This window comes from Haliotis rufescens, unplaced genomic scaffold (assembly GCF_023055435.1).
Source record: "Haliotis rufescens isolate VD_foot unplaced genomic scaffold, xgHalRufe1.0.p SCAF_4, whole genome shotgun sequence".
NCBI classification, from domain to species: domain Eukaryota; kingdom Metazoa; phylum Mollusca; class Gastropoda; order Lepetellida; family Haliotidae; genus Haliotis; species Haliotis rufescens.
This window is the reverse complement of record NW_025964112.1, coordinates 11,032,829-11,149,262: the sequence shown is the minus strand read 5'-3', so window position 1 is coordinate 11,149,262 and position 116,434 is coordinate 11,032,829. Positions and strand designations below refer to the sequence as shown.

General features: G+C 40.6%; 6 protein-coding genes and 1 pseudogene across 10 annotated transcripts; 3 read left to right on the top strand and 4 right to left on the bottom strand.

Moving 5' to 3' along the window:
• Positions 1–5,173: 5,173 nt before the first annotated feature.
• LOC124112310 (innexin unc-9-like) lies at positions 5,174–10,687 on the bottom strand. Of its 2 annotated transcripts, XM_046472362.2 has the most exons (4): positions 10,167–10,687; positions 9,322–9,369; positions 8,171–8,336; positions 5,174–6,864 (listed from the first exon to the last, which is right to left on the bottom strand). In XM_046472362.2, coding segments are annotated over exons 2-4 (1,227 nt in total). In that variant the 5' UTR covers positions 9,324–9,369; positions 10,167–10,687; the 3' UTR covers positions 5,174–5,805. The 2 variants fall into 2 exon arrangements, with proteins under 2 accessions (XP_046328318.2, XP_048238359.1); XM_048382402.1 differs by lacking the exon at positions 10,167–10,687 and having other exon boundaries at positions 9,322–10,153.
• A 722-nt stretch (positions 10,688–11,409) lies between these two features.
• LOC124112309 lies at positions 11,410–21,106 on the bottom strand (annotated as a pseudogene).
• On the bottom strand, positions 20,578–22,796 carry LOC125372449 (sialidase-like). The gene is made up of 3 exons (XM_048382512.1): positions 22,712–22,796; positions 22,175–22,625; positions 20,578–22,084 (listed from the first exon to the last, which is right to left on the bottom strand). The coding sequence occupies exons 1-3, from the start codon at positions 22,794–22,796 to the stop codon at positions 20,578–20,580; spliced, it is 2,043 nt and encodes a 680-aa protein (XP_048238469.1).
• A 14-nt stretch (positions 22,797–22,810) lies between these two features.
• On the bottom strand, positions 22,811–25,411 carry LOC125372447 (mRNA decay activator protein ZFP36L3-like). The gene is made up of 2 exons (XM_048382507.1): positions 24,296–25,411; positions 22,811–24,222 (listed from the first exon to the last, which is right to left on the bottom strand). The coding sequence occupies exons 1-2, from the start codon at positions 25,409–25,411 to the stop codon at positions 22,819–22,821; spliced, it is 2,520 nt and encodes an 839-aa protein (XP_048238464.1). The 3' UTR covers positions 22,811–22,818.
• A 2,426-nt stretch (positions 25,412–27,837) lies between these two features.
• LOC124112311 (innexin unc-9-like) lies at positions 27,838–40,312 on the top strand. Its single transcript, XM_046472363.2, has 4 exons — positions 27,838–27,942; positions 35,030–35,225; positions 37,765–37,905; positions 38,941–40,312. Coding segments are annotated over exons 1-4 (1,296 nt in total). The 5' UTR covers positions 27,838–27,940; the 3' UTR covers positions 39,898–40,312.
• A 7,741-nt stretch (positions 40,313–48,053) lies between these two features.
• Positions 48,054–91,582, top strand: LOC124112312 (innexin unc-9-like). Of its 3 annotated transcripts, none has more exons than XR_007218073.1 (4): positions 48,054–48,113; positions 48,377–48,450; positions 54,997–55,004; positions 57,048–57,171. XR_007218073.1 is itself a non-coding variant. In XM_048381941.1 (4 exons), the coding sequence occupies exons 3-4, from the start codon at positions 64,686–64,688 to the stop codon at positions 90,033–90,035; spliced, it is 1,158 nt and encodes a 385-aa protein (XP_048237898.1). In that variant the 5' UTR covers positions 48,070–48,113; positions 48,377–48,450; positions 64,658–64,685; the 3' UTR covers positions 90,036–91,582. The 3 variants fall into 3 exon arrangements, 2 of the variants coding, with proteins under 2 accessions (XP_048237898.1, XP_048237899.1); XM_048381941.1 differs by lacking the exons at positions 54,997–55,004; positions 57,048–57,171 and adding exons at positions 64,658–64,690; positions 88,883–91,582 and having other exon boundaries at positions 48,070–48,113; XM_048381942.1 differs by lacking the exons at positions 54,997–55,004; positions 57,048–57,171 and adding exons at positions 64,658–64,690; positions 83,830–85,318 and having other exon boundaries at positions 48,070–48,113.
• LOC125371551 (innexin unc-9-like) lies at positions 71,981–98,397 on the top strand. Of its 2 annotated transcripts, none has more exons than XM_046472366.2 (2): positions 71,981–72,072; positions 80,870–83,823. In XM_046472366.2, exons 1-2 carry the CDS (start codon positions 72,068–72,070, stop codon positions 82,020–82,022), a joined length of 1,158 nt encoding a protein of 385 aa, XP_046328322.2. In that variant the 5' UTR covers positions 71,981–72,067; the 3' UTR covers positions 82,023–83,823. The 2 variants fall into 2 exon arrangements, with proteins under 2 accessions (XP_046328322.2, XP_046328324.1); XM_046472368.2 differs by lacking the exon at positions 80,870–83,823 and adding an exon at positions 94,988–98,397 and having other exon boundaries at positions 71,982–72,072.
• Positions 98,398–116,434: the final 18,037 nt, after the last annotated feature.

The following is a 116,434-nucleotide window of genomic DNA, read 5'->3' as shown; positions in this document are numbered from 1 at the left end:
GAGTGAGTGAGTGAGTGAGTGAGTGAGTGAGTGAGTGAGTGAGTGAGTGAGTGAGTGAGTGAGTGAGTGAGTGAGTGAGTGAGTGAGTGAGTGAGTGAGTGAGTGAGTGAGTGAGTGAGTGAGTGAGTGAGTGAGTGAGTTGTGCTGACAAACCTAGAAACATAATCGGGGCGAACCGGGATTCGAACCCACAATCATAGGTTTCTGGCGTGCCCAAGGGACGCAACTCTGCACAGCGAATCGCGGCGCCTTAGACGACATGGCCACCCGTGCCCCCGTTGGTGGTGAGAGGTTCAATAGGGCGGGGTAATACTAAAAACGATAAAACAATGGTCAATGGTGTACGGGGTTATATCATCTGGGATACCGACTGTGATGTGTGTCAGTCAGTCTGCCGAATAAAGCAGTAACCACTTCCAAATAAGGCAGTGAATACATCCAAATATGGCACAGCAGTTCCAAGAAATTAGATTTAGCGTGGCGCCAGCATTGTCAGTCACGGGGACGAAAAATTCCAAGAATTGCCAGTCAGACGCGAACTTTTCTCAAGACTCTTTGTCTTCTAGAAGGTGCGCTGTCAGATAACTGCTTGTTATCACACAGTAAACATACGTCTGTAAAATATGCTAAGCGCGCCCCTTCTTTATTCCACGTAACTAAATTTCATGCATTTTATTTGCACATTTCATTGATCTTATTTCGATAGGGTAAATGTCTAACATACCAATGCCACCTGCTGAACATAGGACCACAGTATGTTCGGCCAGATGGTCGACACACTGAGTATTATTTTTATAATGTAAGTTTGTCTCTTTGTAAACAAAAATATATTGTGTTCGGACATAAAATTAATACACGATCGTATAAAACAAAATTGGCTAGTTTATACGAAAATATATGAAACGTAACTATTTTTCAGTAAACTACGTTTATAACGAACCGACGGATATAACGAATTGTTTTTTTGGTCCCGTCCATTTGCTGTACATATGCTTATAACGAACTACGGTTATAACGAACTAAAATTAGTTGTCCCTTTGTGTTCGTTGTAACCGTAGTTTATTATATGTATATTTTTTTATGTAATGCGCGCAATGAAACATGCGATTTCAATGGTATAAACAATAACTCCTCGAGCTCATCACGAATGTTGCGTTAGTTGGTTAAAGAGATGATATATATTTTCCACTGTAACGTATTATATTAAGTTGAAGATGTTTAAGTTTGACGATTTCGAATGACCTCGTTTGACTACCCTCTTTTTGTAAATGTCGGATTATACAGGATAATATGTTTCATGAGCTTGTCTGGGTTCTTAGTACCGGGGAGTAAATTTAGATTTTAAAATTTTGTTCATCAATTCGTCAGTATATCACAGATTCGTCGTCTAAAACGAACAGCAGGACAATATTAGTTCAACAACACACTTCTTACAGAACACCTCACCTAAATTTTCAAGTGTATACTTTCTTTTGCCCGACAGTATAGAAGGACTGTTAGTGAGTGCGTCGTTAATGAACAAACAAACTTATTACATAGCTATGAGTTGTGCGTGACATGTCATTGGCTAAGATTTCAAAGCAATGATTCCGGTACTGGCAGAGATCCAGATTAGTCAGGGTCCTTATTGACAGATACCATCGAAAAGAGTGACTTTTCACAATACCACTACTGTTTGTGAAACATTTAAAGATGTTTGAAGGATTCCTCTTAAAACCGACATTGACTGTTTGAAGGTTTGTAAAACCTGATGTGAACTAGTTGTCAAGCAACTATCATCGGGGTTGCAATTTATGGACCGTGTTTGCGTGTTATGTCGTCGAATCGGCATTTCTTATCGGTGAGTGGGACTGCTTTATCAAACAAACGGTCACCCGTGGTAAAATGTTCACAAGGAACATTGGTTTCCCAGAATTCCCACATTGGAGGAGAAAGGTTATCTGGGGTCACTGTGTGGTGTGTGAGGCAAGTCATGGACGCACTCTGACTGCCCTCTGCACTCCAAACATCTTCCCGAGGCAAGAGAGTTAACTGACTATAAAAGTCCAGTTCCACCCTTGCCGAACTTGGCTGGTATTATGGAGTTACATTTTGGCTGGACTAACGAGTCTATGCATAGTCCAATCAAAATCGCGCTCCGAAATCGAAATCCGGTTCGTAAAGTGTCATGCAGATTTCGGTCGATTGGAGGATTTGCAAAACAAGTGCACTGCCAACTCTTTGTCAACAGATATTTTCTAAATCTTGTCATGTTTTTAATCAAGGTGCTCACGTGATTTGATGCATTTCGCGATGTAAGACCCGTTTTATCACAATATAGACCTTGATTATCGATCAGATCATCTTGACTGGGCGCCGCCGTTATGTTTGAAGCAAATGCAAGTGATTCGAGTGGTGGAATCTGATTGGTCCATAGGAGAGGCATAGAAGGGACACAACTCGTAAAAGCCACTTGTGGCGCTACGATCGAGCCCAGGTATTCCAGCCTAGTTCGGCATGGGTGGAAACTGGACTTTTAAAGTCAGTTAACTCTCTTGCCTCGGGAAGATGCACCCCAATCGTCATCCCAGTAGAATGAATAATCGGATAGACTTTAATCGGTCCAAGTAATCTCAGTAGTCAGATTGTGAGTGAGAGATGTTTTTGACATTATTCAAGGCACAAGGCACTGATCATAGGTATACATCATCAAGATCGGGTATGAAATCGGGGGAGGTGAAATGGGGTTGAACGTCGCGATATTTCTTTGATTATGGAAATAGTTCTGTCTTTTCTATTTCCATACAGATAGTTCCTATCGTGTCAATGAATACTTAATTTATTCATTAATTTTTGTTGTTGTTTAACGCCGCAATCAGCAATATTCCAGCTATATGACGGCGGTCTGTAAATAATTGAGTCTGGACCAGACAATCCAGTGATTGACATCACGTGCATAGATCCACGCAATTGGGATACGATGACATGCATCATCCAAGTCAGCGAGCTTGACCAGCCGTTAGTCACATCTTACGACAATCATAGTCGCCTTTTTACTGCAAGTATGGGTTGCTGGAGATCAAATCTACCCCGGATCTTCACGGGTCGAATACTAGTAGTTAATTAACAAGTTTTTTATCAAGCAACATACATGTATAATAATAACTAGAACAACGTACATACATGTCAAATACATACCAGCGACAAGACCCTTGCCATAACCAGGAGAAATATCTGTTAAAAGCACAGTTTTACGATTCCGACTGCATGATAAGGATATGTTGTTATGAAATTACTAGCAAATAATGATGACACCAGGTGTTTCGAAAAGGTGGTCGTGTCATCTCCAACCTGTGTCAGAGTGAGTGAGTGAGTGAGTTTGGTTTTACGCCGCTTTTAGCAATATTCCAGCAATATCACGGCGGGGGACACCAGAAATGGGCTTCACACATTGTACCCATGTCGGGAATCGAACCCGGGTCTTCGGCGTGACGAGCGAACGCTTTAACCACTAGGCTACCCGACCGCCCCACCTGTGTCAGAAGTGCCATAGCACCCACAACGTGGCCATGTTTATATGGAGACACCTTTTTGGCAGAACCGGTCAATTAAGTTTGTTGGCTGAGGAGTCATATACAGGGAAATACACAGCCTAACACTATTGGTCCGTAACGCGGGTTTCCAAAATTCACGGGGTCCGGATTAACGAGTGTGTACTGTATGTGTAATTAAAAACATAATAATGGAAACACGCGTCTTTATTATATCACAAGAATATCTCATTGGACAAAATGGGAGTAAACAGTAATGACAATCAATGACAATCAATTAATCAATCAATCAATCAATTAATTTCATCGCCATATCATGTATATATATACATGTACATGTACCACTAGACAGGTAAGGTATGGTGTAATCATTGTAATGACGGTCCGTACATTAACATAGATTCATAGTTTACATATATGAGATGAGAACAATAAAGCTGAAACGAAGACAATTTGTTCATGGTTAATGCTTTCGCTGCGTATATACATTCCGTAAGATCCTATTGCTATCATTAAACCCTTTTTTTTTGTTGAACGAGTGCCCTATGTCTTTGAAGAATTGAATAAATACAGATATGTCAGAGAATATAACTACGCTGAAATGGCCACTATGGGAATTATGCACAGTGTTGTTATGTTATTTTATTATTATTATTACAAGTGTATTTGTACGCACGCAACTGACAAATAATAATATTATTATAATTGTGTGATTGTGATTGATTATTTGAGTGAGATACTATGATTATGTGGAACTCTGAAAAATATAACTGGATCCAGTGTTTACAACTGACATAGGTAGATTAACGGTAAAGATACATCAAGGATAGCTTTCATTTACTAGTAATGATATAATAAAGCATATATGTGGAAGTATATAATATAGAACTAAGACTCTATGTTATAACACTAATGTGATAATACAACACTAATGTGATAATACAAAACTAATGTGATAATATAATAATTATAATAATGTAACCCTACACAGCCCATGGCACAATGCTTGTTAATGCAAACCTATTATAAGTACTGTAACGATATTGAATTAACGGCAATGCTAAGCTAATCTTGTATTCATGATCTCAATCGATGTTGAACAAATATACCATATATATTTCTGAATATACTAATACCGCGAAACGTTGCTAATCCGGACGGAACTGTTCGAATAACAAAGTTTCAAATTAAAGATTACGGAGCAACGTCCCTTGCATAAATTGTAACTTTCTTGTCACACCAGTAATCGTCCAGAAAGACGGGTTTCCGAATTAGCTGGGTTTCACTGTAAACCGATACACTCAAGCACGGTATATATATATATACACTATAATAATTATCACGCTACTTTCAAAATCGTACAATACATAATATCATTCGGGCACAGCCCTGCTTCATCTCAGTGAGTGAGTGAGTAGGGTTTAACGCCGCTTTAAACAGTATTCCAGTTATATCACGGCGTGTCAGCTTAATGTGTGAGGAAAGCCCGAAGTGATGCAGGTCTCAGACGTGAGCCACTTTGGTGAAACCCACGAGCGCGGGTATGGTGCTGACAAACCTAGAAACATAAATGGGGCGAACCGGGATTCGAACCCACAATCATAGGTTTCTGGCGTGCCTAAGGGACGCAACTCTGCACAGCGAATTGCGGCGCCTCAGACGACTGGGCCACCCGTGCCCCCTTGCTTCATCTGAAGAATGTGTAAGTGAGTGGGTTGGTTCTTATGTCATCTTTAACAGTATTTCAGTTATATCATGGCGTTTAACATATTGTTGAACGAAATCATGTAAAGACTCAGGTCAAATACGCGCAGCGTATTGACGAAAGAACTAACATGGGTTTAGTTCTGACACGGAGGCTTGAAAACAGGACCAATCCTTAATTAAAACACAAGAACAGCGTGTACGAGAAAATGTTAAGCTTGAAAAAAATCCTTTTGTGAATGCAATGTCTTTTTAATAACACTTTCCATTTATTTAGGTGGAAACCTTCAGGAATCATTAGGGGCAAACCATTTGATATTCTGGAAGGGGTGGCGGCACTTGGATTTGTTTGAAAGAAATAGCTTGTTCCAGAATATACCGGAAAAAATTATTTTGCTCCGCACAGCTTGAACCAAAAAAACAGAAATTTTGTTTGAAATTTTAAGTGGTTGGTCCCTATTATGAAACCTATTCACAAGATTCGATAACATTGTGAAATCATGAATCAAAGAATGAGAAAAGCCGAAACTGACCTAGGTGAAGCAATAAAAATACCACCCTGACTTATCATTTATACACTGGGGCTATTGATGAAAGATTTCGTTTCAGGGCTAAACTCGTCATCAGATTTGTGATGTTCCTTCTTGAATTTAGCCCACAGGTGTTTCAGGAGGTCAAAGGTCATGATATCGCTGGTGTTGTTGCCGACCACTCTCAACAGGAAGATGCCGTCGTCTCGGAGATAATGTCGAACGAATTTCTTGAAGAGCTTCAGGTCTACAGAATCTCCGCCATCTTTAAGCATGAACAGGTACTTGTTGAGAAACTTCTCCCGTCTTGAGGTGAACACTTCCTCAACTGTCCAGGACACCAGACTCCCGAGAGTCAGCAGCGACAGGAGGAGAAGAACAAACCACTGTGCAGCATAGATCTTCTCCAGGAAGAGGTTAATCGACAAGACACATTGAACCGTGAATGTCTGAACGTTCTGAAGTTGGCGGATCTGGAAGTCACACATTCCAATGCGGGGGAAGTTGTGTAGATCTACCCAATAGGAGTCGTCGGCTAAAAGTTCGAGGACGTGACCCCCATAAGCCCAGTAGTTGAACCCAAGGAAGGAGGTAAGGACTTGGAACTGACAAACCACATTGATGAAATATAACAGCTTCACGAACAGATACAGTCTTGTAAGATAGCAACCGGACCGTTTGCCAAAGCAGAAGAAAACGTTACCTAACCTGTTCTTCAGATTCCCAAACGGGTTTTGTTCAAATCGGCGGTACGTCTTCAGCCATCTGTCTATGAAGATGGAGATATGCCTCATCTTGGTGTCGCGGTCATCTTCCGGCTGCATCTGTGAGTCCAGCGTCATGCCGACTATCTTTTCCATATTGATGCCGGAGAAGCCTTTCATTGTTTTCCATATCAGGTGCGGGATCTCAAACATAAACGCCTGGATCATGAACATGACGATTACCCAGCGGTAGAAGCTTACGTCACGGTCTTCGGACATCCGGTCATCAACCGCCACCGGAAGTGACTCCGAGAAAGGGACGTTGTACATGTCGGATATCCAACAGTAGGCGTTCACGTAATCTTGAAAATGATCCTTGTCGTATTCTTTCGGTACCTGATAAATAATAATCTTATATTAAGTATTTCACACGGGTTGCGCAATTCAAAAGTACAATTGATGGCTGAAAACGTCATTTAGATACAAATACGTTGCCAAATTATCATTCTGGTGAGTGTAATCAATAGATATATGTGAGGAAATAAAAATACCTGGTGATGGCAAAAAAATCGATGATAGGGACGAAGCATCTTTTTAGAATTTCTGAGCGAGTGAGTGAGTGAGTGAGTGAGTGAGTGATTGTAACAGTATTCTAATTGTATTACGACGTGTGAACTTAATGTGGGAGGAAAGCCAGAAGTGATGCAGGCCTCAGACGTTTACCACTTTGGTGAAACCCACGAGCACGGGTATAGTGCTGACAAACCTAGAAACATAAACAGGACGAACCGGGATTCGAACCCACAATCATTGGTTGCTGGAGTTGACAAGGGGCTCAACTCTGCACAGGGACTGAGCCATTAGTGTCCACTTAGGATTCCCGAGGTTTCATACATTTCAGAACCTTGATCTATTTTCTACTATGCTTAACGTTGAATGCAATAGCCAAAGCATGGATGAATTCTCTGTACCTACCAACAGATGCAGTTATCAAATGATGACATAAATAATATGAACACATAGGCGATGATACCAATCATATTATGCGCAGTGCCTTCATATGAACTTTGAGGTACAATCGGGCACACCCTTTCTACGAAAATTTCAGAGAGGGTAATTCGACTCTTGTCCAAAAGTTACAAGGGATAGAACATTCACGGTCTAAGTAAAACTTTCCAAAATTGACGCATCAGCGACAACAAGTTTGTCCATTTACTGCCTGGTAAGTCAGATAAAACGCAAACGCGAGGGTAACTCTATCGTAGCTCCACACACGGTTTATAGGTGTATAGTGTTTTATTGGTGTGTCGATGACGTCCCAATTGTATTAAATTTGGCAATCCCCGGCAACAGCGTGCTGCGTGTTCCAAATGTGTGCAATACAAGAGTAAATTATCATCTCATTTTTCATGCTTATAGATTTTGCTTTTTTGAGTGGAATATCCCTTTAGGTTTTGATGAAAGTACAGCCTGTGGACTCAAATTAAGTGCCAGATATAAATCTATCTGACTATTTAAAAATATATTTCTACAAAATAAAATATAGAATATTAAATCTAAATAGCGCCAAGAGCTTAATGTCAGAGCAGGGACAATCCCGACTTGCCAATCATTTCAGACTTGAGTTGGATTCATTATTTAATATATTCCGCGGAGCTGGGGTACAGACTAGTGCATCCTGTACACAGTATTATGGACCTACCCAACAATTGATAGGGGCCCCCACAAAGGACTTGGCACCAACCAGCACCGCTAGCGCCAACAGTGTCCCAACAGCCACGTAATGGTGCAGCTGGTCAATGAGGTCATCATCACGTGTCGACCGTGCAGCGGACAGCTTTGCGAGCTGGTCAAGCGCTTGTTTCAACCTGAAATTAGCATTTCAACTTCCATAATTGACTGTCACAATGGATTCGAAATGGCATGATAAATAAGGATTAAACGTAGCCTGGTAAAGTTGACCATATGAGTGAGTGAGTGAGTGAGTGAGTGAGTGAGTGAGTGAGTTTGGATTAACGCCGCTTTTAACAGTATTCCAGTTATATCACGGCGTGTCAGCTTAATGTGGGGGAAAGCCCGAAGTGATGCAGGTCTCAGACGTTTACTACTTCGGTGAAACCCACGAGCACGGGTATGGTGCTGACAAACCTAGAAACATAATCGGGGCGGACCGGGATTCGAACCCACAATCATAGGTTTCTGGCGTGCCAAAGGGACGCAACGTCTGAGACCCGCATCACTTCGGACTTTCCTCCCACATTAAGCCGGGATAATACTGTTAAAAGCGGCGTTAACCCCACTCACTCGCTCAGTCACTCTACATTTCGCACTGACATACACTCTTTCTAATATTCAGAAGATTATTAATCTAAATCTGTCTTGAGGCCACAGTTCGTATCAGTGCTGTCACCTATTATCACCATGTACAGGAAATACAATCTTGAGGGCTCTCTACTGTGGTGGGGAAATGAGCCAATAACATATAGTTTGAACCAATGTTAACAAATATATGATCTCTTCATAAAATACATGATAGCATCAAGAGTAAGTATATGTCAAATTCAGTACAGTGTACTACCAAGTTAAATCGAGACTGTCAACGAATGCGAATGCTTTTTGTTTGAGATATAATATTTACAGAAAGGTGAGGCTGAGCATTTTTGGGGCGTCACAACACATATGTCTTGGAACAAAAAGCATGGCAAGTGAACGATTGTCCAAGTATTCAATTGTATTTGTGATTATTTTTTTAACAGTAAAAGAATACCATACATACTTACACAAGAAGTAAATAATATATCTTATACATATAGGTTTGCATTTATCATAATAATTAATATGGAATCTACTTACATTGTGATGTCTTCTTTTAAGGACTTTCCTCACTAGCGGTTAATGTCTCTGAAACAAACGAAACGAAGTTTTCAAGTACACGTGTGTGTAAAATATTTTTTTTATCTCAATCAAAAACTTGCAATTGATCTTGGTTTCTATGATTCTTTAAATACATTTGATTCTTCAGTATGAATTTGAAAGTTAACTCTTGTCAACCAAATTGAATAAAATCACAGTGTCTTTGAGACAATTACTTTAAGGATAACGCGGGCTGAGAAACAGAATATTCGTAACAAATAGTGTACGAAGCTATCGAGTCTCCTTATACTAGCCCGTATATTCGTACTGCATGTGCAATCTGTGCGATCGTTGTAGCCAGTGCATGCTTAGAATTAAGAACTTACTAAACTTTGCATTGAAGAAAGTAAGGAAGTAAACAGTCAATTCGTTAGAGATTTGTATCAGATGGAACAATAGATTTGGAACATGTACATTGCCCGAACTCCCTCAGAATTACATGAATTACGCAAGCTTAAACTTTGCATTGCAGACAAAAGGGAAGTAAACAGTCAATTCGTTAAAGATTTGGAAAATTTGGGAAAATAGGTTGACGTTCAAAACTGTATTTTAAGCAAGTTGGATTCAAATAATTCCAAACACACTGTGATTTCTTTTGCTAACTCCAATGTTATTATTTATATCACTGTAAAGGTGAATAATTATCCAAGTTCCACATACACAATTTCTCTGTTTACACATAGCAATAATTACTATGTTGGGCATTGGCTTAATTTGTGTGTTCCAGAACGGTGACATTTGTCTTCGTTAAGTGACTTGGTTAAAGGATAGAAAGGATACATTACCTTTGTCTGCCGCCTCGATCCCTATTGTCAACTGTAAGTGACACACAGCCGTCGAGTCATCCCAGGCCACAAACACATCGAAGATAACAAGGAGAAATGTTGGAGAGGGGAGGGGGGACAGTTGGGTGGACGCGGGGGATCTGATGTTTATCTGACGTCTTCTAGGAGGGAGTGATATGGTATGGAATGCATTTCCCAAGCATGGTGATTTTTTCAAGCAAAGATATTACAGTGTCTTGATTGATATTTGATATCTTTCTATATTGATACTGGAATTAGTACTCTCCCACGACATGGCTGTCGTTATCATAACATTCCCTCATCTTTGGAACGTGACCAGCGACGTTTATTTCAACAGTTTTATTCTTACCCTTTTCGCAACACCCGTGTGATCACTGATGTTTAGTGATCCATTCACTTAATTGTCAAATTTACGTCCAATGGACACTGTTTCGTCGGTTATTCGAGACTGGTTATTCTCTGGCGTTGATGTTGTATAATTGATAGGTTAACGCACGGTACCTTTTATCTTTAGAGATCAGGGGCGGTCGGGTAGCCTAGTGGTTAAAGCGTTTGCTCGTCACGCCGAAGACCCGGGATCGCTTCCCGACATGGGAACAATGTGTGAAGCCCATTTCTGGTGTCCCCTGCCGTGATATTGCTGGACTATTGCTAAAAGCGGCGTAAAATCATACTCAGTCAGTTTAGAGATCAGATATTATTTCATTATTCCATGGCAAATTTGTTTTCCATCTTTATATACCCAACAACACAGCACGATGAATGCGAACTATAAGATACATAACATTAAGTAAATAACGTCGATTGTGCTGAACTCGTGTGTAGTATTGGCTAAGATGATTGTCAGATCAGATTCGGCACACCCAGTCGGCCCCCAGATGGTATATATTCACGTGCAGACTGTGGTCGTTAAATGTTTACGTGATTTTTTAAATATATAATTTGTCATTCATAACAGTTTTCGAGATAAGATTTTGTGCAGATACGTTTGAATTTTTACCATCAGTGGAAGTTGGGTATGATACTCTGTGTGAAAGTCCTATAGTTGTATCAATATCAGCATGACTTACACGACGCATTAAGTACATTACATTCGTTCCTTAATGCAGTCTGTATGAGCACTGCATGTTAGTTTGTGATCAATGATTATACCAAGATACTGAGAAAAATAAACTCGAATGAAATTAGGACACACACTCTATGGTCAAAGCTCACAATACTGTTTTATTCATACCTGGAAATATTAAGCACACATGATTATATATAAGCGGCAAAACACTTAGGTTTCCATATTCATAAGAAACCTCTGCTAAAAGCACTGGTCTCGATTGTACGATTCCAGCTATATCATGAGCATCTCAAGTAATTTCATACGTGTTGTTTTATCATCTTCATGATCAGTTGTATAGGGGATTATTATTAACTGGCGTTCGGTTGAACTGTCTCCAATCAATTGATTTACAGACAGTCATATCAAACTTTCAAAAGTAGATTTTGATACTGAAACATGTACATATGCTACATCTTCTCGCCCTACACAATAATGTAAAGATTGTATGATAATATAAACTGTTCCAATAACAACACTATGGTCTTATATCACAGCAGCGTGCTAAGTTGGAATTGTTGGTATCAAGGTTGTGTCCATGTTCCCTTCAACGAAATAGATGTGTCGCCGAATGTCATTGTCTCAACGAAGGTGTTGATATTTTATACAATTGCATGTAATCCCCGAATTCGTTCATTGTTGTGTATTTTCGATTTATTCTGGGGGTAAGACCTTTCACTCTACCAGGGATTCATTTCTTCAAATCTATATTATTCATTCTGTGGGAGGATACATTTCTGTGCAACATGGAAAGTTAAATCAAATAAAATTTAACCGAAGGCAGTAAATATTTGTACACTGAAGCCCCATTTATCAAGACACTGTTCTGCTTAAAATGGATTCTTTAATGATCAGACAATTTAAGAGTTCAATTCCATCCAGTTCATCAAAAGGAAGTAGGAAACAGACAAACATCTCTGTTTGGGGGACTTCAAACAGATTTGCTGGCATTGCCAATTGATCCGAATCCAGGCCCCCAGTTAAACAAGGATCTACTCTTGTCCGTTGGTAAGAGGTTTGGTATCTGGAGTATATTCTTCATCATCCGTCTTGTGCTGCTGTTTCTCAAACTTTGCCCAGAGAAGCTTCAGGATATCAAAGGCAGCAATCTCCCCAGCGTTTTTCGTCAGTATCCTCATCAGGAAGACACCATCATCTCTCAGGTACCGCCTCACAAAGTGCTGGAACAACCTCACTTCCACTTCATCTTCCTTCTCCCGCAGCATCTCGAGATACTTCCTCAGGAATCTCTCCCTCCTTGTGGTAAAGACTTCCTCCACTGTCCACTTGATGAGGCTGAGGGCGGTCACCAGTGCAAGGATGATCATGACGAACCACAGCGAAGCGTAAGCTTTCTCCAGGTACATGTTGATGGGGAGGGCGCATTGTACCGTGTGGCTTTAGATATTTTGGAGCTGACGTATCTGAAAGTCACACATGCCAACCCGTGGGAAGTTGTCCGAGTCCTTCATTGGCGCATCATCCTGTAACATCCTCACAACGTCGGCTCCGTAACCCCAGAAGTTGAAACCGAGGAAGGCCGACAGGATCTGGAACTGGACCAAGACGTTGATGAGGTAGAGGAGCTTGACAAATAGGTAGAGCCTTGTCAGGAACCGTCCCGAGCGCTTTCCAAAACAGAAGACGATGCTGAAGAGCTTGGACTGAAAGTTCGCTAGAGGACTGGAATCAAAATGTCTGTATGACTTCAACCATCTGTGGACGTATTCGGCTGTGTACCTCATGTTCTTCTCCCTGTCCTCTTCTCCGTCCAATTGAGTCTGAAGCGCCAGTTGAACAACTTTTTTTATGTTGATGCCGGAAAAGGTGTTGAAGGACGTCCAAATGAAATTGGGAAATTTGAACATTATCCCCTGCACAATGAACATCAGAAACACCCAGCGGTAAAATCGGATACTTCTGTCTGCGGACATTCTCTCGTCAACGTCTTCGGGGAGGTATTCACTGAACGGCACGTTGTGCATGTTGCTGATCCAACAGTACTGGTGGATGTAGGGTTTGAAATTATCGTCGTTATACTCTTTAGGAACCTGCAAAACAAAGGGGAACATATTCTACAACGCCTGTACATATATATCTGTCTCCCTGTTTAATCCACTACAAGCCAGTGTGTCGATGAGGAGCCTGTACTATCATACCCGTCTCCCTGTTTAATCCACTACAAGCCAGTGTGTCGATGGGGAGCCTGTACTATCATACCCGTCTCCCTGTTTAATAAACTACAAAGCAATGTGTCGATGGGGAGCCTGTACTATCATACCCGTCTCCCTGTTTAATCCACTACAAGCCAATGTGTCGATGGAGAGCCTGTACTATCATACCCCTCTCCCTGTTTAATCCACTACAAGCCAATGTGTCGATGGGGAGCATGTCCTATCATACCCCTCTCCCTGTTTAATCCACTACAAGCCAATGTGTCGATGGGGAGCCTGTACTATCATACCCCTCTCCCTGTTTAATCCACTACAAGCCAATGTGTCGATGGGGAGCCTGTACTATCATACCCGTCTCCCTGTTTAATCCACTACAAGCCAATGTGTCGATGGAGAGCCTGTACTATCATACCCCTCTCCCTGTTTAATCCACTACAAGCCAATGTGTCGATGAGGAGCCTGTACTATCATACCCCTCTCCATGTTTAATCCACTACAAGCCAATGTGTCGATGGGGAGCCTGTACTATCATACCCGTCTCCCTGTTTAATCCACTACAAGCCAGTGTGTCGATGGGGAGCCTGTTCTATCATACCCGTCTCCCTGTTTAATCCACTACAAGCCAATGTGTCGATGAGGAGCCTGTACTATCATACCCGTCTCCCTGTTAAATCCACTACAAACCAGTGTGTCGATGAGGAGCCTGTACTATCATACCCTTCTCCCTGTTTAATCCAGCAGTCTGTAAATAATCGAGTCTGGACCAGACAATCCAGTAGTTGATATCGATCTACGCAATTGGTATACGATGACACGCATCAACCAAGTCAGCCTCCCGTTAGTCGCCTCTGGTCCCTGGTTGACGTCGAAATGAAATGGTGATGGGTGGCACAACATTACTTTGACTGAGGTATACCCACTCCACAGTGTGCAAGGAAGGGCCACCGTTTGCGTGTGGGGCGACGTTTTGTCTTTCAGGACGACAACGCCCGTGCTCACCGTGCACGAATCGTCAATGCTCACTTCCAGTAGCACAACATACACAGAGTAATCATCCTGACCCTTCCCCCATTGAACACGTCTGGGACATGATAGGGAGACGCGTGCGTCAACGTCATAGGCCGCCGACCACGTTGGCTGAACTTGGACTGGCGCTGCAGGAGGATTGGGACAGACAGACTCCCTCAAATCGCCATTGCGAGACTCATACGCAGAATGCCTCGGCGAGAGAATTTATGTTAAACAAAATCGTGGCGGTTCGCGGTATAACACACTACTGATCAATGAACGTCATCTTTGAAATATCTCATCTTACCCCTATGGTCCTTCAAGAAACTTGGCGATCATAACATCTACTGTCCTACTTCACTTCCGGTCGTGACCCGTGAAGATTCCGGGGTAGAATAGCTCTTCAGCAACCCATACTTGCCGTAAAAGGTGACTATGCTTGTCGTAAAAGGCGACTTACGGGATCGGGTGGTCAGACTCGCTGACTTGGTTGATGCACGTCGTCGATTCCAAGTGCGTGGATCGATGTTCATGATGTCAATCACTGGATTGTCTGGTCCAGACTCGATTATTTTACAGACCGCCGTCATATAGCTGGAATATTGCTGAGTGCGGCGTTAAACAACAAACAAACAAACACTTCCGGTCGTAATGTGTTCCTATTTCGTTTATTATTATGATACAACTATTACTAGAAACTAAACTGTTGCAAATCCTTTACCTTTTTAAAGAGTATATATAATGTACAATTATATTACACAAAATAAAGATATTATATTGCGAAATTAAAAGATAAACATATTTTCATGCTCTTATGGAAGAACTTGACTTATGATTAGATTTTGATACACTGTCAACCCCGTTATTCCGGACTGTGTCATTTCCAGTGACGTCGTAACTCTCCCCTGTACAGTAATGCAGCTGTTAAGGTTCTGGAAACATAGCTATTCTGTGCCACCCCCAGTCAATTCGTTCCGATTATGACAATACCGAATTAACAGATCAAGGGTACGGATCAAAGACTTGATCTATAAATATAAGATAGCTACGTGATAAATCGCAAAGAACAATGAAGAATGGGGCGTAATATTATTTCATGATAAACTTTTTTCTAATTCGACGTCAATTCTGGAGATTCAAACATTGTATTACGCTCGCAACTTAATGACGTCGTTAATTGGACGATGCTATTTTTGAAATGGTAGTGAGTTGTTCCCTTTCGATGTAGTTGGGCCGAACGGAAGCATCCAAAATTGGGCGAGACATGTCAATGCTTAATGAATTACGTTTGAGATTATACATTCATGTAATTATAAAATAATTTTCACTGTCATGATGTTGTTGTGAGTATTCGATATACCAAACTGAACCCCCCTGTTCATAAAATGACCTTGTCCGACATTGCCGAGATCGGATTGTATTGGTCTTAGGACCATTGAGATCGGTCTTAGGACGGTATCATATTTCGCTGACAACTCCCTAAATATATAATAAATGTTGCCGATCCCTCCATCTTTCGCTGTGTCATCTTTTTTCACCTCCCCTATAATAAATGATGAGTCCCTAAAAGCCTCATCTGGGTTTCGCGGTATCGACACATATATCTTGAATATCTCGTATGATGTGACCCAAACTTACCCAACAGTCGATGGAGCCCCATTTTGTTTTAGCGCTGAAGAAGCCGGCCATGATGACCATCACTATCACCAGCATCCGGTGATGCAGCTGATCCACGACATCGTCATCACGGATGAGACTGAAGATTTTCAACGCCACAAACTTCTCCACAGCCTTCTTGTACATTCTGCAACGTTGAATACGGTGACGATTAATACTACACTTCGAGATCCAAGTTTCCATACTACGACACTTTGTCCAATCGCGTATGGTATCAACAGTGGGATGTAGCGACAATTGTTATCAGATACATTGTACCTACTTAAACGTGTACATGTAAAAGGGAATATGTATTATCAGGGAATATCAATTTGTATTATTCCTGAACATGGGCTCTGCTTTTAGAAGAGATTTCTTATGATTATGGAAATGGCTTTGTCGCTTTAATTCATATACCCCCTGATTCTATATTTCTTTCTCTCAACGAATTTGTCAGACACCAATGGATTTCTGAAACATCGCTTTCGCGAGTCATGTGAAAAATTCGGATGTTCTTAAAATATTTTTGAGTAGCATGTCTGATGTTTTTAATCGTGAAAAATTTAAACACATTAAGTCTAATTGTTCTATAACCCGCTGGTTACAGAATAGTTATTGAACAGAAGCAGTCAAATATTTTCCTCAATCTCCTTCTTTCTGGTGTATCAACATTTGGCCAGGTATCATATTTATAACCCCTCCTCTCAATGCGCCAAAGATGTGTTGACAGAACTGAAGAAAGAAGACGTAGGATGAGAGTTCTTTTGAACACACTGGAAATATGAATTTGAAATATTTGTATGAAAGTGACCGGTATATTTTTGCGTTTTTCTGAACCAATCTGTAATCTCTAAACATATTCATTAACACTCGTCTAATACACGGTTACACGCGTTTAACAAAACCTGAGCCATTTCATACGGAGTTACGAAAAGAGTGAGTGAGTGAGTATGGTTTTTACGCCGCTTTTAGCAATATTCCAGCAATATCACGGACACATTGTACCCATGTCGGAATCGAACCCGGGTCGTCGGCGTGACGACCGAACGCTTAAACCACTAGGCTACCCGATCGCCCCTGTTACGATAAGACAGATACAAGCTACACAATTCGTTCCATAATCATAAGAAATCCTTGTTGAAAGCAGAGTCGATTGTACGATTCCGACTCCATAATGGACATGCGTTTCAAATGGTGATGATACCGGGTGTTCGCGAAAAAGTGTGAGTTATTCTGCCCCACCGGTGGCAACTGCAATAAACACATAAAAAAATCATTTACAAAGAAACATATTACAACATGTAAATAGAAAATTAAATTTAAATAAAAAGTGTAAAGATAAATAAAAAAATTTAAGTGACATTATCCATGATATTGATCCGTCTGTCCAAGATATGAGTGGGGGTTTTCGCTGAAATTTTATCCAAGACCATGCATGATGAAATATGGAACACTTTCTCTACAACCGTAACATGAATAAAAGTACTCCAAGATGTAACATCCTTCTCGAAAAGATATTCCCTAAAATATGTATACAAGGGGCACTTTTCTAAAACATATACCAAATCTTTAGGAATGGTTTGATAATGAAGACATGTCCTTTAAACAAGTTTCAACACGGACAGGAGCGACCCAGATCTAGACATTCATAACTGTCTGATCTAGGGATATTGTTGATGATTTATGATTCTACTTGTTTCACGAGTGTTTTTACATGTTCACCCCAAAGTGCAAATGTATTGATTTTCAAAGATAAGATGTCTAAGAAACTCATCAGCAGTTGGGTATAATAATATTTTCTAATTTTGAAAACGTTTTAAATTAAATTATATTAAAAAAAATAAAAACACGTAGAAGTATTCTTTGAGTGCTGGCTAAGCGCCAGTAGGTTCATTTTTTGGATATAATATCGCTAACTTATGATATTTTCAATTGGAAATCAAACATATCATAAGATCAACTGAGAGTTTCTACAGCTATAGATTCTTTTCTATAGTTTGCATAGTTATGACTCTTCATGTATTATCGCAAACTCACAGCGTAAAAATCAAGACCTTAAAATCAAAATTTGTTTCTGACCCATTAAAAATGTAATCTTACATACTGCTAAATACATTTACTTTAAACCCGTGTATACACATTATTGTCATCGTTAAAATTTGATATTTCGATATAAATTCAATGTCTTGGACTCTAACATAACGAGGTTTCAAAATGTAAATATTATATTAAGCACGATGTTTAGATTGTTTTCTCATTAAATAGTTTTCTGTCCCCATTTCTCCCTAAATAACTTATGGAAAAGTTGTTGGCGTTTTTATTTACAGTCCCCACATTAACGCAGTTTGATGTTTCGGAACAACAATTGCAGCATGTCAGGTTCAGACGCCACACTTGCATTGATACAAGTACCATTTTAGAAATCTGGTTATATGTTCGAGAACCCACATTTCCTTGGTGCTTATCCCAAAGGATTGTGAACAACACATATCGAATACTTTTGTCATTATCTTATAATTATGTGACATAACAAACATTATATGACAACTAAACTTTTGCAAATATATTTACCTTCATCTCCGACAGTGAAACATTACACAAGAGAGATACTTCATCAATAAAAATCTAAACAATATGGACGTACATGGCAGTATCATATAATAATAAACATACATTAAGTGAGTGAGTGAGTGAGTTAAAATTTAAAGTCACAGCGGCATTATTTCAGTCATATCGTGACTTGAGCAAGTTATGTATTTATATAATATATTAGGACCTGTCGTCGAAGGACAGTACAACAACTAGCAAAATATTACAGATTATAATTGTAAAACTAGTCATAGAATAATAAAATAATCAGATTATAACAGACGACACAATATACAAAAGGGGCTGTAGATCGCCAGCAACCAAAATTAGGCCACCATACTAGGGACCATGGGGACTTACGGTACTTCTGCTACCTACATGGTACCCCAGCAGGATGTACACCATCCACCAGCCACTGGCGATGATCAGAAAGATTAGCCAAAGAGTTAAAATCAACAAAAATACTACGATTAAAATCACAGAGAAATGAAATGATACGTTGAAGGATACCGGACTTACGTACCTTCCCACATACATTAAGTACTCTCTATATTTGAAAAAGACCGAGAAGACCACCCCTGCTTATGGGAAATATAGAAAGCATGTTTTATTGTTAAACATCTTTAATGATTCAAGACAAATGTTATTACTCTCACGGTACATGAACTGCGTAGTAATGTTTGAAAACGTACTATCGTCGTATACTATGTACTGTAAGGGATCTATGCGTTGTTGGTCAAAACAGATGGTTCGTCTTGAATCCGTTACCGACAAAATGTCCCAATTATGTATTAATTATATTTAATAAATATTATTTAATTTTTGTCACATTAGTCATATGTCGACACACAATCAAATATGTAACTTGCACGAGAACTAAAACAATGTAACAATTACGACGACCATACAATACATGTGATAGTCTTGACAAATTATAACGAACATCATAATTTCATGATATATCAAGAAATGAATTGATGAAGGACAGGACGTAGCCTGAAAACGTCATGAAAATAACAAGTAAGAGGATGTCTTACGTTAAAATGTCATGTCTCTATGTCCAATCAAATAATCATAATCATAACCATAATCATAAGAAATCTTAGCCAAAAGCGTCCGTTGTACCATTCCAACTATATCACAATCATGTGTATTTGAGTCACTATCAAATAGTGATGACACCAGCTATTCGCGAAAAGGTGAGCGTATCCTGTCCTGCGATGGCACCCAGCACAAACACAAGGCAGAGGCAAGTGTTAGCCTGAACGGGAAATATGACACCAAGTTGCAAATACCTTGAATCACAAACATAATAAAACGACCTTTTAAAGTGAAGGTCAGTTAATGAGATCATGTATTTGAAAGTATAAATGTCAACTGTCGGGGATCACAGATAATATTACATTATAATTATGATTAACAAAAGGATTACAATAAATACGCCCATACCTTGTAGCCTGTATCAGTACTTTTTTGCACATGGAGGTGAATACGTCACCAGATAATGGGAGCCCTGCACCTTGTGACATGCTAGCTGAGATTGCAATCTATGAATTCCGTTCGCTTGTTGACTCTTTCGAGACAAGGAAGTTTTTGTTGTTGATTTATTTACTATGCTCTTTGGAGTCCATTTCCTCTGCAGTATTTTTTGTGTGTTTTTTGTGGTCAAATTGAAGCAATCCTTATAACTGTGCAATAATCAAATACGACTAGACCCATAGGTTAGTTGTTAATAGCATTACGTTAGGACAAGAATAGCATTCTCCGGTCCCAAGGACACGTGCAGTATGACCTTAGAATTCACTGTACTTGTTGACGAACTTGCCTAGTGGAGTGCCCGTGTCAAGTAAGTCAATTACTGATCTCTAAAGGTGTTTATAGACTTCTTGGTGTTAGAGACACTCTGGTTGCATGGGGACACCCCGGTGTTAGAGACACTCTGATTGTATGGGGACTCCCTGGTGTTTGAGACTCTCTGGTTGCATGAGGACTCCCTGGTGATAGAGACACTCTGGTTGTATGGGGACTCCCTGGTGATAGAGACACTCTGGTTGTATGGGGACTCCCTGGTGTTAGAGACACTCTGGCTGCATGAGGACTCCCTGGTGTTAGAGACACTCTGATTGTATGGGGACTCCCTGGTGATAGAGACACTCTGACTGCATGAGGACTCCCTGGTGTTAGAGACACTCTGATTGTATGGGGACTCCCTGGTGTTAGAGATACTCTGGTCGCATAGGGACTCCCTGGTGATAGAGACACTCTTGTTGAATGGGGACTCCCTGGTGTTAGAGACACTCTTGTTGCATGGGGACTCCCTGGTGTTAGAGACACTCTTGTTGCATGGGGACTCCCTGGTGTTAGAGACACTCTTGTTGCATAGGGACTCCCTGGTGTTAGAGACACTCTTGTTACATTGGGACTCCCTGGTGTTAGAGACACTCTTGTTGTATGGGGACTCCCTGGTGTTAGAGACACTCTTGTTGCATGGGGACTCCCTGGTGTTAGAGACACTCTTGTTGCATGGGGACTCCCTGGGGATAGAGACACTCTTGTTGCATGTGGACTCCCTGGTGTTGGAGAAGCTCTGGTTGCATGTGGACTCCCTGGTGTTAGATACTCTCTGGTCGAATGTGGACTCCCTGGTGATAGAGACACTCTGGTTGTATGGGGACTCCCTGGTGATAGAGACACTCTGGTTGTATGGGGACTCCCTGGTGTTAGAGACGCTCTGATTGTATGGGGACTCCCTGGTGTTAGAGACACTCTGATTGTATGGGGACTCCCTGGTGTTAGAGACACTCTGGTTGTATGGGGACACCCCGGTGTTAGAGACACTCTGATTGTATGGGGACTCCCTGGTGTTAGAGACACTCTGATTGTATGGGGACTCCCTGGTGTTAGAGACACTCTTGTTGCATGGGGACTCCCTGGTGTTAGAGACACTCTTGTTGAATGGGGACTCCCTGGTGTTAGAGACACTCTTGTTGCATGGGGACTCCCTGGTGTTAGAGACACTCTTGTTGCATGGGGACTCCCTGGTGTTAGAGACACTCTTGTTGCATGGGGACTCCCTGGTGTTAGAGACACTCTTGTTGCATGGGGACTCCCTGGTGTTAGAGACACTCTTGTTGCATGGGGACTCCCTGGTGTTAGAGACTCTCTTGTTGCATGGGGACTCCCTGGTGTAAGAGACACTCTTGTTGCATGGGGACTCCCTGGTGTTAGAGACACTCTGGTTGCATGGGGACTCCCTGGTGGCAGAGACACTCTGGTTGTATGTGGAGTCCCTGGTGTTGGAGACTCTCTGGTAGCATGTGGACTCCCTGGTTTTAGAGACTCTCTGGGAGCATGGGGACTCCCTGGGGATAGAGACACTCTTGTTGCATGTGGACTCCCTGGTGTTGGAGAAGCTCTGGTTGCATGTGGACTCCCTGGTGTTAGATACTCACTGGTCGAATGTGGACTCCCTGGTGATAGAGACACTCTGGTTGAATGGGGACTCCCTGGTGATAGAGACACTCTTGTTGCATGGGGACTCCCTGGTGTTAGAGACACTCTTGTTGCATGGGGACTCCCTGGTGTTAGAGAGACTCTTGTTGCATGGGGACTCCCTGGTGTTAGAGACACTCTTGTTGCATGGGGACTCCCTGGTGTTAGAGACTCTCTTGTTGCATAGGGACTCCCTGGTGTAAGAGACACTCTTGTTGCATGAGGACTCCCTGGTGTTAGAGACACTCTGGTTGCATGGGGACTCCCTGGTGACAGAGACACTCTTGTTTGCATGGGGACTCCCTGGTGTTGGAGACACTCTGGTTGTATGGGGAGTCCCTGGTGTTGGAGACTCTCTGGTAGCATGGGGACTCCCTGGTTTTAGAGACTCTCTGGGAGCATGGGGACTCCCTGGGGATAGAGACACTCTTGTTGCATGTGGACTCCCTGGTGTTGGAGAAGCTCTGGTTGCATGTGGACTCCCTGGTGTTAGATACTCACTGGTCGAATGTGGACTCCCTGGTGATAGAGACACTCTGGTTGAATGGGGACTCCCTGGTGATAGAGACACTCTGGTTGCATGGGGACTCCCTGATGTTAGAGTCTATCTGGTAGCATGGGGACTCCCTGGTGTTGGAGACGCTCTGGTTGCATGGGGACTCCCTGGTGTAAGATACTCTCTGGTCGAATGTGGACTCCCTGGTGATAGAGACACTCTGGTTGCATGGGGACTCCCTGGTGTTGGAGACGCTCTGGTTGAATGGGGACTCCCTGGTGTTAGAGACACTCTGGTTGCATGGGGAGTCCCTGGTGTTGGAGACGCTCTGGTAGCATGGGGACTCCCTGGTTTTAGAGACTCTCTGGTAGCATGAGTACTCCCTGGTGATAGAGACACTCTTGTTGCATGGGGACTTCCTGGTGTTGAAGACGCTCCGGTTGCATGGGGACTCCCTGGTGTTAGATACTCTCTGGTTGCATGTGGACTCCCTGGTGATAGAGACACTCTGGTTGTATGGGGACTCCCTGGTGTTAGAGACACTCTGGTTGTATGGGGACTCCCTGGTGTTAGAGACACTCTGATTGTATGGGGACTCCCTGGTGTTAGAGACACTCTGATTGTATGGGGACTCCCTGGTGTTAGAGACACTCTTGTTGTATGGGGACACCCCGGTGTTAGAGACACTCTGATTGTATTGGGACTCCCTGGTGTTAGAGACACTCTGATTGTATGGGGACTCCCTGGTGTTAGAGACACTCTTGTTGCATGGGGACTCCCTGGTGTTAGAGACACTCTTGTTGCATGGGGACTCCCTGGTGTTAGAGACACTCTTGTTGCATGGGGACTCCCTGGTGTTAGAGACACTCTTGTTGCATGGGGACTCCCTGGTGTTAGAGACACTCTTGTTGTATGGGGACTCCCTGGTGTTAGAGACACTCTTGTTGCATGGGGACTCCCTGGTGTTAGAGACACTCTTGTTGCATGGGGACTCCCTGGTGTTAGAGACACTCTTGTTGCATGGGGACTCCCTGGTGTTAGAGACTCTCTTGTTGCATGGGGACTCCCTGGTGACAGAGACACTCTTGTTGCATGGGGACTCCCTGGTGTTAGAGACACTCTTGTTGCATGGGGACTCCCTGGTGTTAGAGACGCTCTGGTTGCATGGGGACTCCCTGGTGACAGAGACACTCTTGTTGCATGGGGACTCCCTGGTGTTGGAGACACTCTGGTTGTATGGGGAGTCCCTGGTGTTGGAGACTCGCGGGTAGCATGGGGACTCCCTGGTTTTAGAGACTCTCTGGGAGCATGGGGACTCCCTGGGGATAGAGATACTCTTGTTGCATGTGGACTCCCTGGTGTTGGAGAAGCTCTGGTTGCATGTGGACTCCCTGGTGTTAGATACTCACTGGTCGAATGTGGACTCCCTGGTGATAGAGACACTCTGGTTGAATGGGGACTCCCTGGTGATAGAGACACTCTGGTTGCATGGGGACTCCCTGATGTTAGAGTCTATCTGGTAGCATGGGGACTCCCTGGTGTTGGAGACGCTCTGGTTGCATGGGGACTCCCTGGTGTAAGATACTCTCTGGTCGAATGTGGACTCCCTGGTGATAGAGACACTCTGGTTGAATGGGGACTCCCTGGTGTTGGAGACGCTCTGGTTGTATGGGGACTCCCTGGTGATAGAGACTCTCTGGTTGTATGGGGACTCCCTGGTGTTAGAGACACTCTTGTTGCATGGGGAGTCCCTGGTGTTAGAGAAACTCTTGTTGCATGGGGACTCCCTGGTGTTAGAGACACTCTGATTGCATGGGGACTCCCTGGTGTTAGAGACACTCTGATTGTATGGGGACTCCCTGGTGATAGAGACACTCTGGCTGCATGGGGACTCCCTGGTGTAAGATACTCTCTGGTTGAATGTGGACTCCCTGGTGATAGAGACACTCTGGTTGAATGGGGACTCCCTGGTGTTAGAGACACTCTGGTTGCATGGGGAGTCCCTGGTGTTGGAGACGCTCTGGTAGCATGGGGACTCCCTGGTTTTAGAGACTCTCTGGTAGCATGAGTACTCCCTGGTGAAAGAGACACTCTTGTTGCATGGGGACTTCCTGGTGTTGAAGACGCTCCGGTTGCATGGGGACTCCCTGGTGTAAGATACTCTCTGGTCGAATGTGGACTCCCTGGTGTTAGAGACACTCTGGTAGCATGGGGACTCCCTGGTGATAGAGACACTCTTGTTGCATGGGGACTCCCTGGTGTTAGAGTCTCTCTGGTTGCATGGGGACTCCCTGGTGTTGGAGACGCTCTGGTTGCATGGGGAGTCCCTGGCGTTGGAGACGCTCTGGTTGCATGGGGACTCCCTGGTGTTAGATACTCTCTGGTCGAATGTGGACTCCCTGGTGATAGAGACACTCTGGTTGAATGGGGACTCCCTGGTGTTAGAGACACTCTGGCTGCATGAGGACTCCCTGGTGTTAGAGACACTCTGGTTGTATTTGGGGACTAACTTGGTTTTGACTCTCCGGCTGCATGGAAGCTCAGTGCTTTTAGAGATTGACTGATTGCATAGGACACTCTTACTGCACGTGGTACCCCTCAGAGACTCTGTCGTTGCTAGTTGCAGTGAATCGTTGGTGTCCTGGACATTCCCTGGGTGTAGCGACTGTTGTGTATTCTTAACGATATGAATAACGACCATGAAATTGATAACAGCGATGTTCAAGGGCAGGCATCACGTGTCCAATATGAGATAGTAATTGTTAAAAATAGACATAACAACGCATGTCTGTCAGATACCAAGTATCGAACAACGAGTTGTTTCAATACATATCTAACGAGTAGAGTAATCTGTGTCTTAGACACCCTAATATCGTAAAATTTGAGCATCTAATCCATTCGTATTGTGTCTATTCTCATGACCACACTGGCGCATTAATACATAACGCAACGGTCATTTGTGACTTCATCCGGCCTACCGCTTACCACCCATACCTTCTGTGACCCTCCACAATAAAAATAGTTCCGCCATATCATTAGATTATCAAGGCGGTGGTAATAGTGGAAGCAGGGAAACACCAAAGAACATTATTAACACTCTAAAACCATAAAATTTCGACACAGGCGTAGGTGATTTCGACTGAGGCGTATCGATGAATTACAATCAGGAAAGTAGTCCATCATAATTTGACCTTTAATTCAATCTCACACATATGTTTGATACCAGTTATCTCAAATGGGTTTCTCAACCACAGGTATGAAAGAAATATGATTGTATGTTTATCTGTTAAAGCCAACAACAGAAATCAACAACTATCTGCCTGCAGTATCTGGAGAAACCGGTAAATGTAGTCATACCAACACATCAGTGTCATCAGTATTTATCATACGCATTTACATCAGTAAATGTTTATGATGAAATGCAATAAATGCGATTGCTTCCGTGTCATTTGATTGGCTAAACGAGCTTGGCCGCGACCCCTAACGTACTACTGTTTCCTGATTGGCTGATTATAGAATGGGCGGGGCTTGTGTTGCATTATTTGCGCTAAACGATCTCTCGATCTCTCTCTCACACAGACACACACACAGAGAGACACACACACAGACACACACACACAGACACACACACACACACACACACACACACACACACACACACACACACACACACACACACACACACACACACACACAATCTCGAGGTAAAGCGTCCGCCTGGAGAGCGGGAGGAATGTCAGGGGTTAGATCCCAGTATTTTTTTCAGATATGTACGGCATTTTCCGAATGAAACGTTAACAGATCTATGCTCATCATACCAAACGCCGTTAAAAGATGGTACTTGCTGTTACCCTGCCTGGCGCTCGGCATTAAGGGGCTAAAACAAGGACTGGTCGGCTCGGATGCAGTATACTGTGTCTGAGTTCGGTATAAGCTGCGGAATGGTATCTCAGTGTGCTGGCACTATACATCGGCATCAGTCCGGACTAGTACAAGCAGCCACACAAACACAACACGTGCATGCACGTCGCTATATAAGTGCAATAATCTTGGACGCAACGTTAATCCCCATTTCACCTCACCACACACGCTATGTAAGTGCAATTATCTTGAACGCGACGTTAAACCCCATATCACCCCACCTTCATGAATATACGGTTGATTGAATGTGATTATGGAGAGATTTGTTATCGACTTAACAGCGAAGTAAATATTCCGTTTTGTCCATGATAATCTGGTGTTTCACACATTGTGGAATTAAATATCAATCTTTGTCCCCCGCAAAGCCTGTTCTGTCGTATGAATTTTCATGCAACAAACATTGTTTTTCATTTATTTATTTTTTCTACCAACCAATATCATTTTATACGATTACAAAAAAAAATATTTTAAAGCAATCACATTAACAAAAACAACAAGCCCTGTTTTAAGCCCTGTCGAAAAAACGATCCAACGTTTTTGGAACAATCGTCCGCAAAAACAATCGACCAACCTCAAGCCCTCACTCAATTGGGTATTTTCAAACCCCTGTCAACTATTATGATTCATTGAAACTCTATCCCATCCCAAAACTTATCCCACCCATACCCCAAGTCTCATGTTTTAATCCACCCACAATTTTCAATGACAAATCACCGGACAATTGCAGACATAAAAATATTATGAGTCATATAATTTTTTACTAATTTCCTTGGGATCCAATCCATTTCATTGTCAACGCGTGACATTAAAATAAGACATGAAAACCATGAAATATATTAAAGTTTGTAGTTATTTTAACCAGGCGAACCAATTAGATATCAACTTGGACTGTCGCGTTGATTTTGACGACCAAGAGTTACCTCCCTTGCATCACTCACAGCACCAAATGTCACAGCGTCGCATTACAAACTAGTTTCCTTGATAAAATGCGCAACCAGAAAAGCGCAATAACATCATGTATCTATAAGAAAAGAGCCTAGTCTAATCTCACACACAACAATGGCATGTCGGGCGGTTTTGACGCCCCACTGCACTTGTGGCAAATCAATATTCAGAATAAAAGTTATTTGGATAAGAATAAATAAATAAAAGTGTGAAGAATATCAACATAGGATTGATGACGTAGCCTATTACAAGGTCCGTATTATCGCCACTCCCCGCTATTTCGCCATAATTTCCGCTTATAACGGAACACGTAGCCACTGGCTTTCAGTTGACAGTCAGTCAAAATAAGAGAAAGTCTGGTGATATGTAAGTTAACTTTAAATCTTCTTTACGCATGTCTAGCAGAAATATATGATTTCTCGTTATTTTCCAACTTTATCCGCTTTATGATTCGTTAATCTGAATCGTGTTTTGACGACTAGCTAACTAATTGATCTTACATCACAATACATACCGTATACATAGTCTCGTTAATTTAAAAAATTAGTTTACAATTCCCCCCCCCCCCCCCCCCCCCCTACACACACACATAGGAAGACGATAAAGTGTTAGCACGAAGTTAGACACGGATATTGTCCTCAGTGTATTTGAAAACAAACTTTCTGAAGTCAGCAATGTGAGAACAGCATTTGGTAAATAATTTGCTTAAGTAGACATATAGAACGGCAACGGTGTGCTCATAATTAGGAGCCCTGTGGACTAATATTTAATTCCACATTTGTGAAATTTGTTTTACAAAACACCAGAAAATCACAGACAAAATGGAATAATTATTACATCTCTGTTAGGCTAATAACCACATTCGCTTCCTTTAGAAATGCCATTATGGATTTGTGTAGTCTTTGGTAAATTTGTACACTAGACTATCATTAATATAAATATTTTCTTTTATTCATGTGTCGTTTAAATATAGTAACAAGGAGCCCAGAGTGTTTCTTCAATTTCTGAAACTGAAACTGAAGAAATCTAGACTTGGCAAAGAATTGTAGACTTGCTTGAGAGTTTTCGGATATATTTTCTTGGTTTGAGGGTCTGTATGAAATGCATGTTGTGCACATGAATGTGGAAATCTAGTATATTCGAACTCATTTAAGTGGATATGTCGATTGAAGAGAGGATTTAGGTCCCGGCAGAACACTGGCGGTGATATGGTCTTAAACGCTATGTCGAACAGCCGATAACTCGATGTAATGTCGATCATCTCCTTGACTTCCAGTTAAATAGATCTCCATTGAAGCAGTGAGGAAATATAAAGCGTGTTATTCGACGTTTTCAATGTTTATTTATTCAGTGCTGGGTTTCAATTGAAACTGTAATTAGAATAAATTTGTTTGTTTGTTGTTTAACGCCGCACTCAGCAACATTCCAGCTGTATGTGCGGTCTGTAAATAATCGAGACTGGACCAGACAATCCAGTGATTGATATAATGAGCATCTATCCACATAACTGGGATACAATGACATGCATCAACCAAGTCAGCGAACCTGACCACCCGATCCCGTTAGTCGCCTCTTACGACAAGCATGGGTTGCTGAAGATCTACTCTAACTCGGATCTTCACGGGTCTTTAAAATCAATGAAAGTATAAGAAGGTGCATTGTATAATATTATTATATAGCAATTTACTTGACCGGGGCTTGTTATTCTCTGACGTTGGCGTTAAATATTTCTATCTTCAAAAACAAAAGTAACTGTGATGATATAAATGTAAAATTGATAACCAATGATATTAATATTGCAAGAAGAAATTGCAAGAATTATATTTTTGAAATTGTTGTTTGTTTCTATTAAAATAATTATAACCCTTTGTTTCCTTCTTCAGTCTACTGAAACTACAGTACACTGTTAATCTTGGAAGACAACGGGAAAGTGTGGAGTTATTTGCTTCTTTTTATGACAATATGAAACATAAAAACATTATCATAATTTCTTTCGCCTTTGAGTACATGAAGAAAAACAAATATGAGAATATCAATATTTTATAAAGGTTTACAAATAACCAAACACTGGTTACCACGTATGTGATCCTCACTGCTTCGTCATAAACTACAGGGCAAAAGAAAGTATTCACTTGAAAATTGGATTTGACCAAACAATTGCAAACCTTATCATACGAGGCTGACAACACTGAATACTTGAAGTCTTAAACTATGCTACCCGTATCAAATGCATAATCATTCTATAACCATTCTTTGTTTGTTTCATTCTTATCCATCATCGTCCCCCGCCGTGATATTGCTGGAATATTGCTAAAAGCGGCGTAAAACCATACTCACTCACTCACTCACTTATCCATCATCAAACACGGATAAAGACTTTCTTTCAGTTTAGGTGCTTCTTGGGATGCCTCCTTTACTTTCAACATACCCAAAAGTAAAATTATATGAAAATTACTTTTGGGGAAACATACGAGCGTATAACATTTTCGATAAATATCCTTGTATCTTTCATGAATTATATGAACTATTCTATTGTCCGTAACAAAAGAAAGAAAGTTTGAGGCTATTATTGTTTCCATTGCAAACCATGTTTAGCTGCAGATGTTATCATGATATGGATGAATAATAATATTGCAAAATATGATGCTATTCAATATTCACTCACTCCACAATTAGCATTAATAACTCTAATGATAATAATGAAAATGAAATGTACTGTTAAAGGAGGTACGATGAATTTCATATGCATGGGCATTTCATCAGGTTTTTCCACGAATTTCTGTAAAATAGAAACGGGTGTGAAGGTATGATAGAGCCGGGGTATTTAAGAGTTAAAAGTGTTTGTACACAAATCTTGCCTTGATCTGTGCTGTCCTGATAGACTGACAATGCCATGAATTTTCTTCTGGTCATCAATTTAGGATGTGACACCAATCACCAAAAAATAGATAATGCATAAGATATGTATGATGCATAACATATCTGCCCATTGATATCATAACAACGAGCAATCTGACTATACAACTATTTTACGTAAACGAAATAGACCTTAGCATTATTTAATATGAAGTGTCAAAACGAATATAGTACATGACGAATTTTTCTTGTTTTCTTTTGTAACGAGATGGTCACTGTAATTTTCATTGAAAATCCATTTCTCTATCTCGTGAAGAGAGATTAAATGTGGAAATGCCCATTGCTTGAAACACCTAGTGTATGGTTGTTATTGTTTCAAAGTTCACTGAGGGGCAATTTCAGACGTTGTGATTGTGACAATATAATCAAGAGTAAGAATATGCTTGGCATTTTCAACTTTTTATGTAGGTATTCCAAACTTGAAAAACTTTTAAATTAAACTGGTCCAACTGACGAGCAGCCCTTACCAGACAACTTTCCTGTACTGGTCGCAAAGAACAAAAGCACTATCCTCAACAAGTAGCAAATAACACAAGCACTACCCTCAACTAGTAGCAAAGAACAGAAACACTATCCTGAAATAGTAGCAAAGAACACATACACTACCCTGTACAAGTAACAAAGAACACAAGCACTATCCTCAACTAGAAGCAAAGAACACAGGCACTATCCTCAACCAGTAGCTACGAACATGAGCTCTATCCTGAAATAGTAGCAAAGAACACAAGCACTATCCTAAACTAGTAGCAAAGAACAGAAACACTATCCTCAACGAGTAGTAAAGAATATATGCACTATCCTCAACTAGTAAAGAATACAGGCACTATCCTCAACTAGTAGTAAAGAATAGAGGCTCTATCCTCAACTAGTAGCTAAGAACGGAAACACTATCCTCAACTAGTAGTAAAGAATACAGGCACTATTCTCAACTAGTAGCTAAGAACAGAAACACTATCCTCAACGAGTAGTAAAGAATATATGCACTATCCTCAACTAGTAGCAAAGAAAACAGGCACTATCCTCAACTAATAAACTAATAGCAAAGAACACAAGCACTATCCTTAACTACTAGCAAAGAACACAAGCACTATCCCCAACTAGTAGCAAAGAACAGAAACACTATTCCCAACTAGTAGTAAAGAATACAGGCACTATCCTCAACTAGTAGCAAGGGACACAAGCACTATCCTCAAGTAGTAGCAAAGAACACAGACACTATTCTCAACTAGTAGTAAAGAACAAAAGCACTATCCTGTACTAGTAGCAAAGAACACAAACACTATCCTCAACTAATAGCAAAGAACAGAAACACTATTCCCAACTAGTAGTAAAGAATACAGGCACTATCCTCAACTAGCAGCAAGGGACACAAGCACTATCCTGTACTAGTAGCAAAGAACACAAGCACTATCCTCAACTAGTAGTTAAGAATACAGGCACTATCCTCAACTAGTAGTAAAGAATACAGGCACTCGAACTAGTAGCAAAGAACACATGAACTATCTCGTACTAGTAGCAAAGAACACATGAACTATCTCGTACTAGTAGCAAAGAACACATGACCTATCTCGTACTAGTAGCAAAGAACACATGAACTATCTCGTACTAGTAGCAAAGAACACATGAACTATCTCGTACTTGTAGCAAAGAACACATGAATCATCTCGTACTAGTAGCAAAGAACGCAGGCATGTGTACCGGGTAGTTATGAGGAAAGTATAGAACATGTATGACATTGTTTCAGTAAAACGTAAATGTTGGTTTCAATCTGCTGTTAATACAATTAGTAATTAGAATATAATACTAGTACTCGGCAGATAGGACAGAGGACACAAAATGATTACTGGTCCGCGTCAAATATAACTGTCCACGGGCTAGCAGCCTTTCGGGATATTGAATCTTTTTCATTTAATCTTTACTTAGTTTTAAAAGTAATATGCAGTAATATATTTAACTCTATAATTGTTTAACTTTGGACATTTAAATAAGAAATGATACTCATCCCCGATAACATCAATGTTAGATTGTTTACAAAAATCACAATATCTACAATTTCTATTTATATTGATATAACGGCCAGTTTCTATTTTAACTTGTGAGCAGATTTTCAAAGTAAGATATCTTCTTAAGGTAAAATATCTAAGTATATTTCGCAACCCAAAACAGCTTTGATATTACAATAAAGAGACAGATTTGATGATTTAGATATAGTACAATTACATTCTTGTATATGATTATCTATAAGTCTTTGCTTAAACATTGCACAAAAGGTATAACTGGGTTTGCAATAAATGGATTTAACCACTACACTAAAAAGGCATGTTGTTTATTTTCGGAGACAACAATGTTTACACTTTTATAAGGTTAGAACAAACACCAAAACATTACTGAAAGAGACCACGCAGAAGTTATTCCATCTTATTTTGACAAATGTATATGTTCATTTTGATACAAAAATGAAACAATTACTTTTAAAACAACAAACGTGCCTTCGTGCTGGAATTGTGTCACGTGACCAAATTAACAAATGTATACGTGCAAGTTTCAATAACGTGTGGACCCAAAATCCATTTTATCAAAGAATGAAGTTGTTATTGCATCGCACTGTGTGAAAGTTGCATTGTTCTTAGTCATGTTGACTGTCACTGATAACACTCCCAAGTCCAACGGGGATTTCCGGGGTCCAAGAGCAGCGTCCGGGTCTGTTGCAATAGCCGACTCAAATAACCAGGTCACATGACAGTCAGCACGGCTCGTACATTTCCGTCAGACTTAGGAAATTTCCCTGTAGAAACGCTCGAGCAGTGATCATCGATGTTGTTGTTGGGAGAAAGCTCGACTGGTATTTATAACGCGGGCGTTTAAGGAGTTATGTCCCTTGTGTTGCATCCGCGTTGTCAGAACCTGATATGTATCTGCAGGAACGTGATGACAGTATGCACGTAAACCGTTTAGTTTCTCATAAAATCTCGGAATCATTTCCAGACAGGGTGATTTCCATTCCATTGTTATTAAAACAAGTGATCTGAACAAAATGAAATTTTTCAAAGAATTTCTGTTTATTTGCATTTCATTTTCGATGGAGTGTGTGGGTGTATAGGTTTTACGCTGAGTTAAGCAATATTCCCGATCGCTTATAACAGCTCCAATGTATTGATAGTTAGCCTACTTTAAATGTAGTGGGTGGTGCGCCATGTGCGTATCGTTCCCTTCTCAGAAAACCACTAATATTAGAAATATCAAGGGAAAACACGAATTACCAGTGCTATATTTTCTAGAATTCGTTTCAAACATTTAGACATTTTGGAATTACAAGATAGTTATTCACTAGGGATGTCGAGATTCACCAATCCATCGAAAATATTCAGAGATGACACGCGATACGCCTTTACCTGTATTCATATTTAACCACGGGCAAGGCTGGCCCAGTCGTCTAAGGCGCCGCGATTCGCTGTGAAGTTGCGTCCATTGGACATGCCACAAACCTATGATTGTGGGTTCGAATCCCGGTTCGCCCTAATTATGTTTCTAGGTTTGTCAGAACCATACCCGCGCTCGTGGGTTTCACAGAAGTGGTAAACGTCTGAGACCTGCATCACTTACCTCCCACATTAAGCTGACACGCCGTGATATAACTGGAATACTGTTAACATCGGCGTTAAACCAAACTCACTCACTCACCCATGGGACATTAAAAACTTCAATGCAAAATGGGTTCAACCCACATTTTAATAAACAATTTTATCATTATTAATTTATGCTTTTTTTACATTGTACAATGTACATAGTTATAGAACTTACATTCTGTTCTAGTCTTTTCGAACTGGTTTTGACACTACAGTTTTCTCTGAAATTTGAATAAAATTGATTGGAATGAGACCTATATATCTACAAATATGAGACCAGATATTCAGGAAGTTCAAGCCGTTTTAAAAGTGTGTTTTTTTCCTGTGGTATAAAAAGAATCACGCACAATTACCGCTAATAAATTATCGCCTCCCATTCGTATCGTGAACAAGGATCATGATGCGCGCCGTATCGGGAGATAGTTTTATCGTGACATCCCTATAATTTACATCGGAGACAGCGGGACACCTGGAACATCCGGGCATTCGAATATCATCCGCCATGCTCGAATAAGTAACTTCAAACTACATGTTTCATAGCTATGTATTAATGAAAAAGATGATGAATACAAATACGTATATACTTGAGTAACATTTATTCATTCATTTATATACTCAAAACAACCCACGGTGGTACTGGAATAAAATATATTTTTAAAATAAGATAAATATGCATAGAACAATTTAAAACATAGTTCTTTACCAATTGTTTGCATGTTAGAACTCATTCATTTCAAGAGAGCTTAATCTACAATAAAAATTCGCAAGTGTTTTGTGCTGTTTTGGGAAAATAGTCATGTCAATTTATGGGTATTAGGAAACTTATAATAATATTGAGGGATGTGTAGATATCTTTTGAAAGTGAAGAACAATGTGTTTTATTTCCTTGTTTTTTATTGATGGTTTACCAGGCTTAGTGTGCTCGGATCATTATTCGGCTCGGCCTCAGACCTCGTGGGGGTCGGCGTTCCCTGTGACGACGGTTTCTCCGACCGCCTCAACCACAACTGGACGACATTCCTCCTCACATTCTTCTGTCTCGTCATCACAACAACTCAGTTCGCCGGCAGCCCCATCAAGTGCTGGATCTCCAAGGATACCGACCATGTACGTGGGTAATGTGGTCACTGGCCTTAGGTCACCAGAGGGGGTCAGTGTGAACGGGTATACGCCATCAGAGGGGGTCAGTGTGAACGGGTATACGCCATCAGAGGGGGTCAGTGTGAACGGGTATACGCCATCAGAGGGGGTCAGTGTGAACGGGTAAAGGCCATCAGAGGGGGTCAGGGTGTACGGTATACGCCATTAGAGGGGGTCAGGGTGTACGGTATACGCCATCAGAGGTTGTCAGTGTGAACGGGTATACGTCATCAGAGGGGGTCAGTGTGAACGGGTATACGTCATCAGAGGGGGTCAGGGTGTACGGTATACGCCATCAGAGGGGGTCAGTGTGAACGCGTATACGTCATCAGACGGGGTCAGGGTGTACGGTATACGCCATCAGAGGGGGTCAGTGTGAACGGGTATACGTCATCAGAGGGGGTCAGTGTGAACGCGTATACGTCATCAGAGGGGGTCAGGGTGTACGGTATACGCCATCAGAGGGGGTCAGTGTGAACGCGTATACGTCATCAGAGGTGGTCAGGGTGTACGGTATACGCTATCAGAGGGGGTCAGGGTGTACGGTATACGCCATCAGAGGGGGTCAGTGTGAACGCGTATACGTCATCAGAGGGGCTCAGGGTGTACGGTATACGTCATCAGAGGGGGTCATCGTGTACGGTATACGCCATCAGAGGTGGTCAGGGTGTACGGTATACGCTATCAGAGGGGGTCAGGGTGTACGGTATACGCCATCAGAGGTGGTCAGTGTGAACGCGTATACGTCATCAGAGGGGGTCAGTGTGAACGGGTATACGTCATCAGAGGGGGTCAGTGTGAACGGGTATACGTCATCAGAGGGGGGTCAGTGTGAACGGGTATACGTCATCGGAAGGGGGTCAGTGTCTATGGGTATACGCCATCAGAGGGGGTCAGTGTGAACGGGTATACGTCATCAGAGGGTGTCAGTGTGAACGGGTATACGTCATCAGAGGGGGTCAGTGTGAACGGTATACGCCATCAGAGGGGGTCAGTGTGAACGCGTATACGTCATCAGAGGTGGTCAGGGTGTACGGTATACGCTATCAGAGGGGGTCAGGGTGTACGGTATACGCCATCAGAGGGGGTCAGTGTGAACGCGTATACGCCATCAGAGGGGCTCAGGGTGTACGGTATACGTCATCAGAGGGGGTCATCGTGTACGGTATACGCCATCAGAGGTGGTCAGGGTGTACGGTATACGTCATCAGAGGGGGTCAGGGTGTACGGTATACGCTATCAGAGGGGGTCAGGGTGTACGGTATACGCCATCAGAGGTGGTCAGTGTGAACGCGTATACGTCATCAGAGGGGGTCAGTGTGAACGGGTATACGTCATCAGAGGGGGTCAGTGTGAACGGGTATACGTCATCAGAGGGGGGTCAGTGTGAACGGGTATACGTCATCGGAAGGGGGTCAGTGTCTATGGGTATACGCCATCAGAGGGGGTCAGTGTGAACGGGTATACGTCATCAGAGGGTGTCAGTGTGAACGGGTATACGTCATCAGAGGGGCTCAGTGTGAACGGGTATACGTCATCAGAGGGGGGTCAGTGTGAACGGGTATACATCATCAGAGGGGGTCAGTGTGAACGGGTATACGTCATCAGAGGGGGTCAGTGTGAACGGGTATACGTCATCAGAGGGGGTCAGTGTGAACGGGTATACGTCATCGGAGGGGGTCAGTGTCTACGGGTTTACGTCATCAGAGGGGGTCATCGTGTACTGGTATACGTCATCAGAGGGGGTCAGTGTGAACGGGTATACGCCATCAGAGGGGGTCAGTGTGAACGGGTTCACGCCATCGGAAGGGGGTCAGTGTGTACGGGTATACGCCATCAGAGGGGGTCAGTGTGTACGGGTATACGTCATCGGAGGGGGTCAGTGTCTACGGGTATACGCCATCAGAGGGGGTCAGTGTGAACGGGTTCACGCCATCGGAGGGGGGTCAGTGTCTACGGGTATACGTCATCAGAGGGGGTCAGTGTGTACGGTATACGCCATCCGAGAGGGTGTGAATTTTTACGGGTATACGTCATCAGAGGGCGTCAGTTTATACGGTTGTGTATGTATTTGATCACCCCAGACATCTAAAAATGTTAGAATCGCTTCTGTGGTCAAGTGAAAATAGAACAGAAGGTCTGTGTTTTGATCCCCAGCCGCGTCATACAAAACGACACTATAAGATGGTACTTGTTGCTACCCTACCTGGTACCGACGGTAAGGTGTTAAAACAACGCCAGGACTCACTTTACCGTGTCTGAGTGGGGTGTCCCTGCGGCATGGCATCTCATAGGGCTAGTATTATAAAACCGACAGAAGTCCGAACATTACAAGCACGCACGCACGCACGCACGCACGCACGCACGCACGCACGCACGCGCGCACGCACGCACACACACACACACACACACGCACGTGCAAGTCGCTATATAAGTGCAATAAGCTTGGACGCGACGTTAAATCCCATTTTAACTCACCTCTGAAGTATAACATTTACTTTTTCAGGCGGACTATATTCACAACGCCTGCTGGGTGAAGAACACCTACGACGCCCCTCTGACCCATCCCCTCCCCGTGGAGGAGAAGGAGCGTCTAAAGGGGGAACTCAAGTACTACCAATGGCTTCCTCTCATTCTCTTAGTCCAGGTGAGTCTCGATGCTTCTCTTATTCTCTTTTTCTTTCCTATGTCATCATACTTGTCGACTGAGGTACCTGCTAAATCAAGGCTTCATCAAGGCTTCATCAAGGCTAGATTTGACGTTGACGGCCAACGTGATACTAAACACGACAAAGGGTTATTTATCTCTGTTAAAGTTAATAATGTAAACTAAGGCCCAAACTAAATGTCAGTGATGAAACCAAGGACAGATAGCACCCGTCGTGAAACATTCTAGGTATTTTATAATACAAATTTATACGAGGATGGGGACATGGGGGGCGATCAAAATTGCGTTATATTGCGTAATATGCAAATCTACTCTCTCTCCTCCCCTTTACAACGCTATTAAATATGAACACAACGTCTTCGTCGTTGATAATTATACTGATGAAGATGATGATGATGATGATGATGAAGCAGCTAATGATGATAATGACACCAACGACGCCTACCACGATTTCTTTTATTTCACAATAACACAGACCGCAATGCATGTAATAAAATATAGTCTCCATGCCGATGTCCTATTTTACAAACAATATGTAAGTTACGTCCTACATAGTGGACCGCCTCCGTGGTCTAGTGGTCGAGCGTCCGCTCGGAGAGAGAGAGAGAGAGAGGAAGGTCCGGGGTTCGATCCCCGGCCGCGTCCTACCGTTAAATATTAACCTGCCTGGCACTCGGCATTAAGGGACTAAAACAAAGACTGGTCGGCTCGGAGTCAGTATACTGTTTAAATGGTATCTCAGTGGGCTAGCACTATAAATCGGCATCGGTCACACACACACAGACACAGACACACACAGACACAGACACAGACACACACACAGACACACACACACACACACACGTCGCTTCATAAGTGCAATCATCCTGGACGCGACGTTAAACCCCTTTTCACCTCACCTCACCTCACCTCACCTCACCTCACCTCACCTATAAAGTGACAATTTGTAAAGCTGCACCCTCCCAATAGCACACTACCGAGTCATAATGCGTATAACAACATTCATATTTTCAGGCTCTGATGTTTAAAATGCCGAACATGATATGGAAGCTGTGCCAAAGCAACGGCGGGATCAACATTGAAAAAATTACCTCCCTTTCACAGGATACTCAATACTCAGAGCCAAAGAAAAGAGCCACGACCATCAACAACATTGCTGCCTATATTCACAGCTGGCTTATCTTTGAACGCGAACGTAGATATACCATCTTCTCGCGCATGCGCCACCGGATGTCCAGACTTAGCATCCTATTCTTCCCCCTTGGATCCCGCAATGGAACATATTTAGTTGGACTGTATTTCTTTTCCAAGATTTTATATTTGGCTAACGCAGTTGGACAATATTTCCTCCTTAACGCACTCCTCGGATTCGATTTCACCAACTTTGGCGTTCTGGTGTTCACCAACCTTCTGGCAGATGGCGAAGTCAAGGAAACCAGGGCGTTTCCAAGAGTCACATACTGTGACGTCAAAATACGTCAACAACAGAACATCCTCACCTACACTTACCAGTGCGTCCTTTCAATCAACATGTTGTCTGAGAAGATCTTTGCTATCCTGTGGTTCTGGCTGCTGCTCCTCGTCTGTGTCAACGCAGTATCGACGCTCATGTGGTGCTACAACCTCATCTTTAGGCGTAACCGGGTGCGTTACGTCGAAAAGTATTTGAGCCTGTTCGTGAACGTTGCCGATGAAAAAGAGCTATGTCGCAAGTTTATTGATGATTATATTCGGGATGACGGGGTTCTGGTTCTGAGAGCGGTGGCCAACAACTCCAGTATCATGGTATTGGGGGACATCGTGCAGGAGTTGTGGCGCCTCTTCATCAAAAACAGAGAAATAAGGTACGAAAGGAAAGAACAGAGAAAACAGGAGCTAGAAAACAGGGACAAGATGGAGATGGAGGTGATTGCAGATGAGAAACATGGCGCCACAACGCAACTCAGGAAATTGAAAGAAGTTGACCTGTAGGTACATGGAGTGGATACCCCATTGCTCAACACGGAAGATCATCACTGCATTTACTTATAATTGTATCAAGAAATAGTTTCACACTTTATACTCTGAGGTGCTGTTTATTAAAAGATGTTGAAGTGTAAATGCAGAGAGGTTTTACACAATTGCCCAAAACGGAAGGATATCATTTTTTTTTAAAAGATCATCAATATTTTTTCTTTTTCAATAAATTGTCATGTTCTGCATGTAATAACGACTGCTCAGATTCTAGGAATATATGTACCCTATAACACACAAAAAGCTTTCATTTCTTGTAATTACAAAACAACATTTTCACTTTTTTCTGATGCTGTAAATCAAAGACTGTACATGCAAATATATCAAATTATGTAAAGATATATTTTTATTTTTGTTCTGTATTATGTGAATTTTCATATATATATATATATATATATATATATATATATATATATATATATATATATATATATATATATATATATATATATATATAAACTTAAACATAACAATATATTTATATTGCGATGTTCATGTTTCTATGCTTGTCCTTTGTGATTGATCCAGATCGTCATCTTCCTGTGATAGTGATTATTTACTACTGACGTAAAATAGCAACATATCCTTGTGTTACCATTTTACACCGTATCTCATGTTGCGTATGTGACAGTTAAAGGGGGCTTCGCTTGGAGAAAATGGCAGTCCCAGCAAGTCTGATTCAAGTAGTCCCAACACTGCTTCACCTGTCTGTTACTTCACATTTCATGCTGTATATATATCTTGGACTTGATGTTTACCCTAAATACAATGAACCAATGTCACATGACACTACTTACATTGGCTCTAGACCTAGAATAGTCTTCCTGCATCTCGTTCCGCCTTTTGTGGCTTAGACCCCTGTCTCGTCAGAATCTCAGTGACGTATGTGCAATGTTTATCTGTTATGGGTTATGCATTAAACCTTTGTACCATTGAAGTGACCCCCTGCTAGTCAGGAAGCCCCTTTTTCAAGTAGCTTATTGGTGGGTACTTCGATATACCAGTATGTGTATAACTGAGTGAGTGAGTGAGTGAGTATGGTTTTACGCCGCTTTTAGCAATATTCCAGCAATATCACGGCGGGGGACACCAGAAATGGGCTTCACACATTGTACCCATGTCGGGAATCGAACCCGGGTCTTCGGCTTGACGAGCCAACGCTTTAACCACTAGGCTACCCAACCGCCCCTGTGTATAACTGAAGGGACGTAACTCGGTACAGTGTAACGGTGTTTTACAGTATTAACAAACCCACCTGAAAGTGTTCAGATTCCTTAATCGCTTGATGATGCGTATTTCACTTTGAATTGGTGCTTTTTACAATTTCTGTATTTCAATTTTGAATTTTTTGCGAGTACATAAAAGCATATTGGTCACAACATAGGACGCTTGAATCTGATAACCGTATTCGTAAGTAATTTTACTCTTATACCTGTGATGAGATTGGTCTGTAGTTTTAGATTGAATAGTTTTCACACCCGGAGAATAAACAGAGTTTCCGTGTGTCGACTCGTAGTTTGTAGATATTGACTCGTGTTGCTTTATGTAATCGGCATTTCAACCATATGCATTTCCCCTTGAAACAATACCTCCTCTAGTCAACCTTGAAACCTGACACCACCCTTCGTATATACATACATGTCTTTTATCACTCGCTAAGTGAACAGAATAGAAAACAAATTCCATTTTGTATATCATTTGTATCGATGTTTAATAGAAACATATGACCAATCAGTATTTTGCAAAGATGTGTTCACGAGAATATATATATATATATTCTTTTTATTTTCTTTACAATAAACCTATTTTGCTTATTACTTGACGTGTTTTGTGTTTTTTTCAAGAGTGAGTATAGGTTTACGCCGCCTTTTGGAATATTCCAGCAATATACCACCTCGGAAAACCTAAAATGGACTTCACAAATTGTACCTATTATGGTTGTATTTCACTTATTGGCAGGAACTGGGGGTTATATTATCCTTTGTACCAAACAACAATATTTCCTGCAAACCATACATTTTTTCAGTGTACATTATGTATCGTAACCTTTTTATCATTGTTTTGATTTTACGTGCCCAGTGTTGTCACGCTTAATCATTTCTTTGAAACCAAACATTTGACACGTTTAAATTTTCCGACAATTGATTGATCACCCATGTAAAAGCACAGATGAACATTCATGCCCCATTCAAGACCTTTTAAGAAATAAGAACTGATCTCATAACAATCGAGTGTTTGATTTATCTTCGCTTTGAAAGGTATTTCACAGCGTGCTTGATATGGGAGAAAAGCCCAAAGTGATGCAGGTCTTAGACGCTTACTACAATGGTGAAACCCACGAGCACGGATGTGGTGCTTATAACTGGGATTCGAACCCACGATCATAGGTTTCTGGCACGCCTAAGAGACACAACTCTGCCAAAGGACATGCGGGGCCTAAGACGACTGGACAGCCCATTCCATCATTTGAATGATGAGGGTATCAACACTTCTCTTTGCATTACATGTCAAGGTGAGTTATCTATGGTAACCGTGGTTAATGAGCACGGATTGCTAGACAGGGTCAAGTCAGCAAAACTCTACTCCACTTTGGTGGCATTCGTTTTTTTAATCGAAATTTCTCGTTATTTCAATTATTTTCTCAAAATTTCGAATTATTTCTCGCTGCTCTGATTATTTTCTCGTTATTTCAATTATTTTCTCGAATTTCAAGTTTTCTATAAAAAATTGAAATAACGAGAAAATATCGGAGTGACGAGAAAAAACTCGAAGCAACGAGAAAAAAATTGAAATAACGAGAAATTAATCGTAATAAAGAAAAAAAACTCAATGCAACGAGAAAAAAGTCGAAATTTCGAGTTTTGAAATAAATTTGAAATAACGATAAATTTATCGAAAGTACAAGAAAAAACTCAAAATTTTGAGAAAATAAACAATTAATTTAAATAACGTGGAAATTCGATTTAAAGAAATATATATATGCTACCAAGATTCTACCAAATGCTACCAATATGCTACCAAAGTGGCACATTAGGCTTTCGTACATAAGTACATAGATTATGTAAAACGTTTTATGATGAACACATCTCCGCACAGCGAATACCGGCGGCAACATGCCGCCAAATTGCAGGATATAATGTCTTGAATCAAAATTTCATATATTTTTTAAGGTGAGTGACAAACTTTTAAGAATGGGCATCCAAGTGAGTGAGTGAGTGAGTGAGTGAGTGAGTGATTGATTGAGTGAGTGAGTGAGTGAGTAGAAGTGAAGTGAAGAGGATTGGCGTTTTAGCATAACGCGTGCGAAAGCTCTCAGACGTGTATCCTTTGGTGGACCCATTGCACGTTTATGACGCTGGTTAGTCATGCAGTTTGTCTGCAAATTAGATCCTAATGTAAACAAACATTAGATTGCAGTGTCAGAACCGTGAGACATTATTTGTGTTTATTGACTCATTATGTCTGTAACGGGGACACGAGAACGGCAGCGACACAGAGCTAGTGGGATTGTTGCCTTCATCTACAGAAGCAGTCCACGCATTGAAGATAACCCTACCGAGACGTTTGAACAGCAATGACGCTATCGGTATTCTTGGTTCCATTAAACGGTACCACTGGAATGTAGCTGTATGTTATTACTGTTGTATGGGACAATGCCAGTATTTCATGTTTGCCAAAATGTATGTTTTATGACACAGTTGTGCACAAGCCTGTTTTATTAAAATGTAAGATAACAATGGCATGCCGAACTGAATAATGTCGGATAATTAAAGGCATATTAATTTTACAGTTTGTATAATTCTTGCTATGTTATCAACTTATAACATTTTTAGTAGAATACACCCGTTACTCACTAACCTGCTGGGAACGACCTTGGGAAATAATGCTTGTAACAGACATATGAGCATATGGGTAATAAAAAAATCTGACAAGCTTAACATAACGTCTATTTTTTGGCAAATCATTATGTCTCTTTGAGAGAATAATTAGTTGTGCACACCTTGATTGCTTAACATACAGTGTTGTGCAGTAGGGTTATAACATAACATAACAGAAAAAAACGGTTATCGATCACGAGTTGTTCCATGCTTCACCCTTGTCAGGGTAAGAAATTAAAAAAATATATCACGATTATTACTGATATCATATCAATAACGACATTATTGTGATATTATGAAAAACATCAGTGTAGTAGCACAGTGAAAGTACAATGTGCTCGATACAAACGTCCATGTGCCCAATACAAACGTACAAATGCTCAATACAAATACACATGTGCCTAATAGAAACGTTGATATGCCGAAAACAAACGTACATGTGCCGAATACAAACGTACATGTGCCGAATACAAAAGTCCATGTGCCCAATACAAACGCACGTGTGCCCAATACAAAAGTCCATATGCCCAATACAAACGCACGTGTGCCCAATACAAAAGTCCATGTGCCAAATACAAACGCACGTGTGCCCAATACAAACGTACATGTGCCCAATACAAACGTCCATGTGCCGAATACAAACGCACATGTGCCCAATACAAACGCCCATGTGCCGAATACAAACGCACGTGTGCCAAATACAAACGCACGTGTGCCCAATACAAACGCACGTGTGCCCAATACAAAGTACCTGTGGCCATTACAAACGCATATGTGCCAAATTAGAATGTAATACATGTACGTGGTAATAAGTCGCTCACCATGTACCAAACAAACCATGTGTCAAATCCACACGTGGAATGTATAAAGTATCACGTAGCATGTGTCCAATCACTACGCACCAATGTGCCCAATCTCCACTTACCATGTGCCCAATCTGCACTTACCATGTGTCCAACATTCACTTAACGTGTGCCCATTCTGCACTTACCATGTGTCCAATCTGCACTTAACGTGTACCAAATCTGAACTTACCATGTGTCCAGTCTGCACTTACCATGTGCCCAATCTGAACTTACCATGTGCCCAATCTGCACTTACCATGTGTCCAATCTACACTTACCATGTGCCCAAACTGAACTTACCATGTGTCCAATCTGAACTTACCATGTGCCCAATCTGCACTTACCATGTGTCCAATCTGCACTTACCATGTGTCCAATCTACACTTACCATGTGCCCAATCTGCACTTACCATGTGCCCAATCTGCACTTACCATGTGCCCAATATGAACTTGCCATCTGCCCAATCTGCACTTACCATGTGCCCAATCTGAACTTACCATGTGTCCAATCTACACTTACCATGTGCCCAATCTGAACTTACCATGTGTCCAATCTGCACTTACCATGTGCCCAATCTGAACTTACCATGTGCCCAATCTGCACTTACCATGTGCCCAATCTGCACTTACCATGTGCCCAATCTGGACTTACCATGTGCCCAATCTGCACTTACCCTGTGTCCAATCTGCACTTACCATGTGCCCAATCTGCACTTACCATGTGTCCAATCTACACTTACCATGTGCCCAATCTGAACTTACCATGTGTCCAATCTGCACTTAACGTGTGCCCAATTTGCACTTACCATGTGTCCAATCTGAACTTACCATGTGCCCAATCTGCACTTACCATGTGTCCAATCTGCACTTACCATGTGCCCAATCTGCACTTACCATGTGTCCAATCTACACTTACCATGTGCCCAATCTGAACTTACCATGTGTCCAATCTGCACTTAACGTGTGCCCAATTTGCACTTACCATGTGTCCAATCTGAACTTACCATGTGCCCAATCTGCACTTACCATGTGTCCAATCTGCACTTACCATGTGCCCAATTTGCACTTACCATGTGCCCAGTCTGATCCTACCATGTGTCTAATCTGCACTGAACGTGTGTCCAATCTGCACTTATCATGTGTCCAATCTGCACTTACCATGTGTCCAATCTGAACTTACAATGTGCCCAATCTGCACTGACCATGTGTTCAATCTGCACTAAATCTACCTTATAAGGATCTTATCACGGCCACCGAACCGGTCGTGACGCTCTGGCAAACACGGAAAGTGCACTCTCGGGAAGTCCGCTCCGGCGCCAAATCAAGTGATGATATGATGAACAGAGTGTGTGTGAAAGCAAACTTGCTGCATATCTCATGATATCTGACAACTTGGTGTCTGAGTACTGGTATGTCTGACAACTGGGTGTATGGCGACTGGTATATTTGAGGGCTAGGTGTCTGACTACTGGCACTTGTGACTATTGGAACATTTGCCAACTGGGTGTCTGAGTACTGGTATGTCTGACAACTGGGTGTCTGAGTACAGGTATGTCCGACAACTGGGTGTCTGAGTACTGGTATATCTGACAACTGGGTGTCTGAGTACTGGTATATCTGACAACTGGGTGTCTGAGTACTGGTACATGTATGTCTGACAACTGGGTGTCTGAGTACTGGTATATCTGACAACTGGGTGTCTGAGTACTGGTACAGTCGTGCCTCGTTTATACGGACACTTGCGTCATTTCACAATTCGTCCGTATAAACGAATTTCCGTATAACTGAAACCAGCTTCTTACTGGAAGAGTTACTTCCCTTCAATTATGTAACTCATGACAAAATTCCTTATAATGTTGTTTTTATTAATTTCGGCGAAATCGTGTGTGAAGCGATCGGAAGATCGCACAACTCACCGTTATTAACAGCAACCACGGTCAGAATACCGCTATTGACGCCTTGAAACGAACTTTAGTTGACAGAGAATGGATACATATATCATAAATGACATACTTTGACTCGAAAAAAGTCATATTTGTTTTTGTTTGACGATTCTATGTCAACATGAAATTCTCACGATCACGCGATCACGTGCGCGTAAGCCTTGACGGCGACTGGTCAGACTGGTTCCATGTAAAAAATAATACCCGAGAATAGCGATCAGCTGCTTCGCTTAGGGTTATTATTATTTTAAATATGTTTAGTAAAGGCTGCATATAATTAAGAAAATAATGGAATATATTATTCCTGATAAAAAAAAATAGTTTCAGATACAATTGTTGCCGATCCTTGCATTAAAAATCCTATAAAGTTATATCATTGGGTGTGTCTTTACCGAATCACCGGTCGATTCCAAAGAAACGTGTGTACAGCTGATTGCTGTTTCCGGATTAGTTTACGAGAAAATACACAAGGTAATCTTAATCCCTAGATATAAAACAATGCCTCGTAATGTTCTCGTAATACGTAATGAAGGTCAACTTTGACCTCTGACCTCCACAGACGCCATATTTATCGAAGGGGATTACATGTACAATAAACAAGCTCGTCTCAAACGTAACTCAGTGTCACTTGGTTAATTGACTTCTCACGAATCAAAGGATTACCACCAGCGGAAGTGTACTGTCCGGATAAGTGAGACAATTTTGAGTGCATTTCAGTGTTTTGTGTATGAAAATGACCGTCCGGTTCCGGAAACTGAATTTCCGTATATACGGGTAAGTTTAAATAGTAATTATTTCGTTTTGAATGAAAATCGTCCGGGTACCGAGGTTTCCGGATATCTGAAGTCCGTATAAGCGGGGCACGACTGTACATGTATGTCTGACAACTGGGTGTCTGACAACTGGGTGTCTGAGTACTGATACATGCATGTCTGACAACTGGGTGTCTGACTGCTGGTATTCTGACAACTGGGTGTCTGAGTACTGGTATGTCTGTCAACTGGCTGTTTGACTACTGGTATATCTGCGAATTGGGTGTCTGAGTACAGGTGTGACTGACAACTGGGTGCCTGAGTACTGATTTGTCTGACAACTGGGTGTCTGAGTACCGGTATGTCTGACAACTCTTCACGGCGAATTTAGTTTTTGAGACGACTGGGCCACCCATAACCTCAAAACGTAAAATGAGATTATGTTTGAAAAAGTATATGACATGTATACAACAAAAAGGCACACAAAATTTGTTAGTTTGGTACTAACGTAGATATATGGATGGATTGTTGAATTTCTTGCTTCAGTGAACAGTACACAGTGCCTAACACTTAAAGGTTAACTAAGTCAATTCATCTCAAAAGGTCATGGAAACATCTGCTTCCTGTTGAGTCATATAGAAAGCTGTTATTGCGACATACATGTATTTTAAAATGGGAAAAAACGCGACTTTGTGCCTTGTTTCGGCTGCACGGGAAAGATCACACAAGGGGGAGTTTGAACTGAGTTGCGCTTCGGTAAGAAATTCCAGTGTACTTGGCGATACGATTCAATACATAATGTTTCATTTGAAACCGTTGAGAAAAAAAATTCGACCATTTCATTGAAAAGGTTTTTGCCTTGTTAGTGTAAAACTACATGTATTTCCCTTTTATCACGATTAGGAGCTACAATATTTCTCATAGGACTGCGTGTTTTATATAGAACATCCTCCATACATGTCTCATGCAGTAGCAAAATTGATTACAAATGTCTTATTTGATGGCACTTTACATTTCAGGTCATTGATAAAATATTGATGAAGGCCAGAGAACAAACGACGACGACAATAAAGTTGGGAATCTGCAAAATTATGTAAGTACCCTTACTGCACAGCCGTGGCTGGTTTGGTCCACCTTTCTCCATGACCTTTGACTCCAGCTTGACAACAACACTGACATGTTTTGAATTCTCATCTTGCCCACGTGACCGGATATGGTTTCTAAGGATGGAATGTATCACAGGATGTACGGACTAATTTGAAAGTGCAGTGTTGTCACATAATCTGTGTGTGTTTTGTTTATATTAAAATTTATAATTTCTCTTACACGTGCAATTGTACATGTTTCGCACGACCGCAAATATGTTTGATTTAACGCTTAGAGGGAAACAATACTCCAACTCTCAGTTGTCTAGCTGGAGCCGTTTTAATTATCCGGCCTAATCACCAGATGCCAATTCACGTCAGCGACCCAACAAACTTGGCTTCGGACCTGCGAGGGAGGACGCCAGCGAGGGGGAATTCCCTTGAATATTCGCGAATGGATTATGCATAGTTAAACATTTCACCTTGCAAATTCGTTTGCGTGTGTAAATGAGCATGTACAATTATGTAGTTTAGTACAAAGCAAATACCTATGCGTATTATTTTTGCCACAACGAAGCTAAGTTCATATACTAAAACCAGCAACAACATGTCAGGCAAATTGCATATAATATAACAATTACTACTCCCTCCATGTCATGCATGTTTCATGGCCTAAACCCTACACCTCTGTATTTGTCATCATTCACTTGATGCTCAGTTAAGGATTTTAAAACTACAAGTATAATTAGTGTTAGAACCACTCGTATTACCCGACAAAGGCTATGCTCGTCTCGTCTCTCGAGTAATTACTTAATCTAAGATCGGGTTGTAAATCCAGGTCTGATGTGGTGAATGGGTAACATGACATGTAATTTGCACGTGGCAGAGCAGCAAGAGAGGAATTTTCAGTTGAGATGCCAGAAACATTGATCAAAGGATTAACCGATAATACGTTGATTGATAATTTCTGTAATCTTGCACAGTGGATTTGTCAAAAGGACGTGTTTACACTATGTATGTTTACTAAGGCCAACGGAATACATCCAAATCTGGGCTTGAAGTGCCAACGTGAAAACAACATACTTTGTTCAAAGGATTATCCCCTAATAAGTTGATTGATCTTTGCTCATTGTTATCTAACTCAATGGATTTTTTTTTAAAACACCTGTTTGAAACACCTTGGACAAACTGACGCGATCACTTGAGTTGAGAACACGGGTTTAAGGTTCTTTATTGCAAAACGAGCATAATTCATCTTCACTTTTTCCAATATCTAGGGAAAACGATATTTTTTTAGTCCTTTTTTTTTATCTTTACAGAAGGATACAATGGCGATCATTTGTAATCCGCCACTCTTTTAATCATTTATTATCATTTTCTGGTTAATTCAATCACGTTTCCAATTCCAAAAATATCGAAATAGTAAGGAGTGAAGCTTCTTGAAAAATTGTTCACTTGCGTTTGGGAGGGCTGAAAAAAGATTATTTTACCCAGTAGAGTTATTTGTCTCTTTTGCCAAGTAAAACGTATTGTCCTAGTTTTGTTCATCTGTTTTTCGTAATTTATAGAAATCATATCATGTAGATTCGTCGAGAAAATAATGCCTAGATTTTCAAAAGGTTTTTTGGACCAGTGCAATGGTATATGTGGACATAAATGTTCATTTGAATTTTTCTTAGAGCCACTCCAAGTAATATTCGTGTATTTACCCCAATAAAACGACCCTTAAGGAAGCCGACTGTTAAAGTTGGAGTGTCGTTTCCCTTTCACGAGGAATTAACTTCCTTGACCTGAGTGGTGTCGACAAGCATAATTGCATCACTAAGGAACTTCTTTCAGTGGCATTTAGAAGTTGGTGTGATGAAGTAAGACACGATAGACACAATTTTTATGGATAACAACTTCTTTAATACTGTAAAAGGCGACGTTTCGGTATAGAAGTAAGACAAGTTCTATGGATGAACAACTTCTTTATTAAAACAAAGCTACATGAACATTAGTCATTTTAGGAGGCCCCAATAGTGGACGACATCCTTCATTACTGAGATAATTTACAGATAACCTCAAACAGTTCAACCTCCAATAGTTGAATAATTTACAGTACATTAGTAACGCACAAGCTCTGCGTTTTCAGTCATGCAGGTGGTAGGTTTGTTTCGGGAGAGACAAACTGACAGTCTACGTATATTATAAGACAAAGACAACAAAACAAATGATTTCAGAAATATTTATGCTGAACATAAATTCAAAATTTCACAGAAAATGTTGTGCCGTCACCAAGTTTCATTGTGAAATCGCGTCTGTCACTTGTGTAGGGAGCCTGTTCGCCTTTTGATGGGCCAAGCGTCGGTCTTGTCGATGGTTGATTGCCTGACGGATCAAAGATTGCGGCGTCAATAACAGGGGGGCCAGTTACAGTTTCAGTTTCACTTTATTATTCTCCAAACCACCGTCGGTGGTACAAAAGAGTACAAAAGTACAAGCATGTAAACAAAGTATTAATATGTGACAAGATGACAGAATGTCATGCATGAATATGTTATATCTTTTCTGTTTTGTGTTTTCTTACTGCTTTAAATATTTCATCAATAAATCTCGATAGGTTTTTAAGATACCTCGTGTTTTGACTGGATAATAACCTCTTGAATGTATATAAATTAGAGCAATTATTTTGTTAAGCAGTTGGTAACATAACATAAATTCAAAATTTCACAGAAAATGTTGTGCCGTCACCAAGTTTCATTGTGAAATCGCGTCTGTCACTTGTGTAGGGAGCCTGTTCGCCTTTTGATGGGCCAAGCGTCGGTCTTGTCGATGGTTGATTGCCTGGCGGATCAAAGATTGCGGCGTCAATAACAGGGGGGCCAGTTACAGAAGCACTGGGACGTCTTGATTTTCTCTGCACGATTGAGTCTACTGTATCCGCCATTTCCTTGGACGTCCTCTGATAAAAGAAAAGCTTATTTTGCTTGATTATATCACATAAACATTTAATTTGGCATTATATCAAAATGCAACTTTTATTTCCTCGTCATCTTAGTTTTAGTAGTACAACAGGGGCTTGTAACGCAAAAAATAGCAGTTCCGAGATATATATAGTATACTGACACTGGGTGTGACCACTGAATATAAAGAAATATTATTTGGGATTCGAACCCCGGGAATGTTGATCCGAAGTCTGGCGATTGCCAAAATGCATTATCGCGTCCTCTAACATCCACGGTAATGTTGCAACTACAAGCAGATTAGAAAACGCCATATACCACATTTAAGAATTGTGGGAAATACACAAACGTATAGGTAAAGTTTATACCTTGTAACTTCGAATTGCAATCGATTGATGTCCCGTCTTCTCGGCAATCAGCTGTTCGTCTACTCCGCTGTCGTAAAGCCGAGTTGCTGTTGTAGCTCTGAGGGAGTGATTTGTGTAAAATCCGCTGAACCCAGCGGCCTTACAGAGACGGCTGACAGTTGACCGGAGTGGATGAATCCCAACGGCCGCATCAGCAAACCAAACCTTGCCTGCAGTGTATCGTAACGGGCGCAAATAGAAGGCGTCACACTTTCCATGTACTGGTCTGAAAACAAAGTGAACTGTCATCAATTCATGCAGCTGACCGTGTAAAGTACATAGTGCATAAGAACATTAGAACGTAAGGTAAAGTCATCCCAAATATGTTAATCAGGTGCACATTACGTTACACAGAAAGGTAGAACTCGCAGACTGACAGACAGGTAGAACTCGCAGACTGACAGACAGGTACAACTAGCAGACACAAACGTCGCATAAGAACTACTTCTTCCTTTTCACAATATTAGTTGTGAACTTGTGAGAGAATTATATTTACCTTAATGACATATACTTTTCGTACAGTCTGACGAGGCATCTTCCAGGGTTTTCCTCATTACTAGAGATGGTCACGTGTTTCCTTTCAACCTTCCTGTGCTTCAGGCCCCCTCTGTTCGTTTTGGAAATGTCCTCAGTATATTTCAATTGTTTGACGCCATTGCTTGACATCAACAACTGTAACTGTGAATTTGAACCACTGCGTAGGTATCTGTTTTCATCTCCTGCCCTAAGAGCAAAGTTCAACCCGATTAAATAGACGAGGGTGTCCAAGAGCTTCTGTGCTGTATCTTCTCCGAGTATACCTGTTTCCCAAAGTACATCTTCCTGCTGTTCAGTGATGACATCCGCTTGTCGTTTTTCAACCCCTATCCCTTTTCGAGCTAGTAATTTAATCTTTGCATCAAGAACGGATCGCATACCGGTGTAACAAGATGACTCGAAGAAATTGACGACAACCCCATTCCTTCTTCAGTAATACTGAAGAGAAGACGCAATTTCGTACAGAGTGTTGCCGCGGTACTGTTCACGCTTTTGGTTTCGAACCTCCGACAGAAATAACATCAATGTTCTGTTCAGATCATTTTCGTCTTCAGCTAACGATACTATGTTTTGATTTGCTATTGGAATTTCATTATTACTGCGTTTTTGCCTCTCAACAACCCAATTCTTGAAAATATTCAAAGCCCATCTACTCTTATGTTCAGTGTTCACAGAGTATGCCGAATCGCACAAATGCACCATATCCGTTTCAAAAAGGGGAGTACCGAACCGAAACTTTTCATTGTCTAGATTGGTTCCCAACTGTGTAACCTGTACGGCTTTCTCAAAACGTTCATTGTCACCTTTTAACGAATCTAGTATTTCGGAATCTAACTGTCTCTCAGACACACGTGTGCCAATAATTCCTGATTCTTCTATCATCTGACTTGCCAAGTATAGTTCGGTGTCGCAATTATCATCAAAGTTATCCTGACTTGTATTATACGGTTCAGTGTCAGTGTTCTCATCAGAAAATAACCGGCCTAATTAAAAATTCTGACAATAATCTTCTTGAAAGTTATCCATATAAAGCAATGTTTCAAAATCAGAGTTCACAACCACATCAGACTGATTACAAAATGTGTTCTGAGTCACGAACTATTCATCACCACAATCCGACATGTCTCCCATACGGACCAAATTTCCACGACTCGTATGCATGTGGTCCTCCAATAGTTTAGCACGTGCATTGCTCCGTTTCATCGAGTCGATCATAATCATTTTATCGAGGAAGTGATGATACACGTGACCTCCATTAGTATCGCACGATAATTATGTGAGTACATTAGTTTGGTGGACAGTTTTGGAGAGAGTTTTGTTTTGCCTCACGTGCGAAACTAATGACGAGTTTGAGGACATTCTCCTTCACTTACAATTAGTGCGACGTTTCGGTGTAGATCCTAACATCTTTATCAAGCAAGTGATGGATAATGCTAAACAACATAGGTATATATACTTATTAACATCAATGTTTATACAGTAAATTGATGATGGACACAGAGAGCTGATTAAGATAATTGGAAGCTAGTAGATGACTAATGGACACAGAGTCAGCCACTGGCTTCCAATCATCTCTATCAGTCTGCTTGCTGACTCTGTGTCCATGCGCTCTAATATAAGTTGAAGAAATAAAGACATTGAGCGTTGCAAACACTTCAGCAGGAATATGTTGTTAATGCGTAGGCATAGAAATGTCAACAATGCCCATATTTGGGCATATATAAATATTAATTCGCAACCGGATTTCAAACCGGTTTCAGTTTGGTCTCTGAACAAACGAAAATTGTTATGTATTTACAGTCAAATACACATTTAACGCGGATAATAAATAAAATACCACACTCATTCTCGTCACATACCATTTTCACGAAACTCGCGAACTTTCTATGTTATCTAACAAGAATGAGTGTAGTATTCTCTATGTATGTTTCCTGGACGGGAGCGGATTCTGGACGCAGCCTTCTTGTTTGCCGGGGGGCACGGGTGGCCCAGTCGTCTAAGGCGCCGCGATTCGCTGTGCAGAATTGCGTCCCTTGGGCACGCCAGAAACCTATGATTGTGGGTTTTGAATCCCGGTTCGCCCCGATTATGTTTCTAGGTTTGTCAGCACCATACCCGTGCTCGTGGGTTTCACCGAAGTGGTACACGTCTGAGACCTGCATCACTTCGGGCTTTCCTCCCACATTAAGCTGACACGCCGTGATATAACTGGAATACTGTTAAAAGCGGCGTTAAACCCAACTCACTCACTCACTCTTGTATACCGGTTTATCTCATGGACATTCATACTTTGTCACAAGAAAGGTCAGTACAACAGTACCAGTAGCCAGCAACGCAACAATAGGATCCGTAAGTCTTGCGAAGCGCTACTTCCGGTAACAGAATTTCCGGTGACATGCCTATAACTTTTGAACTAGTTCTGCTTTCGAAATGTGCGACCGCCAAAGCTTACTTTGCTAGACGGGGCTAAGTGTACGCTTGTTCGTCAGAGCTATTGACAGCCGTCCCAGACGGTTATTTGTCATTCCTGCAAAATGATCGGTTCCTGATTGACAAATGACAACCATGGGAACGTTCGTAAAGATATGTGTTCTTTTCTTTACCTTTAAAATAATTTTGACAACCGGTGGGGTACCATCGTTCAAGCGTGTATTTATATTCGCAGTGGACAGTGTTTTATGGTTACGTAGGATGTGTTTTTGTTTCTGTGATGTGATATTATTCATGAAGATACAACCACTAATAGGTAGGCCAAATTCCCATAAATACCATGGTATTCTGGTATCTGGCATGAGCAGTGTCATGGAAGCCGTGCCTTTGACACTTTAACTTGGCATTTAATTAGGCAAGATTAGGAGGATGAAAATTGGAAAATCTATGCTATGAATTTGTAAACGTGAAATATATTTGAGTAAATTATATTCATTCATTTTTTAGTACTTTATAACCCGGTCATGTGTTTGAAACATCAATATATTTGGTCATATTTATTCACACCCCTTTAATTTGAGTTATAAGTAGAAAGTTATTTCTTAAATATCTTTTAATGAAGCATGTGCATAAATTGTTGCACAAGATTAGTTAGAATATTATATGTGAATAGATATAATAATGCAGATGTATTATTTTTTTCACTTTGGGAGGCTTGCAATATGTACAGGATGACTGTATGGATGACCCAAGAAAAATGGTTTGTTGAAATAATGAAAAGTTGAGAGAAAATTAATGATTTACTCTACTTTGGATAAATGGCAGTGACTAATTATACATGCCAAATAGCTTTTCTTAGCCATGCCTGTAAACATATTGATCCCAAAATTATTAATAAATAAATAAATAAAGGTCCTCTCAACGTGCAAACCGAAAAGAATATATTGTGGATCTTCTTTTATAAACATAAAGAATTATAGTTTCAGAAATAAATCAATAGTTAATCAAATAACCATGATAGCAAGTCATTACATTATTTTAGTTACTACAATCTAATAATTTGAAATAATTATATCAAACCCTGACCTGTACCATCCCCCACCCCCGTCACACACACCCATAATTTCGAATTCCATTTGAATATCCATTATCATGGTCATAATGAGAGTATGTCAGTCCAAATGCTTTATTGTACTTGTATATTTCAATTAAATACCTCTTAGTCTTAGGTGGTTTCAGGCTTGTACAATATCATGTTTGTCATGAATATAAACAGACATCATAGGGCATAATCCAAACCAGCTGGTAGTATTTCATATGAACATTTACAGTTAAATACTTATTTGTCAAAGTCCGGTGATGAATAAAACTGGTATTGGACAATGGTAACACACTTTGTATGTACTTGATGTCAAGTTCTATGTTTTTGCTCTGTCAACATATGCAGTACATGAATGTTTTTATCCTGGTTATGCAGGAATAATTTTTTAATTTGAAGTTTACACTTTATACAGCTTTTCCATTGGACGAGAGGTCGGTCACATGACCGCGAAATTGACGTTCATAAGTGTATGAACGACACAATTTGACGTTCATACGTTTTTCACGAGACCGTGTTCTTGAACTGACGTAAACACGTATGTCCTACTTTATATTTATTTGTTTGTTTGATTTCTAACGCCGCACTGAGCAATTCTCCATCTATATGACGGTTCCTACATTATGAAAGATATTGACCAATAAATGAAGTGTAATGTTATTCTGAGGGAAGACATAGTGAGGGAAAGTGTGATACACCTCGTCAGCAATATAATGGTCAAAACACTGCAGACTGTGATTGATAGCATGGGCAAGATTAATTGTGACGAACGGCAGTTTTTATATTCATTAATATTTCTGGTTGCGAGGCTCAAACCATCCAAGTATAAACATTTACCAGACGTCCAAAACATTATTACATTCAACTTATCAATCATTCAGCGAACATTGATGAACACGATTTAGTAAAACGATATTGACTTTGATTCAGAGATAAAAACAATTGCACCTATTTTTCATATTTTTCATATATTTATGTATTTAAGTGAGTGAGTGAGTATGGTTTAACGCCGCTTTTAACAGTATTTCAGTTATATCACGGCGTGTCAGCTTAATGTGTGAGGAAACCCCGAAGTGATGCAGGTCTCAGACGGTTACCACTTCGATGAAACCCACGAGCACGAGAATGGTGCTGACAAACCTAGAAACATAATCGGGGCGATCCGGGATTCGAACCCACAATCATAGGTTTCTGGCGTGCCCTAGGGACGCAACTCTGCACAGCGAATGGTGGCGCCTTAGTCGACTGGGCCGACCGTGCCCCCTGTGTATATTCAATATTCTGCCAATAAAGCCAAGTTAAGCAAATGAGGTAACTGACATTTCATTTTTTCCACGATCCATTTGGACCAATCTTGTTTTAAGATTACTTGTCAAGAATACTGTTTATTGGCTATTGTCCTTTGAATCAGTGTGTTTGCATGCTGAACCCTTTTATAGCTGAGGCAAATTCAAGACCTGTTGATATTTCAACAAGAGAATGAATTTCAAAAAGCAATGACTGCTATGCCATTGCTTAAGTTTAATTTCATTGTTAAGCATCTGTTTGACCCATAAATTAAAAATCTATAATCATACATTCAATGTGCATAATAATATTATATTTAATGTCAATTCAATATCATGTCTGATAATAGAAATCTTTTAAAAAAACATTCCACAGTTAAAAACAATAAATTAGCTTTAGATTTATTCAGTAATTTTATTCAAATGTCATGATTACTCATAAAAAATGAGTAAACATTCTTGGCAAATATTTCGAATGGCCAAGCCTGAACAAATAATATAACTGTCCCAGTGTGAATTGGAATATTTCAACAGCATGCACTGCTACTAAAGTCAGTATCTAGATTTACTCTGGACTTTCTGTGAGAGTCCCAAGATGTTCTGCAACACCACGTTGATGACACGGATGTCCTATTCCAGCAAGCGCCCGGCGTACATGGTGTATTCTGTTGGTCATCATCATGAACAGAACCAGTACTTTAGATTGCCGTTATACAGGGCTTTAATATGTTTACAACTGTATACACAACACGAGTTGTTCTTTCATGGACAGTGTATTGCTTGAGCACAAAATATTCAAAGAAATCTGAAGATCTGTTGCATCGATCCGTGTTGCTCTTGGGGTGCAGTTACACTTGGCGTCAATGGCACTTCTGGTGATACATGTACATCTACTCATGAGTAATATTAGGAAATCATTCTCCCCTCAAACTTGGAAATCTGGTCCATCTGCAAAAGATAAATAACACAGAGAACACATAAGATATACTTCTAAAATACCAACAATCCCCTACAATGCTAATATCAAGAGATAATTGATAAATCAAGCATGTAGATTTTTTCTTTTACTGAATATGCTAAACATATGCTAAATACTAATTAATCATCATTATTTACAAATTAGATTAATATTTTTTGTTGCGAATAAATTCTGATTTTTCAGTGCACATAACATTATCATCAGGATATTGGCACATATCTTTTTTTATCATTTAACTAAAGCATTTATCCATGACATAAACTTATGACATAAAAACATGTATGTCATACCCCAATGACATAAGTATGCAAATTAGCGAAGGAATATGCCATAAAGGAGTTAAAGGGCAAGTTCACACGGAAATGAACCTATTTTTCTTGTACTTTTTCCACATTAAAAGTGTTAACCTAGAAGTGTCATAGACAAAAATATAAAAATATCACAATTAATTAACATATTTTTCGCATTAAAACGATTTATATTTTTCGCATTTACCAAGTGTTCTATTTCCACAACAAAATTACGTCATAATCTAAGGGGGATAACTCAGGCCTGTTTAGCTCGAAAAACGAAGGCCTCATAACGGCATATCATTTTTCACACTATTGTGAGCTTCCTACTTTCACTATGAAAAAAAATGAGACAGTGTATATTTTCAAACACAGATACTAATTAATTCTAAAATTGCGTTTTGTTTAGAAAAAGAAAGAAAGTGATTTTTGCGTGTACACTTCCCCTTTAAGAGGTTGTATATTTTGGTTTACACGGCTATGGAAAACATGTATCACTACGCACGATCTATACGTAAGATTTCGACAAGTTGCTGATGAAAATGTTAATGCAATTATTCCTTAAAAGGGAAGCAAAAATGTGAAAATGATAAATAGAATTCGTCACGAGTGTTTTTTAATATGGGAAATATCAACCTCGTCCTGTTAATCGGTATTTGCCTCGCTAAAGGCTTGGCAAATACCGATTAACTAAGACTAGGTTGATATTTCCCATATTAAAAAACACTCGTGATGAATCCTCTATTAATAACACGGGCACCCCTATAAGTGTTTTTGCACAACACGATTACTTAGAGATATTACAAGTATTGACAAAAAATCTCAACAATTTACATTGTCAACATGCACATAATAGGCCTACTTTGACTATAGTTTGTGTCATCTCCCCTGGACACAAAATATGATCCTGTGACGTATTCTGGGGTGCATAAGTTAATCAACTATTGCAAATTCCTTCTTTCTTTTTGACAATTAATAACATAAATTCAATCAAACGAGTCACAGAACGACTGTTTATGCTCATATTTCAACGCCATCATCTCTGTACGTGTGATGATTAACCGATCAGTATTTACTTATCAACACTGACAAATATACCAGCCTATCAGAGGTGGGCGAAAATTGAAAACTTCCCTGAATATTTATGAATGGGTAGCGGCCAGTTTGACATCGATCATTATGACATAGGACGTCTTGATAACACTGCAACTGCTTTGACAAGCATACACTTGCTATTCATGCTATTGCCTGTGACAAGACATGGTCTTGGAAAAACGTTGTTTGTCACCGGAAGTACTAAACCATGTAAGGTCTCGCGTAGTCCCGTGACCTACTTAAGGGCCCTATTCAGATCTCAGATCCGTAATTGCTATAATTACAATTTTCTACATTGTATCAGCATCACTCTTCCAGTCAGTGATGAGCATGGATGAACACCAGAACACCAGATGGACTCGGGCCTTCAGTTCGACGGGCAAACGCATTTACCACTAGACTACCACTCCGACCCTTACCCCTAAAGCGACCGCCTCCGTGGTCTAGTGGTAGAGCGTCCGCCCGGAGAGCGGAAGATCCGGGGTTGGATCCCCGGCCGCGTCAAACAAGAAGACGTTAAAAGATGGTACTTGTTGTTACCCTGTCTTGCGCTCGGCATTAAGGGGTTAAAGCAAGGACTGGTCGGCTCGGAGTCAGTATACTGTGTCTGAGTGGGGTATTCATGTTTAACTGCGGCATGGTATCTCAGTGGGCTAGCACTATAAATCGGCATCAGTCCGGTCTAGTACAAGCAGCCACACACACACACACACACACACACACATACACACGTGCATGCACGTCGCTATATCAGTACAATAATCTTGGACGCGACGTTAAACCCAATTTCACCTCACCTTACCCCTAAAGGAATGCTTGTGTTGACCTATACATACACTATACCTAGTATTCTCATACTTGGATTCCGTTTTCGTAAGAGGCGACTAAATGGAGCGGACAGTTAGGCCTTGTTAGTTGTGTGTCATCGTGACGGCGTGGATAATATCACATTTCCCACATAGACGACTAACGTGGGCCCAGCATGGGGTTGTTGTGATGTGTGATCTGGATAACGAATCGTCTTCCTTCTCCAACGGCGTGGGTTGTTCCTCCTGCAATCAATCATTGGAGATCTTATCTTCTCATTTATATTATAATTTGCCTTGATACCTTGATAAAAGGGGGCGGTCGGGTAGCCTAGTGGTTAAAGCGTTCGCTCGTCACGCCGAAGACCCGGGTTCGATTCCCGACATGGGTACAATGTGTGAAGCCCATTTCTGGTGTCCCCCGCCGTGATATTGCTGGAATAATGCTAAAAAGCGGCGTAAAACCATACTCACTCACTCACTCACTTGATAAAAGCTTACCATAAAGGCTTATGTTGGGAGAGACGGGCCAAAATATTCAAATAGCAATTCAATCTACACAAAAGTCATGTACATCATAAATACATTTTACAACATTGTGGTGCGACTGGGAGTCGAAAAAGATCTCTGTATAGTCTCCCTGATACTCGAAAGAAGATGAAGATCACTTAATTCTTTCCTATTACTATAATTAATCGGATTTTGCATGACATGGCATGCCAGATGAACTAATATGAAACCATCAGTAATAGTGAGTGAGTGAGTGAGTTGGGTTTAACGCCGCTTTAAACAGCATTCCAGTTATATCACGGCGTGTCAGCTTAATGTGGGAGGAAAGCCCGCAGTGATGCAGGTCTCAGACGTTTATCACTTAGCTGAAACCCACGAGCACGGGCATATAATCGGGACGAACCAGGATTCGAACCCACAATCATATATTCCTGGCATGCTCAAGGGACGCAACTCTGCACAGCGAATTGCGGCGCCTTAGACGGCTGGGCCTCCCCCCATCAGTAATATGAAACCATCCTTGTTCTTTGACCTCTTTTTTGTAGAATACATACATTATGAAATAGTAGTGACTCCAATACCGATCAAGGTACGCGAATGTTTTGATTACCGAATTTACAACATGTCTAAAGTATCTTAATACTGATACATGATACTTCCTGGTATTGTAGGTGTGCCAGAGTACCACTCTTTGTTGATCTTAAAATAAGATGATATGATAGGGGCGGGTCTTGTTATTCACATATTATTTTAATAGGTGAAGTGACGTGAAATTGGGTTTAACGCCGCGTCCAAGATTATAGCACTTATAAAGTGACGTGCATGCACGTGCGTGTGTGAGTGTGTCTGCTTGTACTAGTCCGGACTGATGCCGAGGTCTCGAGGTCATCATGCTAGGAACCTAACATATAGGTAACATCGAACCATGACACCCGAGGGACTGGTGGACAACGTGAGGTGAGGTGAGGTGAAATGGGGTAATTCCACTTATATGCGGGTCTATTGTTTCATAATAGAATATAAACTATTATAGAAGATACACCAACCCTTCCGGCTCGGGAATATAAACTATAATAGAGGCTACACCAAACCTTCCGGCTCGGGAATATAAACTATAATAGAGTCTACACCAAACCTTCCGGCTCGGCAATATAAACTATAATAGAGTGTACACCAAACCTTCCGGCTCGGCAATATAAACTATATTAGAGTGTACACCAACCCTTCCGGCTCGGGAATATAAACTATAATAGAGTGTACATTAAACCTTCCGGCTCGGGAATATAAACTATAATAGAGGGTACACCAAACCTTCCGGCTCGGGAATATAAACTATAATAGAGTGTACACCAAACCTTCCGGCTCGGCAATATAAACTATAATAGAGTGTACACCAACCCTTCCGGCTCGGCAATATAAACTATAATAGAGGTTACACCAACCCTTCCGGCCCGGGAATATAAACGGTTATAGACGTTACACCATCAAGCCTTGTCCACCAAGTCTTAAACACGGATGCCCAACGTTTAACAGTGGAATAGCTTTGTTTGTTTGTTTGTTGTTTAACGCCGCACTCAGCAATATTCCAACTATATGACGGCGGTCTGTAAATAATCGAGTCTGGACCAGACAATCCATTGATTTACATCATGAGCATCAATCCACGCAATTGGGATACGATGACATGCATCAACCAAGTCAGTGAGCCTGACCACCCGATCCCGTAAGTCGCATTTTATGACAAGCATAGACGCCTTTTACGGCAAGCATGGATTGCTGAAGACCTATTCTTCACGCGTCCGGTGGAATAGCAAGGGCACTTATACCCATACACTTGTGACATGCGGTCATAAATTTCTTGGAGAGTACTTTTTCTCTGAAGTAAAATACTTGATGACTGCTCGGTACTCTTTCTTTTCCGTTTCTGTGTCCATTTAGACCCCTAGCAGGTTCAACAATATACAAAAGGCCCCAACGAACCAAATACACTTGCAATGAACTACTCAAACAATGTACTACCTTGAGTAGTTCCCTTTATTATTGCCCACAGTTGAAAGTTAGTCAGGTTTAGAAATATTTGACCAGCCCTCGTATGAGACATCAACAATATCCTCAGCCTCTTTAAGTGTATTAAATACACTTTACGACATAAACAAATATTTACCCGCATGTAAATAATGATGATTATTAAATCATGTATTCTGATGTTTAATAATAAATACAATCCAGCCAAGGCCATGTCGATCAAGTCTATGTTATGAACAGAGGGGTTAAGTTTGGTATTTCCTGAATATTTTCACAAACTTCAAAACAATTGACAGCCATTATCTGGACCTTTGGTCCCATTACTGATTGCTACATTTCGTCAACTTCTCTACTAAATAGCGAGGACCAATTTACGACGTCATCAAGTTGCGAGCACATGTTAGTATTTCCAGAAATGACGTCATGATCGAACAATGTTTTGTCGTGAAGTAAACCCGTAATGGGATGTCCTCAGATCTTTGTTTAGCGGTAGCGAGAACTAAGATCTGATTTTAATGAGATTGTGGACACTTCCATCTACACGAAACGGCGGTTGAAGTAATTGTCCGCATTATAGTGTAACCCGGACTTTTTGTAACCACACGAATCCATGTTTTACGACACGTGCTTTTAATAGACTTTGTTTCTTTTAGTTACCGTACAATCTCTCAGTACTTAACGCTATTTGCAAGGTTCACACTTTACATTCAAATATACATCGACCATTTCCTAGGAAACTCGGTGAAACAGTTGCACCCGCCATTAACAAATTGGACATGCAGCTTCTCGTTTTCCATCGACGGAATAAATAAGACAGTGCTATTTCCACAACAACTGATGATATGAGCAGATAAGTTTGCATAGCGGCGTGAAATGAACGTCACCAATAATATCTGATTACCCGTTTTTTTTGTACCCGTGACGCTCTTTCGACGACATAATGTAAAATATGTAATTATACAAACACAACAGCATGTGGGAAATATGCAGCATAATAACAGAAGAATGTGTTGGCACCAGCAATTAAACAACAGATTTGTACATGATTCACATATGTGTCTACGTGGGCCCATCTCTCAACATGCACCAGCTAGTTTTTGACAACTGTACACCACCGTCAGCAAACAACCTAACGACGGTCTATGGATCAAGTCTGTTCCAGGGACGCCAGGGACGCCCAACATGAGCAATTGCCCGCGTCGTCGACGTTGGACCGTACACAACCAGCCTCACCAAACCATCTGACCCGTGAAGATCCGGGTAGAATAGGTCTTCAGCAACCCATGCTTGCCGTAAAAGGCGACTATGCTTGTCGTAAGAGGCGACTAACGGGATCGGGTGGTCATGCTCGCTGATTTGGTAGAAGCATGTCATCGATCCCAATTGCGTGGCGCGTGGTGATATCAGTCACTGGATTGTCTGGTCCAGACTCGATTATTTACAGACCGCCGTCATATAGCTGGAATATTGCTGAGTGTGGCGTTAAACAACAAACCAACCAACACCCCTCTAAATCAGACTCACATGAAGGAAATATCACTAACATTTCTAATAACATTTACATTATAAAAACGGTACATTAAAAGTGGTTTCTATTTGACTTTTATTTCGACCATGTTTTAGGGAACAATATGCCTGTGAAGTATTTAGTTCATTTTGTGTTTGCTTAAATTGCATTTTGTAATATGCACCCAGTCTCTGTACTATGTGTAGTCACGGTCGCTGGACTAATCGCGTAATCTTATACATCCCGTGTATAAGTTTGTTGTGTAATAACATTATTAATACCTCGTGACTTCATTGCAGATGTGAACGTTGATTTCGACTTGACAGCATGGTGTAAGTATACATTTTTGTCTTCGGTAGATTCATGATTATCTTGTGACACTGTCGTCATCGCCTTGATGAACCGTGTCAGTGTTATTTCTGTGTAAACAGTCAAGAAGCGACACTTAATTTTTGATCTGCTAATCGGCCGTATTACGAGGACAAACGGTTTTGCATATTGTTCGACCAGAAATGATTTTACAATGAGAACATTGTAAATTATAGATTTATTAAGTCATAGACCTAGAAATAAGTTTGCTCTACAAACAATGCTTACTTTAAGCTACAAAACAGTAAAATTGATCAATATTTTGTCAGACCACATCTTTTCTTAATAATGTGACGAGGCATACTGCCCATCAAGGAGGTAAGAAAACCATAAGTCCTTATGTCCGAATATCTCACCACCTCTGCTTTCATATCACCTAAATATTGTTTAGATTTTTTATTGATATTGTCCTTCATGATTCCCAAAATCATTTCAGTTGGTTTCCGCCCCGGACACGCCAGGAGTGTAACATTTTGCTCGTTAAACCTTTCCTGAGAGACCCGTGAAGATCCGGTTAGAATAGGTCTTCAACAACACATGCTTGCCGTAATAGGCGACGATGCTTGTCGTAAGAAGCGACTAACGAGATCGGGTGGTCAGTCACTGGATTGTCTGGTCCAGACCCGATTATTTACAGACCGCCATCATATAACTGGAATATTGTTGAGTGCGGCGTAAAACAACAAACCATCTGCTCCCCTTTAGCCGGCTCTATTGACTCGAATGACGTAATAGGTATTGGGATAATTAAATATATATTCGGCCCCCGAATGATAATTGACTCATAAACACGGCTTGATTGCCTGCCCGGGTACCCAACGCCCTGTACAACCTATGCTTCTACCTTTCTCTCACTATCCAACTTTCTACCGTTCTATATTTCAATCTACATAGCTCTTCGTATTTATTGTACATTTATTCATTTTGACGTTCGTCGTTAGCTCGCATGACATTATTTATACAATAAAGGAATCAGTAGGGCTGTATACGTTAATGCTTCACGCGTAACAAGGTCTTAGTCATGTCTGGCGTTAATACATCATTTTGTTTCATTTGTCCTGACCAAAACGCATTTACGAATTCTCGAGGATTCGGATAGGTTGTTTTTGTACTGTGAGCCACCTCTACCATGTCAGCTGGGCACTGGTTGAACAATGTATAGTGAATATATATAGCATTACATGTACGACCAGGATCTCAGAAAGATTGAGAACACGTTAAAGGCCTATCTTCTCGGGTATACTGTAATTCCGGGTAGAGTTCTCTTCTGGGAAATCGCCCTACGTCATCATCACAGGTGGATCAAGTGCCTGGGAATGTGTTGTAGTTTATTGTTGTTTAATGTCGCACTCGGTAATATTTCAGCTTTAGGATGGCGGCCTATAAATAATCGAGCTGGGTCGGACAACGCTATGAGTGTTAAGTAAAAAACGACCCATGCTGTCACCGAGCATAAACATACGACAGACTTGGTCGTCTCTTAAATGTACGATTAGCTGAGGTTGTTGGGTACATAATCTTAGCCTGAATCTCAGCGGGGTTAGTGTGTGTATAATTGGTATAGTGTGTGTGTTTTTGTTTGTTTGTTTGTTTGTTTGTTTGTTGTTCAACGCTGCACTCATTCCAGTTACATGGCGCCGGTCTGTAAATAATCAAATCTGGACCAGACAATCCAGTGAATGACATCATGAGCATCGATCCACGCAATTGGGATATGATGACATGTATCAACTAAGTCAGCCAGTCTGACCACCCGATCCCTTTTGACGCCTCTTACGACAAGCATAGTGGCCCTTTATGGCAAGCTTGGGTTGCTGAAGACCCATTCTACCCGGAATCTTCACGGGTTGGTGTGGTATTTGTGACCAGGTCGACACAAGCATTCTTTTGACGGGTGAGGGTAGGTAAGGTAGTCTTGTGGTCTAGACACACCAAAAGTTTGATTCCCCATATGGGTAAAAGGCCAATTTCTGGTGTACCCCGCCGTGATAATTTTGGAATAGTGTTAAAAGCGGCGCAAAATCACACTCAAAAGTTTTGAACATAACATTGTGAATCTGCCAGCCATTCTTGTCTTAAAGCTGTCTAAGGTGAGGTGAGGTGAGGTGAGGTGAGGTGAGGTGAGGTGAGGTGAGGTGAGATCGGGTTTATCGTCACGTTCCACGTTATTGCACTTAAAATGTGACGTGCAACGCATTGTGTGTGTGTGTGTTTGTTTGATTATGTGTGTCGAGGATCGAAGAGCGGTTATAAGGAGCAGCTCGAACTCCACTCTATACACACTCTGACATCTCTACCCGCACGACCACCCACCCACTCAATATCCCAACACAAATTTACCAGATGACCCATAGAAAATGACAACTAACCAAAATCGTCCACTTAAACAGACCATAGAAAACCGACAAACGTTTCATGAATGAGAAGCCTCAAGCAGCTGCTATTCATACACCCTTTAACTGAAAGATTCCCCAGGAAACCACATTGTTGCAACACAGCCACGCACCGCAGAACACACATTGTAAAACCCAGTTACCTCTTTACAACCCAACTCATATAAAATCATATTTCTTTGACACACAAACATGATATGTCTTGCTGTAACATCGGGTCGCATCATAACATGTTTCTTATTCCTTGTCCTTCATATTCCCCAACCTGTCTCAATCTCACCATAGCTATTCATGGTGTATATTTCGTGATACGAAGACTTCATTGAAATTTCGTTATGGAAACGCATTCAGTTTTCAAAGAAAAAGCCTTTGTTGAACAACCGTTCTTATTATAATGTAATGTTCAACCGGTGAACTTATATGTACAAATAGTGATCTTGTGTGTATCTCAGCCCTACTTTCAACGTGTTCCCGCATGTGTGAGGTGAGGTGAAATGGGGTTTAACGTCGCGTCCAAGATTATTGCACTTATATAGCGACGTGCATGTACGTGTGTGTGTTTGTGTCGCTGCTTGTACTAGTCCGGACTGATGGCGATTTATAGTGCTAGCTCCCTGAGATACCATGCTGCAATTTAACATGAATACCCCACTCAGACACAGTATACTGACTCCGAGCCGACCAGTCCTTGCTTTAACCCCTTAATGCCGAGCGCCATACAGGGTAACAACAAGTACCAGCTTTCAACGTCGTTTGGTATGACGCGGTCGGGGATCGAACCCCGGACCTTCCGCTCTCCGGGCGGACGCTCTACCACTAGACCACGGAGGCTGTCACACAACAAATGAACTGTACTGACGTTAAGTCAGCAGTCAAAAAATACTTCTGCATGGCTTTTTAAAAAAAATACAATTTGATTTATTACTTTTAAAAATTCCCCCAAAATAATTTGCATAATACACTACAGCTGATGGATATTTTAGACATCTTATACATTTGCTTGGGGTCATGTGGTTGCAAAGCTACGAATTAAACTTTCACAAAGGGTTGTCTTAAATTTGTTGAAAGAAATTGACCGGCTACTTCAAGCTTTAAGGTGACCTGTTTACAATCGAGACTTTCTTGGTAATTCAGTGGTTGATGGCATGATCAACGTGGTAAGATCAGGTCACAGAACCTGACCAAGCAATCCTCATTTTAATCGACTCATGCGACAAGCATGATATACCGGGTACCAATTCCGGCCCGAAATTATCATAGGGCTCCTCCATAAGTTTACCCATCTCATTCATATTTAACCGTTATTCACTAAGTCGGGAGAAACATCAACAAATACTTTATTCGAAACTACTGGGCAAAAGAAAGTATACATCCATGTTTGTATGCGGCAAAAAATGAAACAAACAAGAAATGGTTAATCGGTGGTGATGTATTTTATAGGGGTATCATAGTAATGTTTTGGACCTTAAGTTGCAGTGATTCGGCGACTGTTTTCGGCTTAGTAACGTTTGGTAACGTTTGTAATGTTTTAGTCAAATCCAATTTTAAGTGAATGCCAACTGTAGTTTTTCACTCGCCTGGACGTTTAGTAATTGAGTAGGACTTAACGCCATTTTATACATTCGTGCGTATATATTGCGGCATGTCAGCTTAATATTGTGAAAAATCATGAAAAAAGCGGGACCTAGGCATTAAACACGAGCATGGGGGAGATATTTAGATATTTATATAGGCTCTGCCTGTTTATCAATCCCCTTTCACTGTACCAAGTGGAAATAAATATTGTTTTAAAAAAGGCCAAAAAAAGACGGGCATGGTGCACACAAACCATTATCAGTGCGAGTCTGGGATTCGAACCCACTTCCATCAGATGTAGTTGTGCTGGATTACCCCAATCTTATCAGAACATGTACCTGTATTGTGTAATATAACGTATGATTGTGGCGCTAATGTCAAGATGAAAATGCTACACACCTTGTGTCATAAAAGTAAATTCAAATGTATGCTGGATTAACAACGAGGCCGTCTTGCGGAAAACGGATACAAAATTGTTTACGTGACTGCCAATCCCCTTTATTGTAATGGAGCTGAATCTTGGACACACACATGCCATGTCTACCCATTGTGGCGAAGCATTTATCTCAGCATTTCTCGGGAAACTCATTTCCTCGAAGCTGCTATTTTTTTCAGTACACTTTCAAACACGAGTGTTGCAATAGATATTGACTTACATTCAGGACATTCACTGTTGGTCATGTTATGGGATTTATCGAATGACGTGGTAGGTCGATATAGCGATATATCAAGGACTATTTTAATTACACGTCATATGAGTCACACCTGCGACACCAGACACCAGAAATGGGCTTCACACATTGTACCCATGTCGGGAATCGAACCCGGGTCTTCGGCGTGACCCATGCTTGTCGTAAGAAGTGGTGGTCGGGCTGGATGACTTGGTTGATGGGTGTTATCATATCCGAATTACGTAGATCGATGCACATGATGTCAATCTCTGGACTGCCTGGTCAAGATTCGATTATTTATAGACCGCCGTTATAAAGCTAGACTATTGCTAATTGCGGAGTTAAATAACAAACAAACAAAATACTTATATATACAGTGAATTCCGGTACCTTGTCACAGGTGAGAAGTGTTAAGATAGTTTAAACGGTTTGAAATAAGCAGCGGTACTGAGGAGTATTGAGTTCCCCGAACAACAGCTGCCAGTGATTAAACCTTATACCGGGAAGGAAAATTGTCTGAATTTTGTTTCTGATTTTTATCAAAGTTAGTTTTAAACAGTAGTCCAAACATTGAGCTGCTAAAGAAATACAGGTGGCAGCCATAAATAATCTTCTCACGTGAAGGATGTTAATACATGCATGTTTATATGCATGAACACCTACATCGCTTATGTGCTGACACGTGCGTGGATGTGGAGGTTATGGGCGTGCGAGGTTAAATGAATTAACACGTGCATGTCATGTGCACTAATATAACACTGGCAGGGTGATATACAAAATATGTATTCACAGATATATATACAGACGGTGATGGTCTCTAGTGTATTCGCAGAGTTGCGTCCCTTGGGCACGCCAGAAACCTATGATTGTAGGTTCGAATCCCGGTTCGCCCCGATTATGTTTCTAGGTTTGTCAGCACCATACCCGTGCTCGTGGGTTTCACCGAAGTGGTAAACGTCTAAGACCTGCATCACTTCGGGCTTTCCTCCCACATTAAGCTGACACGCCGTGATATAACTGGAATACTGTTAAAAGCGGCGTTAAACCCAACTCATTCACTCACTCTAATGTATTCACAACTGAACACCACGAAAAAACATGTACATGGGATATATCAGGCTATATGTATCAACAGGTTATAAGTTACAGGTTAGACACAATATTCACGGATAACAATTTCTTTACTACTGTAAAAAATTACGTTTTGGTATATATCCTTATTAGAGATTAAAGAAGTTGTTAATCCTCGACCTACTACAGTAAACAACGGTTATAACGAACACGCTTATAACGAACTGACGGATATAACGAACTACTTTTTTGGTCCCGACTATTTGCTGTAGTTATGCTGTATATATGCTTATAACGAACTACGGTTAAAACGAACTAAAATTAGTAGTCCCTTTGAGTTCGTTATAACCGTACTTTACTGTATATGTATGTGGTACAATGTCCCTTATTCAGTGATGCTTGCGACGGTATAAGATCCATACCGAAACGTCGTTTTTTACAGTATCAAAGAAGTTGTTATCCGTAAAATTGTGTCTACCTTGTCATCCGTCAACTTCTAAGTAATGCCTATCAAACAATTCAGCTTATATGTAATACAGACCCTGAAACAAATATATCCAATAAAGCCCATGCAAGTCTATCTTATTTGGCAAGTCTAGATCACTGCTTGAAGAAAGTCCCTTGGCTCCTTTTGATTCCACATAACATTGTTACCATGTTGTTTACTTCATACATTACTGAAAATACGTCCCACATGAGTATATAATACAAAGCCTGAATACAACAGGTAACTCAATGTAAAACATGTTTCAGCTTACTTTGAGACATGTCATGTCATGAGCGACATGAACTCATCTCAATTGTATAGTTTGTATAGACTCTGGTGAAAAGGTAACGTACAAACTACATTACCAGTGACAACTGAACCATAGCTCTGTATATAAACTATACCATGAGTGAAGTGTAGTGCGCCATTGCGATGCATTTATATTATGGTTTAATATCAGCTTCATGATTGATCAGCCAATGATCTGATTTGTGAGATTTAAAAAAAGATATTATCCAGCAACTTTTTTTCGGAAAAAATGCATTTTAAGAAAATAATATATTGCGTCATTTTCTTGCAGACTATATTAAAGTGCCCAAAGAATATAGTTATTTTTTATCTATGTAAAACGACATTGGACATCTGTTTATGTTGGAAACAAAAATTTAACCTCTCGCCATTAAAAAATATAATGCTGATCTCAAAACCAGTATGACTGTTTTTTTTCTGTTCTCAACATGAAAGATTTATTAAGTAACATTCCTTTCAAAATTATATTACGTGGCACTTGATAAAATCTCGTGTCGGATACATGTATCTTAAGAAACCCCACACAATCAGTATGTGAACTGTCGTCCTACAACACACGTGAACTTAATTTTAGTGAACAATATCAGTTTCAAGTTGGGGAACATATCAAGTTCCCTGGTTTTACTTATTGACTGTTGGACTTGTATGACAGGTTTACCTTCAAATGAGTTGTCAATATACATAAAAAAACATTGCGTATATGCCCCACGTGATGCGCCTGAATAGAGGGGATTTCCCTTCACTGCTAAAAATAACCATAAGCTTACGTTGAACGCTAGCTTCTGACTGGCTTATTGCTCGGAGACCGTGAAACCGACAGCGGACAGCTTAGACATGTCGTAAGTTGATTTCTGAACTTTTTCTGACTTATATTGACTTTTGTCATACTTGTTAAATTCTTTTGCATTTTTGATATAAAGTAAATGGCGAAGGAACCCGTTTTGTATCATGTTCAGTAGACAAAGAGCGTTTCCTCCTATTGCACGGGATAAATGGTATTCATTGCTTGTTATGTGAGAACGTGAATGCATGCTTGGATGTCTAGGTCCCGCTTTACCCATAGGCACACGCCTTATCGCTCAACGCGTCTTAATATTAAAGAAAACGTAATGCGATCGCCATATGACATTGTTATATAATTATTTGGTACTTTTTTATTTGCGTTTTCATGAACTTTGTTAAACGCAAGTATCTGCATGAGAATAGTTTGATTATTTTTTTCATTGATCTTAAACTTAGACATCGTGAAATTGACAACGTGAAATGTACTAACACATACGTGACATAATTCATTTTATGCAATTCTACCGAGTGTAACATCCGTTTGGATGCATGCGCTGGCATTTTGTAAAACTGCTGGTATTCATTACGTTTGCTATTTCCGTAAGCATGAATAGCACATCTGCCCATGCCCATCTGCCCAAAACACACAAAAAACTAATACCAAAACGTGATTAATGTAGTTTCTATTCTTTCTCATAAATCTACTTTCGTGACAGTATTTGTAGAACCATTGTACCACTGTGCCAAGTCTCCCTATTCAAACCATTCTCTATTAACGAAATTAATGTGAATGCTTATGTTAATAAATCATGTTTATATTAAAACCTCGCACTGATATAACTAATTACATGTACAAGCACAAAATCGATTTATGGTTCTACGTTTCCTCCCGATGTTTTTTAATTTACATCTAAGTACTTTTTCACCGATGCACAGTCCTTATGTGGAATTACTCTTTGATATATGCTCTGAAGATGTTCCCAACGTATGCCAAAGGTCTCGATAAATAACGAATCATGGGACTCGTCTCATGAACAAAAATACGACACCCTCTACAAAAAACTCTTTAACATCTGGAACCGTTCTTTTCCTGTTCGTTTCTGAAATTCAGACTCTGTTCCTTCCCCCTCTCATACAAGCTGTTAATAATTTAGCGTAATCTTTCAACACCCACATGTGCTATTCTCTTTACAACTTCCAACGTTTGTTAGCGAACATGTTACCTTCCCCACGACAAATAACAACGCTGACAGGCAAGAAAGATATTATCTTTACAACTACTCAACATTTAGTTGTCTTACCGAAGATGAGACTGACGATGGGAAATACTCGCAAGGTGTACAAAAAGACATCGATGCTTGAAATAATGCACAGATTAAGTTACGTGTTGCAGATGAAAATGCAATTGTCTGTTTTCCCACAATGCATGTACACCTGGTTGAAGTCGCTGAAAAAGAGCAACACACACAAAACACTGATATAACGATCAAAGTAGAAAAACCTGATGAGATGATTTGTTTACGTATGGGTAACACGATACCCTTCAAGGCATAGTTCAATGTTAAGTGTAAATTGAAGAGGTTCGTAAAGGAATATAGTTTAGCAATAGTTTGAATACACAATGGGAGAAATATTTTATAAACGTTATAAATGAGTTGAATAAATTAAAAATGAGTTGGATTATGTGTCCTTTCCAGAACTCAAATAGGACGTGTTGCAAATACATATAAATGTTCTCCCACCGTTATAACGAAGTAGAAATTAATACGCCAAGAACAAATCGACAGAACCGGTTCATGAGAATATGCGAATAGGCGTATGTAGTATGGCTTTAGGATAGATAAAGAGATAGATAGATGAAATTACACTGGAATTAGGTTGGACAGTCAACCGCCCTATTGTCTGGTTAAATGGGTCGAACTAGACCCACGTGTACAAAGCGAGTTTAGCCCTAAGACTATCATAACTCACATTTTTTAACACAGACCTCTACATTTACAGTCGACTTCGTACTAGTGCTACGCTTTCAGTCTGAACCGATCGGGCACATGCCGAGATCCGTGTCATGATCGGTGATAAGATGCGATCGAAATACTTCAGCAAATATAACTTTTGTTCGTTAGGGATTGCTTGGGTCATTGAAGTTTGGTGTTCCCGATTCCTGAGTTGCTGTGATGACAAAGGAAGAATTTGCTATAATAATGATGATGATGATGATGATGATGATGATGATGATGACGGGCAAAAGAACGTATATACACATGTTTGGTGATGACTAAATATGAAACAAACAAGCAATGGTTATTCGATGGTAATGTATGTGATACGGGTATCATAGCTGTGTTTAGGTGACTGTTTTTAGCCTAGTAACGTTTTGATTCCGTTTGAATTTTTTTGGTCAAATTCAATAGCTTCAGCAGCTTAGTCAGATTTCCGTTTTGCCATTTCCGCATTAAAGTCGTATCGATAAAAAAATTAACAAATTATATTTTGTGAGCATTTTGACTCATGTGAATTAACGTAACCTTTCTTTTTTTCTCATAAATAGTTGTAAATAATGAACGTCTTTGTTTTGAGATCGTTATGAGTCATAACTTGACCTATTTCACGCTACCACGTGATCATATGGCATGTGTTTAACAAATATTAGAGGGATAAAGCGAAAGCAAATCAAAATCATATGAAAATATTACGGTTCTAAATATACCATTCACATACAGCCTAACTAAAAACATTTCAGTGGGCGTGTCTTTGACGCTTAAGCGTTAACGTTGCGTAAATAAAAACCCTCGTCTCTCGGAACCGAGTACGCCCTCACAAAGACGGAAGTTTTATCGTATTTTTTGAAATCTCATATTTCTGCTCATCTGTCCCGATCGCTGGAATCTGCCGTCAGGGGTCAGCACTCGGCACGTGCGCTAAGCCAGCTGTTGCGTATGTTGCGCGACAGTGATAATAAACCACAACAGTTATCTCCCTTTGTTCGCACATGTGCCTTTATTCCACGCCATTAAACAAGGCGTATTTTGTAATATGTTTTGAACACGAGAAATGTAACAAATCTACTGTAGCAACTCTCATACTCGGGAAATGGGAGTATCCAGGGAATTAAAATAAGCGACATGGCGTCTTTGAAGTGCTTATTTGAGCCTCGCACCATCACGTACAACATGGCCGTATCTGGTTTCAAGAGAAATGTCACTCTTCTCTGTGCATGACCATATTCTTCAGGCGCGCGAGCCTGATTCACTATCTCCAAGCGTTTGGCGAGCCTGCGCGTGTTATCGCTTCAAAACATTCCAGTCTCAATGTTTACCCGAACTCTGCGACAAAGCTTGAATCCGAGAATACAGGAGCCCTGGTTTATAGGAAACAACCGGGACCAACCCCAATGCATGGAGAGATGGTTATGTCTTGGATACACATGGGGTTGGAATTGCAATGAGGCAAATGATTGAAAGTAAAAGGAAGAATTTGCTATAATGATGATGATGATGATAATGGTGATGATGATGATGACCTTTATCAGTTTGGCCTTCCGACGGAATGTTTCTCCAAAATGTTACTTTAACGTTTGAGTTACATTGATATCAAATTGATATATGATTGCCGCAGCTCTGTCTGGGCGTGCGTTATGGTAAGCGAGTGTAGGCGTATCCTGCTGCTATGCAATATGCGCTCCCTGTTATCAAAGAAGCTCCGGAGCCGTCCACCGTCCACTTTGTCTGCCGTTGCTAGGCTTGATCTGGTGATGTACAGGAGATCCAATTGTGCTCTGTATCTTGTTTTCTCTTATTGTTGGGGTTCGTAGTTCCTTGGTAGATGAAGTGTGTTCAGGGATTAGCTTTATACGATATAGCCTGGTGTCGACATGTTACTACCCACAGCTACCAAAATAACACTGCTGCTACTACTACCTTCAGCTACTACTACCACTACCACACTACTACTACTACTACTACTACTACTACCACTACCGCCACAACTACTGCTATTGCCACTACTATTAAATTCCACTACAACCACGTCCGTCAATTACTACTACTACATTACTACTACTACCGTCACCGTCTCAGCTACTACTACTACTACTGCCGCTACTTCTACTACTTCTACAACATTACTACTACTACGACGACGACTACTTCTACACTACTACCACAACTACTACTTTGACTACTACAACAGCGACGATTACTACTACCACCACCACCACCACCACCACCACCACCACCACTACTACTACTACCGTCACCGTCTCAGCTACTACTACTACTACTACTGCCTCTACTACTACTACTACTACAACATTACTACTACTACGACGACGACTACTTCTACACTACTACCACAACTACTACTTTGACTACTACAACAGCGACGATTACTACTACCACCACCACCACCACTACTACTACTACAACTACTACTACTACTACTACTACTATCGTCACTGCTATTACTTCTATTTCTATTACTACTACCACCACCACCACCACTACTACTACTACTATTACTGCTACTACCACTACCACTATACCCCACCTTCTACCACGTCCGTTAATTACTACCACTTTACTACTACTACTACTACTACTACTACTACTACTACTAATACTACTACTACCGTCACCGTCACCGTCACTGCTATTACTTCTATTTCTATTATTGCTACTACGACTACTTTTACACTACTTGCACTTCCTCTATTCGTCCGACAACGGGCAAATATACGCCTTCCATGTTCGTTGGTGTGACGCCATGTTACACCTTAACGACTACCACGGTAGTCAACCCCTAATATAACGAACACGAAGGTATCCAGAGAAGACCAACTATTGTCGTCCCTGGATACAACCGTTACTCATTATCTCCGAGGGTTTACATTTACGGACAGTCACACTGCTATCTGATATTTGTGAGTCTTCATTAAGCAATGTCGCTTCACGCCAAAATCAACATGTAGAACGGTTCCAATTAGCGCCGTTCCAGATATTGTCAATTCCCCTTGGTATGCCGCAATACCTTCATTCTGGCACAGAGAAGTATAAAATGATATGCCTGTATCTATATTGGAACAAACCTATACTTTCACGAGGGGGTGCACAGACAACGGCTACCATTGCCAAAGAATCTTTGTAATGATGTCTTGTCTCCAAGAACACAGACTGTGACTCTGTCTTACATATACATGATATCTCCAATCTGAAGCGCCATTGTCACACTATATCGCCCTTAAACCCTCGTTATCTTGACCTCCATTATCACATTGTTTTGCCGAAAAACCCTCGTGATCTGGAACTCAATTATCTTAACATATCTCCCACAATTTCCCTTTATTTGTAACTTCACTATCTCAATACTAGTATATCGCCACAAACCCTCGTCATCTGGAGCTCCATATCTCACAATATCACCCACAAACTCCCTTTATTTGTAACTTCATTATCTCAATATATCGCCACAAACCCTCGTCATCTGGAACTCCATATCTCAATAAATCGCCCACAAACTCCCTTTACCTGGGTTTTCGTTATCTCAGTATATCGCCACAAACCCTCGTTATCTGGAACTCTATATCTCAATAAATCGCCCAAGAACACTCTTTATCTGTATCCCCATTATCACTATAATAACTATTCTATTATACAGGAATAAGGTTTACGTTTTCTTTGGCACCGTTCCAGATACTACAATTAAAAATATGTTTCTTTTTAAACCTATTTTTGTATCTGACGATGAAATGTTTAATGTATAATACAAACAGTCTTAAGTATATAACAACGCCGTCATAAAGCTGGAATAGTGCTGAGTGCGACAACAAACAAACAAAACAAGTACCACTTTCCACCTGGTTTCCCCAGGAAAGACACTTTCGACATGTTTTGGCATGTTACAAACACCCCTCTGAATGGGACTATACTTCTCACCCTAGACGTTGTCATTTGTTCTCAGTACATCTGAGCCGTTGTAATATGTGTCCCGTGTCCATCTGAGAGATTACAGGTGTGCCCCGTGTGCATCTGTGACATTATTATATATGCATCTGAGACATTGTTATGTATGGGTCTAAGACATTGTTATGTATGCTTAAGAAACATTGTTATGTATGCTTAAGAAACATTGTTATGTATGCATCTGAGACATTGTCATGTATGCATCAGAAACAGTGCTTTGTATGTATTTGAGACATTGTTATGTATGCATCTGAGACATTGTTATGTATGCATCTGAGACATTGTTATGTATGCATCTGAGACATTGTTATGTATGCATCTGAGACATTGTTATGCATGCATCAGAAACAGTGCTATGTATGCATTTGAGACATTGTTATGTATGAATCTGAGACATTGTTATGTATGGGTCTAAGACATTGTTATGTATGCTTAAGAAACATTGTTATGTATGCTTAAGAAACATTGTTATGTATGCATCTGAGACATTGTCATGTATGCATCAGAAACAGTGCTATGTATGCATTTGAGACATTGTTATGTATGCATCTGAGACATTGTTATGTATGCATCTGAGACATTGTTATGTATGCATCTGAGACATTGTTACGTATGAGTCTGAGACATTGTTATGTATGCATCTGAGACATTGTTATGTATGCATCTGAGACATTGTTATGTATGCATCTGAGACATTGTTATGTATGCATCTGAGACATTGCTATGTATGCATCTGAGACATTGTTATGTATGCATCTGAGACATTGTTATGTATGCATCTGAGACATTGTTACGTATGCATCAGAAACAGTGCTATGTATGCATTTGAGACATTGCTATGTATGCATCTGAGACATTGTTATGTATGCATCTGAGACATTGTTACGTATGCATTTGAGACATTGTTATGTATGCATCTGAGACATTGTTATGTATGCATCTGAGACATTGTTATGTATGCATCTGAGATATTGCTATGTATGCATCTGAGACATTGTTATGTATGCATCTGAGACATTGTTATGTATGCATCTGAGACATTGTTACGTATGCATCAGAAACAGTGCTATGTATGCATCTGAGACATTGTTATGTCTGCATCTGAGACATTGTTATGTATGCATCTGAGACATTGTTACGTATGCATCAGAAACAGTGCTATGTATGCATTTGAGACATTGCTATGTATGCATCTGAGACATTGTTATGTATGCATCTGAGACATTGTTACGTATGCATTTGAGACATTGTTATGTATGCATCTGAGACATTGTTATGTATGCATCTGAGACATTGTTATGTATGCATCTGAGACATTGTTATGTTTGCATCTGAGACATTGTTATGTATGGGTCTAAGACATTGTTATGTATGCATCTGAGACATTGTTATGTTTGCATCTGAGACATTGTTATGTATGCATCTGAGACATTGCTATGTATGCATCTGAGACATTGTTATGTATGCATCTGAGACATTGTTACGTATGCATCAGAAACAGTGCTATGTATGCATCTGAGACATTGTTATGTCTGCATCTGAGACATTGTTATGTATGCATCTGAGACATTGTTACGTATGCATCAGAAACAGTGCTATGTATGCATTTGAGACATTGCTATGTATGCATCTGAGACATTGTTATGTATGCATCTGAGACATCGTTATGTTTGCATCTGAAACATTGTTATGTCTGCATCTGAGACATTGTTACGTATGCATCTGAGACATTGTTATGTATGCATCTGAGACATTGTTATGTTTGCATCTGAGACATTGTTACGTATGCATCTGAGACATCGTTATGTTTGCATCTGAAACATTGTTATGTATGCATCTGAGACATTGTTATGTATGGTCTGTGTGCATTTGAGTATTGTAATATGTCCCCACATGCATCTAAGACAGTGTTACGCGTGCCCCGTGCACACGGGAGACATTGTTATGTGTGTAATCATCAAATGCAGACAAGGTAAATTTGCAAAAGATTTAACTCAAATTTGCCATGACAACCAACTGATCGAGCATCATAGTACTTCCAAAAAACCACCATTTTATTATTTTCAATATTTACATATGCACATTGAATAAGTTGTGCAGTTAAAAATGAAGGGCAATATCGCTTTTGATGATGAAATCTACTTTCTTCATTACCAACATAAAAAAGCGAGTATTCGTAAACGAAATACGGAATATCTGTCTCTCGGGATTGAATCATGTAAATTGCTCGATATGTTCGTCATTCATTCAGGCGGTCAGATCATCCTTTGCTCTTCATAGTTATTCTAGAAATACAAAAAGCGAGCATGTCACATTTATAGCGCAATAACGTGGAACGCGACGATTAACCCGATATCACCTCACCTCACCTCACCGCACCTTAGACAGCTTTAAGACAAGAATGGCTGGCAGATTCACAATGTTATGTTCAAAACCGATTGAGTGTGATTTTGCGCCGCTTTCAGCAATATTCCAAAATTATCACGGCGGGATACACCAAAAATTGGGCTTTTACCAATATGGGGAATCAAACCTTTTGTGTGTCCTGACCACAAGACTACCCTACGTACCCTTACCCCGTCAAAAGGGGGCACGGGTGGCCCAGTCGTCTAAGGCACCGCGATTCGCTGTGCAGATTTGCGTCCCTTGGGCACGCCAGAAACCTATGATTGTGGGTTCAAATCCCGGTTCGCCCCGATTATGTTTCTAGGTTTCTCTGCACCATACCCGTGTTCGTGGGTTTCACCGAAGTGGTAAACGTCTGAGACCTGCATCACTTCGGACTTTCCTCCCACATTAAGCTGACACGCCGTGATATAACTGGAATACTGTTAAAAGCGGCGTTAAACCCAACTCACTCACTCTCAATCATTCACTTTCTTTTGATTATTATTAGGTTGAATCTTGGGTTCCTACTCCTCCCTAAGTCATTACAACCGTTCCCTCCTTATTCCGATGACGACATCATGGATCGACTCTACCACAGATGGACTGTGTTTCTGCTGTCCTTGTTGGCCTTTGTGGTGCTTTTTGCAAGTTATGTGGGCGATCCAATCCATTGCTGGTGTCCTGCAGAGTTCACAGACTCCCACTGTAACTACACTGAAACCCTCTGCTGGATCGATAATACATACTTCGTAGCAGAAAACGATTACGCTCCAATTGACATTTCTGCAAGAGAACGTTCGGAAATAAAGTACTACCAATGGGTACCAATCATTTTACTATTTATGGCGTTCTGTTTCAAACTCCCAAATGTTATCTGGAAGACACTGAATGGTAAGGGTGGGATAAACCTGAATAAAATGATTCGTGTCAGTTGTGACGTCCCTTTCGGAGAGGAGCGAGAAAAGCGTGTTGAAATAATTGGAAATTTCTTATCCATTTGGCTGACCAGATCCCGGAAGACCTTAAAAGGACCTGTCCACAGCATCATTGAAAAATTGTCAGCTTGTTGCTGTTTCTGTGTAGGAAGTGGACATGGAACGTATTTAGCCGGCTTGTATCTCTCAACTAAACTTTGTTACCTGGCGGTGTCCATAGGCATGTTTGTTTTGCTGAACAAATTCCTTGCAATGGATTACACTTTGTATGGAGCAGAGCTGATGTCTCATCTTATACAAAATCGTGAAATACGCGAATCTCCACGCTTTCCCCGAGTTACATTGTGCGATTTTGAGATACGACAACTTCAAAATATCCAACGATATACGGTACAATGTGTCTTGTCTGTAAATTTGTACAACGAGAAAATCTTTGCTTTTTTGTGGTTCTGGTTTATCCTGGTGATCATATTAGGTATTTATGGCTATTGTACATGGTTTAGAAACATAATTGTGCCATCCTGCAGAAAGGCATATGTAACAAAATACCTTCAGTGCAATGACAAAGATCATAAGACAAACGCAATAGAAAGAAAGTTTATTCGAGACTATCTTGCTACAGATGGTGTGTTCGCCTTGAGGATGCTTGAGTACAACACCAGTGAGATGGTTGTGATGGACGTTGTGAAATCTCTGTGGGGGAAGTTTCAAGGTGTTATAGACTAACCTTGCTACTTCTGGTGCATGTTGTCTTTTTGTAACATCAGTTTGTGAAGACATCAATACATCACCCATACGTTAACTAGTACCCACTGAACGCCCTAGTGTCTCGAAATTGAAGTAAAACTTTGACAGAGAGGATATTCAATAGCAACTTTTGGGCAATTCTCCCTTAATAGGAATCGCTGAACGGACTCACTTATGATTATGGAAAGTGTTTTGTCATTTTTATTTATAATTAATAATCTGGTAAAATACTCACGGACTTATGAATATGGGATTATCTTGTGAGACAATGAAGATCATTATTTGTCTACGAAAATGCAAATGAATCTACTTTGAGACAATACTGATCCAGGTTTTGCAGTTTCGGAATCACATGACAATTCTGCGTTTATCACTTTTGTGGATGACATAATTCTAAGAGTTAACTATTATGTGCCAAATGGTGAGACCATTCTGGGTATACTTTGGAATGGTCATTTTATATATCTTATGAAAAAACTCAAGTGCTCATATTTTCACCATTTCGTCCAGAGGGAATTATTGGCGTAGAGAAAATGGATCAAAGCAAATAATAGATAGATCTGTTTATTTTCACGTATATCGTTATTACATTGTTATTACCCTAGTGGATCAGTGTGCACTTGATTTTCATTCTTAGTTCCCCGGGAGTACAAGGTTAAGAAGAATCCACACCTTTTTATCAAGCCTTAAGTGCATATAATAAATATCAGAATATGGGCCGATTATCTTATGTGAAAATGACTAGATCAATCAATTCATTATTCATTCCGACCTATGACACAAAAGGTTAGAACGAGTGCCGTAAGCTATTACCTTTTTATATTTTGTCAAGACGGTTACTCCTATGGTAACCGTTACAAGTAGAATTCGCAGTGTCAGGCCAACATCAAGTTTTCTTATAACTTCTGTGGTGAAAAGTTCAAATATATCCAACAACATTAATTAACCATCACGAATATTTTGTAGGATATTTTTTGTCCTGAAGACTGATGTCACAATTTGAAGTATTCTTTATTCAATCATTTGTTCAGTGTATATTAATGACACCAGGCCTTATAATGATACAAAAAAATCAAAGCAGTCAACAGAGAGCTTGTTGTAACTTGGTTATGTTTAAAGGAATTGAAATCCATTGAGATCGCGATGTGAGATTTAAGTTTCTACAAAGATGACTTTTTCAATGATTCACACTAAATTTCTCAATACATACTATTCGGATTGCGGACAGAAGATGTGTACCTCATGTACTTTCAACATATTTTTTAAACTGAAAACGAAACCTGTTGCTGAAGTTCACCCACATACTTAGAAAGGTACACTTTTGTTCAGCGGTTATAATGTTTCTTATTTGCCTGCATAACCACTGACACATAGTGACATCACACGTGTGGCTTTTCAAGGTTATGATAATGTTAAAAACAAGTTTGAACACGAGTCGGCCAAGGCCAATATCATGTACACCACCACCGACGTAAGTTAGCGCCTTACCTGAATACAATGTCTCAATGGACAATGGCACGAATGTATAGCACAATACAGTAGGAACAATGTTTCCCCAGGATTTAATCCAAAACGAGTCCTAAAACTCAATATGATACGTACGATTTTTGTGTCTACAAAAGGATGGGTCTCTTGAAGACCTTTTTATCATGTTTCATTATTCGGTACTAGAAGTCATCATGAAATATCATTTCACATTCCTACACTTAGCTTGCTATTGTGCAGGGAGATTCTAAGATATTCTGCAGCGGCGTATTCTGAATCGATTTATTTTGATTATTACTAGGTTCGAGTTGGGTCTCATCACCCTCCCCAATATCGAGGTGTTCCCCGTTTACTCTGATGATGACATCACAGACCGGCTATACCACAGATGGACAGTGATTCTATTGGTATTGTTGTCCATTATTGTGATTCTTGTCAACTTCGTGGGGGACCCCATCCGCTGCTGGTGTCCTGCAGAGTTCACAGATTCCCACTGCAACTACACCGAAGCATTCTGCTGGATCAAAAATACGTATTTCGTCCCAAAAGATGACTACCTACCGGAAAATGTTCCTGAAAGAGAAGATTTGGAGATAAAATACTACCAATGGGTTTCTATCATATTGCTTTTCCTTGCACTTTGTTTCAAAGCTCCAAATATGTTTTGGAGGATGCTGAATACTAGAGGCGGAATCAATCTGGAGAAGACAGTTCACTATTGCAATACCAATCAGATTGGAGCTCAGAGGGAGGAATGTGTCCAGATTGTTGGAAAGTTTCTTGACCGTTGGTTGATGACCTCAAAACGAGCTCACTATGGACTGGTGCATACCGTCATTGAAAAGATATCCACCTGTTTTTGTTTCTGTCTCGGACGACGAAATGGCACATATTTAGCAGGACTGTATTTATGTATCAAATTTAGCTACTTGTTTGTATCCATTGGCATATTATTGTTGCTGAACAAATTTCTGGCAATGGAGTACACGTTCTACGGAGTAGAACTGATAGATAATCTCGTTAAAAACAAGGAAATGCGCGAATCCCCTCTTTTCCCCAGAGTCACGTTGTGTGATTTTCAAATACGACGTCTGCAAAATGTTCAGCGATACACGATACAGTGCGTTTTAGCAATTAACCTATACAATGAGAAAATATTCGCTTTTCTTTGGTTTTGGTTAGTTATTATCACCTTCATTGGACTCTACAGTTACTTTATATGGATTAAAAGGTTAATGGTTCCTTCGAGAAGGATTGGTTTTGTTAGAAAATATTTTCACCATATCGATAAGAAGGTAACTAAAAACGCAAAGGGTAAATTTATAAGAGATTATCTTGCCACGGATGGTGTATTTGTGCTGAGGATGCTGGAGTACAACACTAGTGAAATGATGGTAGTGGATGTAGTGAAGGCTCTCTGGGACAGGTTCGGGGACAGTGTCTTGGTCTAATGTTGGAGATCTTGGGTTGATGTTTGTGGTTACGTGTCCTTCTCTTTCAAAAGGAATTTTTAAAACGCCATCGTGTTTATTACTGTATTGACGTGGTCAATTGTTGTAAAGACATATTTTTTTATAGGTTGAAATGAATGTTGCAATTGGCCTTGTTTGTTCAAGTGGACCCTTGACGTGCCTGTGTACACTTGTGACGTGTGTTCATTTGGTATCAGGGGGCACAGGTGGCCCAGTCGTCTAAGGCGCCGCGATTCGCTGTGCAGAGTTGTGTCCCTATGATTGTGGGTTCGAATCTCTGTTCGCCCCGATTATGTTTCTAGGTTTGCCAGCACGATACCCGTGTTCGTGGATTTCACCGAAGTGGTAAACGTCTAAGACCTGCATCACTGGGAATACTGTTAAAAGCGGCGATACACCTAACTCTCTCACTCACTCATTTGGTATCATCACTAGTTTTGTGTGTTTGTTTGTTGTTTAACGCTGCACTCAGCAAAACTCCAGCTATGTGACGGCGGTCTGTAAATAATCGAGTCCAGACCAGACAAACCAGTGATTGACATCATGAGCATTGATCCACACAATTGGGATACGATAACATGCATCAACCAAGTCAGCGAGCATGACCACCCGATCCGTTACTCGCCTCTGACGATAAGCATAGTCGCCTTTTACGGCAAGCATGGGTTGCTGAAGACAAGGGGCATTCTACCCCGGATCTTCACAGGTCTCATCACTAGTTCATACTTTTTAGTTATTCACAAACACAATCATGATATAGTGTGAATCGTACAATGGACTCTGCAAGGGAGGAAAAGGGTTTAGTCGCTTTTATTACTAAGAATCACGCAGATGTACCTCCATATAACGTTGATATAAGAATGGTTTTAGGGTGTTAATTTAAATGTATGTAATAGGGCTTGTGTTCAGGAATTCGAACAAGATATTGACTAAAATATCTGCAGGTTTAGTTTGTTGACTCTTATAGGAATTAGGAATAGGAAATTACGTAAATATAGATGTTGAATTTGTTACATAAGGTTTCTGTGCTACATTCATGTTTATTTGCTCTAGATCCATGGCATATTACAAATGAATACTTCGCAGTAATGATAAACTAATCACGTGAACGCCATGAATCAACACCTGATGCAATGTATCGGAGTACACATTCTAGTTGGATATATTTTTGTTTCAGTTAGCTTAATCAGAAGTGTAGAATTACTATGGTAACGCTTCACTTTGTCTCGGTAAAGATGCACACTAATGTGTCAGTTGCGATATGCATGTAGATATTTGATATTCATTGATGTAATGAATAAATCCTACATTAAGTGTTAAACTAGAGTATCTGTATTTAATCAAAGTTTATTGTAGAATGCAGCTGTTCGAGTGCAGGATGTTATAGAACATGATTTTGTATCTCACTAGGCACAAAATACAACAGCTTATTCTAATTACGGAAACTGTGATAAATATTCAAATAAGATGCATGATTTTTTTAAAGCTAAAAGTAGCATTACCCAAAGTCACGCTCGTAAAAGTCGTAGTAGGTTCATGTCTTGTTTCATTTTTTTCTGGAATATGTAATCATCTTTACATGTAGATGTTACTTTACAAATACGAGTAATAATGTTGTTTCTCATACTTTACACATCTATTAGTTCTTTTTCGTATTGTACATGTTAGGGGATGTCGTTTCACATAGAGGACAGACGAGGCCCAATAATTTTAAAACTCATAATGTCTCAGTCGAACATTATTTGAAGATTATAATATTATTGTTTAGGTAATGTTTATATTTGCTGTGATATATGGTTAATTATTGTTTAACTATTCGTTGCATTCCTAGAATGTTATTCTTTTGATGACTAAGATTTATTTGACGTGTTTCTCACCAACACTATAAAACATTCCTGTATTGTGAGTTACAAAATAAATTATGACGTTCATGTATTTTGTTGTGTCTCGGTCTGTGTGTGTTTGTCAAGGAATGTGATTACTACGAATGTCACCTCAGAGTGAGTGAGTATGGTTTTACTTCGCTTTTAGCAATATTCCAGCAATATCACGAAGGGGGACACCAGAAATGGGCTTCACACATTGTACCCATGACGGGAATCGAACCCGGGTCTTCGGCGTGACGAGCGAACGCTTTAACCACTAGGCTACCCGAGCGCCCCGTCACCTCAGAAGATGTGTATCAAACATATAAGAGATGCCACATAAAATTAAAACCGGTGTAACCTTGTGTATTGAGAAGTTTTGCTTCGCGTTTCACGTCAACAGTCCGTTTAAGACAATCAAAACTGAACCTTACCATTGACTGACAATATATCCTGTCAGATACACACAACGTGCAGAGAGATGGAGATAACGAAGATAACACGTGTGCTGCGAACCATCTGACCACAATGCCCAGTCGTCTAAGGCGCCGCGATTCGCTGTGCAGAATTGCGTCCCTTGGGCACGCCAGAAACCTATGATTGTGGGTTCGAATCCCGGTTCGCCCAGATTATGTTTCTAGGTTTGTCAGCACCAATCCCGTGCTCGTGGGTTTCACCGAAGTGGTAAACGTCTGAGACCTGCATCACTTCGGGCTTTCCTCCCACATTAAGCTGACACGCCGCGATATAACTTTAATACTGTTAAAAGCGGTATTAAACCCAACTCACACACATAAAAGTATTTAGATTTCGGGTGAATGTGTGAATGAGTTGTGCTTAAATTATCGCGTCATATTCGGCGTGTTGTTTATTTTCTACCCGAAAAGATTTGATCATGGCAGATTTGTAGAAAGTTAATGTTAATTAACGTTTATAAAAGGAAATACTCAACAGCGAAGTTTGCACGATATTAATTCATAAACAACATGTGCAGAACATAATTACCACATAAATCTTAACTAGTTTTAATGGCAGAATTAGTTCTTATGTAAATTGCAGTCTGGATATTTAAAGTTTGCTAATATAGAGCTTGGTTATATAGTCAATACCAAGGCACACCAAAGTGAATACTTCAGAAGTAACTGTTTAATTGGCATTCTAGTAGTAAATCACAAAAACATAAAGCTGTATATTTTCTGACGTCACAAATGTTACTCTGTACAGATGTCTCAAGTGGTTTTTTTAATTAAAAATTGTGTTTAAAGCAAAACATACTTTGAACTAATAACATCGAAAATGAGAAACAGAATCAACACAAATATGTTTTTATTTAATATTTCCTACTGTAAGTGTCCTGATAGAGAAATTGTTTTCCTAAAAAACAAGCGAATAGTATGGTTTAGTAAGTGACAACATTTTGCCATTTTCTGCAGAAAGACCGACTATGAGATTACTGGTATCGGGTAGTCAGGCTCGCTGACTTGGTTGATGCATGTTATCGATCCCAATTGCGTGGATCGATGGTCATGATATTAATCACTGGATTGTCTAGTCCAGACTCGATTATTTACAGACCGCCGTTATATAGCTGGAATGTTGCTGAGTGCGGCGTCTAACAACAAACAAACAAACAGATAGAGGGAGAGAATGGTAACATCTGAAAAGATGAATAGTGATGCTGAGCATAGAATAACCCGCTTAAGAAAATTAATGCTATTTTATATTTTACATTTTGTGTACTATCACAAAATTTGAACGGGTCTAGAAAATATCGACAGTGAGTATTGAACATGATAGACAAATCACTAACAGTCATCTGTTGACGATGGCAATGTTGGAGATTTAGCGAACGTTTTTTTCCGGATTGGCCTCTGCACTCGAAAAATGCCCAAGTTGGTGAAAACACAAAAGCAACAATGTTATTCATTTCCTTGCATCAGTAATAGTACACCTGGCTGTAACCAGTATTGACATAGAATAGAATGCATGATGAATCTTCTATTTTGATTATTATTAGGTTTGGTAACATCGACCCCCCTTCTATCCGTGTAACACCTCCAAACTCCGACGACGACATCGCCGATCGTCTCCACCACAGATGGACGGTGATGTTGCTGGCATTGTTGTCTGGGTTGGTCATGTATCAGGGATATGTTGGCGATCCAATCCATTGTTGGTGCCCCGCTCAGTTCTCCGATTCTCACTGTAACTACACCGAGGCTCTGTGCTGGATCCAAGAGACATACTTCGTACCCATTGATGAAAGTCTCCCCACAGAGGATGGCAATAAAAACGCTAAAATCAAGTACTACCCATGGGTGCCCGTGATTCTACTCTTTCTGGCCCTCAGCTACAAAGCTCCAAATACCATTTGGAAAATGTTGAAGACGGCGAGCGGAGTGAACCTTTATAAGATGATCAGCCATTGCAATGATTGCCAGATTGGCAAGGAAAGGGAACGCGCGATTGAAGAAGTTGGAGACTTCTTAGATCGGTGGTTGACGAATTCAAAAAGAGCAACTTACGGAACAGTTCATGCTGTCATTGAAAAGACATCTGCTTGCTTTTGTTTTTGTCTTGGGAAACGGACTGGGACATACTTAGCAGGCCTGTATCTGGGTGTTAAGATCTGCTATCTGGCAGTGTCTATCAGCATGATATTATTATTGAACAAATTTCTTGCCATCAAATATACATTTTACGGATATGAAGTTTTAGAAAACATTGTGGCTAACAGAGAACTCCCTGAATCACCGCGATTTCCCACAGTGATATTGTGCGAGTTCGATATTCGACAAATGCAAAATATTCAACGGTACACCGTACAATGCGTGCTTTCTGTGAACTTGTACAATGAAAAGATATTTGCCTTTTTGTGGTTCTGGTTTGTGCTGATGATGATGCTAGGCCTCTACAGCTACATCATGTGGCTCAAGAGGATCATCATCCCGTCAATGAGGCGTGACTTTGTGAATGAATATCTGAGCTATATCGATAAAGATCTTCTTAAGGGGAAGAATTTGAAAGTCGTGGAAAAATTTACCCGTGATTATCTCTCAACGGACGGTGTATTTGCCCTCAGGATGATTGAATATAATACAAGTGTAGTGGTTGTTATGGAACTCATGAAGTGTCTCTGGAACAAATATAAGAGATCAATCGAGGCGTAGCAATATTAATACAATTATCGATATGTTATAGATGTATGGAGACATTGTTCCAAATATACATGCTGGTTGGAACATTTCAGGAACCGTGACAAAACGTACGTGCAGACATGTTTCATGACGGATCAGTCCATGACAGAGATAGGTTCATGATAGAAGTAGTTAAGTTCAGGACAGTTCATCGATAACAAATAATATTACTCGATATATAATGAATAACTCATCAGGATGCCAGTTCATGGCCAATGGTAGTTTGTTGTGAATGTTAATTCACATTGAATTAGTTTATGTTGTGTTTATGTTATGTTATGTTATGTTCTTGTTTATCTTAACTTTACGTAGCCGCCCATGTTGCTTCCGTTAAGAGGTTTTCTATCAAAGTTTTATTTTCATATCTAATAGTAGTTTAACCAAACATTCCACGCTCATCCCATTGGCACTTCCCATTTTAACACTAGCGACGTATTTTGATGTCATGCATCAAATATCTGAATGCTGCCATACAGTGGGACTTCCCATATTCTGGGGCCAGGCCAGGGCAAATTGACGTAACATGTTTGATTCAAATCAGTCAAACACCAAAATAGTTATCTGCCATGACCAATTTGATTATGGGATATCACTCTAGCAGTTAATTGTGATGTCGGTTACCTATAGAATATGCCAACATTCCCACTTGACACTTATTACAACGTCAAGGCATTGGTTGAAAATGGGATCCAGACTGTGGAGCACATCCCTGTAAATTCGTTAATTCCTGTTCAAATGAAAACCGATACAAGGTGGCAAGGCGTGCCTCCTCATACAATCGTTCTATGCATGATAACGTTTCAGGTAATGCGTCAACCGTTTGGGATCTATATATAAGTTTCACACTACATTCCTTGTGATGACGATGCTCTAGTTGTTGATGTTGACGTCACTGTCATGAGGTCTCCCTGTATGTTATACCGTCTACTCCCCAGAAAAAGGTTCAGTTAATTGGCCATCGCATGATCCGACGTCATCAACATATTATGACTGTGATATTCTAAGGATTGCATGAGGCATATTTCAATATTGCTGTTGTTTTAAAGAATGTGATATCATATTCGTCTGTTTGATATTTAAGGCACGGCATTTCGCGGTGCAAAGTTGCGTCCCTTTGGCATGCCAGGAATCTATGAGCATGGGTTCAAATCCCAGATTCGCCCTGATTATATTCTTTGGTTTATCAGCGCCATATCCATGCTCTCAAATTTTACCAAATTGGTAAACATCTTATGCCTGTAGAATTTCGACGTGATATAACTGAAATACTGTTCGAAGTAGCGTGAAAACGAATTCCTTCACTGTTTTCTAATGTACTACATTCCATTACCTCACACATGACCATTTTCTTTTTTTTAAATACTACTACTTTGTGGTCCCCGTATTTGTATTGGGATAGCGAGTCGATGAGAGGTAGCAAGTTGTCGTTTTGGATATCTTTAGATTTACTTTTGTTTCATGGATAATCTTTTATATTTAGGTTTTGTATAACTTTATGAATAAAAAAGTTCATACAATGACTCGTTATTGTTCATAAAAGCGTGTTCCAGTAATGTAGTCCCCATGTTATAATGGAACCTCGTTAGTCCAGACACCGTTTTGCCAGACAGCACGAGACATATAACCGTGGACATCCACTTTAGACGGGTTCGTCTCCAGGAAACAGTTAAAGGGGTACTCTAGCTTTACGTTATGCTTATACAAGGTTTCCGTGATACACCACGTCATCTGTGTTGTTTATGCTGGAACGCTTATTTTTATAATCAAAATGAGGTAGATTCTAAGTTAAAAACACGTTGCATATTTTATGGAGAGATTATTCAAAACGCTTAGCAGTGAAGGTAAGACGAAATTACGAATAACCTGAAAACGTGTTCTAGTATAACGTGGTGAAATATAAAACGTCAACGCCAGAGAATAACCAGTCTCGATTGTACGCCGAAACCGATTCCACTTGGCGTAAGAGGCAAACATAGTGGTGACAATTATAGGAATGGATCACGGAAGTTCAGTGATGACACCGCGTGTTCCCGAGAATTCGAGGTAATTCATACAGGATATGCCAGGATAAAAATCTATTAAAAAACATACGTCAGATTTGGAGTAACGCCAAGCCGATCAACCGACCTTGGTTGTACAAGGGTGAAAAAAAGTGAAAAATAAAATGGTCATATATGTATGCATTGTGCCACAACACTGACCCTCCTTGAGCACACCTATATATAGTATCGTAAACAAGCGTCATTGTGAATTTTATACTTTACTTGAATAGTCTCGTGGCTTCTATTATGTGAAACAGCGGTAAACAACTTCAACGTATCTTTGTACATGTATACATGAACCTCTCTTTAAAGTTAATATATTGCTTATTGCGGCGTAAAACTTCACTCATTCACTCCCTCAAAGTTGATCACCCATCCCAATGTTTGAGATAATTCTTACCTAAAGAAAGGATACATGATCAAATGGTACAGTTTCTACACTTTTTTGTGTGCGACTAAATATGCTGCTATGCTAGCCCCGTCGAAATTATGATATCAAATACTTTGCAATAAAATTATTGTTTTAGCAGCCACCTTTTATATGCGGGAAATAGCATTCTAATTACAAAGCATAAAAAAACTTTCCATAATCATAAAAATTCCATGTACGATTCTGACCACATCATAAGCATGTGTTTAAGAATCAATACCAAACAGGCTACTATAACAAACTTTACTGTACTTAATAAAATAAAGGAATCAGATAAGGTAACTATTTGGTTTTGGCCATAAGCCGTTTCCTTTTCGGTGAGTACGGCCCGTTAACAAGTGTGTTTCGTCACACTATACGCAGGCAGTTAGGGTCTCTCTACTAAGGTGAGGTGAGGTGAAATGGGGTTTAACGTCGCGTCCAAGATTATTGCACTTATATAGCGACGTGCATGTACGTGTGTGTGTTTGTGTGGCTGCTTGTACTAGTCCGGACTGATGCCGATTTATAGTGCTAGCTCACTGAGATACCATTCCGCAGTTTAACATGAATACCCCACTCAGACAGAGTATACTGACTCCGAGCCGACCAGTCCTTGTTTTTGCCCTTTAATGCCGAGCGCCAGACAGGGTAACAACAAGTACCATCTTTTAACGTCTTTTCGTATGACGCGGCCGGGGATCGAACCCCGGACCTTCCGCTCTCCGGGCGGATGCTCTACCACTAGACCACGGAGGCAGTCCTCTCTACTAAGAGTTTGACATACAGAAGCGGCATGTTTGGCCCTGGGATGACGTAGTCTGTTCTCTGTATCACCAGTGAAAGTCGCCAAAAACCTTAACTGTGGCTCATCATTGATCTATACTAAATTTAGACCAGATCAATGACTCATCAGCTCCTCTCCCGGGACAACGTCAGTCAACTTTAATGCAATGTCAGTGTAGCAGGTGATACGTGCAAAGAAATAGGTATTGGTACTATTACAGAATGTTTCTTTAATGAAGAGCTACATTATGTCAACCGTCATGACCGTTCCTATGTGTTCTCAAACATCATATAAAGACAGTGTATTATATGCAGTACATGGCGTACTAAACTATGGCCCATAAAAATAAACAAGTCAAAACTGAAAGCAAAAACCCCATACAGCGTTTGACAACCTGTGAGTCAGCCCAATACTCAAGGTCTTTCATGTCAACAAGCTAGGAGTGGCTGTAACTTAACTCTGCACGTAATAAAGATGTCAACAGAATCTCAAACAGAATCCAAGGAATATGTGAACAAATCGTGCAAAAGATGACCTAGCGCATTCATTCACGATAGTGAGTGAGTGAGTGAGTATGGTTTTACGCCGCTTTTAGAAATCTTCCAGCAATATCACGGCGGGGGACACCAGAAATGGGCTTCACGCATTGTACCCATGTCGGGAATCGAACCCGGGTCTTCTGCGTGACGAACGAACGCTTTAACCACTAGGCTACCCGACCGCCCCCACTCACGATACTGATGAGTTATTCCAAACACCGGGTGTCCGTGTAACGGGTTATCAAGCCCTGTCCTACTGGCAGTACAAGTCCCGTCCGGGTGTTGTCCGGGTAGATACATCTGACTTGTAAGTTTGTGATATTGTGTGTAAGATTGTGAAGACACCGCCTTCGTGGCGTAGCGGATAGAGCGCTTGCCCGGAGATCGAAAGTTCAGTGGTTCGATCCCCTAGCGCGTCATGCCAAAAGAGGTTATATAATGGTATTTGTTGTTACCCTGCCTGGCTCTCGGCATTAAGGGGATAAAACAAGGACTGGTCGGCTTGGAGTCAGTGTAATGCGTCTGAGTGGAGTATCCATGTTAAACTGTGAAATAGTATCTCAGTGGGTTACAACCGGCATAAGTCCGCACTCGTACAAGCAGACACACACACGTGTGATTGCATGATTGTATGAGTACATATCCATCAATGGGACCCCATTTCACTTCACCTCAGCCACATAACATAGACAAGTCAAAACAAAATGGAAGCATCAAATTCACAAATCCATCCTACGAATCAGCACCATCGTGGTCATCAGAACAACCTGAGAATTTCATCTACTGTATACAACTCCTCACAATATAAATACTTGCAAAGTACAAACAGAATCATAAATACATTTTCTAAAGTTGACTGACATGCTGAGCTCTTTTAACTTCCAACAATGACACCAGGTGTCTGCGTAACAGGTTATTCAGACCTGTTCTGCTGACAACGCAAGTCAAGTCTGGGCTACTGCACAGTCGGTCCAAGGTATCCGGTATATTTAAAGTAGGATTTGCTCCAGGAGCAAGATTTAATTTGATATATCTGACATATAAGTTTGTCATGTGTTTAAGTCCAATGATGTATTTATTCTAATACACATTTTCATTGTTCATTGGACATGCACTTTAAAACCAATATAATATTTTTCTCTTTCCAGATACGTGGTTGGAGCCGACCTTCCGTTACGGCTATTTCCTCCTCATTCCGACGACGACATCTCCGACCGCCTTCACCACAGATGGACGGTACTGATTTTGGCCATCATGGCCATTGTTGTCGGCGTGACCGAATACGTGGGCGACCCAATCCATTGTTGGTGTCCTGCAGAGTTCACTGACTCCCACTGTAACTACACCGAGGCCATCTGCTGGATAAAAGACACCTACTACATCCCCCAGACCGACTACGTACCCACAGACATACATCAACGGGAGGAGAAGGAAATCAAATATTACCAATGGGTTCCAATCATCTTGCTCTTCTTGGCTCTGTGTTTCAAGGCCCCGAACCTCTTCTGGAAGATGCTGAACACGAAGAGCGGTGTGAACCTTGAGAAGATGATCGCCCTCTGCGATGACTGCCAATTTGGATCTGAACGTGAACATCATATCGAAGTTGTAGGACATGTCATAGATCGCTGGTTGAGGGCATCAAAGAGGGCAACCTACGGCATCCTGCATGTCATCATTGAAAAACTCTCCGCATGCTGCTGTTTCTGTCTTGGAAGGCGAACCGGGACATACTTAGCTGGACTCTACCTTGGAATCAAGATCTGCTACATGCTTGTTTCCGTTGGTATGTTGTTCTTACTGAACAAGTTCCTTGCGATGGATTATTGGGTGTATGGAGCGGAGGTGATCGATCACCTGTTGACGAACAAGGAACTACGGGAATCGCCAAGATTCCCCAGGGTGACATTGTGCGACTTCGAAATTCGTCAAATGCAAAACATTCAACGCTATACGGTACAGTGCGTGCTGTCCATCAATCTGTTCAACGAAAAGATCTTTGCGTTTCTGTGGTTCTGGTTTGTCATCATGATTTTCTTCGGCGTCTACAGCTACATCATGTGGCTCAAAAACGTCATCCTCCCATCAAAGCGGATCTCCTATGTACACAAATACCTATGCAGCATTGATCGTAAGTTGCAGAAATCTCATGCTGAGGGTAAGTTCACGCGAGATTACCTTGCCACGGATGGAGTGTTTGCGCTGAGAATGCTGGAGTACAACACGAATGAGATGGTTGTGTTGGACATCATGAAGTTCTTATGGGGCAAATTCGGAGAGAGCGTCGTCGTCTAATTGTTGTTTGGGTTGTGGAACTGATGTTGTTTGGAGATCTTTCACCGGTGCTTACGAATTGTTCTCTTGAAGCATTTTTTCTCATTTACTTAATTAAACCCCTGAATCATTGCATTAATGACTTATAATCAATACCTTCTGTTTAAACCCATCCTCTAAGTCATTTACATCAATAAGTCTATTATAAGCGTTGTATTACATAATGTGTGTGATATGGCTTCTTTATTGTACAGAGAAGTCCTATAAATGTGGCATCCCACTTTCCAGGGGTTACGAGCACGTACGCACTCACTCACACACACATTCCAAAATTCACACTACACACACACACACACACACACACACACACTACACACTACACACTACACACACACACACACACACACTAAAGTGTTTTCATATACATTTTCTTTAATATTTCTTGATCGCAAATCATATCATATCATGAAAATGCAGAGTCTTTATTGCATATTCACTCCGTGGCAATATTGCATTATGAAGTTGATGTACAGTACGTGCATACATATTTACATGTTACATATCAATATGTCACTATGTCAATAACAGTGATTTTTATTTTGTTAACATATTTCACTTATGTATACTTTCATTATCATACTTTCAATAACGCACAAATTATTACAAAATTATATAACGCTCAAATTTCGATTGGAATACTAGTTGTTTTTAAAATTGATTTCATAAAAAAAGTCTCCGTATGCTTCTACGTGTTCTGAAAATGTTAGAAGACGGGTTTTTTCGCGGCTCCAGAAGAAAACTTAAAAATACAACAGTCTGGATTATAGAATCAGTAACGATTTTAGATGACGCTTACCGGAACGATTGTACTTACAATTACTAATTTTTGGAAGCGTGCGAGTTCGATAATCAAAATATTCTGTTGGTTATGGGTTTTTTATTTACTTGTAAAACTGCATTTAGTTATGACATGTATTCCTTGTTTGATAGTTTTCCCTGGTTGTGTTGCCTTTTTTCATAGTTTTTACATTCACCCCTTCATATATTTGCTGTGGTACATATCATATTCTGTGTTAGTTCGATGTTATTATTTTGTTGTTGTGTGTTAACTTGGTGTTGTTAATTGGTTGTGTGTTTGTAATTTATTTCGGATCAACACATCTTTACATTTTTTACATTTCGCCATATTTCACTTTACGGGACAATGTTTCCGGTCTTACGTCATCTACTTTACCTAAATAATAAGAGGGCAGCACAGACATGGCAGCATGAGGAACCGGTTATATATTGGAAGGGGTGATTTAAATGGGAAAAAGCGAGGGTGGGCACAGAAGGTACACGGCCAAAGAGAGAAATGATGTTAGTGAAGTGAGTGAGTGAGTATGGTTTTACGCCGTTTTTAGCAACATTCCAGCAATATTACGGCCGGGGACACCAGCAATGGGCTTCACACATTTTACCCGTGTCGGGAATCGAAACCGGGTCTTCTGCGTGCCGAGCGTACGCTTGAGCCACTAGGCTACCCGATCGCCCCTGATGTTAGTGGAAAATACACATATTAAGGGGGTGGTCTTTACACTAAATTCACTGTATTCATAAGTTACAACACTGACGTTAATGAATATCCGTGGGATTTCATGGAACTACCTTCCCGCTTGTAATGTGGCCTGACTGGGAGGTACTTTTTACTACTCAAAACAAGTTAAGGATCACCCACAATTGGAAGGCTGTTACAATACCCACCAGCCATGACAGATTAACTCTAGTCACATGAACAAAATTTGGTGTTCTGTAACTTCATTTGAGTGGTATAATTGTAAATAGACATGCTTCTATTTAAATTTTAATTTCTTTTGATTCTAAAACTGTATTTTTTATATATATCTATTTATAAACTGATCATATTAGTTTTAAAAAAAATAATATTATGGGGAAGATATCGTTTAATGCTGTCATAGATCAAACATAAATCCAACCCTATTGTAAAACCGGCCTGAGAGCTGACATACCTATTTTTGGGTGGTGGGTTTGCACATACAGTAAACTACGGTTATAACGAACTACGGTTATAACGAACTAAAAATAGTAGTCCCTTTGAGTTCGTTATAACCGTAGTTTACTGTATATTTATATTGTTCGATCATGTCCTCTGTAATTACAGAACATGATACAAGGTCGAGCAGAAATGTAACTAACAATATAATATATATGACTTTTTTCATATTCATATATATATATGTGATAATCATCAACATGGCTACGAATAAATTGTTTTATACACCAACACGTTTTATTTTTTCACTCTCTTTCCAATGCCACTACACCTATTGCGCTAAAGACTCCATAGGTAAATGTAACACAGTGTCCATGATCGCCTCATACATGTAGGTCATGGCTGTTCTTCTCTTCCCGACTGGCCTTCACACAGTTAGTCATCCAAGCGGAATGGACCCGGTTACATGGCAGTATACACAAGTTTCTGCATTGGTGTGTACTGATGCAGTGTGAAATATGTCTTCATTGTTGTCGTGTGTAACTGACACCATTTATGGGTAATGAAAAGTTATTTGCAGCGGCATACCTTCTGAAAAATAGTTTAAGCATGAAAGGGCAAGTCGTACGAATCCTTCCTAGGAAATGTAGTATATTCCTTGAGAATGAGTCAACATATTGCGTAAGAACACGAATAATAATGTACTAAACCCTTTGTTTGCCTACTTTTGACAGTTTGATTGCGCTGTTTATCTGACAATTGCTGACACTACTTTATGGGTATTCTTTGTTTGAATTGGTCCCCAGCAACATAACCATGCTGGTCGTAATAGGGACCTTAATCGATCACTTACAGGTGATCAGGCACGGGGATTTCACGTCATTGTACCCTGACGTTGTGAATCGTTGCTCATAATATCAATCACTAGATTAAATACAGGCTGCGGTCATACAGCTGGAATATTGCATATCATAGATCTTTGGTGCTGACGTTCAAACCGTTTTCCTACCTGTACATATCCATCAGGGCATGTTAACTGAAGACAACTGTATTATAATGTCATTCATTTTATCAACTCTGGCATCCAGTAACAGGAATGTAAAAAACAAAGTATCACTGTGGAAATATGAAAGTAAGAATTATCCCTATACAAGAAACATTCCATAATCATATGGAACACGTGTGTACCTTTAACAAGTATGACGACGCTATGGACTGGACTGTGATCAATAACATACTTTTTTTCCATACATATGTTGATATGCATATCTAGGCAGCATAACATAAAGTATACAAAAAAGGCTTTAAGTGAGGCCATAACCTGTCTTTTTGTACCCGAAAACAACAATCTTGACCGAGGACGATGTGTATCCATTTGAAACATATTACAGTGTACGAAGACGCTCGCTATGCTTCACTTAAAATTGTGTTCTATTATTTTGTACATACAGTGAAGGCTAGAAGGGTATATTTACGATACGGACGGCGTTTTGTAAATAATCCAGTGGACAGACCACTGATCAAATGAAAGTACACGTCGACCTCGACTGCACATGAAATGAAAACGAGAAAATGTACAAATTTTATTTGATATTCTTTTTCAAGTTCAATCATTTATAGTGCATCAAGTCAAACGTTAATGTCATGGGGTGAATTGATAAAATGTATTCTAATGTACGGAGTGGGCTCGGTTAACAGTTCACAATGGTTTCTGCACAGTTGTGTACTGATGCAGTGTTAAATATATATCTTCACTGTTGACGTGTTGCACTGACACCAGTAATGGATAATGTATAGCCATTTGCCTGGGCAGACCTTCTGAAGAATAGATAAAACATGAATGGGCCAGATCGTATGAATCTTTCCTAGGAAATGTAGTATGTTCCTTGAGAATGAGTCAACCTATGGCGTAAAAACACGTATAATAATGAACTAAAACCTTTGTTTGCCTACTTTTGACAGTTTGATTGTACTGTTCATCATGGGTATTCTTTGTTTGAATTGGTCCCCAGGAACATAACCATGCTGGTCGTCGTAAGGGACTTAATCGGGGACTTCACGTCATCGTACCCTGACGTTGTGGATCGTTGCTCATAATATCAATCACTGGTTTAAATACAGGCCGCCATATCTTGTGTGACCTCATGCGTCCCATAGAGGTCTGGTCACAACGTCTCATCGATGACGTAACCCTCCGAAGACGTCATTGGACAGGCGGTCCAACTACTCTAATATCGCACGTTCCAGCTGCTGTACGTTGTTCTGAAGGTTTGGACGTTGTCTTATCTGTCGCCCAAGATGATCCCAGATATGTTCTATCGATAAGATCACCCAGGGCAACACGAGAACTGGATTATTCGAGCATAGTAGGTCCTGGCATTGTCCTGTTAGAACATTATCTCGTTTGGCTGTCTTCTGAGTGAGGGAAGAACGTTTAGTTGCAGAATAACAATCCTGTCAGGTTGGGATGATATGACGTGTCTTCCTTTCACCTCAAATCCCGCCCAACACCATCAAGCATCCGCCTCCAAGAAGGCGAACCTCTTGGATGCATTCTCGAAAAAATCGTCCAGCTCTTCATCCACACCATCACCTCCGCCCATCACTATGGAACAAGTTGAACCTGCTCTCGTCGCTAAACAGTAACCATGTCCAACAACGTCGCTGCCAACGTCGCATTGTTCGAGACCACTGACGTATATGTTGCCTATGTTGACGGGCCAAGGCCATACCTTGTGACGTTTGACAACATCGATAACGTCATCGTAAGGAAGCTGTTGAGCTTCGTGGTCGTTCTCTTGTGTGCCCAGTTTTGGGAAATCGCTGAAGTAGTTTGGCAGTGGTCAGAATATATGATATGATTCTGAAGAACACACATATTGACATTATCAAATGGCATTGTTCATTATATAAGCTAGTAGTTAAATGTGATATGATAGTTCTGTGGAACACTGTTGTGTGAAGGTGCATGCCTGCTTTTGTGTAACTGCCTATGCTAAACATGAGGCACAGCGGCACAATAAGGAGACACCAGTCAACCCACCTCAGTTGGTGACAGTCACTCAAATAATGTTGGTTATGTACTGACTAAACTCTTCACAAATATTTTCAACTGCATGACAAATTACCTTGCGAGACGCGTGTGTGATGTGTGTTCAGTCAGTCAATGTCGCCACGTGTTATTGTGGACTGCGAAATGTTGATGACTAACCTATGTCAGGGTTCTTGCCGATCAGTTTCGTTATGCATATGAATCGGAATTTCTGCCCGGATTTGCAAAATCAAATTAAGTAAATTTTGCCAAGAAGTTTAAGAAACTTAAGTTTCAGGGACCCGTTCCACAATGCGAACGTAGCACCACGACTGTCGTAAACTTATGTTAAAGTATAGGAGTTACGATCATCTTAGCGCTACGATCGCTTTGTGGAACGGGGCCCAGGTTTGATATGGTATCATTCAATAATGGTCAAATAACCAAGTCCCTTCCACTGATACCGCCTCCGTGGTCTAGTGGTAGAGCGTCCGCCCGGAGAGCGGAAGGTCCGGGATTCGATCCCAAGCCGCGTCATACCAAAAGACGTTAAAAGCTGGTACTTGTTGTTACCCTGTCTGGCGCTCGGCATAAAGGGGCTAAAACAAGGACTGGTCGGCTCGGAGTCAGTATACTGTGTCTGAGTGGGGTATTCATGTTAAACTGCGGCATGGTATCTCAGTGAGCTAGCACTATAAATCGGCATCAGTCCGGACTAGTATAAGCAGCCACACAAATACACACACACGTACAATAATCTTGGACGCGATGTTAAACCCCATTTCACCCCACCTTACCTTTCCACTGATTTACCCAAATGAACTAGAAATGAAAGAGACCAGTGCAACCGCCTCATCTATTTAGATCTGTGCATAAAGAATCAAGTGACAAACAACCCTCCACGACTGCGTGGCAAGAGGGATGACTTCAAATTTCAAGAACCACCAACAATTCCATGTTCCTTTACGAACTCAATTTCATCCAGGTTGTTCAATTATAGGAACATGTTGCAGAACGTGGACTTGGCAGCTCATGATGTAAATTCCACTACTTGTGGCTGCCAAGACTCATCATACTGCTGTCAACCTGCAGGTCATATAATCACAGGTGACTGCTCTATTGTTGACAATAACAACAGTTATTCAAATATGGACCAAAAAACCGTGAGCAACCTCCCTCCAATTGGGATCACAACTTCAAAATCATTATGGTTCTGAATATGCCAAAAAAGGACCAAAATAGAAGAGGAACCTGTTGAATGTCTTTCAGAGTGGGTTAGGTCAGTGAAGTTGATGTTGTCATTGGTAGAATGCACAAACCTAAAAAGAGGAAACGGAATTGGAATAAACCCATTCTGCCTCAGCCAGCTGCCATCCAATGTCTGCCTGCCCTACATGAAAATTTGTTTGATCAAAGAACTAGGTATAAATAGCTTATCAAATAATGCCACATATCAGGCCAGTATCTTAACTGAGGAAGAAATCTGCTAAAACCATAAATCAGTACTGTCAACTTTTGACTTGACTCGAAAACCTGAAGAGATGTCCATTCCTGTTGTCCATTCCAAAGCTCCATACAAATCCGTACAGAGAGATATATCGCTGTATCCAGCAAATGTACCACCAAATCCCTGTCTCAAAGGATCCGTGAAGATCCGGGGTAGAATAGGTCTTAAGCAACCCAAGGCGACTATGCTTGTCGTAAGAGGCGACTAACGGGATCGGGTGGTCAGGCTCGCTGACTTGGTTGATGCATGTCATCGATTGCGTGGATCGATGCTCATGATATTATTCACTGGATTGTCTGGTCCAGAATATTGCTGAGCGTGTCGTTACACAACAAACCAACAAACCAACCAACCTGTCTCAAAGACTAACCATAATCCTTGATACTGTCAAGGAAGGACTTTCTTTAAATTCACAGAAAGCTTTTGAAACAAGTGGAATTAATACCATGTGGATCCTCAAAAACTCAAACGATTTGTTTGACTTTTTGCAATCTCAGAAAAGAACCAAGTTCCATTCTGTCAAAACATTTTGAAGTTTGTACACAACTTTCCCACTGACTTAAATGAAATCTCTATTCCTTGATCCACGGTGCTTTTGTTACAAAACGTGGTGAACACAGATACAGTTACGTATCTATATTCAGAGGTTCAGGGCAATTTGTGAAAAATGAAAGCAAATGCCATCTAAGTTTACTGAGAAAACAATATCTGTAATGCTGGACTTCCTCATTGACAACATTTAGGCAATAAGTAGGCATTTCCATTGGCACCAATTATGCTCCCCTTCTTGCGGGTCTGTTTCTTTATGCATGTGAATCGGAATTTCTGTTCGTATTGGCAAAGTCAAAACAAGGTAATTTGTTTGGCCAAGAAGTTTAACTTAAGCTTCAGGTATGTCGATGATTTCATATCGTTCAATAACAATCAATTTGTCAATTCCCGTCCACTGATTCACCCACCTGAACTAGACATAAAGGAGACCACTGAGGCCGCCAGTGAGTGACAAAACACTCAGCACAAGACTGTATGACATGAAGGATGACTTCAACTTTCCAATAGCCAATTTTCCCCTCATGTTAAACAATATTCCAGCAGCTCCATTTCACAACTTTTGAGATACAATCGAGCATGCTGTTTCTACAAAGATTTCAAGGAGCGTCATACGACTCTTGCTCAGAAGTTGTTTGATCAAGGTTACAACATCCAAGACTTCAGTAAAGCTTTCAAATTTATTAAGGTAGACATGAGGAGGACATTTCAAAATTTGACGTATCAGGGACAAAAATAATATCCGATGCAATTCCCTATTTTGTCTTGTATCATATGTTCCCGTGGTTTTTTCTCCAGGTGAACAGTATAGTTGCAAGTGTTCGGAATAACACAATGGACTTTTGTTTCGTATGATGATGTAAATGGGCTTTGAGGCTTCGTTGTTAACGCGCTTTTTGGTAATCCACTTTGTAAATCGACCTTCACAGGGTAGAGTGAGTGTGTGATTATGGTTTTATGCCGCTTTTAGCAAACATCGCAGCAATATCATGACGGGAACATCAGAAATGGGCTTCACACATTGTACCCGGGTCTTTGGCGTGACGAACGAACGCTTTAACCACCAGGCTACCCGACCGCCCAATCACAGGGTAGACATCTGGAGAGACCATATAAGGATTATGTCAATAGAAAATATCAACATGGTTGTATTAACATGTAATTGAGTTGTTCTTATAATTCTAAAGAGGACATAGGTTCATATTATATCAGTGAATATGTTTACGACTTCTCTGCGTACACATATGCTTCTTTGTGTCTGACCAAACAGACTCAATTGTATTTACATTGCAGAAACACATTCAAGATACACCACAACAGCGATCTAGTGTGTAACGAGGTGTGTCAGCATTGCTTTTCTCCAAGCAAACGGCTTCGTGAGGAGTATTTAATATCAGGTAATAATGCATGGACGAGTTGATGTTATAACCTTACAGCAGTAAAACATCCATCTCACATTATATTGTGTGTGATCAATGCTTCAAAGCCGGGTTTTTAAAGTCTATATTTCCTCCGAAACATTTTAACTGTTTTCTATGGCCCGTTATACAACATTCAGAAGCAACACAAATATTTCTTGTCCCATACATGCATGCACGTAAGTAGGGCTTCAGACTTTGTGGACTCATTTACATGCAAATATGTACGTAAATATAAATATATAAGTATGTGTTGAAAGAAGGACAATACAGAATTTCTCAGGAACGAAATATGCGTCCCGACAAGTTGTTGAGGAAATGAAGGCGTGGTCAAAACGAAATAAATGTTCATAACTGTAAAGAAATAAAATTCAATGCTGATTCATATCAACAATAACAAGAAACGACTATCAAAAATAAACTTGAAATTCAATATGACATGGCATTACTGTGTGAAGGTTTGTTTGGTATAAAAAAGACATCCCGTTATAGTTAGAATAGTCTATGTTGTATGAGTAAATGTTTGCATATATTTATTTGTATGTCTGCCTAATGCGCAATGCTATTCAATTGCTACACCTATCTGTTTTATTAACATGTATTTAATAGTCATACAAATAGTCATTTAATCAATTTGCGTACAGTCAGTCATACTTTTCTGAATATTTGTGAACATAATTGCTACACGAGGTACGATATTTAAATTTTGCAAGAGGGCTTGCAAACCAGTGTCTCCCACAAAAAGAAAGAAAAACAAAAACAAACTTAAGCAAGAAACTAAACTAGCAAATAAGAAAGTTTTCGACTTCCAGAGAAAAAACAACAACCATGTAATCTTCAAGTCTCGGAAAATGTTCTCTATCAAGTTACTTGAAGATGATCATTTACCTATTCACACTTTCGAGCAACGATCAATGCAGTCGGGCTACCACGACACAGAGACACCGAACCTGATCTATTAGGTCGCCTCGTACCTCTATCATAGGTTGCTGAAGGGACCATTCTACAATTCTAACGTAGAATCCCCAATAGGTCATGGAAAACAAACTTTGTACCAAGTTATATGACTCATCTCTTAATTATTTTAAATAGGTTCATTTCAAATAGTTTAAGAAACATATGCAATCCCCACTTATTAATGCTTTCAGAAATGTATTTGTCAAGCTTTTACTGGCATAACATGGCATAGTGGAGGCATTTTAGGAATGGGGATCCAAAGTTTGTTTTTCTTTGTAAAACACTGCACTCAGCAATTTTCCAGTTATATAGCGGCGGGGAGCCTGACCACCCGATCCCTTTAGTCGCCTCTTACGACAAGCATAGTCGCCTCTAACGGCAAGCATGGGTTGCTGAAGACCTTTTGGGAAGTTGTTTTGGGTCGGGATAACATATCACACAAACCATCCGATAGTTATTGTGTTCATTCGACAAGAGAGGGAAATAATCTGGCTAAATATTTATACATTGGTAGCAGCATTATTTTCTATTTGTCTTTTTCATGTTCCATAAAAGTTAACATGAAAGGAAATATCAAGATGTTTTTATCGCTGAGTAAAAGAGAAAACGTTAAAGCCAAGGTAAGATCACCAAGCGTAAAAGCTATATGTTGGTTAGGATAAATGAAAATGTTATAACCTTCTTCTTCTTATAAATTTTATAATGACTTTACTTATATAAGTGTGTTAATTAAGTTCTAAGACATTCATCATAGCAAAGCAGCATGTAGACATATTCTTAGCATGTAGACATTACGCTTGCTTTCTGTAAGAGTTTAAAACATACTATATCCCCCTGCAGCAAAAAGCAATAACTGCTCCCTGTCTGAATCAAGGTAAAAAGTTATATGTCAGGTGCACGTATGGACTGACAATATACATCCCATGCACCTAGCTAAATCGTTTTGGAAGCTGTAAAGGATTTCGCCTTGTCTCAAACACAAAAGCTTTGGGCAAAGGGAAGGGCGTCTTTGGAAAAGGGAAGGACGTCTTGGGGAAACCTATAAGAGCTATAATGAAACATTCCAACCGATAGCATGTACCTACAATATACAAAAGAGCTCGCCGCTGATTGGGGAAGCTTGCTTAAATGAACTATCACTCGTATCAATGTACAGATGTATACAGTGACGCATTCAGATTAGTTATCTTCAGTTGAACTCAGCAGACTCTTATCTGCTAAACTGACACTTAATACCCGCTCGCTCTCAACGTACACATTTGAAGTAATGTAAGTAGAATCTATTTTTTTTCCTATCCAGTTGCTCCGCATTGGACATCGTTTAAGGAACCATGACTTAAGATCCTGAAGGATACTGTAAATTATGTTCTGTGAACCTGGTTTCGACTTAGTTTTTACTTAGAGATTAGCCAATATCAAGCGTTCCAGAATTGTATAGGATTAAAATTGTCTATGAATTCCTTCACGCATGCGTAATTTTGATAAGTGGTCAACGCTCTCTTTCGTGGAATATTATTATGTAACAACACCTACACGATTCAGCTCAGGCCCAATTCCAATTTGTTGCTCGCGGAACATGTCGAAATATTTCTTGAATCAATTTATGGGAATTATTTCCTTCCCTCTTTACGTCGTTTTCTGGACTTATATACTTGCATTTTGTACATGTTATATACGCAATACCCACGGTGCAAGTGCAGCGCTTGGCATTTTATTCCAATTTATACGATTTCAATCTGTGACAGCAGCAGTTCATAAAACTGATCTTATATTCTTCATACACTTCATCGCCATTGTTTTGCTATATAATGATGTTTTATTTTAGGGACATCCAGCGCATCACCACTGTATTCGCCTCGATTATGCTTACATTCACCGTGTATGCATTTATCAGAACATATTGGCAGCGACTTCAATGCCTGTGTCCATCTGACCTCAACAATCATCAATGTGACTACATGAAAGATGTCTGCAACATGCAAGGGACCCTTGTCACCGTGAATACATCTCTCTTGTGTGATCATGGCTTGGACAGAAAACAGATAGCATACTATGTAACCAACAATAAAATAGACCTTCAAATGTTCACATGGTACCCGAAACTGAATGTATTCATCACATGCTGCATGTGGTACAGAACGACGATCTCTAAGCCAACACGTTCAACTCTGGCTCCGTCAGTATTGAGTCTGGTAATACTAATTATCTTCTTTGGCTTTCGACCCATCATGGCATCACTGAATCCTTATACATTGTCTGAATGGGAGTCTGTGTTCATTCAAGCATCTTGAACAACACCAAGATCACTTTGTCCTGTGTGTGATGCGAGCAAGAGAAGTCGTCCAAACAGCAACGCCTGTTGTATTTATCATGCTACTTACCACCTTTGTGTTGGATGTGAAGAAGTTGTACTTTGAGACTAACCGAAATAAAAATGAATAACTACCTTAGCAGTAACAGACGCCGTTGTGCATGCATGTGCATGAGCACTATCATTTGATAGGTACATTTCTTCTACTAAATTTGTTCCGTGTACAGGAAGAACTGATTTACATAACATAAGGTACCTAACATCATGTTCATTGGTACAGTAAACTACGGTTATACCGAACACGCTTATAACGAACTGACGGATATAACGAACTTACATTTTCGGTCCTGACTATTTGCTGTAGTTATGATTTATATACGCTTATAACGAACTACGGTTATAACGAACTAAAATAAGTTGTCCCTTTGAGTTCGTTATAACCGTAGTTTACTGCATTTTAATAACGCTCAAAGTATAACACACAAGGACTTCTTATGATTATGGTAAGCGTTTTGTCGCTTATATACAATAGATACGTTTAATGCGTATATGTGAATCATATAAACCTTTCGTCTTTGAGATACATGTACGTTTACTTCAAGTCAACACTGTCCATACTTAAGGATTGAAGTTGTATTTGTTGACGTTCCTCAGCTGATGAAGACAGTGCCTCGCGTGAGCAAATTCTATGATGTGCGAACCGCTTCATGGTGAATTTAATCACGTGAGGCACTGTCTTCATCAGCTGGTGAACGTCAACAAATACTTCAATCCTTATATTGACAGATACATAAATCATAACAAGACAATCAATTAAACATCAAACTTATTATAAACGGAACTATATCTACGCCGAGGGTCGTTACGTCGTGACTTCTATTTGGAGTGACATCCCTTGGTTTTACAAACGGCAGAAATGGCGGCAACGGCAATGTCATTCACATGAAATAAAAGTTGCACCCAGTAAAGTTAGCGTTGGAAAGAAATCCAGACCCGGTCTGTGAACTTTTGGTGTGTGTTTGAGTCATACTACTGATGATTACCGGGGATAACCGCTTGAGGCGGCGCGGTTGGATTTCTCAAAGTAATGCACGACAGTGTGGAGCTCAGTGATTTCTTTTAGTAAGTCGAGCATTCTCTGTTGTATCTTCGAATGAACTCTTCATTTCGGTGACCCGACACATACATGATCTGTCTGGCTTCAAAGCCTCGTTTCGAACACCCGGGTTCCATATCCCGACATGGGTACAATGTGTGAAGCCCATTTGTGGTGTCCCCCGCCGTGATATTGCTGGAATACTGCTAAAAGCGGCGTAAAACCATACTCACTCACCTACTCAAAGCCTCGTTATTCATAGCCTGAATCGATGTCGCTCTCAGTTTTCCCATATGATTTTTAATGTAATTTTCAGACATTGATGAATTCCCCTAAAGTAGTTATGTATGTCTCCACTCGATTGTCAACGTAATCACGTGACATACTGACGTTCATCGGGAAATGAACGACAGTCAGCTTGGTATTGTTCACCTTGGCGAGGTCACCCGCTACTGTCAATATATGAATATGTGGTATTTTGTCATTATAGCTAATAAATTCTCTTCCTTATAACCGTTGTTATAGGGTCATAATATTATGTGACAATTAGGTGATAAACATGCTGTGTTTTCAACGTAGAGCTAGGCTACCTGTAGATTTAACCACGCTAAATTGAATTTGTAACCGCACACGTAGCGTGAGGTTTCAAATGTTAAACAATGTTACATAAGAAAGAAAGGGAGATACACATATTTTGTCATTTTCATCACCAAGTGACATTATCATCATGATTATGATTATGATTTAAAGAAGTTTGCAAGTTGTACACATCAAACATATACAATGTAGTTGTTTCTCAAACCATCAAAACATAAAACAGAGAATACCGATAATATAATTTTCTTGATCTGCCAGTATCGTCTAATATGCTCGCTTACTCGTCTAATACCTGTGTCACCTTTGGCTTAATTCATTTGATGGTGACACACCTTAATGTGACTGAACTATTGAACCAGGCGGCGTTAAATCTAACTCATTCATTCTCTCACGATATATTTGTTTTGGTATTCTACATGTATCAACCATAATTTGTCCCCATGTATAACCAAAAAAATCACGAACGCTGATAAAACTATTGATTAGTGTTAAATAGGAAGAGTGCAATTTACTGTTCAGGGTACTCTTTATTTTATTCAAATCGTCTAAGAGAGTACCTCCCTAATTGTGTTGGTATTTTTTGGTGGTTTTCACTTATTTCGACCTGTCGTTTATCGGTGTGCTCGCTACCTTGTCATATTTCATTAATATCACGGCGTGTCAAGTTGCTGTTTGGGGAAAACCTGTGACAATATTACTGCTTGTTGCGTCATGTTATTTCCTGGTCACCGCGTCATTTACACTGACCGACGTATGGTCGTACATAAATTACAGTTTACACTGACCGATCTAATGGCGTACTTCACCGACTGACCGACGTTGGGTCATACTTAAACTGCAGTTTTACACTGACCGATCTCAGGTCGTACTTCACCGAGAGATTACATATGCCAAATCTTCATAGAACTTCACCAACATTCATCAACTTCAGGCGGTACCTCACAGAGAAATGTCATCTTATATCTGTAGTTTGTCCACGTAGAGAAAGCACTGCGCACTTCCATATGTGCCGCTTAACCTGACAGGTACATGTTTGTTTTCGTGTCATGGTGCAATTCATTTCATTTTCCATTTCCCTGTCTTTATTGCACCGGCTCAGTTTATTTCAAAATACGAATCACAACCGTCTATCATATCAATCAGGATAGCGGCCATGTATTTAAAATGAGCTATAGCGTTATCAATAGTGCTAAACAAACTGCCGGCAATATCATTCTTGAAGCACATCAGTATGATGTCAGTTGCCATACATGTATACACGTACTGTATCCTGTTCGCGAGTGAGATAGGTCACACGCCACTTTGAACAGTATTTCAGTTGTATCACGGGTGAAGGGCCCAAGGGGAGGCAAGTCGTAGACATTTACTTTTCGGGTGAAACTTACGAGCGTGAATATGGTACTGACAAACCAAGGATCGCAACCAGCGCGAATCTGTTATTGGAGCCCACAACCAACGGCTTCATACAATGATAAGGGATGCTACTCTACACAACCCATGGGGGGGCACGTTTGGCCCAGTCGTCTGAGGCGCCGCGATTCGCTGTGCAGAGTTGCGTCCCTTGGGCACGCCAGAAACCTATGATTGTGGGTTCGAATCCCAGTTCGCCCCAATTATGTTTCTAGGTTTGTCAGCACCATACCCGTGCTCGTGGGTTTCACCGAAGTGGTAAACGTCTGAGACCTGCATCTCTTCGGGCTTTCCTCCCACATTAAGCTGACACGCCGCGATATGACTGGAATACTGTTAAAAGCGGCGTTAAACCCAACTCACACACACACACACACACACACACACACACACACACACAACCGATGCAATTACATTTGTTTTGAGCCCAATGTAGGTTGTGCTTACTTATTGAATATTCATTACACATTAACGTCAAGTGTTTCTTTTAACTGTAAACAACTGCATGAATTACTACGTGAATGATAAACATAACATCAATTCCTCCTATTTAAAAAAACGAACATGCAATGAAATATTCAAGAAATACATAAAAGAAATTGAAAGGAAGTGTCCAGCAATTAATAAGTTCCTGTGTCGGAACATTTAAAACATTAACTTCCTTAACTGACGTTGATCAACCCGTTGCAAGACGTTAACCTGGATTGATCACCAGTGATACTTGTCGCCATTTTGATGTTGTCACCTGAAGCTGCTCACCGAATAACAGCACCCCACCACATCTGGGCACCCCAGGACTGCCGAGCATCCGTGTACACCGGGAGTGTCGAGCATCTGGACACCCCGGCAGTGTCGAGCATCTGGGCATCCCGGCAATGTCGAGTATCTGGGCATCCCGGGAGCGTCGAGCATCGTGGCACCACGGCAGTGTCGAGCATCTCAGCACCCCGGCAGTGTCGAGCATCTAGTGCCCGGAAGCGCCGAGCATCTGGGCACCCCGACAGTGTCGAGCATCTGGGCACCCCGGCAGTGTCGAGCATCTAGTGCCCGGAAGTGTCGAGCATCTAGTGCCCGGGAGCGTCGAGCATCTGGGCACCCCGGCAGTGTCGAGCATCTTGGCACCCCGGCAGTGTCGAGCATCTGGGCACCCCGGCAGTGTCGAGCATCTAGTGCCCGGAAGTGTCGAGCATCTAGTGCCCGGGAGCGTTGAGCATCTGGGCACCCCGGCAGTCGAGTATCTGGGCGCCCCGGCAGTGACGAGCATCTGGGCATCCCGGCAGTGTCGAGCATCTAGTGCCCGGGAGTGTCGAGCATTCGTGTACCGCGGCAGTGTCGAGCATCTGGACACCCCGGCAGTGTCGAGCATGGATTCGGCGTAAATGATAAGAAATGTTACATATGTTTTACATATACACATATCTTGTCATTGACATCACCAAATGACATCATCGTCATGATTATGATTATGATTAAAAGGAGTTTGCAAGTTGTACACACCAAACATATGCAATGGAGCTGTTTCTGAAACCATAACAATATGAAGCAGAATTACTCAGTTTTCATTATCTAGGGCGCAATTCTGCGTGCAGAGTTACGTCCCTCATCAGTGTCGAGATCCGGTGATCACGTCTTCGAAGCCACCGATTATATATCTTGATCTGTCAGTATCGTCTAATATGCTCGATGACTCGTCTACTACCTGTGTCACCTTTGGCATTCCTAACTTGAAGGTGACACACCGTAGGTGACTGAACTATAGAAGCAGGCGGCGCTAAATTTAACTCACTCATTCTCTCACGATATATTTGCTTGAGTATTCTACATGTATCAGCCATAATTTGTCCCCATGTGTAACAAAGAAATCACGAAAGCTGCTAAAACTATTGACTAGTGTTAAATAGGAAGAGTGCAATTTACTGTTCAGGGTACTCTTTATTTTATTCAATTCGTCTTAGAGAGGACCTCCCTAATTGTGTTGGTACTTTTTAGTGTTTTTTACTCATTTTGATCTGTCGTTTATCGGTGTGCTCGACGTCACTTCGTATTTCTTTATTATCACGGCGTGTCAGTTTGCTCTTTGGGGAAAACCTGTGATAATATTACTGCTTGTTGCATCATGTTATTTCCTGGTCACCGCGTCATTTACAATGACCGACCTAAGCCACAGTTTGCACTGCCCGACTTCGGATAGTATTTCACCGACAACTTGCACTGCCCGACCTCAACTGAACCTCACTGACAGTGTACACTAACCGATTTCACGGACATTTTACACTGATCTACATCAGACCGTACTTCACCTACAGTTCACACTGCCCGACTTCAGATCGTACTTCACCTACAGTTTACAATGACCGACTTCAGACCGTACTTCACCTACAGTTTACACTGACCGACTTCAGATGGTACTTCACCTACAGTTTACACTGACCGATTTCAGATCGTACTTTACCTACAGTTTACACTGACCGATTTCAGATCGTACTTCACCTACAGTTTACACTGACCGATTTCAGATGATACTTCACCTACAGTTTACACTGACCGATTTCAGATGATACTTCACCTACAGTTTACACTGACCGATTTCAGATCGTACTTCACCTACACTTTACAATGACCGATTTCAGATGATACTTCACCTACAGTTTACAATGACCGACTTCAGACCGTACTTCACCTACAGTTTACACTGACAGACTTTAGATCGTACTTCACCTACAGTTTACAATGACCGACTTCAGATCGTACTTCACCTACAGTTTACAATGACCGACTTTAGATCGTACTTCACCTACAGTTTACACTGACCGACTTTAGATCGTACTTCACCTACAGTTTACACTGACCGACTTTAGATCGTACTTCACCTACAGTTTACACTGCCCGATTTCAGATCGTACTTCACCTACAGTTTACACTGCCCGATTTCAGATGATACTTCACCTACAGTTTACACTGACCGATTTCAGATCGTACTTCACCTACAGTTTACACTGACCGATTTCAGATGATACTTCACCTACAGTTTACACTGACCGATTTCAGATCGTACTTCACCTACAGTTTACACTGACCGATTTCAGATGATACTTCACCTACAGTTTACACTGACCGATTTCAGATCGTACTTCACCTACACTTTACAATGACCGATTTCAGATGATACTTCACCTACAGTTTACAATGACCGACTTCAGACCGTACTTCACCTACAGTTTACACTGCCCGACTTTAGATCGTACTTTACCTACAGTTTACACTGACCGACTTCAGATCGTACTTCACCTACAGTTTACAATGACCGATTTCAGATGATACTTCACCTACAGTTTACAATGACCGATTTCAGATGATACTTCACCTACAGTTTACAATGACCGACTTCAGACCGTACTTCACCTACAGTTTACACTGCCCGACTTTAGATCGTACTTCACCTACAGTTTACACTGACCGACTTCAGATGGTACTTCACCTACAGTTTACAATGACCGATTTCAAATGGTACTTCACCTACAGTTTACACTGCCCGACTTTAGATCGTACTTCATCTACAGTTTACACTGACCGACTTTAGATCGTACTTCACCTACAGTTTACACTGCCCGACTTTAGATCGTACTTTACCTACAGTTTACACTGACCGATTTCAGATCGTACTTCACCTACAGTTTACACTGCCCGATTTCAGATGATACTTCACCTACAGTTTACACTGACCGATTTCAGATCGTACTTCACCTACAGTTTACACTGACCGATTTCAGATGATACTTCACCTACAGTTTACACTGACCGATTTCAGATCGTACTTCACCTACAGTTTACACTGACCGATTTCAGATGATACTTCACCTACAGTTTACACTGACCGATTTCAGATCGTACTTCACCTACAGTTTACACTGACCGACTTTAGATCGTACTTCACCTACAGTTTACAATGACCGACTTCAGATCGTACTTCACCTACAGTTTACAATGCCCGACTTTAGATCGTACTTTACCTACAGTTTACACTGACCGATTTCAGATCGTACTTCACCTACAGTTTACACTGCCCGATTTCAGATGATACTTCACCTACAGTTTACACTGACCGATTTCAGATCGTACTTCACCTACAGTTTACACTGACCGATTTCAGATGATACTTCACCTACAGTTTACACTGACCGATTTCAGATGATACTTCACCTACAGTTTACACTGACCGATTTCAGATGATACTTCACCTACAGTTTACACTGACCGATTTCAGATCGTACTTCACCTACAGTTTACACTGACCGATTTCAGATCGTACTTCACCTACAGTTTACAATGACCGACTTTAGATCGTACTTCATCTACAGTTTACACTGACCGACTTTAGATCGTACTTCATCTACAGTTTACACTGACCGACTTTAGATCGTACTTCACCTACAGTTTACACTGCCCGACTTTAGATCGTACTTCACCTACAGTTTACACTGACCGACTTCAGACCGTACTTCACCTACAGTTTACAATGACCGACTTTAGATCGTACTTCACCTACAGTTTACACTGCCCGACTTTAGATCGTACTTCACCTACAGTTTACACTGACCGACTTCAGACCGTACTTCACCTACAGTTTACAATGACCGACTTTAGATCGTACTTCACCTACAGTTTACACTGCCCGACTTTAGATCGTACTTCACCTATAGTTTACACTGACCGACTTCAGACCGTACTTCACCTACAGTTTACAATGACCGACTTCAAACCGTACTTCACCTACAGTTTACACTGCCCGACTTTAGATCGTACTTCACTGACAGTTAACACTGACTGACTTCAGATCATACCTCGTCGACCTTTTTACACTGACCAACCTCACGTCGTACTTCACAAAGATATTGCAAAAACCAAATTCCGATATTTCTTCACCAAAAGGTGACATTTCCCAACTTCAGGTGGTACCTCACAGAGAACCTCATGTTATATCATGTAGTTTGTCCACGTACAGACGCGCCGAAGACCCGGGTTCGATTCCCGACATGGGTACAATGTGTGAAGCCCATTTCTGGTGTCCCCCGCCGTGATATTGCTGGAATATTGCTAAAAGCGGCGTAAAACCATACTCACTCACTCACTCACTCCACGTACAGAAAGCACTGCGCACTTCCATATGTGCCGCTTACCATGACAGGTACATGTTTGTTTTCGTGTCATGGTGCAATTCATTTCAATTTCCATTTCCCTGGTTCAGGACATTTTGTTACAAATGAAAGCAAATGCCATGGTATGTTTACTCAGAAAAGCTGGACTTTCCCATCGATAACATCAATGTAAAATTCCCTATGTACACCAATTGTGCTTTCCTTCTTGCGGTTCTGGGGGCACGGGTGGCCCAGTCGTCTAAGGCGCCGCGACTCGCTGTGCAGAGTTGCGTCCCCTGGACACGCCAGAAACCTAT

Coding starts and splice junctions, on each gene's coding strand:
- LOC124112310 (XM_046472362.2), bottom strand. Junction 6,865..8,170: donor GGGCCCCTATCAATTGTTGG/GTAGGTCCATAA, acceptor ATTATTTATCAG/GTACCGAAAGAATACGACAA.
- LOC125372449 (XM_048382512.1), bottom strand. CDS start 22,796: ATGCAACCAGAGTGTCTCTATCACCAGGGAGTCCCCATTCAACCAGAG. Junction 22,626..22,711: donor AGTCCACATTCGACCAGTGA/GTATCTAACACC, acceptor CTCTATCCCCAG/GGAGTCCCCATGCTCCCAGA. Junction 22,085..22,174: donor AGGGAGTCCACATTCGACCA/GTGAGTATCTAA, acceptor CTCTATCCCCAG/GGAGTCCCCATGCTCCCAGA.
- LOC125372447 (XM_048382507.1), bottom strand. CDS start 25,411: ATGGTCGTTATTCATATCGTTAAGAATACACAACAGTCGCTACACCCA. Junction 24,223..24,295: donor AGTCCACATTCGACCAGAGA/GTATCTTACACC, acceptor GCTACCAGATAG/ACTCTAACATCAGGGAGTCC.
- LOC124112311 (XM_046472363.2), top strand. Junction 35,226..37,764: donor TCTCCAAGGATACCGACCAT/GTACGTGGGTAA, acceptor TTACTTTTTCAG/GCGGACTATATTCACAACGC. Junction 37,906..38,940: donor CTCTCATTCTCTTAGTCCAG/GTGAGTCTCGAT, acceptor TCATATTTTCAG/GCTCTGATGTTTAAAATGCC.